This window comes from Melanaphis sacchari, unplaced genomic scaffold (genome assembly GCF_002803265.2).
Source record: "Melanaphis sacchari strain LSU unplaced genomic scaffold, SCAv2.0 Contig0_pilon_pilon, whole genome shotgun sequence".
Classification (NCBI taxonomy): Eukaryota; Metazoa; Arthropoda; class Insecta; order Hemiptera; family Aphididae; genus Melanaphis; species Melanaphis sacchari.
In genome coordinates, this window is record NW_020270366.1 from 21,325,014 (window position 1) to 21,469,192 (window position 144,179).

The window sequence follows — 144,179 nt, forward strand, 5'->3', positions numbered from 1 at the left end:
CTAAGCTAAATTTTTTTTTTTCATATTTAATGATTTGTGAATAATCTTATACTAATTTGTTAAATTTTATCTGTTTTTGAATAAATATAATATGAAAAGAAAATGTATGAATATATTTTACAGTTAATCCTCTAAGTTTAGTATTAAGTTGTTTTAATAATTATTTAAAATGTTACATATATATTTAATCAGTCAGAGATTGATAACACTGTAATCATTATTGCTATATAGTTACCCAACGTATTACCTAAACTATATATCTACAACAATATAACATATTTATACGATTTTTTTTTTTTATTAATCGTTAATTAAAGTACAATTTATTTTAATTATTGATTTGTAAAAAATTAATATTTTAAATGTCTAGCTAATTTATTGTTTAGAGAAGATATGTATTTCATAAAAGAATTTTACTATACTCAACTTTAAAACATAATCGTAATAATAATTTATCATAGTTTTAAGCAAACCATAAATTATTATACCTATATAATAGCACACAAAAAAATTATTGAAACAATTTTCTTTTCAATAAGAATTGTGTTTATTATTGCATGTATGAGTTAATTTACCATTGTTGTCCGAACAAAAATTGAAGTTGGCAACTCATTCCCATCTACTGACTACTATACTATGCTACTTGTGTATAAAAAATGAACAATATCAATATGTATAAAGATAGATACTAATATTTGATTCTCATCGATTACGTTATGAATAAAAAGAATTTAAAACTTTCTACAAATATTATGGGTTATGACTGTTATGAGAATTGGTGTAACCTTAGATATACTCGTAAATGGTGCAAATCACGTTCACGCAATTAATATTATTTTATAATATTATCACGCGTTATAATATGTTATCAGAAAACTATACATTGAAAGAACTTTTAAGAATTTCAGGAGAGGTTATTGCCTATTGGAATTATTATGTAAATTTTTTAAATGATGCAAATGCGGTAATCTAGTTTTTATTATATTGTATGTACATGATTTATTGTCATTAAACAATTTAGGTTTTACTGAAATTTTATTTTAATAAAATTTGTACCTAATATATAAAAATAAATAAATTAGAAGTAAATCATAGATTCAAAGCTATTTCTAACTGATGTTTCTTTATAATAATTCTAAATCATTCTAGAAAGTCACAGAACATTTACAATCATAAGGTTGTTATATTATATTTTATAGCATAATAAATTTATTGTACTTCCTATATAAACACAATATTATATTACATGATATTTTTATAGTACCCAAAATTACTAATAATAGGTACTTGTATTGTTTTTAAATTTGTTTTTGGAAAAAATTTGTATTAACATCTAATTTTTCGAAGTTAATATTTATTATTATGTAATTATATCTACTGATTGGAAAATTTTTTATCTTTTTAGAATTTACAGTGTAGAAATCAATATTTTTTTATGTAAATATTGTGCATAAAGCAATTGTATGAAGTACTTGTATAAATATTAGATACTTTTTAAATTCCATATTTTCCATCGATCCGATACATATAGCTAGTTAGAAAGTATTGACAAACATTTATTTTTGTAAGCTTGTTATTACTGAGAAAGAAAGTAGAGTATAATTAATACAGCAATAATGAATAATTAATTATATAAACAGCTTTTAAATCAACCAATTAAAAATTTTTAATATCTATTGGCTATTACCCACAACACAAATGCTCGTCACCGTTTAATCACTTATCGTATTTTTCAACGTGAAAAATATTTGTAGTGCTTTTACAGATATTTTATTTAACTAGGTGGCTTATTCAAAATAAAAATTTTTTACTGTCATTAAGAATGCGACTGAATGAAATATTTTTTTGATAAGCTTACTAAATGTTATTTAACTATAATCTTAGGTATAATGCTCGTGGACTAGTAACCGTAAATTACGCAATTAAAATCCATCCAAGATCTGATTTTCTAGCATTAATTAGTTGAATAAATAACTCAAACCAGTAATAAATATTTTTTTTTAAATTGCTGAAAAAAAATCATATGTTTTAGAAATATTTTCAAAAAAGAAAAAAAAGTATGCAGCATATATATTATAAGTTGAAATCGAAAATACAAGACTATTAGGTATAACTAATCCCAAGACCAAAATAATTAAACTGCTTATTTAAACATTTTATTTTCCTTATAATGTACCCCACATACAATTATTCACAAAATAAACCCCATTCTTCAATATTCATTATATTTAAATCAGCGGCTTATAAATGGAATATTTATGGCACTCAATAATGAAAACACCAAAACAATCTTTAAATCTATTAGAAACTTAAACTGACAATTATTGCCTTTTTTAAATTATAAATAATTTGTAAATAATTCGCTGTAATTTAGTGTAACTTGTATTAAATTTAAAGTTGGCTTACGCAATTGTTAATATTTAATAATAATTTGTTCTGTATACTGTATTATGTTATACTCGTGGGTATATTATATTGTTCTGTAGTTCTGTTGTCACATTTAAATACTTAATTGTTAGTGTAGGTATTGATTGTGTATCTATTCTAAAAGACAATAGCATGGTATGATATCTGCCGTAGATACGTTATTTCATTCGGGTTAAACGAAAAATATTAAATAATACGATAATATTAAATATATGGGTTTGGGGGAGGGGGGTTGAGCAACCAGTTATACAATTTCACTGATCAATCTTCTGCAGCAGACGACCATTGGAATGACTATGGGCGTTTTGAATAAAAAAAAAATCCAATATATGAATTACGTCATTACAAGACAACGATGCCGTCGTAATTTTTTTAAAGAAAAAAAGTAAGAATATAAAATAACGTTATTTTTTCCTGCCAATCCTCGATGACCCGGAGACTTCCTGTACAGCTAGAAGCGATCATGATTCTCTGGAGCACGTGAGCCGTAAAAACGTAGAAGGATAGAATATATATAACAATATATTATGTACATATTACCCATGTAGAGGCCGCACTGTATGTCATTATACGTATATTAGTTATGTAACCGAAACGTAAAAATAAAATTGCCGCCTCTGTCTGTTATGAAAATATTATATTCGTATATATGTAATTACAAGGGACGTCCAGCCTGTGAATTTGGCAAGTTAGATAACCGCCGTAGATATCGATCAAAACTCTTTGAACTATTATAGAATATACATGGCGTGCACACCTATACTTACCTACTATTTTCACGACGTATATCGCGATAGAGGTTTGGCGATCTTTTCGGACGTAGAACGTGACTGTTCGAACGACCTTGAGGGGGAGCGGAGTTATGTATGTGGAATACTTATAGATATACGCGACACATGCCATAATAATAAACATAATATAGAGTAGGTGTACATCGAATATGAAATGAATGTAGCACGGACTTTATAATAGAAGTTGCGGTGTGGTCGACACGAAGACGATTCATGTCTTATCCCGGGGGAGATCTATTAAAACATTTTAAATCTACTATCTTACACGCACGTTATTATAATAAAACTCTACTGCAACACGAACGCAGAAATTAAAGAGAGGAAAACCATCTCAACTAGGTCGTACACATTAACATAGAGAGTTAAAAAGGCATACTGAATTATATCTGCTGGTAATTAAGCATTATTACTTTATTAGGTTATTTTGCTTATTTATAACTTTACTTGGATGTTTATACATAGTTTAATGTATACAATATATTAGACATACATAATTTGACCATTAAAATATGACATAAGTATCGTGAAAGCATTTATTAACATTTTTATCTTTTAAGTTTATTTATAATATGAACCATGTAATCCCTGACGGTTTAATTACATTATACCTAATAAGAGTATTAATTTATAATATATATTTTAATCATTGTATTAGTGTGTAAATCAAATTAAGATTTCCTAGAAAAATTCAAACATATTTTCAAGAACAAGTCGGTGGTAACCTATTCGATTGCAGAATCAATCAAAACGCTTAAGCTAAAAATTAAGAAAAGTGATAATATTTTTCTTCGAGAAATATTTAATAATGAAAAAAGTCGTATACTATTTGCGTTCCACAAATAGGTATATTATATAGATAGTTAATTCAATCCTCAAGTTGCGTCCGATTTTAGGGACGCGATTCGACTGTTTTTTTCTCTACTTATTATTATAGCCAAGCCCATTTGCTTTCATAGATGTTATAGGGCGGATCAGATGATCCTCGAATTGCCTCCCAATTTTAGAAATATAATTTATTTAAATTACTTCCTATTTTATATTAGACTCTCTTGTATTAGAAATTGGATTCGTCTCCAATAGATATAATTAATTGATTTCTAGTATACATCATAAACATTATTTTTATTTATTTTTTAAACTAAAAACCATAATTATGAATTATGAAATTATGAACAGTCAATCATTTAAGTTACTTGATTAATAATAATTATAAACCGTTTAATAAGATGTAATATCTTAAAGGAATATATTAGTATAAAAAATGATAAAAAATAATTAATAAATAAAAAAATTTAGATAAAATATTTAATGGTATTAAATAATATTTTTTTGTCAACAATTTAAGTTAATGAATAATAATTTTATTCCTTTTAATAAATTATCTTAATGATTTCGAGGTTTAAATTCAATTGCCAATACTTTATAATTTTAAAATTTTGCTTTATTTAATTTGTTTTGCAAACATATTTTTGAACATTACGGAAATATAAATAATAGTTTAGGTATAATAGGTACATACCTTACCTACTATCTAAATATGCTATGAAAGACAATTTGAATAGACCATTTTGGTATACTCGAATTGTCTATGAAAACACTCGGAGGTAATTCGAATGAAAAAAACTACCTATACCTTCATTTATGAGGCAATTTAAAACTTACCAGTTGCCATATTATGTGTTTAAACAATATTAATCATATTGTAAGTTGTAAGTTATTTCTATCATCCAAATATATATATACATTTATAAACGTATTAAAATCATTTTAAATTAATACTCATATTGTTCTAATGAATAGTATAAATACTCCTCTAGAAATTATAAAACAAAAACAAAAAAACACTTATACAAATAAATAAATTTAAAAAATTCAGAGAAATAACAAATTCTGTTTTAATGCGTTTATAAAAGAGTTTCATTCAACATTAATTTAACTAATTAATTTATAATTTTTAACTTTTTTATGCTTGTAAAATATGTTTTTAATTTTAGTATAATAAACCTATCATTTTAATAATTGACGATCAATTAATGATAAAGCTATTGAAGTCACTTATTTTACTAACAGTATGATGGTAAATTAATTAAATTTTTTCCGAAAATATTGTATTTATTATATAATTAGTATTTAATAATTATAATAATAAATATTGATACCATATTATTTCAACTTATATAAAACAAAATTTAATGACATTTTTCTATAAATACCGTAAAATAGTAATAACTAATAGTAGATTTATAGTATAAAAAGATAATATTTAAAATTAAATTAATAACACCATTGCGTATAGTAAAGTTTATAATACTATAATATATACATAAAAGTTTTATTTCCCACGAATAATTTTTTTAAATAATAACAAAGCATTTTTATTTAAAAAATCTATGAAAAATAATTTTCTTTATACATTTTTTAAATTATATGGTTTAAGTTTGGAATATTTCTAATGGATCTTTTACTAAGTTTTTAAGACTTAAATATCAAATGAAAATGTTTAATAAAGTTTAAAAATTTTTAGGTAAATACGTTTGGGAGAATTTATTAAAATACGTTTGGGCTCAATATTGAGTATTGTAACGTGCAAATCGTGTAATTAAAAGTCAAGTATAAAAAGAAACTAAAGAAAACAAAAGTTTGTTAAACGTATGCAATTGAAAAAATAAACTAAATTATATACAAATATTAGAATCATGTTTTGCAGCAAAATATTAACTAATTAATAGAATAATGTACAGTAATATTAATAAATATAAATAAAAATATTAGATTAGGTCATTTAAAAAAAATATCTAAATTTAAATATTTTTGGAAAATAATTGAGTAAACATCCTCGCAATGTCTTTTGGGTAAAGCTAATAGTTTCAGATTTATTATTATATACTAATATATGCAAAAATTATATGTGCCCAAACATGCTATTACGAAGAGAAATATTACACCCAAAGTTGTATGAATTTACTCCCTAAAGTGTTCTGTTTTGGGTAAATGCGCCCAAACGTATTTCCCCCGTCTAAACACATTAAATAATAATATAATAATTTACTTGTCCTTTAAATTGTTTAGGTCTTATCTTTCGACATTAATATTGATATTTTTATCTAACTATGTACATCATATAAAAATGTATAATAAATTAAGTTATGTGTTTATATATAAATTAACTACCAGTTAAAGAATATTTTCTATTTTCGACAAGTCATAATCAGAGCGCGGATTTATATGCAATTGCATATTATTATTTTTTTTACTTTTTTTTGGATATTTATCAGTTATTTTCATGAATCACAATAATTTAAATCTAATGGTGAAATTTTATTTGCATATTTCTGTTACAAAATTCGAAATGTATTGCATATTATAGCGAAAATTGTTTATATATACTTAGTATATTTAAATAATTAATTATTATAAGTTGTTTAATTTGTGAATGTTGTATAAATAAAAATAATTTTCTTGCATATTTGTTGTATGTTTTTTTGATTTTTACTGAATATTATATGGCATATTTCGAGTGCATAAAAATCCGTAAAAATCTCTAGTCATAACATAATATAGGTACGTTTCTTTCCGGTCAAATCGATCTATGGTATCGTAGACAACAATATTCTGTCAAATATTTACAATAGTAACAATTTATAATTATTATTTTTTTACTACTTTTTTTTGACAGCTATGCATTAAATGATTTTTATGTATACAATAAACATACACTATAGACATTAAACACAGCACGGCTTTGGGCTTAAATATTGACAAAGGTGTGTATTATTGTGTCCAACATCTAGTAACTCACCGATTACTATGACGTGATGGGTTTTTGAAACAACTATAAACTCATTTGCTTATGATAAGTTGGGATTCACTTTAATCAGTAATCACCTGTTTTTTTTAAATAACCCTTGATGTGCAGCTACGAATCAAATAATTCTGTAACCATGTCACTGACTGAATTTAGAAAAAACCACGGTTCAAATTTCAAACACGGTCGGAGACAAAATGCATCATATAAAATAATTAAATAAAATTTGTGTTGATTGAGCTGCACGTGATGTCGTCTAGATTTAGTATCATCATTCATAATATAATGGCTGATCTTATGTTTGAAAAAAAAAAAATGCAAATTAATACAGAATAATAAAAATACCTATCTTTTATTTACAGCATTGAACAAATACAAAATTAATATTTATTAAAATATTATATAAATTATTATTCAGTATTATAAGCTATAGTAATAACTTATAACTATTAAATAGTATTAATATTGTGTTTAAAAATACGTTTAATATTATACATTGAATATTATTATATGCATATTAATGGTAATAGAGAAATTAAAGGATATTATAAATTTAAAATCTAATAATTTAATGTGTATTCACACAAAATTATACTTGCATTTAATGTTTATAAAAAATATAATTATATTCTTGAGTTTAATCGTTTAGATAATATTTGATTAAATGTTTATTAGGTATAGGTATGTATTTCCAAAAAAATACATAATATTATTTGTATGACTTCTTGTTTTTTTTTTTTTTTTTTAAGACGTTTTAAACATTATTAACATGGTGTGATATAAGTTAATATATACATAAATAGTATAATATTAGAGTATTTTAATTGCTTGTATACGACAAATAACGAAAGTATACAGCAATCAATATATACAAGTAAATTAGTAGGTAATCTATAATACCTTTATAATAGATGTTTTCTAATAGTGAATACATTTTGACGATGTAGCCTGGGTACATATATATTATATATAACTGAGTATGCAGTATGTACTTTTATGTTATTATAATAGCATGAGAGTGTAACAAATAATAAAGATGATACTACAGGACAGAGCGCAATATACTTTGCTAACAACACGAATAACCACTATTACAATATTATTTTACAATATTAATATTGCATTGGGCCGTAATTCGTATGAACGTACATTATTTAGCAATCAGTTAAGTTGTAAAATTTTTTAATACGCATATCATAATATATTTAATAGGAAGACAATGCCTCATCCTAAATGACTAAATGTGTATAAATTATTTGCAAGAGAGAGAAAATAATAGAAGGCGAATAATATAGGTATAAGGGTTATTAAAATAGATAATACTCGTGTTAGATCGTGAATTATGTACCCATATACTATTATATAATTCAATTAGTGTTTATTGTTTCGTTGACAAAATAATGATTAAACAGTTTTCGATGTGTGTAATATATATATATATATATATTTTTTATTTTTTTTTTGGTATGATGTATAGCATAAATACATACATTATACATAAATATATTTATATATAATATATATTTATGTATAAATTAAACATTCAGACTACTGACGATGAGAAGACAATCTCGGCGCAAAGATTTTATTTCCAAAGAAAGTCGTCAACAACAGCCATAGATAATAACTTTGTAATTGTATCTACGCGTTGTTCTCGTTAAGACGTATCGGTTACATCGAGTATATCAGCGAGTATTGACCGCTGTTGTATGATTTAAACTATAATAATAAAATCATTATGCATGATTTAATAAAATATGTTATGCAAATAAATCATATATATCAGGAATTCAAACGTTTATTTATATGAATACCCTAACCTAACTTATAAGTGTAGCCGTGTAGGTACAGTATTTTAAAACCTGGACTTCGAGTAAACTCATGAAAAATTGAAAAAATTAGAATTTTTATAAATACATAGTAAAAATAGTATTGAATATGCTTAGCGAATTGTAAAAAAATATAGTGTAGAAAAATATTATAATATAATAACATGTTATGTTAACGTTAGCCGTTAGGTATCTGACAGTATTATCAGACGAATACGATTGTATTAATAATGAAAATAATAATTCATCCGCCTGGATACCTTTATACACTATAGTATAGTATGTACAGATCAAATTGTAATTATATATATATTGTATATAGTACATAATATATGTATACTATGTGAAAGTATTATTGGAATGTCCAGCATAATACACACTGCAACTTGATTACGCAATACCACGACTTTAAGAAAGGTCTTTTTTTAAACATAGAATAAAATAAAAATGCGTTCATCGTTTTATTAAACATCAACTACTGTCGTTCACGTACTGTGTTATAGAAGTATGCCGTATGCGTCTCTTAGTATCTAACTACCTTTAACCTACTGCGTATAAAATTACTGTAAATAGCTGTAAATCTACAAGCTGGTGACCGATGGTCATCTTCGCTGCAATCGAAGCCTTCTAGCCATTTAACCGTCACGGCTTACATCACACACGTACACAGCACGTACATAATACATACATACATATATATAATTACATATACCCACATACATTATACTAAGTGTTAGTACTTTCGTACGCACTGTACATATACGTTCAAAAATAGATTCATACACAATATGGTAATTTTACGTACAGCGTCATAGTGGTAACTTACGGTAGCTGAGAAACTTTTGTTCCATAAATCTACATAATATGTTCACGATATAAGGAAATCAGAGTGACACGAGAAATAGGGCGAATTTCGAAAAAATGGTACTCATTTAATTAAAAAAAAAAGTTATTTATTTACATAAGTATAATGAAATGTATGCCATTTAAGTTATATTTTAAAAATAATATCTTTATCGATTCAATCTTCTATTCTGCTTTTAAAGTTCTCTCATACTTCTTTTTAATATTTTTGATCAATTAATTGGATTTCACGACGATCTGTGTCTTTTAATTCTTCCAACGAACAAAGTTTATCCACATAAACGCGAGACTTTAAATAACCCCAAATAAACTGGGATCAGGAGACCAAGACACATTTCCAAATCTAACTTAACCGTTTTTCACAAAACCATCAAATACCCATCATTTCAACGTTCACTGCTCCATTGTGATTGAAATAGTTTATCTTTACAAGTTCAAAGTCATCAATTTGACTAATTACTGTCTAGTACTAGTTCTATCAAAAAAGGCTAAGAAGGATGCACTAAATCGACAACTCATTGGAACAGATTATCAAAGATACTGCTGTATGTATAGACAAGAGATATTATGGTTTATTCATAATTCATTCCTATATTTCAATTATTATGCATATTGAATTTTAAAAAGAGAGTCATAAATTACTACATAAGTGCAATATGTTGATACACTTCTAAAATACATTAGACAAGAAACTCGTGATTTAAAATTAATATTTTTTCACTATTTTCTAAATTTTCTTGGTTGGAAAATTGACATTAAAATATAAATAATATATGTATTTACATTTAGTGCTTAGGTATATGTTACATTGATAGTTTTATATCTATGAACATTTTTTTCTGCCCAATAAAAATGACAGACAGCTTTTAAAATGTGGGTCTACAAGTATTTCAAATTAAATAAATTTAAAATGTTTTTTTCATAAAATACAAGATTTGAAATACAAAATGTTAGTGTTGTTAATCCTATATTTCATATTTTTGATTCCTAAATCAGTAACAAGCAAATATAGTGTACTGTAAATATTAATTTATTAAATGTTTTAATAACTATAGTTATTTTAATTTAGGAAAATATCTACTGTTGTGTTCATCATAAAGTCAAAATTTTTAATAGAAAAATAATAAATTTTAAGTTCAAACAACTCAATATTGCTAAGTAAGATCAATCAATTCTTGTATATAAAGATAAAACCTTGTTTGAAAGTGTCAGTAGCTTAAAATAAATCAAAAGCGAGAATGTTGGTACTCACACCGAGAAAAATGAATAGATAATACCTAATTTTTTATAAAATAACTATTATAATAATAATAATTTTAATAATCGTCAATTATATGTTAAATCTAATCAATTTGAGAAAAACTAGATGATATAGGCATACATTAATGCAGTAAGATCTTCAAAATCAAATGTAATCATAATTGGATCAATCGTTTTATGAATATAAAATAGTTTATTTAATTAGTCTGTTATTAGCTCGTTTTGCCCATAATTGATAGCATAAACAAACAACAATAAAATAAAAATTAAAAATAAATCGTCAAATATTATTTTTTTATATATTCAAAAATTATTTGGTGTGAAATAATAATATCCTTTAAAGCTACTTTAACAACTATATTTTTAATAATGATTGGCAAATAGTAAACGAAGAGAAATGTTGAGTATATTATGATCACATTATGTTGGTAAATAATAAATGTTTGTTGTGTATAAAGTTTATGAATAAATAAAAAAATTTATTATACCTTGTTTATGCGGTGTAATACACATTACCAATTATTTTGTATTGACGTATCGTAAATATATACTTATATAGTTATATCATGAAATATTCTATTTAAATTCTACTGTAGATATCTTATAGCTATAATAATATTACTTATTACCATATATTAGTAATTGATGAGTTAGATCAATGCTAATAACTAAAAAGTCGAGTTGATTAAACGGAATTGAAGATTATAAAAATACCTATAGCATTATACAAAACGGAAATAAAATTGTAGTATATATATATATATATATATATATAATAAGTGTGCAAGAAACATGCCATAACTTGTAAATAAAAAATAAATAACACTTTCACATTAAATTATCTAAAATAATGCAATAGTAAAAATATTTTGTGAAAGCTTTATATGTATATATGATTTACAAGTATATACTAATAATATTATAGAATAAAATCATGCTTAAGTACTAATTAAAAAATGTAAATGTATAATTTACAGTAAAATTCATCCGTCAAGGAAAGGGTATATTTTTATTCATATTACGTCGTTATTTCGTTTTAGATTATCAATACCAATACCTTCGATAGGTATTAATTAATTTATTACGTTTTAAAATCTACCTAAATAAATGTTTAATATTTTTGTGATTAATTAATTTAAGATTTTTAATAGTAGGTATATCTAATTTTTACGCATCTATTACCATTTTTTTTGTTAAATTTATTTCTTTTTTAAGATTTACAATAGTTTTAAATTTTAATACTTCTATTTTTTGATTTATTTAAAACTTAATTTTAAAGTTCATGTCTTCATTTTTATATTTTAATGCCAAATTTTATTCCGGGTAATTCTCCAAGGCGCTTAAAACGCAATTGGTGTAGAGATATGTTAACTTAAAAATAAAAAATAAAAAAATTATATATATGTAAAGATTTATGTATAACCTCTCTTAAAAGTGTCATCACTGGGTGGCTGCTTTTATCAAGATTTTCATGTATTATAATATTTATTTTAGCCAATACTCTTATTGTACCCTTGAGGTACAGATTGTGTAATAACAATAAAGAAAACAAATATTTTAATGCATAAGTTTCATTTTTAGTGTAAATTAGTTTTTATTAGCTGTACAGTTATTGTATGTAGTTATATATGATAATAAATAAATAATGAACATTAAAAATAAAAATAATTTTAAAAAACTCATTCAGTTATTTTCTTTGATGTCAATTTAATTTATTTCAAATAATAATAAAATACTATACAGCAAAATGTATTAACATAATCAGAAATGTTTAAAGTTTCTACATTATTTTCAAATATAGGTTTTGTACATAACATTTTATGTACTCTTTATTTCTTTAAACTATGAATATCGTTTATATTTTAGTACTTCTTACTATTTACTATGCATTATATTACAATATTTCGTAACTGCAAAATAGTTGAGATCGAATGCCCTAGACCTTTTACATATTATAAAGTTACAGTTAAAATATACGTTACTTAAGGTAAAATATATTAATACACATTGGCGTTGGCATCCATATAAATTAGTAAATAGAAAAAATAAAATTATAGTTATAAAATATAATTACCATATAGTAGTATGGTAGTTATATTAAGTATCTAATACATGAATACTTAATAATATTTAATATCTTTTTTTTGATCCTAGATATCTCTAACAATAAATAACCAACAAAATATTTTTTGACATTTTTTTTTCGAATTGTTTGTTTATTCAATTCTACGATATACTAGTAATGGTTTTGTAATGATTACCACTTACCAGATAAAATGACGAATAGTTAGAAATCCTGAAAAATTATTATTGCCATTCGAGTCCGTTGAGTCTTGATATTAACGACAGTCGACAGAACGACAAATTAATTGAAATAACCTTTGGGTATTTGATAATTAAATTTATAGATATACATTTAGAACAAATTATTAACTCCGGAATAAATACCTGGAATTTTCAGAAGTGCCAACTCTAGAATACAAATGTCTATCATAAATGTAAAAATTATACAGTATTTTGTTGTTTTCAATTATTAATTTCGTAACAAAGTATCATATCTTAAATGGCAACGTTGTTTTATTAAATCAGTTAATCACTATATTTATTTAGTGTCGATTGCTTGTGACGACTAACGATGGATATTCTGTTTCATTCTTTCTAGTTTCTTCGCTTAAATTTTACTGATGGTTACTGGAATCAATGAAGGTAAATAAGTCATGTAATATATTTATTTCTACATAGCGATATAATATTTATAATAGATAATAGTATAATATAGTTAGTATATCTGAGTTAATACCATTCCGAGGTACTATAAAATATTTCAATGATAGTCAGGAAAAACTTGTGTCGCAATTTTTCGTCAACATTTTAATTAATAATATCAAAAGTAGCTAACCATTTATAGTGTAATATAGGGTGGGATACTGAAATTGCCGATTTTAAAAATAGATTTTCTCAGTCGTAAATTTTTGTGGGGGTATTTAAAATGTAAACTCTATGTACATTAACTTCGAAATATTGATGAACTAAAAAACAAAGTCAAAGAAGAAATCGCCAGTACGCCTTTGGGGATAATACGCGCTGTGTAGTGAAAAATAAACGCTAGAAGAGTGAGAAGAGATGGCCATCATCTTGAGCACATAATTTTTAAAAATTAAATGGTAAGTTACATATTTCATTTTAATAAATAATAATTAATTTTTATTCAATTTTTTTATTTTATAATTTGTCTTTGAAAATCGGCAGTTTCAATGTCCCACTCTGTATATAATATTGACATGAATCGATGAAAAGTGGAAATCAAAAAATATTCGATCAACTCCATACTTCCCAGTTCTACCATATTTTAATATGTGCGGTGTATATGTGTATATTTATATTTAGAGTGATCAGACGTACCCTTTTACGAGGGTTTGTCCTCTATTAATGTCTTCATTTGTCCGGGATCTTTTAAAACAAAAATCAAAATTACCTTTTTTATACATATTTTATTTTTCTATATTATTATAGAATAGATAGTTGTAAAAAAATTAAAAATTATTGTTTCATTTTTTTTTTTTTTTTTTTTAATAATTTATAGAACACTGGTAATAACGTATAGGGTAGGTAATACAATTCTGATTATAGGTAATAATGCGATATTGTGATAAGATTTATAAGAACTTTGCTTATTATTATTATTATTATTATTATTATTATTATTATTATTATTATTAGAACTATTCAAACAATATTTTATGAACTATGCTAGACTTTTAGATCAACAACTTCAATTTCCTATGATATAATGTAAATGTTTAGAGTACTTTAAAGTGCTTATCACAAAATTAAAGTGAATCGTGATGATCGGAAAAAATTACCAAAACAAGATAATAAATAATGATCTTATGCTTTAAAATTATATATTATTTATTAACCAAGACTTTAAAAAAAAAAGTTTAAATAACTAATACCTAGTGACTAGTCATTATTAATTTTATAAAACTAAAAATAAAATGTATCTTTAATAATTAAAAAAAATGTTTTGTTGATGACTGTGATATTAGCGGCGAATCCAAGTTTACAATCTATGATTATTATGTATTAGACGAGTGACGACTGTCGTCAGTTGCTAGTAAATGTATGTTTTCCTACAGGCTACAATAATTTGTCGTTTCATATACATAATTAAAATTCTTTAACTGCTATTGATCATATTATGCTTGGTATTTTACACTTTTGCTAGGGGCTTAAAACTTAAAACTATGACCAGATTCAAAATTTAAAAAAAACCATTTATAAGCATTCAAGATGATGCACATCTCTTTAAAAAATCTTCAAAGAAGTTTTTTTATTTTTTTTTCTAATCAAAACAACATAATTTTATAAAATTTTGAAAATCGCGCAGTTATTTTTTGTTATTCCAACACATATTCCTAGATATAAAAAGAATATTCTCACTTATAAGTCATAACTATAGTCAATGAACTAAATATAACGTAACCGTTTCTTGTTGGAAAACAGTAAGGATGTTATGATGGTTTAATTAAGTTTTAAACAATTTAGGTGTAGGTACTGATTTTTTTTAAGTATTTTAAAGAAGAAAAAAATAATTATGTTTTAAAAGAAATATTTAGTGTTCTGTTTTAATAAGTATGATTTGAGTTTTGAATAATGCTAAAAAGTTTCCAATGTGGTTTAGTTTTAAAAGATCAAAAATTAAGTTTGTTTATTTGTTTAGTTTCGGTTGGTTTATATATATATATATATATTTTTTGTTGCTTATAACATTGATTAAATATAAAGTATATGCCAATAGATATGTTAAAGTAGTTAGACTTTATATTATGCTGACATTCTACCTGTGTTTTAATCACCAAACTGAATGTAATAACTATTAGGGCAAATGCATAGATGTTTTGTATATAAACAATAATTTTTGTGTACCTCTAAAATAACTTTTAAAAATGTCCTTTTTTTTAAAACACATCTGGTCACCCTAATTATGTAGATGTATATTAAGATTAACTTTAAATATTAAATATTTTTTACCCACGAAGAATATAATTTTTTAAAGATCTGTCTAATTTGTAAAAAAATTACTGTCCTGAAAAATTCAGTTCATAAAAACATTTTATGATTATATTTTATATTACGTAGTTAAATCGTAAATATGTACATATAAAACGTTATATATTTATAACGTAATATACGTATTATAATGTGTAGGTTAGGTTAGGTTAGGTGATTTAACACTAAATAATAAATAAATAAATGTATTAGGTAAATTAGGTTACTCGTATATACTTACTAAATTGTTGCTTATTATTAACACAATTATACTGAACTACGTATAAATCATAATAGCGGGTCTCATATGATCATATGTATACAGGCAGTTATACCACTCATACTTAATAATTGTTTCCTGTTTCGCCCAATCTAAAATCTCAGGATATATATATGTAATATGTATACATAATACAATAGATAGTATAATTGTGTGACTAAGCGCTAGGAAATGGGATTAATGTATATAATATAATAGTATTCTATTAACACGTCTTATGTAATTAAATTTTAGCTTTTATATAGAGTATTATAGATACTATGGCTAATTTTTAAACTGATTTTAGATCTAGATGTATCAACTTCATTGTACTAGTACTATAATATATTTAAATAAGTAGTTAACGTATTAATCATGGGTATATGATTGTTTGTTATTAGGTATATGTATCGTTTGATTTTTTTATTTTTAATAATATTTGACTTAATACAATAAACTAATGTACCTAATGTTATAATGGCTAAATACGTATACACATACAATTGTATACGTATTTAATAACGGTATACGAACAAAAATTTCATCACCAATTTTGAATAGATATAGGTAGGTAACGACATCAATTTTAGAATACCTTATTGATTATTATTTAATTTGGTAGGAGATATAGGATAACATTGAATTAAGTCCCAAATATTGAATTGAGTTTCGCAAATACTTTTGAGTTATCGGAGTTGAGTCCGGACCAATATTCTTAGGTTATCCGAGTTGAGTCCATTTTTTTAAATGTAATAATAAGTATAAAGAGTCAATTAATTAAAAAATATTAAAATAATGATAAATGAAGTAATTTTTTACTAAAAGAATAATTTTTTATCGGCAGTTGAAGAAAAATACTAAAATGATTGAAAATTTGTCATACCTATAAATATTTCAAAAAGAGTTAAAATTTTATTTTAATATAGGTATTGAAAATAATAATTTAGAAATTTCAAGTACATACTTATCTTATTATTTTTGGAAATATAACAAAATATTAAAAATGTTTTGAGGAGAAATAGTTATTTTACGGGTGAATATCTAAACATACACTATATTTTTCACTCGTAATAATTTGAAAATTAAGTAAATATTAATTAATTGTGTATTCACGTAGTGTTTGGCACGACTGGTTGATTTTGAACAAGTATATACCACCGAGCCATTGACGAATATCCTTTATCGTTACGTATTTGATGTAATATGATGTGAAAAGTTCAAAGTCTTCACCAGCTATAGAGGTAGGTATGACATTTTATCTATACGGACTCAATTCAAAGATATTAAGATAATAAGCTAGACTCAATTTAATATCACCGGAGATATGTACCCATAATAGTAAAACATTTTTTACCAATAATTTTTAAATATTATTTTATTATACAGGTACATATACTTGCAATGATATATAATATATATATATTGTTTTAAGACATAATAAAAATTTAAAAAACTGAAATTTAATTAGTATAATTGTGAGCACTTGATTGAACATAATACGAGGAATGGAGAAGCAGACCTTGAATTTAGGTTTGATGTTTACAGTTGTTATAAATAAATCATAGATTTTGTACAACTACTTAATGTTTCATGATAACTTTTTTTTATTTATAATTTATACTTTGAGTACATAGAAAGTTGGAAAAATTAAATACTATTATTATGACTTTAATAAGTTTGTTTGGGTGTATCAGTGGTGATATCCTAGAAAAGGGATGAAAACTATACTGGCTAAACCAATGGAAACTAAATAATGCATATCAATGGTTGAGGGGGGGGATATCCCCAAACATTTTTAGACATATTTTGGAATGTATATTGTGGTTGTCGTTGATCTCTTTTAGTCAAATGTTGGTACTTATATACTGGGGCCCAATAAACCAACCAAACTTGTTTTGAAACAACAACAAAACGTTATGAAAACACATTTATTATTCATCATGTAATCTATTGATTAAATTAGTATATTATTATTATCTATTTACTTTCCTCCCACGAACGGCTGATTTTAAACTAGTGTGATCCATATGATGGTCGCGTTCAAAATGTATGTCGGTGTGTAGTACCCACTCGGGCAAATTCCAAAGAAAGTACATAAGAAACAGCGAGGCCATAGGTGTGAGCGTTATAAATCCTACTATTTTTTGATTCCAATAATCATGTAGTTGAATAATTCATAATTGTTATGAAATCGTTCACAAACCCAAAATATGTTATGACGTTTCGGTTAAATTGTATCAAAACTAAAATTAATTTATAAAATAAGTATAATATGGTGTTCAATATTTGAAATTGTTAAATCATTAATATTTACTTTTATTCCGGATTAATTTTTACGTAGGTACCTAGGAATCTATATCTATTAACGACTGATTGTCGATCATATTTTTGTTTGTTAACGAAAACGAATGTGTTTATTAAAATTAATTAAAGTGAAACTTTCAATTAATATTACATTTGAATTAATACGTAGGTATTATATTAATGTAGAAATAGGTGGCAGCTGTTTAAAAAATTGCCTTTTTAGGATTGTTCAAAATATAATAATCACACCAATTTTCAATTATTATTCAATAACTTTGATAAATATTTTAATATTTTATGCTTGTAGTGATATTATATGAATTATTTCATATTTATGCTATTATGTAGTACAATATATGATTCAATATTGCAATAATAGACAATAATTTATTATTTATTTTTTACGATTCACATTTATATAGAATGGGTTAAACCAAACAATCAAATAAAATACATTTATACAATCTAACTAAGTATAAAATATTTATACTTAAATAAAATATTTTAGATTTCAAACATTTTGTTTTTTATTTAATTAATTAACATTTTATATAAAATAATACGTATATTAGTATTAAGCTGAATATGTATACATTCATAACTGTATATTCAAAATAATTAATACTTATTTGAATTTTTAGAAAGAAATTTAAACCACATATTGTATTACTTTAAATTGAGTAATATACTCGTATTATATTTGTCATCAATAATGACTTATCATCTATTATATATTTGTACACAATAATATAAAACTGTTTTTAACGCCTCAAAATGTTGAGGATCAAAGCGTTTATGTTGCCTATATAAAAACCCGTTTCTAAGTATCATCACTTATTTTAATTATTATACTGAACATGAATAATATAATATGGAATATTTACTCTCTCTCGTATAATCTGATTATTAATTATTTCATGTTGGTAAATATTATTCTGTTCTAATAGGTTTATATTTTATTGATTTTGATGTAATTCAAACTGTTTTATATAATATAACACTATATTAGTGCGACCTCTATTGAATAAAATTGTAATATTATATGATATAATATGTTAGGTATGTGTATTTACTTTGTTTGATGCAACTTACGTGCGTGTAAAATATGTTGCTTGTAACAAGCTTCATGTTACGGCGTTTTTTTTTTATACGAAAAGAACAAATAAATATAAACAATACATGTTGATAACATAACGTTGTTATATATTATTAAATTTAAAAAAAAAAATCAAATAACATATTAAGTAAAAAAATATATAAACTAAAAAGAATTATTTACAATTGGTTGGCGTAAAAATACATTGACTTGAGAGGTATACTAAAGAAAGATTTATGGTGGATATGGTGAATTATAAATCATTTTTTATGGTAACCATAGCTATCACCGCCACCACCATAATTATTATGTTGATCGTCGTATCCACCGCCATATTCGTGTTGATCGTGGTGTTCATGATGGTCATGATGTTCTTCTACCCAAACCTTTTCCCACACAGGCTTGTAGACTTTCTTCCAAGTGGGTACTTGAATCTCTTTCCAAGCTGGAACTTTGTTTTCTTTCCATTCGGTCTTGTACTCAAGTTTTTTCTCAGTTACCCATTCTTCTTTTTTCTCTGTTCTCCAGATTTGTACTTTTTCTTCTTTCCATTCTTGTTTCTTTTCAGTTACCCATTCCTGTTTCTTTTCAGTCCTCCATATTTGTACTTTCTCTTCTTTCCATACTTGTTTTTTCTCTGTTACCCATTCTTGTTTTTTTTCAGTTTTCCATACCTTATTCCAAATTGGTTTCCATATGAGTTTTTTTTTCCACAAATCATGTGCAACATATTCCCATCCATTTTGATCTTTGCCTAATTGTTTAGATCCGGGAACGTATTCCTTAACCCATTCCGGTACATAGGTTTTTTTCCAGTCAGGTACCTGAATTTCTTTCCACACAGGTACTTGTACTTCCTTCCATGCGGGCACTTGGATTATTTTCCAATCAGGTACTTTAATTTCTTTCCACACTGGCACTTTAATTTCTTTCCAAACAGGAGTTTGGATAATTTTCCAATCTGGTACTTTTATTTCTTTCCAGACGGGAACTTTAATCTCTTTCCATATGGGAACTTTAATTTGCTCCCAAGTTTTTTTCCATACTTCTTGTTTGACAGTTTTCCATTCTTGTTTCCATTCCTCTTTCCAAGTTAATTTCTTTTTCCAAGAGCCTTGTGGTTCTTCATGATGATGAGAATCATAACCAACTACATCTGATCCATAACCACCGTCAGCGCTGAAATAGAAATAATTTAAAATGTTTAAAATTTATTTAATTTAAGTATACATTATTTCCTTAGTTTTAAACGAATAATAATTAGGAGATATTTATTTATATACCTAAGAAAAACTACATTAATTTAATTATAGGATTTTTATAAGATGTGAGATATTTATTGATGTAGGTAATTTTCTTTTCATAGTTTTCTTTAAAACATGAGATTTGTAAAATTTTAATAAATATTTAACATAGTCATTAAAATATCACAGCTTTATATAATTTTAAATTTTAACATCGCAAGAGATATTAACAACAATGTAAATATGTATATGTAGTATTGTAATATTATAAAAAAAACATGGCTGTTTATGAGACAATTTTTAATGTTTCAATAGTATTTTTTTTATTTAATATTTACTTACTGCTTCTTTTGGCGCTGAATTGGCTGTAATGACTTTTCTGGTACTGGTGTCGGTAAACCAACTACAAGCGATATTAATGCAATCACCACTATCAGTGATTTCATTAGAAACTGAAAAATGAAATATTTAATAGTTTAAAGGTACATTATTTTATGACGTGTATATTTAATGTAATATTATTATCAATGAATTATAGGCTAGTTTACAGTTTGTATACATCAAAATATATTTTGTAAGGTAATTGCGTTATGTAAGTACATTTATTATTACGTTATAATAAAAAGCACGATAGCAATTTTTAATGTCAGATTTTAATTTTAATATTTTATACTATTATTTATTATTTATATTTCTGTTAGAATCTATTTATTTATTTATTTTAACAATCTTAGACTATTCTATTATACATTTATTAAACTAGATATTTCAACATTGATAAATGTATACAATGCACTTTTTTGGATTACTCAAGTATAACAATAATAAATCTTATTACAATTTAATAAACGTTCGTTTACTTATATAAAATATGTATTTATTCTATACTGTTTAAAATCGATGAAATAATATTAACAATAGATATTTATTGTTTATACAAAGAATACTTAAAATTAAAAAAGAAAAAGAAAAAAGAATATTTAAAATTAAATAATAAATATGTATTCTTAGTTATGCTATGATAGGTTCCTAAGTAATGTATGTAAGGAATTAATGATAACAGTTCTAATGCAATTGGTCCGAACACAATAACAGAATAAATGTTAGGTACTTATGGAGTGTTATTAATTCAAAGTAGACTAACTATTTTTGATAAAATTACTATTGAAATATAAATTTCTTATCTTCTTTCTTTTATATAACAAGATATTCTTAAAGAAATAAATGATATAATACAATTAAAGGCACTATATTTATTTGATATTAAAATTCACTCGGTATAATATCAATAAAAAAAAAAATCAATCTATCAAAATAAAGAGTTTTATAATTTAATATTTATTGATAATGAAGAAAGCAGTATAATTAACCATCTAATCTAGGACTAGGATTTTAAAGCATATGCTTCTATTTTTTTCTATGAGATAGAAAAATAATTTTTATACATAAATTATTCTCATATTATTCTGGTTTTAAATAAATTAATTTTTTTATTATTTTTTTTTTTTTTTTATTGTAAATATTTTTTTTGCAATTATTTTAGTTTTGATAATTTTATTTTATTTATTGGCCTATAATAATAAAAAACTAGGACCACGATGTTATTATTGTTATCGTTTATTAGTAAAACGATTTTCATAGTTAAAAATATATCATAATATATTAGTATACATATGCTTATTATAAATTATCGTTGTTTAACATGTACCTATTTTACCTATATGAAAAAAAAAATGATTTTAAAATGAAATATACGTTTCAACTAAAACCTAACTTAAGTGATTTAATAAAATGATGAATAGACATGATTATTGATTAGTAATTATTATTAAAGTGAGCATTATATAGCTTTGGCCTATAGACTATGGTGGTCAAATTGTAGTTTGTAATTTGTTAAGACCGTATTTTAAATTGTGTATAGTGGGTGTCATTTGTCAAAGACCGTCTTTGAGATATTTATCATTTATTACAAATAGTTTTGAATGTCTTAGAATAATTAAAATCCAGTTTATATAATAAGGAGTTTATTAAAGTATAAACAATTATTATTTGCACAAAATTTCTTTAGTTTTTAAATTAGGTATATTATTTTATAATAATAATATATTATTTTACATTAATTTAATACAAAATTATTATTATGTAATCATTAATTATTTTATATACATTTTAAAAACGTATTATTTGATAATAAAATAATAATAATAATATCAAGTTAGTATGACATAATTTATTTTTTGTATAAGACATATTAATTTCAATAATCTCTAATAACTGAACATTAAAAAAAATCTGTATATTTTTATCATTGGTTTAGTTATATTATTTTCTAAATAGGTTTCATATTTTGATGGAAGGATTAATATACATGTAACCGTTTAGATTATAAATAACACATTCAATAAAATATAAAAAAAAAATTTTGGAAAAAAGTGAGTAGGCCTAGGCCGTTACATAAGCCACTAGTTTTAATAATCTAATTTAATAAACATACAAACACAAAAATTAGAAGTTATAATTTGATACACTAAAAAATAAATATTAAAAAAAAAATTTCATAACAATAAAAATCTCTTGGGAATCGTGTATTCATAATGATATTACATAAATTATAAAATAACAAAACGTTTGTTCTGAATTATGAGTAAGTAAAATATGTTTGTATATGATGTGTATATAATCATGTTGTTATGTCACAAATATAAAGTATTTCTATTTAAAAAAAAATAAATATAAATTTGATTAGATAAATTATACTAAAATAATATTTAATGTGAAGAGTTTGGATATATTTGATATTACTTAAAGATTTACTAGTTTTGATTAACTGCAGGCCGATGAAATAAATTTAATATTAAACAATGTGTATAAATTATTTGATAAAATAGTGCAAATGTATCATTATTTATGTGCAAACCTTAAAAATAGAATATTTAAAACACAAACACCCTGAATATTTTTATTTATTTTTCTGTTCTGACATAAAATGTAATGAAATAACTATATTAATTAATATTAATTATATTATACGTGCATAACTTTTAACTATCAATACCTTATCAATTATTCTAATCGTATTCTTCAATATATACATGTTCAGTCTCATTGATTTTCATTAAAAATAAAAGTGGAGTTTAAATAAATATATTATTATTATAAAAGTAAAACTGACGATATGCAAGTCCATTGGTAGACAACTTTTTTTTTTTCATTATATCGATTCTGGTGATATTGACGTATATACTTATAAATGGCACACTAGTACCCACTTAAATAGATATAATGACTATATAAATGAAAGTTTTTCTTTGTGTATTTCATATAACATATTATTATGCTATAGATACTGTAGTTCTATGTGCATATAGGTAAAAACTAAATGAATACACTATATTGACATACAGCTACAAGATATGCAAATAGTTAAAGTGGTCATATGATATATGGTTAAAATGTTTAGCAATGTGACCAATACGTATACTGAATAGTGAAGTGGCAAACACTTAATATATTGAGTGAGATAAACACGATATAATAGAATGGATAAGAACTAAAATATACTATTAAAAAGCAAAGGTAATTTATAGATAAAAATAAATTGAGAAATTTAAATTTCGTAAGCGTAAAATATGTAGGTATAATATGAAGAAATATTTATAAAAACAATACTAATAATTTATACATGGAGTACGAGGATTCCTATCCTTAAAGTTTATTTATTAAATGAGAGAAATGCATATTTTTATTGTCATGCTTTATAGCAACTATGATGATGTGCGTCAACATTTACATATAAACGAGATACGCTGTTATACAATACTAAAGACGTTTCATTTTTAAACATAAACGTGTGCGCGCACTTATTATAAAATAGGATTTATCGCGGGTGGATTTAATATTTAAATGTGTATATAATAATGTCCATAATATTTTATTCTTATACCTGTTAAATATAAATCATCATGAATGTATCTGTCATTAAATTAGACTTATTTTTATTTTTCCAGGAAGTGCCTAATGACTAGTTTTTATCAGATTATGTTTCCCGGTACACGCACCGTTTGTGTTTTAAAAAGTCAGTGATTTTACTTTCGTTTGGTTGTTTGTGATTATAACCATATACTAGTTGTAACTAAGTTATTATAATAATATTATATGTAGGTACACGACTATAAACGCGTATAGACATCATACACAGACCGTGTCACCTGAAAGACGTTAACGCGGGTACTGCAATGAACCGTGAGGTAAACCAACTATATTGTATTATAATAAATAATAATAATAACATTATATGGTTGTTCGCTATGCAGACTTTCTTTGGTTGTCGTAAGGTTGTAAGACTTGAACAAGAGTGAGAGAAAATAACACTTGACCGTATATCGCGTTTTCGTTGCAGGGTGCACTTCGTTGGTCATCGTATTTTGAAAGACGCACAAAAAGCGAATGCCGAATACCTATAGGTACCATTATGCATATATTTATATCCATACAAATATATTATCATCGAATAATCGTGTGTTTATTTCTGAACACGAAATTTCGTAGATATTATAATTCAAAATATAATTTTCATTTACCATCAAACGCGTTAACCCCTTCAACACTTTCACTACAGTTATATTTGATATAATGACGTATTAATACGGCTGGAAAATGTATTCATCGTTTACGATACTATATAATATAATTATAATATAATTTATATTTATATTTATATAATTTATATATATATATATAATATGTATATATAATATTGCTCATAATTGCGAGTACTTTTGTTACAGGTAGTGTTTTTTAAATTTTATGTTATTCTTATACAAGTAAAAGCTTAATGGTGGAATCACGAGCCATTCATTTGACCGTTCACGTAATGGTTTATCATTTTGTCCGTTATATTATTCCGATCTCATAATACGTGTTAGTATATTAGGTATATACATAATATAAAAGTCGAAATATTCTACCTCCGTATGCGGTTTGGCTTTCTGCATTGTGTTTAATAATAATTTCAATTCAATTGAGAAAATAAGCATAACGAATAGTTTTGACGTAATTAAATTTGCACAAGAAAGTCCATTGATATAGATATAAATATATTATGTAGGTACATAGAATGTTACTAAGATAAAAAAAGTTAACATAATTCATAAATGCGTAACATTAAATGTCTACGTCGTGTAACTTACTTATAATAGCCTTACGTTTATGAAATCTGCTTGTGTTAAATCGTTATTCGCAAACATTGTCAATAATAACAATTGTAATTTAGATACCTGTTCAAACTTCAAATCATTACGAATCGACTTAAAATAATATACCTTACTAGTAATGCGTTAGATCTTAACATAATATTTAAATAAACGTATATTACGTTTTAATTTTATAAACATGTACGGACATCTTATTTTAGAATTGATTACTGTATTATAATAATAATTAATAATTAATCGTGATTAAACAAAATACATGGATTTTTAATTGTGGATTACAGCCAAAGAAATATAAAATGGGTTACTCAGTGAGAAATTAAGTATAAGTAGAACACGTTTTAGTCGCAGCTAAGTTAGAAAAGATGATTGTTACGTAAAAAAAAACGCGATGAATAAGGACATAATAAATAATGAAATACTTTAGTATTACACATTATTATTGTGATGTACTATGTACAAGCATATGAGAGATGACAACATTTTGCTAAACAAAGAATGCGTTTTCCCAAACCATCTCGAATATAATTTCCGTTTTTGGCATGAAAAAACACATTAATTATTCAACAAACTTTAATTTTTTCTTAGACTCAATATAAAAAATACAACACTATAATACATTGAATCTAGCATTATTTTTGGTTTTTTTAATTTTATAAGATAATATAAGTTTTCCCATAGAATTTAAATTTGGTTTTTATACATGTATAATTGGAAATAATTAATTGACAATAAGTAATACTTATCAACATATTTGTGTTCAATTTTTTAAATCATTTCGTTCTATCTTTAATTTTTAAATTTATTAATAAACATAACATTTTATTAGATAGTTGTAATTGTATAGTTTATATAAATAATTTTATCGAGGTTCTAACCAAATATTTGAGCTAATTTTTGATATGTTTTTAATAATTTAAATATTTTTTATATACACATATATCTATTAAGTTAAAATTATAGTAATCTCATATATTTATAAATAGTAACTTATTGTCTTTTTTATGTTTGTTACTTTAAAATAAAACATAAGATCTAATTTATTGTATGGTGAATAATTATAAAACTGAAGTATGTTAGCTTATCCATCGTCCATCAACAGATCTAAGTTGTAAATTAAAAAATTTGACTATTTTACTAATATTTCTTGTGGTCTTTGTTATAATAAATTTAATTCTCTGTTATTATTTTATGGTTTCATATTCTTTGGATCCAATTTTACGCATAATATACCCAACGAATTACAAAGTAACATAATCATTGTTCACATACGAAATTGGGCACGAATTATATTACATGAAATAAACGAAACAATATTTTATTGCCTAATAACGAAAATTTTGTTTATAGATTGTGGTCAGGAAATCTTTAATTTAATTTAAATAATAATTAAACCAATCAATTTTCATGAGTTATCGAATTAATACGATTGCTATTATATCTGCACGACGTGACTTCTTTCACAATAACATAACACATGGTATAACTAGGTAATAACATTTTTATTGTTTGGCAACTGAAATCAATCATACATTATTGAAACCTATTATATAGTAAGAAATAGTAACATATCATTATTAGAATAGCTGATAAAAGAACGAATAAAATAGTATAAATGATATAAACAAATACTAATAATTTTAATTTTAATTAGTTAACATTATTATGTCAGAATAGTCATCTATTGTAGAATTGCAATATTTGCAAAATACATTACCTACAGAGTTTCCTGTCAATTGTATCTATAACAAAAAGATTTATCAACCTATAGTAGTATTGTAGTATAGGAAAGTAAAACAACTATTTAACTTTCATTAAATGTAAGAAATGTTAATCATTTAATCAATTATCTATATTATTTTATAGCTTAAAATAATTTAATTGATGTAAATTACACATAATTTTTTTCTGATAAAATTCAAAGATCAATTTTAAAAATAAACAAATCTTACATAACACTTTCCTATTTCTTATAAATTTATATGGTATCTAAATATCAGGATCCACCAAACTTCCAAATTTACAAAAAATTCAATAGTCGCAATCAACAATATTTTGTTTAATGATTACATGTGTATTCTTCGTCTCTTACTTTACACTCATGTCAGCATGTAAATACAATTTCTTAAAAAGTATTAACTATCTATAAACTTTTTGATTTCACTTAACCAATCAGTCAAACTCCCTGAATAGAATAACTTGATATAAATAATATTTCCGAAAAATCCATTCAACACTTAATTCAGACTGATTGTTGTATTTAACAGTGATGTGTACTGTGTACATCACTCATTATAACATATTTTATTATAAGCGATATACCTACAAACAATATAATATACATAATAACTACAACCATATATAATTTTCCAAAGTTTTAAAAGTTGTTTTTGTAAAAATATGTAATAATTGTATCATAGTTAAAAGTTACTTTTAGAGTGTATTGAAGAAATGTTTAATATTTTTAATTTAACTTCTTTAAAATTAAATAAATGAAAATATAATACTTATAAAATTTGTAATTTTTAAGTTCAACTTTATTGTAAATAGTATTATGAATTTAAAAATTATATAGTTAAAACTGTCAACTAATTCTTCAAATTAAATAACTATTAATAATTTATAAATCAAACATTATGTACAGTTGATTTCAGTAAGGTCAGTACAGTTAGTATAGTCATCACTCGCTACTCATTACTCATTAGTAATACTTATTGTAAATTATACATAGGTGCTAGAGGAAAACTATTATTATTTTTACAACTGAAATAAAATAAAATAATTAAAATAAATTAGTTGAGATTTTACAAAAACAATATTTTTATATAAAAATTAATTTAAGACAAAATTTCAAATTTCAAAATAAATTGATTATATAATACTATAATATTATTAAGTGAGCACAATTTATGAAACAATAACCCTGGACAAATTTAATGTTGAAAATATTATAAAAAATTGTAAGCTTATATATTTAAAATGTACTTACCATCTTGTTTGTTTGTAGCAAAGACGGAAATACTGAAATACTGAATTAAAAAAAAAAAACTGCACCTGCAGATACCGGCCCAGTTATAGTTGTATGATTTGGGCCGACTGTACTGCAGCAAGTCTAAACCTACAAAGAGTACTGTACCGAATTCACCGTAAGTCTTTACTTTTTATATGTTTATAAACAGAATCAGTGGGGACCTATTACATATTATCGTATAGACACTTAGTTCATATATATAGATCTTTCGGGCATCATAGCGAAAGGTCTTCTCCCGGAGTCTGTCATCATCCAATGCCACTGCTACTGCAAAAATCCGAACACGACGACCGCGACCAAGCGATACCATATAGGTATATTCACGCGCTAGTTACAATGGCGAATTATCACTTTCGTTGAACCCTATTACGACCCCAATAATGATATTACTAATAATAAAATTATACAATTACTAAATAGCCACAAGTTATTTTTTTGTGTAATAATTGTGTCTGTCTGAAAAGTTTTTCTGATTTTTCCAATAGGATTTATGGCTATGCAATCACTTTTTTTTTAAGCTTACATACTAATTAGTTATTATCTACACTTTATTACATGATATATATTATAGTTCTAGAAATCTTAACATACACAACTTAGATATTACCTAATAAGTTATAGTATAATAAGTAATTAAAACAAATTTTATTTTTACTTGAAATAATCAATATACTTTAATTTAAGTTATGCAACCAATTGGTTTAATTAAATCAAAATATTTAAAAATAACATTACGTACATTCCATAAGATAGCAACTATAATATTTTTGGAATTCTAGTTTTAAATGAAGGATTATTTGTTGTGATATGAAATCATTTCAATTTAAAAATGAGAAATCAGTCTTAATTTTAGCATCTATACTTAAAATATTTGTTTGATATTTGCTGAAAAATATCTATAATTTATAATTAAAATTTAAAATCCCATTTCGATGAAACCATTATTAGTAATATTTTAGTTAAAAAATACATATCATCTGTAATTGATTTCAAATAATTATAAATGCTTTATTTTAATTTACTCGCTAATTTATAATTCATGTATTGTAATTATAATATAGCATAACACAATAATGATTAGTAATTACAAAAATATTTATTATACGATTCACTTTACATTAAACGAATGATATATGAACTATATAGGTTGCTTGCTAACATGAATATTAAAATAAAGATTGAAATAATTATAACTATATCAGTATATGGCTGTATAATTTTTCGAAAATTTGTTTTTTCTTTGCTTCATACTATTACCTACGCAAATTATTCATTAAAAAGAAAATAATTATTTTTTATATGTGTTATGATAGTCATAGCTCACAAAGTTAAAATTTAATGAAACAATAAAACGATTTTACACAGCTTATTAATAAAACAATATATTAATTATTAGATACATTCGAATAAAAATAAACTGCATATTATACTTGTTAATTATCAGTGTAACTGTGTAAGGAGTAAAGATACCTAGTTAATATTTTATTTATTTTTTTTATACAAATATTTGATTTTACGTTTCGGTGATCTTGCTGTATCTGTAATTTGTAATTCCATACTCAATTACAACTATACTTAAAAAAATAAATTGGTAAAATTACATTTTCCATCTCATTTAATACCACTATGTAATAATGTAATAATATATACTAATAGCATTTTCTATTATCATAATTATACAATATGATGAATCAAAATGTTATGATGCTAAGCAGGAAGTTCAAATAGAAGTAGAACAATGTGTATAATATACAATTATTTAATCGTAATGTTATTATTTCTAAATTGACAATCGTATACGTGAAAATGTATTGACAATACAATAAATTAAACATGCTACTTAAAAAAAAAAAAAAACAATAATACTTTTTAGGAAGTACCTTTTCAATATTAATTATAATATCAAGACACAGCTTTATATCATTAACGGTATAGCCATAAAGTTAAAATCATTTCATTGGTCAGAACAATTCTATATCACGGCACTAATGATACCTTGTAAATATATTATGAATAACGTATTAATGTCGGGAAGTTTGCCGTCCATCATTATTTAATATATTTTATCATTGACTTTCGGAAATCGTATATCTAGGTACTAAATATCAGTAAATTGCACATTGCTCTGTCTGAAAGAAGTTTAAAATGTAAAGGAATAAAATTATATGCGAATTAAAATATTTTATACAAGTTTCTGATTAATATATATATATATAGTCATAATAATAGTTAAGTTGGATTCGATATGACGTATAACATTTATATCTCAGTCTTACGATTTTATTACTGTATCAATTGTAACATATTTTAATCATATTTTTATGGGAGCTATCGTATAATAAAGGATCGTAAATCAGATTGAAAATAGCATTCATGTAACATGATGATGGTGACTGCGTGATCCTTGAATAGGCGTATTATCAATGCGAGTACGAAGGTATATGTATTTATGTACATGTGTGACTCTGCAGGGTGGCATTAAAAGCACATTGCGATTTCGCGCAATGCGTAGGGTTAGATAACAACACGAATAGTTTTTGTTATGGAAACATAATAATTGTAATTATTATATATGGTCTACATATATTTTTCGTAGTGTAATGTAACTATATGCATTGTTGTAATCACTACTGTTCACGAGTAAAAGTAAATCTCTAGACAATTCCATGCCGCAACTAAAGTCTCCGCTCCGGACGATCTACAAAAAATAATAATATATTAATGATGAAGTAAAAAATGGCTAATTGGCCAAAACTCCAGCATACATATGCTTTTTGTTTTAAAAAAATCAATTTTTTTATTATTCAGTTGTGTAACTTATACATATTATACACGTATAGGACAAAACTTTCCAGTCAAGTATAAATTAAAATTATATCAGCAGTTAAAATGCAAATTAGTAAGTATTCATTTAATAGCGTCTGCATATATTAGTAGGTATTTTAGTAGCCAATTTAAACTTAATGATTTTTAGATATCAATATAACAATACAGTTCCATTATAAAACTGTTTAGACAACGGCTTAATCGGTACTTATGGCGTAAAATAAGTTTATTCATCATTCGTAAAAAATCATTATAATATTATCAAAACCTGTTAAAACAACCATACCTATAGGTAGTCATAAAAGTTTATGAAATGAAATGCATTTAAAACGACAATATATTGTAATAAACAACACATACGTTTAATTTTTTCTTCAAACATCTTGCCTTTCCATCAGTGATAGATATGGATCTGAGATATAATACATAATTACAAACATTTATTCGTGTTACCGTAGTGGTAATACGCGCGACGGTGATACACGCAAAACGTTGATGTAGGCACGTAAAACGTTGGGAAATGCACATATTAGTATATTACATTATTATTTATTATATATACAGGATAGTTTACCAAGTGTTCCTATTCTCTGATAATGCGTTTATTTAAATTTTGATTTCGGGAATTTTTAAGTATATTTAAAGATTATATTTCAAATAGTTTAATTTTTTTAGTTAAAGAATTACTTTATGAAGTTATAAAAATATATTATTTTCAAATTAGAACAATTCTATTTAATTTTAAATGAACATAATATTAAGTTCTAAGTACTAAAGTCTAAGAATATAATAATTCTAATAATAATATGTATTGGGTTTGCATAATATTTAAATTATATATCATACTTAATATTTATGCAAGGTTTCATAAACAATCACTTAATAATTTAATATAATGAGCCAATAGGTGTGCTAATGATATTTTAAACATGATTTAATGGTATATTGAATTTTAATTGTTCTAATTTCGATTTAAGATCATCCACGTTTTTAAAAACATGATCAACTTAACAATTTACAGTTCAAAAGGGGAGTTTTCATTTAAAAATAAGTTTGTACTTCTACAGTATACTATTTAATAATTACTGAAATATTTGAAAATAAAGTATTTTAACAGAATTAAAAATCCGAAAATTATAATTATAATAAATGCACGATTTAAGGATAAAAACAGTGAACATGGTTCAATTGGTTCAATGGTTGGTGATTAGTGAATCATCGTGTATATAACGTCTAACGGTAGTAATACCTATTATATAAATGCTAGAATACATAGATGCATCGTGTATGTATATGTATTAGCAATAACATTTTTTTTTATTCAAATCAATGGACTACCGCGAAAGTAATTTCATATTTTTCTAATATCACGCGTTGCTGTCCGATAAAACAACCAACTATGTCGAAATTCAATATTTTCTCATACTTGTATACATTTCGTGATATTAATATTTATATACGTAATATATCAAATATAATACAAATTAACTATGTTTATTTATGTTTATTACATGTATATTGTATACGAAATGAGTAGTTAAAAAAAAATCCAAATGCATATTACCTATAATACGGCGAAGACGATCGCTGATGTGGCCTAAGGTGACGTACAATATGTCGCCTTAATTATATCATGTTTATTTTTCGAGTATGTGTAGATGCGTATTTTCTGCATCGCCGGTGGGTGTACCTACTTATATAGCTGGTTAACCTAGACCCGGTCAACCACGAATACTTACTAAACAGCGATGTAGGTTGGTCACCGCGACCAATCAGCCTAACACAACGCATTCGTAAAATAATATAAAAATTATATTATTCCTGATGTAGCCCACGCCGAGTGTTGTTTGTACTCAATATCGTTCAGACGAAAAGGACGATGAAGGATTTGTTATAATTCGATTTTATTTTATACATTTATTGCAGTATTCAGTTACCAATAATATGGTCCAACGTGTGGGATCTCCAAGGGCACCATAATGTATGCATAGTTTGTAGTTATGTATATTATTATTATCTTTAATACTTATAAGTAGGCCAAAATTCTAATTTAATATGTTTTGCGAAATTTTATCCGTCGTATTTTGCGTAGATTTTGCACAATATACATTGGCATTTAAATATATTATAATGAATATAAACAATTTTTGAAAACAATGTGGCTTAAATATTTGGAGAATAATTAGGTAAATATATCAATATAATTTTCAGTAAACATTATCATTCTTTGAATTGTAAAAAACAATTTTTAAAAATTGATTCAATAATAATTTAATACTTTTACTCAGATGCTTCATAACATTGAAATCACCATTGGTTATAACTTATATCTAATTATGTGATCTTTCAACATTATCAACGTTAATAATAAGAATAAAGACTTAATTAATTTAATAATAATGATAATATCATGATACACGTAATAGATTTGTAAGACAAAATATTATGTAACACACTAATACTTTTTATTTCCTATAATATGACATATTAATAATCAAGCTATAATTTAATTACTCGACCAACTCAAAGCATACATATAGTTAATATATTAACTTTAACAAAAAAGTAATAGGAAATGTATACAAAAATTATAATTAGCAAGTAAAAAAATATGTACGTTAATTAAAACAAACTAAAATTTTCTATCGTTTTTAAAAGATAAATTTAAAATATAAAATCATTATTATATTCTCTTTTGATATCGTTTCTTCTTGTAAACGTGTAGCGTTATTATTAAACATATATAAGTTATTAATATATCTTATCGATTTTACTTGTTTAGGAAATAGTGTGATTCAACATAAATTTTAATGTGTTCAAAAATAAGATTAATTTTAAGTTACTCATATAATTTTGTCTTATTCAAACACTTACCTATATTCAAACCTACGTTAGTATCTAATTATAAGTTAATAGAACTGCAGCTATAATTTTATTTGAAATAATAATATAATAATTATTGTATAATATGAGCGATTTTTTATTTATTTTTTTTTTTCTGGCAAATAATATAAGTCAAGAATTTGTTCAACTATCATATTTTTAATAAAAAAAATAAATTAATGATAGCAATATAAATTTATTACAAAATATTCTTAGAAGTTTATCATGTGATCATAATATGATATTATAGGTATACTATCCCCATTTAGAATCGTTTTTCGTATACAATGATTTATCATTGAATTCAAATTGAATTCATCGATTATATAGTAACTTATTTAATGAAGAGGTATGTATTTAATGCATACTATATAGTAGTGTAACTTTTCCGACTCTTTTACTATCCAATTTAAATTACTGTTATATCACAACTAGGCATTTTAAGTTTTCTTTGAATTATTTTTAAAATTATATCATATTATATAGTATTTATAGCCAAAAGTTATCTATATACCAGATATATATACCTACATAGATTTTTCAACAACGTTTAAAACTTAAAATACAATATGCATCTAAATATTTTATGATAACTAAAAACACAAATAGTTTTATACATATACCATACAATATGTCCGTATATATTTACAATTTTAATAAGTATTCTCTTCCGCTGCACCTTATTTTACAATTTTTTTTTTTAAAGCCTTTTCTCTTTTTATTTCATTACTCTATAAAAGTATAGTAGAGTACAAATAGTATCCTAGTATTTTACTATACCATAGTTATTATAGTTATTATAAACACCTTAATCAATTAAATTTAAGCATGCAAGGTAAATTTTAAAATTTATTAATTTTAACAGATAAATAGTTGCATTTAAAGGCAAATCATTGATTTGGTAAAGAAACCATGATAATAATTTGAACATGTTTCCTTTAACTGTTTAAATGCTAAGACTAAATTTACTGTTAAACTTATACCAATTATCAACAACTCAATGACATTAGACCGAAATCTTGATCATTATTTATCATCCCTGGATTTGAAATTGTTTGTTTAGGTAAGGAATCAATTTAATCCTGATTAAGAAACCACATATCTTTCATTAAATGAGGAAGAAGAACTTGTAGAATTGAAAAACGATCGCACTCATCAAATGAAATTTAATGAGCTCAAGCTAGGCGAATTTCGGATGTACCTATGCAAAAAAAAGAATATCCAAGTTTAACAAAATTTGATCTTTCTGTTTTATTACTATTTTAAACGTCATATTTATACGAAGTAGCTTTTTCTACATTAAATAAAATTGAAAATAAAAAAAGAGAAAAATTAATTAATGTTGAAGAGGAGTTAAGAGTCGCCTTGTCAAAGATTTCACCATGTATTGATACATTATGTAAGAAATATCAGTCACAAATTTCTCATTAAAATATTAAATGCTGTTTTATGTTATATTTTTTCTTTATTATTTTTAAGTTTACATTATCAATTAATCATAAATATTTTATATTACCCATTATCCTTATTTTTTTTTTCTGTGTGTCACAAAGTATAAAATATTTTAATAGTATGTCCCCATTATACAAAGGTTGAGAAACACTGCCATAATATATTTTAATGATCGATATTAATTGTGAAATACATCGTGATTAGAGATAGTGAATAGCAAAAACGTTGTTAGATTAAAGTGTACAACCCTTGTTTTATTACGATCATATATTTTTTTTTTACTTAAGAAGTTATGTCTTACGATTTTTATGTATATTAAGTACATAATAAATAGTTGACATATATATTGTACTAATCATCATTTCGAAATGCAATGAAATTCAAAATACATAAACGTATAGTTATTATTGTACTTATTTTTAACACAACATGTTCGGATTTATCTAATACAATATTTTATTATTTTTAATATACATTATATAATTATGAAAAACGGTACATATGTATGCATGACTAACGTTTGTATCATCTTTATTGATAAACGCAAATTTTAAAATATTTTAAAATATTTCTGTATATAAATGAAACAAATAGTATGAGAAATTTTTAAACGCAATAAAAATAATAAAATAGTATATTAATAGCATAATATAATATAGTATGTAGGTCTCGATAGTGCCGGTAGCCATAATAGATAATCACTGGACTCTCACTGAAATTTTGAAAAAAAAATATATCAAATTTTGGTTATATAATATATTTTAAATATTAGTTATTACATTGTTGTCATTATTTTTGACTGGAAAATTAATAGAAATATTTATTTTTTTATTATTCTGCGCGCCATATATAAACAAGAGTATTTCAAATTTCCAACCACAAAATATGTATTTCAATAGAATTATACTTAAATTATATTGATAAATAAATTTTAAATCCAATATCCAATAATTATCATACGGATATATACTGATTGTTAAATAAAAAATAAAATATAATCTTGAGATATTATAAATTATGCAAACAAAAATATACATTACAATTATTTTTTATTTTTTTCTTGTTTCGTAGATTTAAATGTATATATACATAATGTTATACTTAACAAATAAAAGTGGGTTACATATATATGGTTATAGTTATGATGAAAACTTATTATTTAATTCTTATAGATAAAGAACTAATTTTATAAATTTCTATTAATAAGACATAACACTAACACATGAATAATTAAATATTAATCTATATCGCGTTCAAAATATATTTATAAATCGTCACACTTCACGCAACTACTTAAATAAACTTCAAATTATTGTATTTATTGGCGCATACATCCTCATAATAGAAAATCTGATAATAGTCCAAAAATCTAATATATAATGATAAAAAAATACAACACTTCACTTAATTTATTCTTATGAATACTCCCACTCATTAAGACAAACCATTTAAATTACAATACTGCTCATATTTATTACAAATTATGCCATATTTATATAGCCAACGGCAAAACTCAATTGACCGACACAAATGAGTTATTTACTTCCAAATGTAAATGTCTACTGCTCAATATCTATAATTTCTGATAAATAATATATTATGTAAATATACAAATGGCACAAATACGTATAACAGTTACTTAACAGTTGCTAAGTTCAATAATCATGTATAAGATCGTACCTACTATATCTTCCTTTGAACTCCAAAAAACCATGTCGAATGTAATATATGCCAAATGTGTATGCAACTATTTGACCATCAAAAACTAATTTTTTTTATTTTAAATTTATTTTTTTTACTCATGACCTATATATTACCAATCTTCATATTTTTAATTTATTAATTATTCAATAAATACCCATTTATATAAACCACAATCCATGTTAGTTTTACGATTTCTTGACAAAGTCTAGGCATATTATTATATTACGTAGTATATACGTAGGTATATGTAGTGTTGTGTGAATTATAAATTACTTAACGTTTCTCAATACCACCAAAATAGAATTTTGTGCACATAATAAATAATAATTAAATTGTTTTATTTAAAAAACGTCAGTAAAAAAAAAAATCAGTTATTACAGTTTATTAAATTGAATGAATGTGAATAATTGTGTCTTCTTTACCGATGCATTATAGTTAAATAATCCTAATAAATAAGTAATTACATAAATAATTACCAGTGTTTTTTTGATATTGGCTTTATCTTCTATAGTATAATATCTATTGCTGTAGAGCGTTGCCTATGCCAAATTTAGAATCTATATTCTATACTCTATAGGTTAAAATTTTAACCTATAGATTTTATCATAACATTTGTTAGGCGCAGATTCCTAACATGTTTTTTGATTGTTTTGATTGAATACAGATCTAAAATGATGTCAAATTATAATAACTACTTTATTTTCCACCCTATGCAAATAAAATAATATTATATTTTCGTTTCTTTAAAAGAATTAGAAAGTATGAACAATTTTTAAAATTCTTTCTTATTGCACATTTAGACCATTAGAGGAACCATTGTTCCAAATTTTAAGGTAAAAAGTTGTATCGTTTTTTAGAAGTAGTGTTCAGTAATTTAATATATGAATAAGTTATATTTGGCTTTCAAATATTCGTTTATTAGTATCAATTATTGGTACTGCATATTATGGTATATTCAATATTGTATTGGCCTTCGGTACTTCGTTGTATACACGCATAGTACCAGCGCACACCAAGTTTTAAAACTTTCACAAGCGACAAGCCCAAAATCTGTTAAATTGGGTAACAAAAATTAAGCTTAATACTTTATAATATAATACCAAAATATAGCATAGCTAATCGAATTAAACTTACTGATTCTATCCAGGCCTGATTATTTATAATAATATTATATTTCAACTTTCAAATTGATGCATTGTGAATAATAATTGTAATAATCACTGCATTGTAATATAATTCTATATACTACAGTATACAGTTGACGTTAAAAAAAGTAAAATATGTATTTGTTTTCTGATACGAATTATAAATTTAAATGTTGTTATCATGAAGTCTATTATATTATATTAAAAGGAATTTAAATTTCAGATGCATTTTCCTTCCACGTAGTTATACTGCAATATGACTATGAGTATGTGAGAATAATCTAAGTCATTTGAATATCAACCGTTGCGGGTAGGTTGTAAGTAAATATGTTGTTATACATTGTAAGTAGGTATATACATAAAGATTTTATAGAATGAATATTCTTGTAGTATGTTAAACTTATTATTTATTATTATTTTATGAAAAACAGAATGCGTGCTTCGGATTTAAAAATAAATGAGCGTAAAAATCCGTAACAGGAATAATTAAGTTGAGTAATGATTTTTTTTTTGTTTATACTATGATTTATTATTTTACTATTTTTCTTATAACGTACTAGAATTATATTTTGAAGAATTTCCATAAGTAAGCGCAAACCACTCCTATCAATTTTTCATAATATGATTGCTTGAATCGAATGATTTTCTTATTATTATTCATCGCTTGTAGTATGACATTATTAACATAGTCATTTTGATGATACGATTTAAAACTCAAGTAATATAATTTGTGCTAAATAAATAATATTATGCTAGAAAAAAAACATACTTAATGGTAAGTAAGTAGTGGTACTATATACAATCATTTTATTAACAATCAAGTATCTAATCTGAGTATATACCTATTTATAATTATTACGTTGTCATTTTTTATTTCTGATTAAATACAACGTTAAAATCGAATTTAAAATATTTAATCGTTTTAAAGTTATAAGTATTATTCTAATATATTTGTTCAGCAGCGATCCAACAACAATTTATTTATTTATTTAAATATCTTATTTTGTTATTATAATTTAACAGGCATATAAACTTATATTTTGAATAAATAATATCCTCTATAAGTAAAACAATAAATTAATATGACAACACCAAATGTAAATTAATATTAACTACCTGTTGGTAATAACACTATAAATAATTATAATAAATGTGAACAAAATTATGTCTATACAGGAAGTATAAAAATAATATTTATATGCCGAGTAGTGTTTCAAAAATGTTTGTTATAAATTTTAAGAATTAAATACATAATTTTGCATTCTATAAAAATACTAAATAAATTGTCTGTATATAATACCTATAATGGTCGGTGAAATAACTGTGAGGCAACACGCACATAGCCCATAAGTAGGTACATAATACAAATGAACATATTATTTACCAAGTAGTATGTATAATAATACATATACGTAATCATCGTCTACTGTTGTTTAATAATTAATCACATCCCATAAGTAACTTGATTATAAACGTTAGATAAGAAAATGTTTATTTTAAATATCATGCAGGTTTTGAATTATGATCATCCCACGGACGTTCTTAGACATTGTTCACTATTCTATATCAATTATCTTGATTTTTGAAATCATAAATAATAATTAATATTCTTTTATACTTTTTTTTTTTATCAAAACCAAAAACCCAAAAACATCAATTTGAATATACCACTATCTCCTCCGTTCGAGACCGATTCGCGTTGTAGGTTTGTCACACCATTGTACAATATAGAAATTAATATAAAATAATTTTCAAAAAAACATCACATTTTGTCGGAGTTTAAATGTATTCAGCGTATCAACACGATCATTTATCACGGTAATAAAATCTCGGACAAAGTCGTCGTCCCCTTCCGATACCCATATGTAAATGCGACGGCATATCCACGTGGTGATATATTTTACCGCGGGAAACCGTGGTGTAAACACTTTATAAACACGAAATTCGTCGAGAAACCAAAAAACACGTCGTAACGTGTGCGTGCGTAAAAAAAAATAAAATAAAAGTCAGGTAGGTATTATGGTCCGTCGAAAACCGTGGGACACGACGTCCAGAGTTCATTGGCCACGAGAGCGATACCGATACTACATAATAATATTATATATTAATATATCGTTGTCACCGGCGCGATAACCGTCGCCGCCGCCGCCGTCTTCATACCGCGACCGATGTGTGGCGCGCACATGTGCACAGGTGTTCGTATATTGTCATCGTGTCGTCGAGCGTCATGTTATCTCTGATCAACGGATCAACCGGTGTCGCGTGCGCATTACACAGCACTATTTACATATACGTAGATAAAGGTAATCGCAAACGCGCGACGTTTACGTACCTACGGTAGGTTAGGGGTTTACACGAAGTGCACGACGACCACTGGATTTCATCCGTATCATTCTGTTCAGCGGTAAATACCATTCGTATAAATCGTAAAAAATAAAAAAAAATAAAAATACTGCCAAGTACGTATATAACACCATAATATTATACTCGATTGGCGGGTACCGCTCGCCAATCGCGATATAATATCAATATGATTTACACGTCAGAAAAATCGATTTCGCGCGTAATGCACGGTATGACGTATCTCGTTTCGTTTGTCGTCGTTATCGTCCCATCGTATAATATGATGATGATGATGATGATGATGATGATGACGATGCTGATGGGTGCGCTTCTGCTTCTCGTTTTACAGATGAATTTTTTTTTCCTGTACGCGGAAAACAAGCGTATTTGTCGTCTTTCTGGCGTGTCCGGGCGGCGGAGAACAGATGGCGTCGGTCGGTCGAAGCCACGAAGCGTCTCTCGGTAGCGGCGGGAAAACCGGTTTGCGGGCCGGTCTCGGCCGCTGGTGGCGCGGAAAAGTCGGGCCCGGCCACGGCGCGCCGCTCTCACTATACTACTATAATACTATTACTACTCTACTACTACTACTACTACTATTTACGAAACGCTCACCGGCCGGCGACGTGCTCGTCGCGCGCGATCAGCTGTTTGTCGTCGTCGTCGATGCGCGCGCGCTCTTCAACCGCGAGAGACACGTGAAATTCGCCCGCGACTCCGCGGATCGCAATATAGCATTGCGGATATCGCCATCGCTCGGACAAGGCGTCTCCGACCACGACGGTAGCAACTGTGGCTGCAGCGGTGCTACACACCATACGGCAGGTAAGATCGGCGAGCTTAGTCTCGGAGATTGTAAAATATAATTATTATTCTTATGATATCCGGTCGCGGATCCGAAATTTAGAGATCGGATACGCCACCCCGCGCGCGCCGGACAGCGATGACGTTTCGCGTCACGCACGTCGCGGGCGGTCGGTTTCCGATCAAAATTCTCAATTATCTCGCCGCGAGATCGTTCAGAATAATGTTACGCGGTCATGTCCTGAACTGCAATCGGTCGGGCCCGGCTGTGTGAGATACGACGTTGTATTTAACGCGCCACCGGTCGATTGACCTCGCCGAAAACGGGGGTTAAGTTATCCCGCACCTCCTCGCAACATCATTTTTGTTTCTTTTAATTTATTTTATTTTTTTTTTTTTTTGAGGAGGAGGTAGGAGTTAAAAATTTTAGTATTCATTTTGTAAACACGATTTAGGATTTTATGTTAAGCCTTAAAAATATGATAAAACTACTGAACGAAGGAGAGGAGGCGATCCGAACCCCTCGGCTCCTTATTAAATCCATCACTGGATACGCGTGTACCTATATCTGGCCTATCGCGGGGGTCGTCACACACGACGGCCGTTTTCTACATGGACTCGGAAACGACGACTCTCGTAAACTTTAAAGAATGCGATATTACTTATAAAGTATATTTTTTGAACTTAAAAAACAATCGCCGTTTCTTTCGTACAATGAAAAACGATACCAACTATGATTTAGACACGCGTAGCACAGTAATAATAATATCGTAACGATTGAAGTTTTTAAATGTAATACTTATGTATACATGATATATTTTCATTCTTTCGTACGAATCTATTATTGATTTTAAAAACGGAATATTCTAAAGAGTGTTCAAGTCTTTAAAAATCTGTTCGGTTTTAATATCGTTTAATCGCTCGCTCAAATATTTACAAGAGTGTTAGACTAATAATATGTATCATATAGTTCCATAATAGCCTATGTAAGTGTAGGTACTCATCTGCGCACCCTAAAATGTCATATCGGTTTTTTATGATTTATAACTTACGAGCACACATATTACTACCATAAGATAATACGATTACAAAACTACACGCTTAAATACCTTAATCATAGGCTTGAGCATACTGATAAAATGTGTTCTCCAAAAATATAAATGAATCCAAATGAATGCTCATACTGTTGACGTAAAAATATTTATAGTTACCATTGTTATTTTTGTTTTTGATTCTTATTAGAAAATAATAAATATTAGGTATTACATTTTTTTTTTTATGTTGATTTTTAAGAAAATACGTGTTTATTGAAAAGAATATAATTTTATGATTATTTTTGCGTAATTTAGCTGTAAATATCGAAAGGTTAGAAAATCGAATGACCTACACACTTGTAATTTTTCTTCATTTAAAAAATGTTATTTAGAGCTTTAATCACACGTTATCTAAAAACAGCGTCTGCCCCCAGCCATAATAATATATGTTAAGTATTTATAATTAAAAAAAAATATTTTCGTTCGATTTCATTTTTATTTCACAGTAAATAGTAAATACAATACATAATAATAATATGATGTCGGAAACACTAGACAAAAAATAAAAAATTCGTTTAGACAATGCATTATTGTTTTAATTTTCCAATTAAAAATAAATTATTACAGCTATTTAAAACCAACTTTCTATAAGATACCGTCAGATACATAAATTAACATGAGAAAACGAATGCAAAGACACATTTATTAGGTTAATTTTTTCATTCTAATACTCATACCACTGTATAAATTAACTGTCTCGACGAGAACTGAGTAGTTAGTATAATTATGAACTAGGTATCTATTTTATTCGCTAATTAAAATATGAAGTAATGAATAATAATAAATATTTTGAGACTATTCTCAATTTATTTAGTTCTCAAAACCGTATTTATTTTTATAGATAAAGTCGAAGATTCGTAATTTTTTAGAAATGTATTTACGTCCGTTGGAATCTTTGATCGAAAACAATCCACACGCGTGTTCGGTATACCTAAAAATATATTATTTTTAAATGGTCGTCCGCGGCGGATCAACGCATATCGTATTGATGTAACCCCAGTATTGCGTTGTCCGCCGGACGCACGAGTTGCACGAACGCGAGGGAATCGATGGGAACCATTATAATATTATTATAATACGATGAGGGTCAATAACAGCTGGATTCGGATATCTGATGCTGATAACATTTCGATAATTTGTAGGCGGCTTTTTTCGAACTCTGTGACCGGTGTCATTAATATTATCCCGTCGACAGCGGCCGACCGTCTGCAGGCGGGCGCGTTGCATTCGACAATAAACAAAAAACAAAAACGAAAAAAAAAAAGCTCGCATACCTTCAGGACGTGATGTGGGGGTCGTATTAAATAATAATATAATGTAAATGTTAATAATAATATGTTGTAATAACCGAAGACAGTGCGCAGTTGTGCAGTGCGACGAATCGAAGACGGGGTTTACGTTTGGTTCCGCGCGCTGCATATAAACCGTCGTTTGAAATCGGATCGAGAACTGGTTTATGTCGAAGCGAAAAAAAAATGCACAATAATTTTAAGAGCGTATTTTTTTCCCTCTCGCACGTTAACCCCGCACAGGTCCCACTATTCCTATTCTCGGTGAAGTAAATTTATACATATGTATCATTATACCTATATCCACACACCGCCACCGACCGTCTTGACGTAGCCGTCATTAGGATCTATAACTTACGGTCCCCGAACAATGGATATACGCGCACAGCGGTAGTTGTAATGGTATAGTAGTTGCGGTAGTATTATTATTTATTGGTTTTTTTTTAGACATCGCGCGACGGTCAATATACACAACGAAAACCAAGTAACCGCGTCCTTCGCGATCCATTGTTCTTGTAAATTGGTCGTCCGACATCGGGAGCAACCGCGGTAACCATAAATCTTAACTGCGACATCAGAATTCTCGTCTGTTGTCGCCTCGCAGCCGACACAGTCGTTGCAACCGTTGGAAACGTTCAGAGCGATGGCTATTTTGCGTTCGCCGTCTTTTTATCCAGTCGCAACGCCCATGTTTACCTCATAATATTGGGTACACAGTACACATGATATTATCATATTATTCATACCATGCGATTTTCAGTGTTTTCGTGTAACTCGGTTAATCTTCGCGAACTGTTTCCCCCTACAGAGGGAAAAACGTTTTTTGAAAATGTATGTATTTTTTTTTTTTTTTGTTTTTTTAAACATAATGTTATAGACTTGATCTCGTATGATATCCTGATGGACGACATATTGTTAATACTATTATTATTTATTACTCGCTTTTATAAAATACGAACTGTTGTAGACGCATTCACTTAGGTACTATATATATTTAATGATAACTCAAAGCTTGTTGCCGCTTGATTAATAGATAATATTATAATAATTATACTTACGGAATTACGAACATCGTATATACGTATTAAAATATTGTGTAAATACTGGAAATATTCCGACAAATCGTTTTCTATAATACAGTCCTCAAATAACGTATTTTGATCATAGATATAATATTATGTACTATATACCCTGTATAATGTAGTGTATAAACATTTTTTTTTCTTTTATTTGAAATTAAACAATTTACACATATCCGGTGCAATAAGCTTAATTGATTATAATAAGAAGATTTTTACAGAATACTTAATAGAAGAAGCTGCTTACTGACCACACTCCTGGATTGTGGTTATGGAATTAAGCTAGAGGAGTAGATCGTGACATCATTTTCTTATTAATCTTTTGGGAGGATTACTGGGCATTGGTTTGGTTCGAATTTTTACTAGGATATTTGGATGATCAACGAATGAGTTGTGGTAACGTAATAGGAATTGATAGCAGTTTCACTCACTGTGTTCATTTTTAGGTCTATATTCAGTGTTTGAAGGGAAATTGCGTTATTAATCGAAATATTTTTTTGGTGATTATTTGTATTTTATTTAAATTTGATTTTTTAGCGGATTCTCTTTTTGGATGCCGTAAATACAAAATGTAAATATTGTAATGTATTAAAATTATTATATTTTCTGTCTACAACTTATTTATTTGCACCTAATATCAAAAAAAACATCTTATATAGTTATTATAGTAATTATCGCTTATAGTTATGCATACGTAATGTATGACTTAAAAATTATATTCGTAACAAATAAGCTTCTACAATGGTATTCTGGTATACTTAATTTATTTTTATTTTTTAATTTATATATGTATATACATAAATACCTATTATATATGTATATAATGTATATATTATACGTATAACATATAAAAATATGTATACCTACTTAGTATAAAATAGTCTAGTTTTAGGAATTAGGATAAGGATTTACAATGATCGGTAGCTTGTTATTATTACGAATAATACGATTATTAATAGTTATGTTATTGAAAAAATCTATTATTCCAAGGTTTTCAAACATATATTTCAACGATATAGCCTTAAATAAACAGTATTGAATGCTAATATGTTATACAGTAATATTTAATAAAACAATCTATTGGATAATTAATTTACTATAAATGTATTTAAACTATTATAATATATCTATACAAAAATATACAATTAACTTCACAAAAAAATTAGATTGAAAAATGTATAGCATATGGAAATTATTCGATTACGATGCAGTTGAATGCTATAGCCTATAAAAATTTATTAAACATTTCATAATTTTTTAGTTATACCTAACCTACTCATTAGTTCTACCTACAAATTTCTTAATATGTAAATGATAGTATTATATAGGTAGGTGTATAAAAAACTTACATAGTGTGTATAGTGTAGTACGCCAATTAATATAATATAAATAATCGTTATAAACATAATTTTGATATGTTAAATAAAATTAAGTTGAACTTTATTTTTCTGGTTTTGTGAATAAGTATAAATTAAATACCTATATTTACATTTATAATTGCATAGGTATACATTTTTCATTTATGATATTATAATTAAATGGTGCATTTATATTTTCAGTACGATTTCAAACTCATTTTTAAAATTGAACGTATCACTTATCAATAATCACATATTTTAAATTTTACAACTACTCATTTAATAATAGTCGAAAATAATAATAAAGGGATTAAGTCACTTTAAAATCTGATGATTAAAGCTATAAACTGGTTTTTAGGATACTTTAAAACCTTATTACTTACCTTATTTACGCTACGTATAAATAAATCAATGAATACACCAAGTAAAGATATTTTTATTGAGTATTAATTTTCTTAAATCTTTGATTTTTCTTCTTATGTAAAAATATTAAAACCAATATTTTTTTAACTAATCAATTATTATTTTATTTAATTATTTTTATTAAAAATCAAATAAAAGTTTGTTGTCATTTTAATTTATAGTACAAACGATTTAAATTAGATCATCTCAGCATGTAATCAATTTACGTATGAATAAAGGAAGAAACCATTTAAATATTAAATATTTATACTACGATGAATTGAAAGTTCAAGACTTGATAGATTAACAAACACAGCATTCCTAATGTACTAAAAAATATTTTTTTATAGTATTTTACTATCATACTATATTTATATTATAAGCATATATGTATTTCTTTAATTATGGTCATATAAATCAACAAGAAACATTCTCAATATAATATATTCATACTTTTGTGATAGTATTAAAAATTTTTAATTTTTACAAATATTTCATTGCGGTATATCTATCCACTACATATTCAAATAAAATATTATTTTAATCACAAAAAAACCAGTTATACATTTATACTTATACTCATAAATGGTTTTATTTCAAATCCTAGTGTGCCTACTAAAATTCGATAATAATATTATATTCCCATATCATATTATATTTCTTGAGTTATTGTATAAAGTGAATGTGTATTTAAAATAAACATCATATTATGATAACTTTCCGGTTTTTTATTTATTTTAGTTCTTATCAGCCCATCGCGCATCGTATAAAAAGGATTAATGATATAAATTTAGTAAATTAAATCGTGGATTAGCACCTGGTTTTATAATTACTGTGTTTTAATTCAAATAAATGCATAATTATAAAGTTGACATATTATTGTGTTATACTATTTAAATAAATAAGAACAAATTTTTTCGTACAAATTATATAAAAATATAATATAAAATGCTGTGTTAATCGTTTTTTTCATTATCATATAAAAACAAATGAAATTTCAATACGTATTAATAAATTTCGGTAACTTAAGAGTAAGTTTGCGTAGCTTTGGCACACTAATATAATGGTATGGACGATATGGCTTAAGTTTTATTTGATTATTAATTGGTGTGATATCCAGAAATATACGTTATTCGGACCAAAATTAATTTTATTGGAAGTCAGTGAAATCAGTACCACCATGAAATAAAATTAAAAGTTCGTTTAGTCTTTATTAATTCATTGATATAATTATTGCTAGACAAACACACTTATGAATACGTGTGTATGTTTTGATTAAATTATAAACAATATTGATTCAATAACATTTAATAGGTTATAAATGTTATAAGTTTATAACAATATAGTTTGATATTACGTGTCTTTTCGTCTAAATTACAGTAGGTACCTAACTATTGGAGCACATATTTTCATCTTCCCAAATATTGCCATTTTCGAAAACGTAAACATTAAAAAATATCTCACTTTATTAATTGGAATAATAACTTATGCATATAAGTAATTTATAAGTTCAAAAAACGTTTTCGCAACGGTTTCTGAAATGAGAATTTAGTGAAAACTTTCATCAGACGATAATTTTCTCTCCGTCAATAATGACCGAGAGTGTGTTTATTTGACTCGTCAAACAACTGCACAGAATGCAATATTCTTGTGATTTTTTTAAAAAAAAATGTTCAATTCAACACTAGGATTTTTAATCGGCATATTACTATGAGTTATTACTGCAATTTAAAATTATCTATTAATATACATATACCTATTATTATGTATTTTCTACGCGTTAGTTTAACGATCGTTAAATTACATTATACGATAAAAATAGTTATGAATTATAATTCTTTATTGTACATTTTTGGATATACATTTTTAGGTACTTTTAACATGCATAATTTTATTTATACGCGCATACCTCTGTTTATTGTAACTTTTCTTATCCGTAAACGATTCTTAGATTTCCATTTGCTCGTATAATAATAATAATATATTTTCCATGGCGGTCAAGAGCAGTGAAAACGATAAGAATTCAAAGAAAAAATATTTATTAACGGCTACCTATTTTGTTTAAATAATTGTTATCGATAGTAAGTTATTTGACTTGTCATTTCGTCTATTATTTTTACTATAGGTACCTATACCATCATTATGAAGCGTATGCGTCAATGTGAAGACTAGTAAAACACATAATTGCATATCCGTTTGAATGTAAAAATATGTTCTGTGAGGGTACCGGTTTTTTTCTCCCCCCCCCCCCAGCGAAGTAATCGGATATTATGTTGTATTATAAATTATAATTTAATATGAAAACATTGACATCGTTTAACCTACGATCCCTTTTATGTCCACCATAACAATGATATGACACAGCACTTGTACACGTACAATATAAATTATAATCTTCAATCGGTCCCGAACTTCAAGAATATATTCCTTGTGAATGACCCGTGATTGTATTATATACGACAATTAATTGTTTTACTTACATGTGTACACGTATTGTCCTTGTTGACTAATTCGTACACGAGTATAATAAGCGTCAACAATGCGTTTCGACTGTTGTCGTTAACGCGGGATTTTGTTTATCGACTGTATCGACCGCGGCAAGTTTATCCACGATGTTTCATTAACTGTCCGTTTTAATTAAACATGTTCTCTTCGTGTATTTTTTTTTTATTCAAAATATTAATGTATTTTTTTTATAACGGTAAAAATTTGTGTTTGTGACACTTTCGGAAATCCGTGTGTGCTATGTTATAACGAAATGCGTTTTTTTTTTTTTTATCGCCCGAAGAAAAATCCTAGTAAAAATAATATAAGAACTCTCAGTAATGTTTAAACTAAAATTTAATATTTATAGTTGTAGTCTTTTTCATCATTTAACATACGTTAACAAGTATTTTTAACTTTTAAGGTAAACAATGAACGAGTTGGTGTCATTGTATGTTGAAAATATTATATTTAACGTAGCGTGGGGAGGCGCGCCCACTAGAAATTAATATTATTCTGTTCAACAATAGGTTTTCACACTGAATATCTTATATTATATTTTTAAGAAAATGTAGGTACTCACAAATAAACATAGTTTTAAATCGCTACAGCCTACAGAAAAAAAACGTGTTCTACATTTAACTTACATTTTTCACTACAAAATTTACAATAGTTTTAAAACCATTATAATAATCCCTTTGTGATATTTTTCTCTTGTTATTAAGTCTTTGAGACTTTTAATATCATTATAGCTTGAACGTTGATTTTATGGAGAATAATTGAATCAGTATTTTTTTTGTAAGACAAATGCTGATAATATTTTATAATTTCTGTTAAAAATTGTCTTCTACGACATGGTTTGAAACGAGTAATCTATAGTAATAATTTATTTAGTAGAAAATATTGCCAACTATGAATTTTATTCAAGGTCATTCAATTGTAAGAAAACACAAAACGAAGGGGAAGCGTGATTTTATGAATCATTTATAATAAAAATGATGTTTGTGTGTATACTTATCGCATCAATGTTAAAATCCGATGACTATAACTTACCTTTGGAGGCGTCAAAATGTGTACCTTCGTCGAAAAAATGATTATTAATCGTAACGATGTGTATAGATATATACCGTGAAAATAATCGTCTATAATACGTACTTCAGTGTTGTCCGATGGATCGAAACACCGATTCGGTCAACGGTTGGACGAACCGCGTATTGTGCGGGAGGTGAAATCTCGTGTACCTATTACATATACAATATTATATATGTATAATAATATAGCGTCCGTCGTTCGTGACGGTACCGGTTTTCAGTTTTCCATCGAGATCATAGCCTGTTATTAAAAACGATGTACGCTAAATAACATATTAAAAAAAACTGCGTACGTTTTTGTACGACGATGGGTGTAACCTATTAACCCCTTACCCCGACGTACACGTACACAAGCGCGTGCATATACACATATACACATGGACATACAAACACACACACACACACACACATGCATAAACATACTCATACTGACTCAGTATACCTACAGATTCACGCACGCGCTGAGCATACAGCTTTCGACCACGTAATAATATTACTTATACGATATTATTATTTACCATTCGCCCACTCATTTTAGTCTCGTCTTATCATCGCGACGTTTCACTTTTCATCGTCACTGCTATCGTTGTCGTTATTTTTGTGTTTTGAGACTTCGGCGTCGTTCCGCCCGCCATCAGAACACGATAACATAATAACATTTTAATATCGTAATATTTTAATATTGTAGTGTGTACGATGCGACAAACGTTTTCCAGATGTCCTCGTGCGCCGTCGGATACGAATCCATATTGTTAGCCGACCAGAAGTACGAAGATCGCGGTAGACCTGTACCGTCGCCACCGAATCCGACGCGATCGACACGCAACAGCCGGCTACGACCGCGTCCAGAGGACCGCCAAAAGTTGCGGTCTGACGCAACCATCGCAACCGACGTGTCCGCGTTATGCCGACATTTTTTGGCCGCCTACAACATACGACCGGACTTTTTTTGCAAGTTCCAGGGCAGAACGAATTTTCTGCAATGTCAACAATCAGGTACAAACGTTATTACGTATAAAATATATTTCATTACAGTAGTTTAATAATGATATTTATTATTTACACGCGATTTTCTGACGAAATATTATAACGCGTTTGAGGCGTAGTCTTATTATATTCGTTTCGAGTTTTACAATAATATTATTAAACGGTAATTGTGCCATTTTATGTGCACATATTAGATTGATCCGTGCTTATATTAAACAACAGATATTAATTAATATATTATTCATAAATAACGCACGCTATAAAATATTTTTAAAAAAAAAACTTAATTTTCCAAAAAGGCTCCATAGTGGTTATATCGTTTGTTGAGTATATTTATTGTAAACACACGATTAAAATTATCTAAAAAACTGGTTTTTAGACTTTAAGTATTTAAATATTATGACTCGTATGAATTAGGGACTATCATAGACCATAGTATCATATTATCATATAATAAAATAAAATAACAACGTTTTCATGTAATGTTATTACTTATTATCTATGTAGTCATATCAATTAAAAATATAGGTATAAAATATAAATTAAAATATAAAATTGAATTAAAATTTATTATCAAGTATCTAACTATATTATTTAAATAGGTTTACAAATAAATTGTTTATTGTGAAAAACTATATTATTTCTAAAATTTAATTAGAAACTTATATATAAACTTATATAATAGCTGGACAGCTCAATCAACAAAAATGATCTACCTATCTCATTTTATTGTATTGTATTTGACTGCTTTTTTGTACTGATTGTACATATTTTGTAATATTTAATATATTGTCACGTATTATAGTATTGTCCTTAAATGAAAATATTTAATTACGTTGTTGTTACTTAAATGTGTTGAAGACTAATTAATAATTTTATTATTAACCATTGATAACTGAAATCGTTAAAGATATGTTTAAAATGTTTAAATAGTGAAAATATTGATATAATTTACTTAAATTAGCACTATTTTATTTATATGTTCATATGAACTATATATTTTTTAACCTTACCGAACTTGATAACTAATTAAGTACATTTTACGTTTTTAGTTTTTTTCTGATAATTTTTCAAAAATAGTTAATATGTATAATTTATTTGAGCCCTTATAGTTAGTATATTGTAAACTATTATCATTGGCATATTTATTTCTAAAAATTTGAGGTTGTACAATTGCATCAAAAATACCGAATATCTTTCGAATAAAATAAAATATGGTCAAATTAGATAATTTCTTAGTAACACTACACGTTATTTTATAAATCAAAAGTATAATTCACGGATGTTAAATAATCTTGTTAAATCATGTCATATAATAATGATTGCAACATTTTAGAACAAAATAATATTTATTACGTAAATTAAATTGGTAGTGTTAATATAGGAATAAAGGATGCTAAGCACCTATATCACCTTCTCCATACCAATGAATTATAAATAGTAATTGTATTTTAAATTATATAATATAGTGTTAGGTACTAACGAAACATATAGGTCTACGTACTGCAGTAATATTTACTTCATTAAATAAATAAGCGTTAAAGTTATCATTCTTTTGTTGGTAAACTACATAATGTTCTATGAATACTTATTAATTTAAAATAATGTATATTAATAGACTTTACATTAACTCACTGTTTTAAATCTCCGTGGGAAACCTAACTTGTCAGCTTATTTTTTTTGATTACAAGTTACAATCATACGATTATGAGATATCAATCATTAATCAGTTGTTATATTTTAATCCTATTATTAAATAAATAAATTAATACTTATTAAAACAGATTTTTAAGTATTAAATAATTATTTGCATTATTTTACTCTGTTTTTTGGTAAAAATTTACAACTTTAAAATACAGTATTTGTATGCATATTATTAACTATTAAAATTATTTATTATGTTTAAAATACGTTATCTTATTTAAAATATGTTAACAATTTATTAATCGCATTAATTTATTAATTCTTCAAAAAATAAAATATTAAAAACATCACCCATCTATATATTTAACAGGCTTGTTCAATATTCATTTTAAATTTAATTAAACAATGTTAATTTAAAATTTCAAAATTACTTATATTATTATATTATATATTTACAATTTTTACGATTGAAATAAATTCTACAACTTAACAATAAATTAATAATTATTCATTCAATCTTGACAATAACTTAAAATTATATCTGAACCAATAATAAATTGAATTAGCTTCTATAAAGAAATTTATAATTGAAAAGAAATAATTTAATTGTGCTACTGGATTGAAAATTGAAATGTTTCTATTGATTATTGTTGATTGAATCGTAATATTTATATAATTGTTTAGTACAGGTATATTGTATTATTTGGCGTATAAGTAGATTTACATACAGTTGTAAGGCATATTAAAGCTATTTTATTCAAACATATACCATTATTCTTTATCTACTGTTATTTAATTAATAATATTTCATTTAATATTATAAAAATAAATAGTACCTATATAATTTTAATGAGTTTAAAAATTTTATCATTGAAATCAATTTTATTCATACCTTATTAAAAAAAAAAAAACAAATCATACCTTAAATAAGGCACATAAAGTTAAAAATAATTTATTTTAAATTAAAATGTATTTTATATAAAAATTTATTTTAACTTATAAAAAACTGAAAAAGTAATAATTTATCAGTAATAATGTTATTATTTTTTATCCATCCAATGAAACACTTTGAAACCCTATTATTTTTTTATGTTTATCAAGGTGGAATTTAAAGTTAATTTACTCTATATTAAATTAAAAGAAAAGAAATTTTATAACAACATTAGTTTCATTGATTTTGTAATTTAAAACAAATTAAAGGTTAAACAATATACAAATATAATATAATATATTATAATTTATTATTATATAATATTTTAAAATTTCCTTAAATAAAGTATAAAAACATCAATGATTCATTAATTTCATTTTTAATCCACTGTTGTAAAAATACTAACAAATAGCATTTATTAAATGCTAATCCTATATTTTCCAATCAAACTGTGAAACTATAAGTGTAATAGATGTAACAAGTATGTGTAGTTTTCTGTAAGAGTTAAATATTCTATAGTAAAAGTATAGAAAAATAGTATATTAGATACTAATACATTTTATACATAACAAGTATATTAAAAACAAATTGCATACATATAAGACACATAATATACAATAGTACCTACCTAATACAGATAAATTTACCAATTATCAACCATAAAAAATAGATATGATTTATGAAAATATTATATTTAGTTTTATAATTTTTCGTTTAATTTCCAAAGTCCCCTTCTATGTCACTAACCACAGCTTCTATTCTGAATTTAAAATACTCTTAATAACCAAAACAGCTAAATTTCACTACAACTGTTTTAAAAATCGCCTTGCTCACTATCAAAATCCTTTAATCTCTGAACTTCCTTCTCTCGCTATTCCTGGTAACCATTCTAAAGGATTAAAATGGTGATAATGTCTTGATTTACTTACTTAATTATTATTGTTGTAGTTCCTACAATAGGAAATTTCTACAATCCATAATTGCTGTCGCTTATTCAATTATATCATCTATTGTACTTATTGTTCTTATGCGTAACAGATTTAAAAAAAAAAATTTTAATTAAAAAAATAAGTTTCATAATTTATTTTTAAAAATTATATTACATTAAAGTATATAAAATGTACTAAAATATCTCCATTTTAAATATTTTTTAATAGAATTTTTAACAATATGGTAATCAACCCCTTCTGTGTTTATCAATGTAAGGAAAAGTTCGTTTATATTTTAATATTAATAAATATATTGAACTGGTTATTTATTATTTAATAACCATTTAAAATGTAATACTTATATTATAATTCAGATAATTTTAAATAAATAACCGAAAATATTTTATATTGCATACATTAAGTACGCCGTGAAAATAAAATGAATACAAACTATTTAACTCTGATTAAACTAACTGGTTTGATAGAAATGTTACAGAGAGAGCGCTAGCCATATAAGTTTTAAACTATAACGTTATTTCTATTATTACTATTATTTATTTTAAAAGATATAATTGAATTTTATATATTATTTTTTTTATTTTAAATAAAATAAAATAAAATAATTTAATTAAGTTTTGTTGCCATAATAATTGATCTATACTATTATCAAAATGTCTATTATATTTATGAGTAAATGAGTAGTTTTTTATTCAACTGATTAATCAATTTTGCAATAATTATTAACGTTTTGTGGAAATGTACTCATAATTTTATATTACGATCAGCATCGGTCACCTTCTCACCTATTGACCTTTTTTTAATATCGCACAGTATATTGCATTACATCCGGAGCGAAATGATAAATATATTTATTTTACAATGAGATGAATTTTGTTTTGACAGAAAAAAATTATTTTAAATTGTATCCAGTTGATACTTTAGAAATAAAGAGAAAGAGTCAGAACTAAAAATTAACAAAAATAATTGAAAAAAAAAACAAATTCAATCGCAAAATTAGTTTTTGATTAAATCATTTTTTTTTTTTTTTTTTTTTTTTATTAAAATTATTCAAAAACAATTAATAAGTGTAAAATTCATCTTTTTAAATTAAAATTTTCTATACATTAAATGTTTTAATATATTCCGGTATTTTGTGCTATTTTAAATCATATAGATGTTTCAAGTTTTCATTTACTTATGTATGATAACATTTTTTTCTAAGAAAAATGCTTGAAAATATAATTTAAGATTTATCTTGAGTTTTCATTCCCTAATTTAAAAATATCTTAGAAAAATTGATAGAGACCACCTGCGCTCTGGTTAATTGTTTTTCATTGAATAATTTAACACATACTTTTAGTGAACTACTTAATAGTTTCTACGATTTTTTTTTTTTTAAATGTATTTTTATTGTTTACTTTTCTGTGTGTATTTTGTAATATTAATTGTGAACTAAAGTTTTACTAGTTTTTATGAAATATTTATTTAATATATACAAACTAAATAATTAATTTTTTATTGCATGTTTTTATACATCGTATAAATGTTATATATTATTTTGCATTTTCTTATGTTTTTCCCTCATAATTTAAATACTGAAAAAAAAAATTGTTATTATAAGGTACTTATTCAGTTTTAATTTTATTTTTGTGTAGTTCTATCAATAATTTAACAGAATAAAACTAATTCGAAAGTTCAAAAAAATATAAATAAATCCTTGATAAAATAATTATTAAAAATCAATGGTTTATAATATATTTTATCTATTATTATCACTTTTTAAAATGTTATTTATTACACATCTCGTGCATAATAAACCTGTGTTCCTAACTTCGTATTAATACGTAAAAATATTATATAAATATATAACACAAAGAGCTTTAATTTATGATATTAATACTAGCAGACAGCAGTAATAATAATATATTGATTATTAAAAATTATTCTTTTATCAGAGTTTTCACGTATCTACCTTCATTTTTAATTCGAATTACTTTTTTAAAATAATTTTATCAGTATTAGGTAGTGAACTAAAATCCAATTTAATTTTTTATATTTCTATTTTAATTATGAACCATAAAATATATTTCAATATTACAAATGATTTTAATTTATATTTATCACTTAAAATATTTATACCTAAGTATTTTTAACCAAATTAATAAACATAAAAATAATTAGCTTATAATTTAGCAACTGTATAAAAAATAAAATGTGTAATATCTATTAGTTTAAAATAGCTCAATAATTTATAATAATAATTATATCAAACATTAATCGTGATAAAAAAAAAAAAAACTATATAATTATGTATATATATAATATACGTTTATAGTAACCATTGGAAGATAAAGGTTATTAGTAATTGTGTTTATGATTGACCTCAGATGGCTTTAGTATGATTAACAGTTTTATATGCAATACAATGAACTCAGCTGGAAATTTGTTCATTTCACACTTGTGAGAATAATTTAACAATTCTGAAACACATTATAAATTAGTTAATAACAACTCCAATATCTAACTAAAAAACTTGAAAAATCCTAATCTAATACCTACTAAATTATACCAACACTTAAAAAAATATATTATATAAACTTAATATATTAAATTATATTAAATAAAAATATAAAACATGCAAATTTTATTGATACTTCATAAATATTTGTATTACCATTAAATTAAAAATCGTTGTTGAAACTATTCTTAGTCAGTTGAAAAATTTATTTTTTTGCAAAATTATCATACTTTCATCATAAATGTAATGTTAATTTATTTTTTTTACTTATTAACATTCAATTTATAAAACTATATTATTATATTTTGGTAGAAGTTGAAATTACATCGAGATTTATATTCTGTAGTATCACTGATTTTAAATTTAATACACTCATAATATTTTAATATAAATTTAATTTATTAATATTTATTTAAAATAATTAGTAATTTACATTACTTTTTAAAACTTGTAGAATCCATAAAAGAAATATTGTATACATTTAGCCTACAATAAATAAATCCTATATAAATTGTATGATTATATTATAATTCTGCAGTTATATTTTTAAGTTAATGATTTATATTGCATTTGAATTTAAACTTACAACTATGGTTAAACGTTCTATTAAAACCATAAACCACTTATTTTTAATGTTAATAATTGTATTAATATTAATATTATAAAACAATATTAAGTATTTTTTAGAGTTATACTATAGTTTCACTGTCTATTTATTAGTAATAAAATTATTACGCAGTAATTTAATATTGTATATACTTGGTAAATGAGTTAAATATAAATTACAATTTTACTTTCGATAACTGATAAATATTATTATTGGAAATATTATGAAATATGAAAAATACTGTGTAGTGGATTAAAAAGCTTATCTGTAGCAATAAAAAAAAAAAAAGATTATTTTTCAGAATAATATATTATGCAAGTATATACATTTATTATATTTTACTTAACTAATAAACATGAGTTATAATTTGATTAAAATAAATAAGCTATAACCTAAAACCTAACCTATATGGTAGGTGGGATCTAATACAAATCAATTTACAAAAGTAATATAAATTTAGCAATATTGCTCTAATTTTATTCTTGAAGCTTCCTACAATATTGAGTGCACATAAACGTGTATTATAATATAGCTGTTGGCTAAACTATTCTTGATGGACAGAACTTGCTTGTGTAGAGAATGCTTTATTTGGGAACTGATGACGCGAACGCCTTATTTTAAAAATTTTGCCCGTTCGCTCCTCCTTAATCGGCACTGTTATAGATATTTTTTCCAATCATTGCCAACGGGCAGAATATACATTAACAAATTATACTACACACAGAAGACGAATTTTTGACGAACCGTTTTTTTACCTTGTATGCAGAACATCCGGTTATGCTAAACACAAATATTTATAAAAATCATATAATCGTCACTTAACTACTATTTTAATAATATTATATAGGTATACCTTAAAAAAACAATGTATGGTTAGGCAGTGGGGTCGTTTATCGAAGTAGAAAAATTCGGCTAATTGTTACAAATACCTGATGGTTAAATAATCGCTATTTTTTTTATTTCCAAATAAATACATGATAATAATATAGTATATTATAATATGTTACGGTAAAATTATGAATACCGGTAGAACCTAGAATTCAATATCTGACATCCAGACTTTTTTCTATTGATAGACTTTATATTTCTATGAAATAATTGATGTATAAAATAGTACTGTTAAACTTCGAATGATTCTTGTAGTCTTAACTCTTATAAACGAAAAATGTAGGATTGCAAATCTTAAGAAACTAATGTATTAATGTAAAAGTACAAAATATGTATAAAAAAAAAAAATGAAAGTTGTTCAATTATTTTTTAAATATATAAAATAATATGCAATAAATACATGCCAAAAAATAAAACGTTCAAATCAAATTTAACAAAAATTTTTATTTTAACTATTAATTCAATAGTGTATTATATTTTCCAAAAATTATGTCGTATGAATAATACACGATCTAATATTTTATAAAATCGTTTTATAGTTAATGTTTCAAAACCAATATCATTATAATAACTGTAAAACATGTATATACTAGCTATTTGTAAAATTATTATTTATTATTATATCAATTTTCTAATATAGTAAACCATCAAAACTTGATTCATATCATAATATAATAATACTATTAATAAATATAAATTAAGATTTTAGATCAATTTTTATCTTAATTTATTTAATAAAGAGATCTCCATTAGCTCATCCAATTTTCATAATGTAGTTAAAAGCGTATTTAATATTTTAAAAAATTTAAAGCAGATTACAACATTTTTTAAATTTAATTTTATCATTGTAAAGTATTGTTTGAAATTATGTTCAATTTTTAATATACAATTTAGTAATTTAATTTTTGCTATGTTTGATTTAATCATTTTATTTTTTTACATTTATTTATGAAGTTATATTTTGTGTTTGTACAATCATTTTTTTTTCATATAGATACTCGTATATTTTCATCATATTTAGTTATTGTCTGATATTTATGAATATATTTTGATACAAAAATTAAAAACTAAATAAAACCTATAGTTATGATGAGACTCGTACTTTTACTATGATATTTTATAGGTATGTAATATTTTATTATGCACGCATGTATAATGTATATTTAAGTATATTTCATGCTTTTCCTCATGTCTTTACGAACCCCTAGTACCGTCTTAATGTATGTGCGTACGCTGCATGTACTGGTGTATGTACATATATAATAATAATAATAATAATAGTAATAATGTGTCTCAGCATATGCACACGCACACATTCAGTGCACTACAGTATAGATACTACAACACGACCTCGTGATGCTGCAGCAATGAGTTCAGTGGACAAGTTGGAGTGGTAGAAAAATAAATAAAGAAACCCGACTGCTATGTGCAGTGCGCGCTTCGACAACTGAGAACTTTGTGTGCGCTTTACACACGCGCTGGGTATTTTTCTCTTACAAATATATGTATCTAATATACAGGGTGAACGATGGGTACTATACGACGTGATGGCAGTGGTGGGGACAATCTAATGCTCCGTGAACGCTACCCATAAACATATACCGTTGCAATTTACATAATAAATTAACTGCTGTTTATAATATGTACGTGCAGTACATACCTGTATATTATATACTCGTACACGCGTGCGCACATAATAATATGTATACGATCTTCGTTTGTTGGTATACGTTCAACAAACCCGAAGACTATAATATAGAAGAAACGAACCAGTGGTGACGATATCCTTTGTACACGCACGCACCTTAAATACTATGGACGTTGTGGTTTTAAAATCGGTTAGGTCGGTTTAATTACGTGTTCACGTCGTGTTTTTAACATAGCCCATATACCCACCTAATGTATTTAAAAAGTTATTTATTGGTCGATGTTATTAGATTCCGAATTAGTAGGTGTCTACTGTCTATAAAGTATTGTCTTTCGAACGTGAGTGATCTTAAGGATTTTTATTAGATATTCTCAGCTGCAGTATACGGCCCGAACGTATAGAGTCTGAGATGCAACAAACAAACCATTTGTATACGAAACTATTGTACTAATTGTACGCTGACTATCATTTTGAATTGGTATGTGGATTAAGAGTGAGCAATTAATGAATCAGTCTCGGGTATCCAAAACAAGATAGAATAATATCTATGGATACACACGTAATAATACTTGATGCATACTTATAATGTAATACTGTGTATGGGTTTAATGCAGAAGCTGCTGCAGTACGTTTACGATTAAGCACAAGCGCATTCCAGTGAAGATGTGATTAGTACGAAATAGGTATCATTAGATTCGACAAATATCTGTGTATAAATTTCTCCTCGCCGTAACGGATTTATACCTCATGTGAACTGATGTCAAATTAAAGCACTACCGGCAACGGCAATTTGTATTCTCGATGTATATCGTTTCAGAGTCGTTTTTATTCGTTACCGTCTTAAATACGATTTTGGTAAATACGCGTGTAACATAATACAGCGACATTAATATTATAATATTATGTGTGTTGCAGGTATTGCATTACGTTTTTATACATATATATATATATGTTTGTCTTTTATGCATTGTACCGTGTCAGGCAACCGAAAACAAAACGAAATCGTTTTTAATGAAGTAATATTTACATGATCAGTGAACTCGCATGATATTAGAGGTAGATCTACGTATTGTGTATGTATCGAACAAATTAGAGTTTACGCTATGTACATGCCGTTCCAAACGTATTTCGTACGTTTTAAAAATTTAAAATATTCATTGGTGGGCACATTATATCTAAGCATCCGTATCGGTGAACAGGCTTGAGTAAATATAATATTATGAATAGTTGAAGTGAATAATACAATATCACATTTCTAAATAAAATTATACCGATGCCGTTGGTAAGTATTGATATTTCAATATTTATTTTGATTTTTATTCCTTATTGTACGGGCTTAGTCGACAGTTGAAGTATAATTCAAGGAATATGAATAAATATTTTTACGAAGCCAACAAATAATGCGTGTATATGACATCACTTTATTATAGGTAAATTTGAAATATTTTAATCGAAACCAATATACGTTAATGTAACGGTTATTATAATAAAATTACGTGTAATAGTAATACTATGTGTAAATCATATGGGCTGTTTAAAATAAATCAACGTTATAATTTTAATGCGTCAGTGCGTACATTATAATTGTGAAAATTATTCGATCATAACTTCATATTGTAAAAGTGCTGCTGATTGGACGGTATGAGATGAAAACGTTTAATGTGTGCGATAAATAACTAAAATCTTTGTGGTAAAATCAATAAACCTCAAACAAGAGTAGACAAACTCTACATAGTTTAATTACATATTATATATTTTGGTCGTAATCGTGTATTAAGTTTGCAAATACGTTAAAACGTGCTTGCATGTGCGCATTATGAACAAGTGTATGTGCCCGGTTATAACGACACAAACACACCATTACGTATATTATATTACGTTCGCAGATATGCATCGGATGTAATGAAAATTTAAATATCGAAACACTCGAAACTATAAAACATATACTACATATGTGATATAAAATAATATTATGTATAAGCGAAACTCCGTGTCGTGTTTGCGGCGGTTGACTTGAACCCACATTGTCACAGAACTTTCAAAATCGATTAAAATTCTATAACTTACTCGTAATTTTATAAATGTATAGATTTCACATTCGTGGGCGGAGAGAAAAACACAATATTAACCGTCAAATTAAAATTAGATTTGGGTAAAAAAAATTTTTCGTCTTTATTGACTATGTTATCTGTTATCACTTATCACTTATCAATCTAGGACTGTGAAATTGTAACTAAATACATTTTTTTCGACTATCGTAAAACTATGTAGCTTTAAAAAGATAGTATTAATTATGTAGAATTATTTGAATTTAATGTTTTTTTACTTTTTATTGCATTTTAAACTGAATTTTAAAGATTTAAAATGCATTCTATTCACAATCCTAGTTATTATGCTTAATAATTTTCATCGTCATAAAAACTTACGTTCAGATATTTTTTTCAAAAGATTTTCAGAAAAATAAAAACAGTCTAAATATTTTGAGTAAGTAGTTAGTACTCGTTTTATATAGATACGTGTAACATATAAACATTAAAAATATTAGTTTTAAGTGAGGGGAAATAGAATTTTATTCAATTATCTCTTTTCAATATCAAATTTAAGTTATTTTACAGGTTCAGGGTAACATAGATCAAACACGAAAAAAAAGTATGTAAGACTAGTGGTTAATATATAATACAAGTTTGATGTATTTTTATAAAACTAATACATTTTCAAGATATCAAATAAAATTATACAAGTCCGGATTGAAGATTCATTCAACACCGGAACACCACTTAGTGGGGAATTTTCAACTCTCTAATCTTACCTCATTTAAAAAAAATTTAATGTTTACTAGATTTTTACGGTCGTATATAATTTCTTACAATTTAAAATAGTATTTTCTTGCTTTTTCTCTTACAAATCGTTTTAAAGTTTGATTAAAATAATCAATTGCAATAGCCAATAAATCATTTTCTGATTATTACGTATTATATCATTATAAATGAAGTTACATTTTTTTGTATTTATAGCTTGGTCTATACTTGTATTTTTTATTTTTGCTAACTTAGAAAATATGCAATTAAAATTTTAAAAATACATATATTTCAACTACTTATCGTAAGACCAACGGGAATTATAAAAACATTTTATAGAATGAGATAGATTCCTCAAATCAATGTGTTTTAAGATCGCGCAACTCTGGTCCTCTTCATTTGTAAGACATGAATTATACCTAAATATAATTGTTTTTCTGTAGTTTCTAATTTGATACTAAAATCTAATTAATTTCGTTAGCGAAGGATATTAATATTGATGCATACAGTATAATATTTTGGTAACCCCCAAGAACATCCGCTGCTCGAAGAATACTTCATAGGCCTATGTGATGTGTAGAGTGTAGAGTACGACAGATGCGGTGTCGTATGTAAAATTATATAAACACATAGTGAACGTATATATACATATTATATATGCTATATACCATCGAAGAATGCACGTATTTGTTGTTCATAGAGTTGATGTGTGAATGCCACTCGGCAGTTTTACCTAAGTGTACTTCATTGCTTCTCTTGGTTTTCTCACCGGTTATCATTATAATTTTATTAGATAAAAGTGCAAATTTTCATTATTCTTATTTATATCATAGCCCAAGCGTGGATACATAATTTTGACGGGATCCTGTGATTTTTGAACTCTTCGACCCACTTTGACGTCCAATATTTCCACAGGCATTGAGGGATCGCGAGACATATAATATACTAATATACGTGTTTATTGTGTTACATATATGCGCCCCAGATTAAATAAATTTATTTCTTCCCTGTTATTGTCAGTTGATCCTTTTTCAATAAAATAATATCTTAAATTATCAATTAACATATTACTTCATCTTTAACTGAATCGAAGTGAGTTTCAGCCATTTCAGGTTATCTACTAACGTTCAGTATAAACGCGTTAATAACAATCTCCAATAAGTGGAATTAAAACCTAATATGCGTCTTTTTAATATAGAATTTTTAAGTGTAGGTACTTATTATGACATATACGAGTATATCATAAAATTTTAAGCTTATTTCAATAATAAATACATCACGAGATCGAATCATCAGATCCAAAAGCTCTTGAGTATGACATTTTATTTTTGAGAATTTCAGACGTCGGAATCACTTCCAAAATCTCAAAATTCTCGTGATATATCAAAATAGAAGTTTTGAAAGATTATATAAATCTCATGATGGATTCATTTTTTATTTAAATCTTAAAAGAAAATAAATCATTATTTTTTTTATCTTAAACCAAAAGTTAATACTTTGATAATTATTGTAATGAGTTTATTACCACAATAGGTTTAAAACCGATAGATATATATAGGTAACCAGATACTGTAAATATTATTAAAAATTCTTTATTCGCAAAATAAAAAATAAAAAAGTTTTCATTTTTACTCACTAATATGAGAGAAAATTCTCAATGTTTGTACGGAATAATATTCAAAAAATATTGTAGCATGTATTTATAATATCCCGAAACTCGTAAGCCAACGTTATACAATAATATTATTGTAACTTAAAATTATTTTGCCGGAATATTTACTTTTTTTACTCTCTTTACCCCTGCTCTACATAAATGAGAGGACGGACTTTTTACATGTATATATTATTATATATAGACACATAGTACAATATATTATAATATACACTCCTATATAGTCATTGTACTACGTAGGTATCCTCAGGTGAACAAAATACTATATTATTCACTATGTGTACTTCGCATACTATATATTATTACTTTGCATCTATACATTTCCTACCGGTTTTTATTTTTCCGTTTTAACCCGCGATTTCTCGGACGTATATAACGTACGTGTGTGTAAATGCCTACGTGCAAACACAAAGAGACTGTTAAATATTAATAAGATCGTTCAGTTGTCGTTCGGTTTTTTTTTTCTTAATACCTCCATAAAATACATTACCGCGTGTCCAAGCGCATTCGTGTGAGGACATCTTTAATCGTACTTCTGTTACGCACCATCGACATCGTCGTCGCAGCAGAGCAACAGTTATTGAATTATTTTATTCTAATAGTGTCTGCCAAATTACTTTCCGACAAATAGTAAATAATAATATTAGATACTGCATTCGTTTTTATATTAGACGAAATTGCATTAATCGATGTCCATACAAAGTGTTTGTGATTTTTAACACATGACGAAATAATAAAGTGTAATAATTAATAACATAATATGTATCATATAATATACTTTTATGATGAAATTATAAGCAACGATATAACGGGCAAAACAACACTCAAGTGTCAACAACTTTAGTTGAATATTAATTATAATTTTTAAAACTGTTTAAGCATGATGGCATTAAATCTAAATATATTATTCATATACGACTCGCCTCATAAATTTTAGCTTATGGACATTAACAACGTATTTGGATGTTAATTTATTTAAAAGTGTATTTTCACATTTATTTATTTGGCTCTTTGGATCCGATGAATATTATTATTTTTACGAACTGATGCCGTTAAATATGTCTTATTTATTCTATCAGTATAACAGGTATATCAATCATCTTACACCTGGAAATTGTATCGTTGCATTAAAACGATAAACTAAAATATGATTTAAATTTTCAATATCAAAAATCACACTGACATTAATTTAAATTTACGGGAAACACTGTTCTTACACCTATAGTTCGTAAATTATGTGTTTTATTATATACTTCAGTATTGGCCGTTCCTACTAATGTACAACTTCTTTAGTTTGGCATAAGTCCAAAATTTATATTTTCTTCGTGAACCAAAGTTCACTAGAGAGTTTTAATTAACAATATCTTATCGTGTGGCAAATAAGATTTTCAACTAAGAATTATACTTATAATTTTTTTCTCGCATTTTTTACTAATACTAAAGTTAAAAAAATAATATCCGCTAATTTTAAATCTGTTGAATTGGGCGAAGCAAGACACCATGTCCGTGGATCCTACTCGGCCTTATACGTTGAACTAGATCTCTTTGCTATTTTACGTCTTATGTTGTACGATTTTTAAATTTTAAATTTCGATAAGTATACGAAAATACTTTAGACAAATGTCCACGATACATAAATCTAATTCATTTATGTACGGCACATTTTTAATCACTCATTATTCATGCCATGTATAAGTGTTATGTGTACATTTTACATATACATTAAAGATAAAAATAAAACACAACAATAACCAGTTTCGTGCAGTTGAACGTAAAATCAATCTTTGAAGACGTTCTATCCAAGACAATCATGTTTACAGGAAACCTACCCGTCTAGAGAATGTTTTTTTTAAACCGAAAAGGGTTCGTCGGTTCTCATAATATGACTCACACCCGAAAAAAAAATAATAATAAAAATATCTATAAACAGTCCTATATGTATATTGTATAAGTATACTGTATATGTTATAATATTATCATATGTTATTCTTTTCAGAAAATAATTACCGATTTGATTTTGTTTACGGTTCCTTATATCCTAATCTAGTTTGGTGTTTAAGACACCAACCACCATCCTTCGTACATGGGGTACTACGTTTCCACATAACAAGCGAGAGATAGAAAACAAACACACAAGTGTGTGGTCCTTTTATTTGTCTGGTCTTCTAAACACATCAGCTGTATTATATTATTATGAGTGAATTTATTACTTTATATCGTTCCCACATCGTGTACAATATACATAACATACCAAATATATATTGTATACACTTTAGATAATGTACAACGTTAATTCTAATACTATATGCTTTCGAATAGTAGTTCTTATAGGTATATTTATGCTATGTGATACTTCAACCGTACTTCATCTACCTCTTTTTTTATCTTATAATCATACATTTATTCAATTACTGAAAAACTATATTTTTAAATACTATTAAAATTTTATTAATCATTACAAAATTATCCTGTAGTGGTGAAAACTTATTTTTACTAAATGATAATACTCTTTTCTACAGTAAGTTGTTAAGTAAAGGAGTTTTTTTTAAAATATTGATGCATTTAGATCAAATTTCACATGAAAAACTTATAATTTCTCAACCTTTATATACTAAAAATAATAGTCCAAGTAACAAAAATTAAATTTAAAATATTCATAATATTTAGTCCAGTAATAATTATTATACACAATAATTTTGACAAATTAAATAAATTGTATCATTTATTCTTAATAATGTTAATAATTCATGACCTTCATTATCAAAAAGAAGCAATTGAATGAGCATACTTAATGAATCACTCTATCTTTATCTTCTATATCCATTAACCATTAACACATAAATCAAAAAAACTAATAGAAAAATTAATCAAACCGATGGGAATCTGTCTAAAACGAGTTTCCTAGTGTATATTAAAATTTACTTATACTTAAGTGACCATCCATTATCGTATTTTATAGAAAATTGTACTTGAAATTTGTGTAGTGACTGTATACTACTAGTTAGGGCTTTTAAAGATACGTTTATAGCGGTTAATGTCACAAACAGCTGTCGGTTATCACTTTTCACGAGTGAGCGCGCACAAATAAATATACGTATTTTATAAGTATAATATCGTTGTTAATACTTCAAAGACAATATTCCGCACACATCCGGGTGTGAAGAAGTATATGTGACAAAGTACGGTATACATGATATATTATGTACGGCTATGTACTTATCAATTTTGCATCTATTTTCCGCATTTTTTAACGATGGTGTGGCGGCTGACATGTTTTTATTATTATTAATTTTTCAGACACCTTTTCCGATGAATAAAAACCCCCTTTACGTTTAAGTTATTACGGTACCTGGATAATCGTGTTTTAGGCCCATTTTTCTAATCCGCAAAACTCGTTTTGGAAAATAATAAATAATAAATAATATATAGTAATAGTATACATAACAACACACATGAGTCGTGGAAACCAGTTAGCCGTGGCCGCCGAAGGCTGTTCGCGGACACTGTGTGATATCGCCGCCGCACAGACTTTCTGGAAATGTCAATAACCCACTTACCATACACGTAGCACTGCAGGTATAGGAGTTGGAACCCGTCGTTAAAGTCCTTTGGGTCGACGACAGTGCAACTCGCAACCGACATAATGATGAACGAACGCTTTTCTTTTCTACAAAAAAATTAAAAACCCAATAAATTTGAATACTGCTGTATCGGTTATTGAAATGGAAAAAAAATTAAACACTCGAACGTATTGAATTATTTTTTTGGTACCTAATTTTGGTGACGATGGACTTTATCGTGATAGTTTTTCATTTGACGATTAAACGTCCATATTTTGTTCGATTTTCAATATATTGCTCTCGTTTTATATTTAATACCTGAAATATATTTTAATGATAATTACTTTACAATAATATCGATTTAATATTACGCTGCTTACGTTACATTTTGTATTCTCTGTCAAGTTTATTTTTTTAACGTTGCATTATTATCATGTACGAATTATACCTAAAATTTATATCAGACCTTTCCTGTGTAAACATATTTATAAGGCGTAAAGTACGAAATGAGTACAGATATAATATATATAATATTAAATTGGTCAAGTATAAGTAGCATGTTATTAAATGTTAATCATACGCGTAATAAATAGTTTGTAGCAGTATTTTTACTTATTATTATTATTATTATAGTTTAGCCAGTAGAAAAAGAATTAATGTGCTAGGGTACGTTAGCCTACCTAGTTAATGAACATAACACACATACTTACGGAGGCGTTGAATGTTGATATATCACGGATATACAGTATACACAGGCCTGCTCAAGACAAAAAACTGAAAAGTTTGATAATATAGGTAAAACTTTGATTTATAATATTTTGTCATTTATGCAAAAGATTTTCCATTTACTTAAATCAATTTTTCGGAAAGTAAAAAAACATACCTATTACAAAATTATCAACAGGAAAACAATCTAAATTTGTAAAATTTAGTAACACTCTTGTTTTCAAAAAAATTGTAATAAAAAACTCAATAGCAATCATGGAAATATTTAAATATATTTTTTTTCCTTATTATTATTTCTAATACAGATAAAAAAAGTACAGCATAACTGTATAAGATATTTTAATTTGTTTTATGCATCAAAGGTACCTACCAATAAAATCTTATGCAATTTTCGTTTTTCCGTGTAAAAACAGTACTATTACCGAATACTATTTCGGTTTGTTTTATGATATATTTATACTGCTATTATATAAATTTATGTTACTACTGATAAGTTGAATTAACTTTTGTCGAAAACATTGCATTTCTTATATTAATAATGTTTTTATTTTATATCTTGCACCTATAACGCCTTTTAGTCACGTGGATATGATATAATATGTTGTCATTTAAATTTTGGTCAAAAAATTTACTTCAAATAAAAAAAAATTGTAACAAAATTGTTGTATTACATTAATACCTAACTTAAGATTTGAAATACACCGATAAATTTGTCCTAAAAAAATATAAAACACGTCTCTGCATTTATAATTAATGGAATTAATTATATTATTATGCTATGTATATTTATGGTGTAGATCATTTAGATTATAAAGAATTTATGCTATAGCAAAAGATTATTGATGTTGAAAAAGTACGCTTTACGGTTGGAATTTCATGTTCGATACATCGGCCGGTTTGTTATTCTCTCGAAGATCAACACAAAAATATTTCAATGGAAATTTTTACAATGAGTATGGTGTATATTTTGTATTTTTATTTTATTACGTGTTATATACCTGTCTTTTCACTGTTTGGCGACGTACAGCATTGATAACACGATGACTTTTTTATTTTGACGACGGCTGAGATGGAAGTACTCGCGCGGCCAGAAATAGTAGATAGCGTAGGTACCTACACAGTACACATATTGTACATTCACGTACACAATAATATTATTCATAGTATTAAAATACGTAAACAGCGGGTGGTTTTTTTATTTATCGTTGTCCGTTTTGTAAAACGTGAACCACGCGCAAGCACGACTATAATATTATGTTCTGAAACAATAATATTATACGTATTATCACAGCGGTCGATGATGTCGGAAAAATTAAATTACCACCTATACGCGTCATTATAATATTATGTGACGGTATAATACATAGATGTTATTGCACGGTGTGTGACGAGTTGAGTTATAGAATCCTGAATTTGACCGGTAAAATCATATAATAATTCAGTATCTATGTGTGTATATACATATTTACTATACGTTTACATACTCCCTTTGATCCTTTAATAATACGTATTTATTCAAATTTTGGTTTTTGGAATTGTTAAGTTTCCTTAAAATTATAGTTAATGATTTTGCATAACGTAGATGTAATTTGAAGTCTAGCACTTATATTATACTACAATTTTTTAGAAATTTTATTAAAAAATTCTATTATATTAATATTAATAACTAAAATTTTCAAATCTCTATAAGCCCGCAATATTGTTAAGTCTATATTATTACGGACTTAAATACTTAAAACATAAAATTTAAAAACTCAGAAACTACTCGTTCGAATTTAGTTTTTTATTAACATTTGAAAATTGTAATATTAATTTAAAGACCAAGCATTTATTAATTCGATTAATGCATCAAAATTAAAAAGAATCATCTCCTTAAAATTATATTAATAAAAAAAATGTTATGTTAATTTGAAAAAAAATAATAGAAAGTTTTTACTTTTATAGGATATTTCTTAAGTGCTAAAAAAAATTTAAGTATTTTAAGTTGCACCTATTTTTCAAGTATAGGTACATATACTCAAAAATTACAATAACCAAAATTTAAATAAATATGCATTATTAAAGTAAAAAATGGGGGTAAGCCGGCTAGTGAGTCTCTTTGTATATCTGTGGGTGGTGTTCGGGTGTATGCATGCAGCTATTAATAATATATTATTATGTCATATAATATTTATATTATGTTTCCAAAGTATACTTTATGCCACACGAAGTGATATCACTAACTTACTATACGTTATTAACGAATTTCCATTCATATATATTTGCACCTGCAGTAAATGCTATTTTATTATACATAATACATATTATTATACAGTGGTACATGTAATAATCATTTCACGCAATTATGATTTCGAGGTCCAGGTGCAAATATTTTAGAGACTCTTGCTTAGTATAGGCGTCGTGGGCGTACCTTAAAAATTGGTCCCTCACTCCAAATATTTCGTCTAATCATTAATATTGTTGGTTTTTTTATGGGTAATCGGATTTTTGACAACTAACAGTTTTATTAAATATATCGGAAATTCCGTATCCGATATTTTTAGATCATGGACAATTCAAACCGAACATTTACATTTTCGTGTAATGGTTACGGCTTTTAGTGCGTCATTGCCAATAACCATCAGTAAATTACTGTTAATTTAATAGTTTTGATAATTAAAATTCATAAAATATGAATTTTATTAAAATAATATTAGAAATTAAGCACAGGCATACCAATAAATTATATAATTTAAAAAATCAAGAAAGATTCAAAAATACGCAACAGTGTAACACTACTTTTTGACAGAATCAATTTTCTTTTTACGTTGTAAATATTTATATTCAGATAGAATACCGTATAAAATGACTATAAAATATATGGTATAATTTTCGAAATATTTTATTACTTCATGAAAGTTTTCTCAAAGTTTTAATATACAAATTACAAGGTTTAATCACTGTTAAAGTGTTATTGCAGCAGCTTATAAAAATGTCAAAATTATAATTAAGTTACAATTGTTATCCATCAAGTTGCTAATTAAACGAGTGGTGATTTTACTATAGTAAAACTCGTTTAACACGAAAGGGCACCGCAATTATGCCATCAACTGTCGCTTAATTAGATCAGGCTAAACAATATTTTAAAAATAATAATTAAAGATGAGTTATATAATTGTCTGAAGAAAAAATGGTTTGGAATTATTATCGATACTATGTCTAATATAATATATATTACTCGGACCACATATTGTGGACTGCCATACAAACCAAATTTAATGTGCATTCGCGGACGACATGGACTGGCCGACTGACGACGGAATTATCGTGGTTTATGGTAACCCGCTCGCGAGTTAACTACGTGAACATCGTGGACCGCAATTGAGACGATTGCTGTGCATATCATTTACGGTACATTCGCAAACGAACGATCGAAATGTTTTCTGTTGGTCAGCTGTCGGTTATCGATATGAGGAAAACGAAGTTGTCACCAATCTTTTCCTCCGCGGTTGTTTGATTCTCAGTTACACCGTTTTGAGCACTGTTCGCTAATGCATAAGATGCGATTGTACATCGTTGGGAAACAATCCAAGAATATATTTTGTATACTTGAAAAAACAAGCAAAACACATCGCTGGCGTTTTCTAAGGATTTGAAAATTTGACAAGGATATTTTTTTACGTTCCTTCAAAGTACGTCATCCTTAAATCCATCATATTATTCTCGTAATTATTATTAAGTAATTGATTTTCACGTTATGGATATTAAAAAAGATAAAGAAATACGAAAATAAACGCGTGTTTAAATAATTTAAATAAAATTGTGATGAGAAATGTATGACAAACTTAATAATGTATTAACACTGCAGTGTAAACAATAAGGAAACGATCGATCATATCATTGTGTGATGTTGAATCCGAAAGTATGGAACTTGGTTTTGGATCGATACTATATTTAAAAATTAAAACTACCGCCCTCTCCTCAAATTGGCTATTATGACACTAATATGTATTAATATGCGTTCACGACCAACAACCGTTGGGTTCTGTATTGGTAGATCGTCGAGACTGCTCTTCGCGGCGCGCGTGTCGCACGAGTTGCGTTTTATTTACACTAACATAAGCGAAGACTCTATTCACACATTATATTATTATAATATATACGTACAAGTACACCTGGTATATTAAATATTATGCACATGCGTGTTCGAAATACGCGGATAATGATATTAATTATACATCACGCCAGGCACGTACTTATATATACATATGTTTAATGATAATGATTAATAACACCATATTATAATAACGATAGTAATAAGGACGACGCGAGCCGATACAAAAAAATTATTGTTTTGAATAACCCGACGCGTAACGACTTGCTGCGGTTTTCATATATGAGGGGGTATTAATGCATTATAATAATACTATAATATTAAATTGCGATCGCGTTAACGTGAAATAATTATTCTCGTGAAGGAAAATCATAATGTGTACATTCTGCAGAAACGTAACGAAATTTATTCCGTTTTTAGTTTATTAACCGATGACCGAGACGCGTTCATCAATTTTATTACTATTATTATTATTATGATAGGTGAGTGCGCGCAAAAAAAAAAATGTTATTTATGTGGCAATAAAATGTACCTATACCCGTCTTCGGGAAATCAATTTGTACCCGACTCGTACCTATGTGCTTGCCGCACACATTATTTTATTTACCGTGTGTACCGCACCTACACATATTTTCTACGCCTTTTATTTATCATTAATTTCGTCCGATCGGAAGCCATTTCTCTGTGTACGGAGACTCGAGCGGTACGAGTGTTTCAACAATTTCCTCGACTACGTTCGTAATTGACGAACGCGCGTACAACAATAATATTATGAGTGTATTACAGTCGTTTCATTACTCGAATTCGATTTGCGCTATTGGAACGGTAGTCCGATTTTCGAGATTTGAAGTACGACCGAAATGCGCGCTGAAAATACTCGGATGGAATCGTAAAAATTCGCCTACCCCAGTATACTACATAACTAGTATACTTACTTCTCGGGCAAACGATCGGATTAAGTTTTCCGATTTGGGGGGTAAGGACGAAAAGGCTATGAGTCGTCGTCATAGACGAACCCATCGGGCTGCAGTGCGCGCGAGAGGAATAAAACGCGACGATTGCCTCGAAAGTCGCGGCAGCAAACCGTTAAGTCGTCCCAGTAGGCTGCCGCTCGCGCTTCCATCGTACATTATATATTATTATAGTAGTATATAGTGGCACGTCGATAATTCTCTCGGCGGAGGCTCTCCAGCCTCCAATGCAGTAAAAATAGTCGTATTATATTATTATATTATATACGGCTACTCGTACTATACACACACACACACACACACACACTCACGATTTACCTACCCATACACATAATGTATATCCGATATTCGTGTATGCCTATTATACGAGTATAAACATTCCCCGCATATACTATACGTACATACGCACTCACGCACACACACACACATATATATATATGTTATATATAATAATAATGAAAGGCCGGTGGGGAGGAGATAAGGTGTTTCTCTCCATTCGGTTCTACCGTCACGGAGGCGGCGGCGGCGGCCTGTGGTAGAGGTGAAAGAGAGTTCGAAGAAATACCCAAGGCGCAGGTATTATGTTATGTTCTCTTTCTCATTATTTTTTTTATTCTTATTTTTTTTTTTTTTTATGTTTTATTTCTTGTTTGTTCAAAACCTGTTTTCGTACCCGGCTCTATAGGAGTCTGTGCGCCGCCGCCGTCCGCACCGTCCTCCCTACTGCTGCCCCCTCTGCAACATCACAGGACCGATTCTCACATCCACTCGCCGTATACATACGACTAGGTATATAAACCATCGTGTGTACCAGCTATACCGATGTATACCTATATATATATATATATATATTCGAGTCGGGTGATCTCGTATACGTATGTGTGGCCCTGGACAGGTGTATATAATGGCAGATACGAAAAACATCGATGTCGTCTCTAGTTACTGCCGCTGCCGCCGTCTTGCGGCGCAACATCGATGTTTTCCGTCTGCGCATAGGTATAATATTGTACTATTATTACACCACCGAACGTTCGTTTTCTTTTTTCGTGGTGGGAAGATACTATTGGTTATATATACATATATATATATATTTATTTATTTATATTTATAAATAAATAAACAAGTACAATAAGCCCATTAATGAATTCCGAAAAGGTCGACAAATACGGTCTCTTCCGTAGCAGACTTAGAGGTACTCGCATTGCGGCCATGACGAAAAAAACCAGAGAAAAAATCGAATCAAAGAGCGCCAAGACGGTGGAAAAAAATTGTCTCGGACAATTGAATTGGTTATAAAATTATTGCGCGCCAAATGTTCTCCGCAACTGCAGTGCGTTTAACAATATATTGTATTATATTATACCCGTGACAATTATTATTATTATTTTTACTATGTAGTATAATGTAATAAGTTAGTATGAGTACCGTAAAATGTTATACCTACTGAGTTCTGTAGACTTTATAACTCAATTTTTTTATCGTTCGATCGTGTGTTCGAACAAAATATTATATACCTAATGTTATATAATATAATGGAAATATCCATTCGATAATGTGCATTAGGTATTTCGGGTTTGGTACGGGTTAAAATACTCACTTGGAAGTGGATATTAGGTATCTGATTTTATGATTATAGAAAACATTTAAAATATATATTTCAATTCGTCGAATAACCCACACACTATAAATAGAAGCATACCCCATAAAACAACATATATTTCAATAGCATTGTTTAAATTAACATTTAAATCGTTTTTTTAGTGTCCAAAATCGTTGTCGATTACTTTAATATTTATGCCGTAATGCACCCCGTGTACATACATATATATGGTATATACACTCTCTTTTCATTCATAAACGTAGTTTATTTTATTGTAAGTTTTTTTTTAAATACAATTACTTATTTATCTGTTTTACTTTAATAAATAAACGAAATTTATTTTTCAACATTCATAACATTATAATATTCAATTAGAAAAAATGTAGAAGGTAGAGGTATGTATATCTTATATCACGAAGATTTCAATGCATATACAATATTCATTCAATTGTACTCGTTGTCGACTTATAACGTGCAGAACACATACAATAACATAGTATATAATATAATAATAGCGGACGTAATATTATTCAACACATTTTGTATATATTTATACAATATTATGTATAATAGGTATATATAGTTATAATTTTATTATATTTATGCTACGCTGTCTGCTTCTATCTACCTATTGACGGGGAACGGAAAATAACAGAAAAATTAACAAGAGTCATTATTACATGGATAGATCTGAACAAATGTAATTGAACTTTCGTCATTTATTGCACAGAGGTATCTTATTTAAGTAAGTTCACTGATCATAATATACGTTTGTCGACTTATATTATACGTATGCATTTATAATGTATTATAATGTGATACATATTTACTCTGTTTTTATGTATAATAAATAAACACGCTTTACCGAACAACAGAGTGCGTAATATCGAAATAATACGTTATAACAAAACATATTAAAGATACATATGTAAGTGTATATATATATACATATATATGGCTGTGTGTGTATGCGTGTGCGTGTTCATGGGATTAAAATAATTGGATAAATCTAATTTAAAAACGCGCCCTCGTCAGGATGGGTATATTGTGAAAAAAATTGTTTTTATACTATACGTGTTTATAAACGCTACGATCTACAAGTTTATATATATATATATATATATATATATATATTATGATTTACAAAATATGTATAAGTTATAAAATTGTTATAGCATATGTTTTTAATTGTGATCCATGAATTATCTTGGAAAATAAAATATGTTTTTTTTAAGAACAAATATTGATAATAATAGAAAAGTATAAAATAATAAATATGCTCTAAAGTGTTTAAAAAAAAGTCTTAAATTTTATGCATTTTCTATTTTTCTAAGATACTGTTTGGTCCAACTAAAATTATCATCTTATAGTTACACGCACACACGACACACACACGTATATATAACTATGATTTTATGTAAATTAAAAATTACGTAATATCATCACTAATTTATATGCATTTCATAATCATCTAAGCTTAATATTCAATAGGTACACAATATTTTTTTTTGCTTTTATACCATATTCAATAAATTGGTGTTTGCGAGGTAATTATTATTTATTAGTATAACACCGTGTAACTATGGCGGGCAACCAAACTCCAAACTTGAAAGCCTCAAATTTCCTATAATCTGTTTGTAACCAGCTGTAGGTACTGTCTGTCTGTCTGTCTGTGCATATCTATTATTATTTAGTATATATTTTATATACTTAAGTATATGATAATGTAAATTTTTGATTTGGTTTATTTAAACTAGGAAATTAGATAAACTAAATGAATCACAAGAACTTGTTCATAAATATTAATTATATACAATGAAAGAGTTTTGAATTGCATAAATAATCTTTCAAAGTTCAAATCATAATATTTTAATATTTCACGATTTGATACGAATATTTAAACGCATTTTTACAAATACTACCGATAGTTATAATGTATCGACCGTGTTATACTTTTTATATTGCTCTGCATATAATTTTGATTATTATAAATTAAATACGTTAGTTTTTTTTATTTTTAAAAATCAAAAATATCGTCGTAGTACCAGAAAAAAAATTAAATTCCAATACCCCCATTTCGAAGTAGCATCTACTATACAACCAAGAAATTGGTAACCCTAATTAATTTGGATGGCAAAACACTAACGAAACTTCTCCATAATAATATTAATGTTAAATGCTATTAGAATAAATATAAATTTATATTTAATATTCTGAAATTTTTAAATGTATGCAAAAATTATCTTTGAAATGTAAACGCGTTATAGTGCACATATCTTATTATTCAGTTTCAGATACGAAATAAAAAAAATTAATAATTTAGTTGAAATAGATACTCTTAAAATTGCATAATATACATAATTAAATCAAAAAACCATCGTCTTAGTAAAGAATATATATTACCTATTTATACGAGAATTGATTTTTATTCTCCAATTATACTTATGCATAAAAAAAATATAAATTTAATGTTAAACGTATTCGATGATCCATAAATCCCGTTGTTTCTTTACATTTTTGGTATCATGATATTTTAATACCGAAAATGCATACAATTAAATGTGTACTTGAAATTTGTATTTTTTAGTCTTATGCCTCATTTTATAAATAAATTTTCAGTTGTTATAGTTGAAACTATATAGACAAGTTGGTACAATATTCATGAATTAGTCGAATTTACATTATTAATTTTATTTGTAATTTGATACAGTTTGACATTATTTAATGAACTTTTCTCCGTCTTAAAGTTTCCACACATATAGTACTGGTATATAATTTATATCATACTATTATAACATTAAGTATTGCTTATATACTTATATATCATAAACTCGAGGATTGCATTTAAAAAACATGGAAGTAGGCAAACGGCGTGGTCAAGGAATGTTTTCTCTATTATTATTTTTCACGTTGGTATACTCTTTTATTTTAATAACACCGTTTAAAATAAATTAACATTAAGCAGTAAAAGTAGTTATAAATTCAGTATATTAACACATTCATTTCAACGACAAAACAATTTACGGTTATTATCTTAATTTAATGGAGATGTATGTCATGTATAGGTAACCAATAATCATTGCACACTATACATAAAAAATTACGTTATAATAAATATCGTTGTAATTTAATATGATAACGTTAAACACTATTGTTGTCACATACGATTTTTGCTTCAGTAAAATAAACGTACAACTCTGATAAGTTTTTAAAATTATATAATTATCTTAAAATGTGTGTTTATAGACGTACTGTTGTCGTAAACCGAATCGCGTGAAAGCTGTTATCCAAATGAAAATTTTTTGTTAAAAAAAACGTTCATACAACGAATATTACGTTTTTCATGTTTGTGTTTCGTCTGGGCGCTTGTCACATTATAATACATTCGCGTACCGCCACGGCGACCAACGGTCACATTGATATCCGAAACGGCGGCGGCGGCGTATGATAAGCCCCGTTAAGTGGGTACTTTAAAACTCAAAACTCTGCAGTATATTTGTGCGCACTCGCTATACCTCTAATGCGGTTTCCGGAAAACAGAAATAAATGAAAAGGAACAAACCGAGAAAGTCGGTACTACGAATATGACCTTGATTTTGATTAACCCCCGCGGCCGAGTAGCAGTAAAAATATAGCGAGCAGCGCGGACCTCAGATTTAATAACGAGACGGCTCGGGATGGAAACGCGACGATAGCGGATACCTTATATACCTGCCTACCTATTGCCTCTATAGTTGCACGTCCTGCCGCCTACCTTTTAGACACGCCGTGTATCGATAGTTAGCGCCGCTGCCGGTGCTCGATAGTTGAAGAATCCTCCCGCGGTCGTCGGTCCGCCGCCGCCCCGAGCTCTCTGGCTGCCGCTGCAGTCCGTGTCCGTCCGTCGCGTTGTGCGATCGTGTCCGTCCCGGCGTGCCTGTTCGTAATTTTTTTATTTTTTTTTTTTTGCGTAATCGTTAGTTCAATTGTGTGTCAGTATTGTCGCGATGAAGTCGGCGACTTCTCGTACAGCTGCAAAGCAAACTTAATAACGTGATTCAGACGAGTGACTTGCGGCACGAACCGCGATGACTTGGCGACGAACGAAGACGGCAGTTCCTTAAAGAAGCACTCGCACGACTATACCTGTATATACCACCGTACCGGATTCGGGTGTGATGGCCAGCGTGGGCCATTCTAAGGTGTTCATACTCGACAAATACTTCACCGAGCTACAAAAGTTCTGGGAGACGGAAATCAAGTTGCAAGGTAACGATAATGTCGCGATGCGGTCGCATTGATTGTGATATCATTGTTGTTATTATGATTATTGTTGTGGTTATCGTCGCGAGTCTCCGCGCAATCTGATTTAGTGTATTGTGTCGTTTCGATCATCGATCATATTATATTATAAAATGCTTATGATTCCTCTCGATCGTGTAATGTATCTCAAAAATTGTGACACGTATACTAATACCCATAATTCGTTTCATCCACCCGTTATTGAGGAAAAAATTTAATTAGTGTGTATGTAGTTAGATGATTATTTTTATAAACACATGCTACTTTCAAGAAATTTTAATGAAAATATTAACAAAAAAAAAAAAAAACCGTTATTCTTGAGAAAGAGACAAAATTATTTAACTACAATTACAGTATCATCGTTTTCCCCACGGCGCAACAGGTGCCTTAATTTGTATTTAAAAAATGAAAAGGGCACGTCATTGAAAATTATGTCTTAAATGATATGCGTTTGTCTCAACAATAAAGAATATATAGCGTGGTTTTCTAGCGTGTTTCTAGATAATAAACGTTACGGAACAAAACATCTATCAACAGAAACGATACAAATAAAAAAAAAAAAAGTTAGTTTTCAAACGATCACAAATTTTTAACAAAACATACTTATTATTATTGAACTCAATAATTATAGTGGAAAACGATTTGTTGTAAATTTATTTAAGTACAATATTTTGACAAATTAAGAAACTAAACCAAAATTATATAGACGATACGTAAAAAAACGAGTTCTTAAAATATTAAATATCACTATGTACTTTTATTTTATATTTTATAGTGTAATAATAATATTTACTGCCTACCCATAATAAAAATAATATTGTCCATTTTATAATCGTATTCGGTATTTCGCTAGTTTATGCATAAAATCGTGCGGTATTCACGTTTCGTGCTTTTTTTTTAATAATAATAATAATAATAATATATATACATAATAAATTTAAAAAAAGTACAAAATTTGCTAATTTTTTTTGCATATTGTAGGTACTGAACAATATAAAATTAAGAACTGTTGTCCGTTTGGGTAATGTCTAAAGTCTTACGTCGTAAAGCTATGAGAACGTAGCGATTTTCCTAAACAAAACAAAATATGAATTCTATAGGGGAAAAAAACGATTTTATCAATGACTTATGGTACATATATACATGTTCGTATTTTACAAGTAATATACATATATGTATATCATACTATAATATTGTGTTCTCTGTCGGTCCAGACGGCGGTTTCTTCAAGGACAGGACCTTTACGAAGTCCGGTTTTGAGGGCACACATTATACGGGTCTTCTCCGGTCTATACGATTTGCATCGTTGTCGTCTGCCGGATCTACACGTTCGATATTTTGATTTTTTTTTTTTCAACTCGTTAATACAAACGTTAAATTCGTGCCGATTTACCGAATGTACACATCGGTTTTCGCTAATCATTACAATATTATTACTGTCGAATGGCTTCGAATACTGGTCGTATTTAGGCTACAAGTGCACTATTACAATATTATAATATTTATATACATAATATACTATATATTATATTGAGCAGTACCGCTCGTATAAATCACTCGATAAGGGCCTGAAGTGGCGGGTACACCGGTCGTCCGTCGGCTTCTTTGACTCGCGACGTCCCGTAACGCAGCACGAAACCCGACTTGCATGTGCGTGTGTGTTTGTATGCACGTTGAGTGTGGATCGATTATTAGTTTTTTTGTGTATATGTCCCACAGTTCTCAAGGTCCTTACCCCAAACGATGGCTGACCATATAATATTATTTCGTATTTTTTTCCCTTCTCATCCGTCCTCGTATTTGATGCACGCCTAACAACAATAGAACCCCGAAAATCCGACCGTATTTTTATATACTACGACACCAAAGGTTCTTAAATACTAGTTTTATGACCGAAACTCTGACGTATATTATTACAGTTTCATTTCGTTTGTCAGAACGTCTTAATTCTCTTGTGTGACTGCTAGTGTGTCTACCACACTGAGAGGCGATGTCGTTTCTGTTTTGATACAATAGTATTATTCAGACAATAATAATTATTGTTTTCCGTATAAATGTTTACCACACACGTTTTTCCGTCTTGCTGCAGCAAGTGCAGACAATAAGACATAATATGCACAAGATAAAAAAATTATTTCATTTCTGTTCAAATAAACCCATCATAAGGGTCGATATGAAGTTATACACCGTATATATTATTATTTTTTGTGATGTAAGTAAAAAATGTAGTTTATGCAACTTAGAACCATTTTATTAAATGTTTTTTACTGTATGCTATATGTTTTCACAAACTCTTTTAATTAAAAGCTATAAAATGTGGGAAAAATCTTTGTTCGTTTTTGAAATTAATTTTCACTACAGTTGTAGGGTAAACACTGAAAGTACCTCCAAGTAAAGACTACTTACAATGTTTTGAATAACATAAAAAAATAATTATGCTCAATAATAATATCACACCATCGCATAACCGTCGATTTCTTTGCCACTCGTTCCGCCAGGGTCAAAGATGGGAGGGGGGCAATTTATTTTAATTATTTTAACATTACTATATGATAATAAATCTTAATGTTTCCGATGCGGCATTTTTGGATCTTCCATTAACTATTGCTTTCTACTTCCGACATCTGGAATCCGTAAACACTTGATCCTCGGTCGTAAATTTTAATATAATTTTTCCAATATGTGTATCCAGAATAATCCATAATCTTGACGTCATTTCGATAACGTGCGTTTGAAATGTAGATACAATTGCAAGATTTAGAACACAACATTATGCGACGTCACAGCTGTCAGGGCGAGAATAATATTAATATAACGCGTCGAATACGCATGCAACCTACCTATAAATATTATAGGTAGGTGCCCTCTTTTTTTATACAACTTGTTAACGTTCAGGTAATACTTCCATTAATCTGAAACCCGATAACTTGTTGTTATTTTTAGAATCATTTATGGCGCTTGTATTTTTTCTCATATATACATACAGAGTGATTATTTAAACAAAATCTATAGTAAATACTTAATATCTCAAAAAGTACCCATTATCGTTTTTATAAATATTTTTATTAGATAATTTGAATTATTTACTAATTCATTTAATTTTTGAAATTTATTTTTCATTTTATAAATGATTACGTTTTTGAATAATAATATCCATTTTAAATTTCTTATTCCGAAACAATATTTTTCGGAAGCCTAATTGTTATTCAAGAAAGTAAATAAAAATATTTCCTATAGTTGTCTTAAAATACCATCACTGTTTCGTTTTTATGTGCAAAATATTCAAAAAGATTCACCAAGTTTGTTTTTTTTTTTAATTTTTTCAAATTGTGATTGTGTATAATAATTATGTAAAACGACAATATTTTTAACAACTTAGATTTTTATAAATTTTTCGTTTTCAACTATGAACTGTCATTTTCTAAAATATAAATTATTAAACATATAATTTTTTCAATAAAATGTTATATATTGAGTACAAAAACCATTATAATAAGTTAAGAAGATATATGAGGGCAGAGGGTTATGATGATTTAAAAATTATAGTAATTAATATCTAGATAATATATTGAAATTGTATAATTAGTAAAAGTTGTTTAAATATAAATAATTATTGTTTTAAACTAAATGTAAAATTTATTTTATAATTTATATAAAAACATGTTTAATTTTTAGGTCGACTCTTGGACAAAGTTAAATAACTCTAAAAGTTAAAAATAGGTACTTAAATTCATTTTAATTTAGATCCCTAAATACTTTCAAAAATCATTATTAGAACAATTTACAATAAAAAAGGATCGGTGGTTACCACATAGTAAATATCATGTAGATTAATATATGTTGTAGTTATTGCTGAGCATAGGATACTCTTTAAATAGTTAAAAAATTAAATGTTTGATTGCAACTTATATTTTAAAAATTCCAAAAATAAAAATTTGAATATATTAAGCATTATAAAAGGGGAAAAAGCGTGGTGGCCACACTTGTAAAATCACTCTGTACATAAATAATATAAAAAACAAAAGAAAGACCAACAGACGACACGTGTAGTTGCTGCACTCGTTCTTTTGCATGAGGCGTTATGTTATAAGTGTTATAACAATACTAATTCTGGTATAGGTATAACTATAATAATATTAAACTTACGTGTAATTATCGGAAGAAGTGCGTTTTCAGAAGTGACATGTGTTTTTCGGTAGAGGTCAGCAGCAGCGACGGCAGCAGACGAAATTATACATTATATACACATACTCATATATAAGCGCGGCTTCAGGTTCATGGTTCATCATCACTATTATAATCAGAGGCCATTCTCCTCTCGGCCGCCCCAAGGTTTTTTCAGTTTTATTATTATTACAATATTACTCCTTTTTTTCCCTTCTTTTCCTCACGCTCGTGTTTATGTGTGTGTATATATGACTTGTGTGTATACCGTTCCAAGTTTATACCACAAGTCGAGTGAACACACGTCGCTCATTAGTCATTTTCGGTACGCTCACACAGATACAAACATACACACACGGGTGACCTGGAGACCTGTACAGTAAGTGGTTTTCGATTTCTCGCGGGTCCGACGAAATGGAATTGACATGTTGACCGGAGGGGCTTTCTCTGTCTGCTAGATCGAAATAAAAACATCGCCCCGAAAATTTATATACATAATATAAAGCATATTAAGTACCGATACTTAATCTATGCTGATGTGTGTATATTATCATTTACACGTATACATTAATCTTTGAATGATTATGATATCGGATTTTTAAATAATTTTAATGATTTTCGATTAGTTGTATAATTATTACGATTGGTTTAGTGTTAGGTATATTACACGTACATTGCGCGTTAAATATATTACTTTAGTAACGTATAGCCTGTTGTAGTATGGTCTCCGCAGTATAGAGCGGAAATCGTTTTTATACCGTGGTTCAACGTGGTATTTACCAATTCCTGCAGACAAGACTGTATTATTTGTTGCTGCTAATTATTAAAATCGGTTATTGTCACCGTATCCTAGACAACACATTAACAATGCCTATAATTTGTTCGGCTGATTACGTAATTGACTAGTCATTGACCAATTATATCTATTCTAAACAGGTATAGTTTAAAGTATTTTTTAAAGTTGTACAATTGACCAGACTAAACCTTCTTTAAAATATCGGAAACATATAGATTTTATCAATTTAATACTGATATCCGATGGTCTAGAACCCTAAAAAAGGCACATTATAATATGTTCACACCCCATATACGTATAACTATATACAATAGAGTTCCAATAGAATTAATTTCAAACAATGTGCCTTTACACCACAACAGTCAAGTCAACGATTTTGTGTCTATGATTAAGAAATAAAATCTATATTACTTTTGAGTTAGTGTTAATAATTTTTCGTATCACTATTCTACATAGTTAAAACTAGAAAGATCTCAAACAAATAATTTGTTTATTAATCATTATTTATTAGTAAGTGTTCTATTACTTATGGACTTAAAATATTCTTAAATTCTAACGATAAATTAAAATATGTTATATTCTTTTAACTATATTATTCATATTATATAAGCAATTTTAATCAATTAAATTTGTATAAATATCTATTTTTTAAAATACAAATTTTAACTATTTATAAAATTATATTTCATACCTGTTGGGAACTAATAATAATTGATGATAATTTTAGTGTCGTTATCTTTATAATAATGAATTATACAAGTGTATCAAATTGCAATTAAATATTTTATTCAACAAAATCTTACGAAAAAAAATTAATAAAAAATATATGATGTAGAAATAATTGATTAAAAAGAACGTAATGGGTTTCACCCCAATGAAAATATTTAATAAGGCTACTCTCAAAACTTAAAAAAAATGTCAGAGGAACTCTGTCTTACTGGCTACTGCTAGCTCACCATTAATTCGAGTACGGCTCTAAAATAAAAGCATAATATACCAAAATTCATAACTAACTATTATTTTTACCAGACGTATTTTCAACACTGTACCCGCAACATTAAAAAAAACACATTCTTTTTATTATTATTCTAATTTTGAGTGTTTATGCGTAATATTTTCATTATAATTTACTTCACAAACTGTAATACCAGATATTATTATTTATTAATATTTATGATTTTTCATTTATTACTTTAGTACGAATACCACTTGCATCAGTCTATGATAATTTTTAGAACGCCTAAATCGACCATGCCTATAATATGTTCATATTTTTCATAATGTTACGTATAATAATCGAATACGCAAATGCACATAATATTATTATTCATTATATAGAAGGCTGCAGTTTTTTTCATTACTGATGCAAATGAAGCGACAAAGTATATAATTTTATCCCAGATATTTTTTTATTTTTTTACTTTAGTACTTTATTTTATTGTCCGTGTTGTACATCAAACTAGTAAAGTAATATAACTTGATGCATTTGACAACTCGAGTTCGTCGTTCCATCACGTCATATTGTGTATATATGAAAAAAAATTTAAATCCATTTCAATTTTTGATTGTTATCGACGATGAAAATTATTGCTGCATAGAAATATTTTTAAAAATTAAATTTCATAGTATATATCATAGTGAAATGCAATCTTTTATACAGGATCATCGACAGAACCCACGTAGGAGCGGTGCACAAACAATAGAACACCCGCGTAGCTATTCTCAAAAATCTAAGTAATTATATTATAATGTATAATATATGTATTAAACTTATCCTGTGAATCATAGTCGTAGATTTGTCTGTTCGAAAATCGTTTTAAATTTGAAGCCCGCTAATTTATGTGGTTCTCTTGTAAGATTTTTAGAGATATTTTTTAATTTGTAGCGTACTTGCTTACACAGTTTTATTAAAAAATATTTTCTCGTGTTTCTAGCAGCAGCACTACGCATATACTTAGTTATAATAGAGTGTAAATAAAAACGATGATAAATTCCATTAATCGAAGTATGTGAATAATACGCGTCTAAGAAACTTTAATAGACACTTAAATGAAAAAAATATCCACAAACGAGATCTACACGCCGATTTGAGCATGGGATATCAAACTATACGTGTATTAATGTATATGTATATTGTATATATATATATATAAATGCGTTTACGCCACACAACTTCCTTAACCACTACATTAGGTATACATATTTATAATACGCATATTAACTGAAAACGCGTAGCTGCTAATTTACATTTATTATTGTATACGTATAGTATACATGTATACAGGAACGCAGTAATAAAATCGACAATATTTTTTAACCGTTATACTATATATTATACGAAATGGACATTTTTCGCTAAATACAATAATAATAATATATACTTACTCTTATAAATAAATGATGCGTTTCAAACGGATAATAACGATTGGAGTATTTTTGGGGTATTTTTTGAAGGTATTTTTTATATATATATATATATATTTATATATTCTTCCCGTATGGGTGGCGCGTATTATTGTTGTATCTCCGGTTATTTTGTATTATATGACTATTATACCTAACCTACCTACCTGCCTGTAGCTTTTGAACTGCACACCGTGAAATATAGTGTTGTGTTTTTGGCAAAGAGACGGATTGCGGGCATTGTGTAAAAATGCGAAACACAAAATTCATCAAACCTTTTTCGGCGCTCGTTCTCGCACACACCCACACACGCACGTACGCATGCACAATAGTACATAAGGACGACGTTTTCGTTGTTAATAAACGATGGGTCTCAGTTCATCAAACGATGTATAGTATAGGTGCAGGGCCAGTGCACCAGCGTATTGCCGGTTTGATCCGGGGCACAGTGTTCACTGAAAATGTTCTCCGACAAACCAGTTTGCGTTCAAATAAATCTCGTCTCCATTTTCCCGATTGCCGACGAGACCCGTAGTGAATTAATTACCGAATAAAACATCGTCCTCTCCCTTCGTGGCTATTTCGATATGAAAAAAAACACACCATATCACAACCACCTTTTCTCGGAACAGCCTTTCATCGTTGCGACGATCAATATCGTTTTGGTACAGTTGACTTTCGTGATCTCGAATAATACATAATATAGTAATAGTATATAGGCACGTTTGACGAGTTACACTCGTATTATATTATATAAATCATCGCAATATTAGTACGCCAGACGGGTCACGAATAAACTTAGTAGGTATTGTTATTACGCGCTTGTTGTGTGTACTACGACCTGTACAGTTGTTATTACAAGACGCCAGACGTGATCTTCAAGTGTTGAAGTGGTGTACGTGTATACGCGTCTAATTAGTGCGTTTGTGTTTGCTAAAAATTGATAAAATGGCCAGGGAGTAAATTTTAATTCGACATAAGTATAGAAAAATACGGCTCGTGCGCCGTGTTGCGCAAACTACTATAATACCATTATATATTTTGTTATTTTAGTGTTTACGGTTCCTTAAATGACCCATCGGTATGGTTTCGCTAAACATTTTTTGACGAGTGTACTAAATTTATCAAATTTTTACTTAACCCGAGGCATACGTGTGTGCAGATTAATCTAATTATGTCTGTTTAAATTTGCATATTTTATTTACAAACATATAGGTAGTCGAAGAATAATTTATAGTCTAACATATTTTGACATATCCACAAGTGTTACTAAGGACTATAAATCATTATGTTCACTATAACTGTGCATACTGAAAAACGATATAGGTTAATACAAACCATTCCCCGATACGAAATAATTATAAACACAATCCAATGCGTATAATAATGTAAGACATAACTATATTTACCGGCCTTATGGATGTGTGTATAACTGTTTAAGATGGTATGTATACTTAAGACGTGAAAAATATATTTTCCGAATAATGTATTAGTAGTCCTGCGTGCTACAGGTTCGGTACTCGTTGTTAAAAACCAAAATAATTTATGAAATCATTACTCATAGTCGTCATTACGGATGGTTATAAATCTCTGCCCAGTGTATATTATATAAATATTATTATAGTGACTCAATGCGGCGGCGTCGGCGTCGGTGGCGAATATAACATATGGACTCCTAGCAGCCCGTGTCTGCCGGTAGAGTGTTTAGCGTATGTACATAACAGTCTCCGATATCGTTTTGTAGGCGACGTACGAAAAGATAATTTAGTGCGTTGAAAAGAAACGCGATTAGTGCGGGCACTGCAGCAAGATGAGACCCGTTTCGGGTCCAGACTTGACCTCCGCGCCCCGGTCACGTACCGCACGCGTCTGTAATATTCCCACGTCACTCGTTGCGATAATTTATCATAAAACTTAATGACCGACAAGGGGTTCAATCGTGCAATTGACGAGTTGGATGCAGGAAGGGGAGGTCGACACTTCAAACTCAGCCTTAATCTAAATATGCGGTTGAGTTTAACCCCCACACGACCGTGTGTGGTGAACTAATTCGTCCACTCATTATATCATGTATTATAGTTCCACGAAGAATCATTAAGCGCATATCCCCAGTCCAACCACATCATCTACAATATGAAATATCCAAAAAAAAAAAAAAAATGTCAAATAATGTATGGTAAAATTATTATAAGAATTAAACTTGTAATCGAGCTGAAAAGATCTACTGCTATAACTCAAAAAGATAAAAAGAATACCCTAAAAATGTTTAATAAAACCAGAAATTAAATGTTTTTTTTTCAAGACTGATTATTACTGATATTTAAATAACCCTGAATATGAATTTTTTCAAACCAAAACTAAAAATAAATTTAAAAATACACAATAACATATTGTGTACCTAAATACATATATATCATCATATTATATTGTTATAATTGTATATATTGTTTTGTTTTAAACGTATTTCGCAATCAAAATTTCTTAGGATTCATCGGAACATAATTTAATCTTGTCAAGCTATCGGCTAGTTGAATTCAGTCTCAAAAGTTTGAAGTTATATTTAATACATTTGTAGTTCAAATAGTTCAATGTTATTACAGTATTTTTGAAAATTCAAATTTTTTAATAAAATCTCATGAATTTATAATTTTCGAAAACCGGTATTTATTTTGATAATTTTGTTAACTTCTCGGTGTTTAACGGGTTTAACATATACAATAATAGCGTTCTATCTGGACGAAATATTCTGCACGGCATTATAGTTTAAAATCCAGATCACGCGTTGTATTCCGCGAGATCAATAAAAAAAAAATAGTCGTCGCGATGGCGCGATGCTATATAATCCAAATAAATTAAAAAAATTTCCATCTGATCTGCCATTGCCGAGACCTAAAGCACAGATCTGTATTATATATATAAATTGAGAACTCTCGCGACGTTCTATTATTTATGCGCATACGTTTATTAAAGTATAATAATTATAGATAAGTATTTGTATTTTACGCATAACACATGCTATGATTAATATTTAACATATTATTGTAATGCAGCAGCAGCCGATTTCGTGTAAAGTATTTAAGTAGTATGTGTAAGTGTATAATAATCACATATTATAATCGTTCGCGTTTTATTTTCAGTCCATCGGACCAAAGTTTACCATACCCATTTATATTGATTATCTTTATAATCTTAATTCTCGGCTCGATTTCACGAGACAACGACGGCGTCGTAGTGATTGAGGTCGTATTTAATATTCATTATTATACTACATATTATATAGGTGTTTAAATCTTAAATTTTCACAACTAGTATTTGCTCAAAAATCGAAATAACCGTAAAACGTATGATAATATTATAAATGTGATTTTAGTTTGATAAACCGAAAAATACCAAATATTTTTTAAATTACAATCGTCGTCAGTTGCTTATTGTTTAAAAAAATAGAATTTTCGACAGGCTCGCGCATACCCTGCTTTACCCAGTAACTACTACTGTACTTTTATAAGACCAATCTTACCTAAAGATATGTCCCATATGGCGATAGAATAATTATGAGTCTATATATCCATAATTCGAATGAATAATTAATACAATTACAATCCAAATATCGTCTTTTTTAATCGATTTTATTTTTATAATCGATGAAAACGAGATTTGATAACATTTTCGTATATCTTTTATATTTCAAACAAAATTTTGATGGTTTATGTTTTATTTTTTTTTTTTTTAATTTTACAGACGCATCCTGTTCAAACGAGGCTGTGCATTTACAACAACGGTTGCGAAGTCTAAGCACCGAGTTGGTCACACTCCGGAACAGTTTGAACCAGGGTCAAGGAGCGACGGCGGCGCACGGTGGCCAGGGTTGTCCTCAACCGGCTGCTATCAAACAATCTACCGGATCGAATTTCCCCGGAAACAACAATAACAACAGCAACAGCAACAACAACAACACCATACTGGCCGCCGGTAAGTCCGCATCTAGCAGCCCATCGAAGTCTACGTTACCACCTCCAGTGTTGCCGAGGACTTCGTTGCCCACTTTACCCGTTTCAGGTACTATATTCAACGATAAATTGTGACCGAATTTGTGCCAAACACGTCGTAATAATAACTAAATTTTCATAATATAAATTATAGTGAACCCTTTCGCAAAATAAACTTGTAAAAAGTCTTGTATATCATATTACGAACGGTGATATTCGATATTCTATATGTTATTACTTATTATATATTATACGCATGCCACGCGTCGTATGTATGTGCTTTTACAGTTTTACGACATTCGAGGTTCTTAAAATTCAAATAAATTTAAAGTATATTATATTGTATTGTATACATATTATATTATTGTTATTATTTGTGGCCGTCAAAAAGTGTGTATATTAGGATAATAATACTTAAATATGGCGAATACATGATTTTTTATATAATTTGACACGTGTATTATGTTCCTATGGATTCGAAAAAATATGTTGTAGACATATTACAAAAATTTAAAACCTATTATCGTTTATTAAAAATGTCGTATAAAACACATAGATCGAGGTTTGTGTATAAAATAATATCCATTCTCCCTGTAACATAATCATTACAACATGTTTAAAAAAATAAAAACCCATTTTGAATTATTACTAGACTAAAATTTATACAATTTATTAACCAAAATCGTCGTGTCTATTACGTACTTGTAACGTCTTTTGAACGTTAGCATAAACCACATTATTTTCATCATTATTAAAAATTAAAAGCCAAGAACAGTAAAGTTGTCATCATTGTAGGATTGGCTTTTCATATTTCCATTGCACACAATACTTATGTCTTGTATGACGTATTCGATAGAATATATTATATGAATCGATTATAATAAAATTTTTTCCCGAATCCCTGACCTGTATCCGATACCGTACCGTCGTTCTTAAAATACCTATGATGGCATGATGCGATATAAACACTACGTGTTTAATAGCGATTTGAGTACGTAATAATATCGGTAATCACTCCATCAACCAAAAATCGGACGTAATAATATTATATCCTATTAATGCGAACCATCCATCTCGCGCGTGTATAATAATATATCCATTAAATGTAGGTATATACATAGCAACATGCATTATGTTAAACGTATATAGTCATAATTATACCTTTGGTGAAATTAATTTCCTCGTATTCAACGACAACAACTGCAATAATATAAATTATAATTATAATTATTATTTTATTTATTTTGTAACGTAATGATCATCAGCTGGTGCTTTTATTATTTGGTAATGGTACGTCGTCATATACGATGGGAACAATTTGGTTGTATAGTATAATAACTGTAGAGTTGTGAGCTGCAAAGTAATAATTAAAAGTATAATCGCATCCTGCAGAAGAACACTTAGGTATGGTTTAATGATTGTAGTAGTTCCTACATAGCTACAGTGGTGGCGGTGTATTGTACGAGTATAATAATATTGGATATATTATAAAGTTCGCACGAATACGGTTCGTTAGGTTTTCCTGGTATGTAATCGTATGTTAACGGTGCAATATAGGCATTAGGCGTGTACGTTGTAGTACCTACTATACCTATAACTTATCGGACAACAAGCGACGAATTTAATAATTTAATATTACTCTAGAGGTATCTAGTTGAATAATAGATTTATTATTCAACGAGTTACGACGAAATCATCATTATTCGTGTTGTATTATAATAATATGTAAATTATTAAGTACCTATACATATAGAAAATTATTCGGTTTCCAGAGTGAAAAATGGTAGTACAATTTGTCAAATTTTTATAGTTCAAAAAATAACGAGCACGTCATTAATCATTATTCTTTATTATCATATAATAACTTAACACACGTATTTTCAAAATAAATAAATGTTGACTTTTTGGAGAACCATTTCATGTTTAACAAAAGATCATAATATCGTGATTCCTTTCACGTAAAGCTGTTTATATTGGTGTCTAAACGTGTTTCGACTTTAGGTATCTTGTAGTTTTAATCATATTATAAGACGTATATTAATTATACCTGTTGATTTTATATACTATTAGTTGATTTTAATTTTTTTTTTTTTAATACATATATGAAATATTAAAATCATTTATTTCGTGATTTTTAGTTAAAAATACAAGTTACTTAATGAGAACCAAAGTACACTTCTGTGAATTTTCGGAGATTTGACACAATTTAAAAAATATTTAATCATCATACACAAAAAAGTATATAGCATATAAAATAACACTGATTGCCATTTTCAAATAATAAATTATGAAATGTATACTTAAACTATTATACTTACGATGTGTTTTTTTATTGTGCGCAGATAAACTGTTCAAGGGCAAAGAAGAATCGCAAAACGGCGGTCAAGCTGCCACCGCCGTTGCAAAATGTTTAAATGCTACGCCGTCGCCGACTTCGACGACTGCAGTGGCAACGCAGCAAAAGACTGAATCGAATAACCAGCGGACACACCGCCGGTCGTTCCATGGACCGCCGACGCCCGCCGGAAGCGAACCCGGCAGCAATGGGTCGACCGCGAGCGGAGGCGGTGACCTAATCCATCTTCCTGGGCCGTTGACCGAGGATGCTGTGCTCAAGGCACTGCAAAGTCGGTTCTGCGCCACACAAATGTTTGTGAGTACCTACCTATAAATTATTATCATTATTTTCTAAAAATGTCTCAACGTAAATTTATCATTATTATGTAATTCGACCTTTCGACTTACAATTTATGAATAAACTATAAGTTAAAACGATAGACGTATTACAGTTTACAAGTGTCAACCATATAAAATTTAAACTTTAAAACTTCGTTTGGAGTATGAAATCCTAGTGGATTAAAATGGTTGAATTATAATTACAATATTATTAAAAATTCTTATGCTTGGTTTTTATAAGAACAAGAGTATTTAAGAAAGAGCTAGGGTTGTGTCGAATACTGTCATCCCATAATGAGTACTCGAGTCGTCTCAATTTCTAATTAAAAAATCGTCGCAGGGATTGTACACAGCAGTTTTTATACAATCTGCATGTGCACAGTATTACGCCAAGCAACGTTTCTCTCACATAATATGAATAGTATATTATCATTTAAACCTGATAAAACGCGCGCTCCGTATACATTGCACCGTACATATATTGTGTACCTTGAACCTCAAGACCTCAAATCTCTCGGCCCATGGGAACTGATCTGGCACATATATATACAGGTGCACGCGATACTATTATGTACACCGTGAACCAGGGGAGACGCCTGTAAATCACTGGAATGCATCGTAAGATTTAACTTTAAATCTTTTTAACACTATCGTACACGACACGTCATACATGAAGTATAATATAACACCATACTATACAATTGTAGCTGTTAAATTCCAATAATTCCATATACTTTTTTTTTTTAATAATAATTTCAACTGTTTTTACATACCACTTTTAAATGTAATAAGTAATAACCAACAAAATTCATATTATAAAAACAGGCAAAATATAAAAATTTATGTCCGCTGTCCGGCCTTTGGTTCGCGATAAATATATATCACTCGCTATAATATACATCACTATTGTAATTATTCACTATTCTCATGTGTATGCTTATTGTACAGATGATGTCTTCACGGTTCATATTGTAACATACATACATATTATAATATGCGTATATTACCTGTGAAGAAATTTTTTTTATTAGGTGTTTAGATCCGGTTGATGGGAGGAGATCACGTGATTTATTTTCATATCTTTTATCGACCGACACTGATCTCTTGCGGGTGGAGATTTCGTGATTTTCGTTTACTCACCTTGTTTACCCCCCGCTGCACGATCTCTTCGTTAGTATATTATACATGGACATAAAGTATATACTATATACTATATAGTGTTTGTAAATTTTAGAGCGAATACATTTTCAAACACGTTATACTTACTATTAAACATTCGTATAGTACATTTGTGAATGAGCATATTTTACTGAATCTTATTTTATTATCCGAACTTTATTAATTCCTTAGATTCGGCTTAAAAATACGATTAGCTGAACACCAATATTAATACAGATTATGAATATTACGTATTATATTTTGCTGTTCTCGAAGATAAAAATCTTCGTGTTTCTCCGTCTCTGTGCAGTGTCTTCTCGTACTAACCTCGTCTTAGGACTTAGACTACAACGTGCATAAAATAAATGCAACCAGTTCTATTACACAACCATCAAACTTTTACACAAAATAGATGGATACATTATTATGTCTACATAAATTTATTCCAAGAAATATATTTAATTATTAGATCATTATAAAATTATTTTATATTGTTCACTCGCAGTCATGAGGAAAATATACATAAATAATATCGTATAAGTATAATAAAGCTACTACGTATAATTTCATTGTTGTTATTATATTATTTTTTTGTCTAAAACAATCAAATAATAATAATTAACTAGCGTCGGTCGTTTATTGTGTGAAATCTTCGTACCTCTTACTACCGGCCGTGTGTAATGGAATATGTTTATCGACATTGTCGAATTTCGCAGATGTATTTGCAATTATTATCCTCCTTGCAGTGATGTTTTATGGTGTAAAGGAGACTATTCAAGACACAAACTCCCCTCTTCAAAAAAAAGGTCACTGAAATACAAGAACAGTGATAATGTAAGTAGAACTCCCGTCACGCTATGCAATACAAATATAATTTTGAGCGAGACCGTCTTCGATCAAAAATATACCCTTCTCTTATCGACCAAAACAAAATTTTATGTAATGCATGTAAAAAAATTAAATAATTGATATATCATTTTTTTGTATAATTATATAATTTTGAAAATGATTAAAAATATAAGTTGCATAAAATATTGAAAATAAAATGTGGAAAATTATTTAAAATAAAAGAATATCTTTATATTAACATCATTTTTATGCCAATATGTCACAAACCTACTTATGTGATTTAAATTTTATTTTTGTACATAATATTATACACATTAACATAAAAATAATGTTAATATCTAGATATTCTTATATTTTAAATAATTTTCTATTTTTTATCTTACAACATTTTATGAATTTTATATTTTTAATCATTTTCAAAATTATATAATTATATAATTGCCCTAATTTTACAAAAATTATGTACCAATTATTTTATTTTTTATGTATTATATTATATAAAATTTTGTTTTGGCCGAAAAGAGAAGAGTACGATTTTAGTCGAAAAGGGAATCGACCTATTTTAAATTTTGTCGAAAACGGCCATGTTCATAATTTTTGTATATACATCAAAAAATATGTTTAATAGTTTCATAAATATCTTAAACAAATAATTTTAATATTAATTAAAAAATTAATAAATTAATTTAATACCTGCAGAGAAACGTTGATTTGATAAAGTCTATGTAAAGCGCAATAAAATATTTTTTTCGTATCAGTAAGTTGTATACAAAAACTTATAAGCATTTATTTTAATAAGGGTTTGATGTATCAATAAATGAAAAAATATTGACTGTAGGTACGATCGCAGAAAGAGTGGTAACAAAACGTTTGACGATAATATTAATTATAATAGTTATACCATCTAAACTCTTGAATATGGACGAAGTGTAATTTTTTCGGCGTATTATTTACATAGATCTATATACTTAAGTAGTAAGTACACCTTTGCTTCTACGTTCTGTTTACATACCTAAAGCGTTTTCACCTGCGTACAAAACTACAAAAATAATACAAATGCAGTGTATTGATACGTATATTTGAAATAATGAAAACCATGGCGGCATTATCGTATCGTTTCGACTCGTCGCGTTATTAGTAAAAAAATATGTGTACAAACCTCGTAATGTCATAACATTATTTTATGAGTATAAACATTATGTGTGCACTGTGCGTTTACACAAACACGGTTGTAGGTGGATCTACTATACAATAATATATAGTCATAGAGGTGTTGGTAAATACCGCCTTTAATTATTTTCCAGCGCGCCGCGGTCCATGATCAATAATTTCGTTGTCACACCGAGTGAACTCGTGTATGTTAAATTATTATTATAAGTACATCAAAATCGTACGCGATAACAATAAAATACAGATGTGATGACGATGATGATGATGATGATGATGATGACGAAAACGACGACGATCATGATGGTGGAGGATTTCACTCTATGGTATGGAGTATTCCGTATTTTCGAACGCGTCCGTCGAACCGTCGATATAATAATATAATTATGTGCGCGCCTGGTGCACACGCGATGCTCGCACACGTACCTACACCTTATGCGCGTTAAGTATGTACAGGGTGTGTCAAGGCGTCAACAGATGACGAGGATTCGTCCTTAAAATAACGTGTTTATAGTACTATGTTTCGAGAACCTATAGGTACGCAATCGATAAGCCCACAGTCGATAAAATATATTGGATTGGATTGCATCCGGCAGGCCGTGTCGCCGTCTATCATATGCCTGGGCCTTTCGTCGGCGTAAAAACCACCACTTTCCGAAATTTGATATCTTGAACCACACTGTTTGTCGATACAACTAGGAGGTGATATTTTTCTCGCTTCTTCTATCGCGTAATCGTAAACAGTGTACACGTATCTTATTTGAATCTAATGCAGAATAAAATATTAATTGTTATTCAAAAAAAGTGTCTATAAATGTACCTATGTATAACGGAAATTATCGTTACTCTCAAGAAATCAGCTCAAAGATAAATGATCTTATTTATGGCGTAATAATAATAATAATTCTGAAAAGCGGAAAAAATATACCAATTAAAAATTTGTTTTTTAAAAGCTGTACCTACATATAATACAGCACAGCAATACATAGTTTAGGTGATAAATAGATAACAAAAATATTTTAAATAAAAGAAAGACAAAATATACATGAGTATCTGTATACCTACAAATGAATAAAATTAATTATTTAAAAATATTTATTTTACATTTCTTAATATATGCACTATAAAATCTCTTGATGAATTATTAAATAAAAATCAATTTTTTGTACAATGTTACTAATATATATCTATCTATTCGAGGGAAAATTTAACATGTAATACGTATTAGCATTTTTATATATCCGTAAATTGAGATCAAAATATTTAGATCGTTGAAAACACATGCAGATATCGTACGCATCAATTGATAGAGTAATAATAATTACTTTATTCCATGTTTGATGGTAACAAATTGGAGTTCCGCGTCGATTGATTTAAAAATATTTATTTATTATTTTATGATTATATATAACAAAGTAGTAACATAAGTAAATATTTTGGTAATTTAATAATGTGTTTAAATTCAGATCTCTAGTTACATTAATTGACGGTCATATCCGTAAATAGTCGTAGGTATGCAATGAACTTATTATCTTTAAATGAGTTGTTGGGGGGAGAGGTTAGTACATTCTAATCAGTGGCAACGATATACTTGCGCGTTGTGTATATACCATAATATTTAATGTCTGTATACGTACAAGTACGGCGTATACTTATATAATAATAATGACGATAGTAATAAATAATAATATAACCGTCGCTGATTATTATTATTATTATGTATATATATATATATTATATATTTTTTATATATTTATATCGATTTACCTGTGCACGTCGTATACGCACGCCCGGAGGCGACGTCCGATGGATCTTTTGCGACTCTAGTAGGAGGGAGCGGTGGTGACTATACAGTATACATACATATATATTATAATAAAACGATAATTACAATATACATACAGTAAATATAGGATGTGAAATTAAAAACCTAAATCGGGTATACCTGGGCCCGGTGTACACACGCACACATCACACACACACGGCACGTACGAAAGTATATTATATAAGTATATATAGGATCTTGCCCTCGGGACAAAGCTATTAAGCATCGATGTTCAATAAAAAATATTTATATATACACAGTCGGGCTTCAGGGCGGGCTCCTCGAATTCGACGCCGGCGGATTTGACGAGAAACCCCTAATTTGTTCGCCAAGCTGAAACAAATTATTTTACGTACGCGCACGCGCGTGTGTATGTGATACTTACCAAAAAACGACAAAAATAAGAATAATAATCCATGAGAAATTAATTTTACAAACCGATAATAATTTTTTTTAAATATGTACTCAGTACTGCCGTAGTTATAACGAAAACTTACACATATATGTTTATATGAATACATGTCATGACGTATAATAGTAGTTCGTATAGTTAATAATACTTTTTTATTTTTTCATGTGAGGAACATCGAAAGAGGTTTTGTCCGAAACTTTAAGCGGTATAAACACGTATACTTATTAGTTGTCGTGTTAAATAATAACGAATGTATACGTATATATATATTGCATCTATCACAAAAGCGTAAAATTAATCGTTTTTTAGTGAGTTGATTAAATACTTAAAACTAAAATTATAATTGTAATAAAATTACATTCCGTTTTAAATTAATATAGTTTTCTTGGATTTAAAAAAATCTAATAAAATTTTATATTTTATTCGTTGAATGAAAACACGCGAACAACTGACGTTTTTCCGAAACGATCATCAGCACGCGTCGATTACTCGGTCGGCGGAGGATTTGAAATTAATTTTCGTGATTTATTATTGTTGCAGACCAATGTGGGACCTATTCTGTTGTGCATGAACTCGTATAAAGACATCGGCAACCCGATGACGCTCACCAGTATGAGAGGCGCTACACTAGATTTCAAGCTGCACAAGGTAATTCTGGACGCGGTAAGACAGCAGACCGAATCTGGGTATCCACAGGCGATCATACTTTCTGGTTAGTATATTTCATTGTTGCGAGATATTATTGTAATCGTGATATTATTATCAACACTTCACAACCTGTAACTTCACAAAACTTTTGAATACAATTGAAATATAAATAAATATCACATAATATTATACACAGAAGTATTGTTTTATAACGTTATTGTGACGATGAAACTTTCGTTTAAAGGTGTTAGTGGTTCTGGTAAGACGTATGCTTCGATGTTGCTACTGAGACAGTTATTTGACGTAGCCGGAGGTGGCCCTGAAACGGACGCTTTCAAACATCTAGCCGCCGCGTTTACCGTTCTGAGGTCATTGGGATCCGCCAAAACGTCTTCGAATTCGGAATCTAGTCGAATCGTAAGTTGTGATAATTAATATACCATTGTAATAATAAATAACTTTTAGTATACGTTTACCCATTTTCGCGTTTGAATTTTTCTACGATTTTTGAAATTTTTAAGTATATATTTTAAAATACTTTTTTTTTTAGTAGGTATTTAAAAATTGGCTTGTAGTCTACTATTATTATATATTATAGTGTTTAAGAATTATGTGAGACAAAAAGTTTGTTGAAAAGTCATATAATGTATATTATAATAACGGTTGTTTGTGGCGTATATTTTTCCAGGGTCATTTCATCGAAGTACAGGTAACCGATGGTGCTCTATACAGGACTAAGATACACTGTTATTTCTTGGACCAGACTCGGGTGGTACACCCTCTGCCGAATGAAAAAAACTATCATATATTTTACCAAATGTTGGCCGGTCTATCTCAGGAAGAAAGAGGTGGGTCTTGTTATACGAGAGTCTTAATATATTTTAATACGATATATCATTATTACCTTCATAACCTGTTAAAGAATAATATTCATATTGTATTTCACTTTTAGTGAAATTAAACTTGGAAGGGTATTCGCCTTCCAATCTCCAGTACCTGATGCAAGGCGACACCAGACAGGACGAAGCCGAGGACGCTATTAGATTTCAATCGTGGAAATCGTGCTTAGGTAAATGCCTATAATAACATTAGTAACATTAGTATACAAATTTTAAAAACAATATCCGTGATGTTTATCGCACTCATCGAATATTATAATGCGGTTTCTTTTCCTTTCGCAAAGGTCTCCTCGGAATTCCGTTCATGGACGTGGTGAGGGTTTTGGCCGCGGTACTGCTTTTGGGCAACGTCAATTTCGTGGACAACGGTTCTGGCGAGGTGGTGGCTAAAGGCGAAACCGAATTGGCGTCAGTAGCCCGGTTGCTAGGCATCACGTTCCCGTCGCTCTTCCGTGGTATCACCACCAGAACACATTCCGAAACTACTCGGGGGAACACTCAACTGATAAAAACGACTTGCGACGTAAACACAGTAAGTCAATAAAAATAAGGTATCGAATGGCATATAGTTTTATTTTTCGTAATTGAGTGTACGTTATTATATAACGTGCATGAAACGTTCAGAATACACAGATTTAAGAATTTTCAAAATGTTCAAATTTATACTAATAATCGTGGATTTTGTTTACATTTTTTTTTTCTTTTAATTTTAATGTTTCATCTTGTTTAGCAAGATATAATTTATTATAATTTGTAATAAAAAACTTAGAATAAGCTAACTAATTTAATGATAAAACATCAAATTATTGCACTTGGGTAAGTGCAGCTTTTTAATTTTTACATATATATCTTGCTCGCTCTACAGGCAAATTCGATTAGAGACTCTCTGGCCAAGGCATTGTACTGCAGGACTGTGGCGACCATCGTACGCCGAGCAAACAGTCTAAAACGACTGGGTTCAACATTGGGTACGTTGAGCAGTGACTCCAACGATTCAGTTCACAATCAGGCCGAAGTCGCTAGTCAGCATGCATCTACCATCGGCACGGCCGGTTCCAAGTCGAGTAAGTCAATGGCCGCGCTCAACAACGCCGTCAATATCGCTAGGCATGCCACGGACGGGTCCATCGGGATCTTGGACATGTTCGGATTTGAAGAACCAAAAGTACGTAGTGATACTATATCGATACAGTATGTATATAAATATAAACCCCGAATTTTTCCATTGATGAGCATGTCCACATAATACTTGAGATCTCTATATATTGGTAGCCTCACTAAAATGAACAAGTGTCTATTATTAATTAATTAATGTCGTCTTGGAAAATATTGTGAGATTAGGGTTAGAGATTGGGTAATCATGGAAATAAATAAGTTGGTAGTAAATAATTTTATTTTTAGAACTATTAAAATTGGATTTAATATTTTATGTTTGACTTAATATATTTTAGCTAATATAATAACAACCTTAAATTTAAAAACTAATAATTTATTGAATAAAATGGTGTTCAGCTTTTGTGTGACTTATCATCTGTGACTATGCATTAGGTATTCCTTTTCAAACCATCGCATACTAAGGGAACTTTCTAATTAGACGTACACTTAAAATAATAACCACTCTATCGTCTCTATCAATATTTACAGCCAAGTCAACTCGAACACTTGTGTATCAATCTTTGCGCAGAGACGATGCAGCATTTCTACAATACACACATATTCAAATCTAGCATCGAATCCTGTCGCGACGAGGGGATACACTGCGACGTAGAGGTCGATTACGTCGATAACGTTCCATGCATCGATCTTATATCTTCATTGGTGAGTAAACCAATTTTTTTGTATGATTACATTTCCTTTAGCAAACAACTTATCATATTAAAACTGCCCATGTCAAGGAGTTAACATATTAAATTTAATTGAATAGAATTGCACTAACTGAACTTATTTAATTCCCACGTCGGTATAAAAGTAATACAAATAATTTTTCAATTGCCTTAATTAAGTTGAATTTTAAATTTTCATTTGTCTTTATCAAAAAAATATTTAACTAAATTGTTCTTATACAAGTGTAAAGTTTTAAATAGTACACATAATAACATTCAGCAATATATATTATATTATACATTATATAAGTAATTTTCTACTTATTTTTTTTTTTAAAGACAGAAAAAAACCGTCTATTTAACAAAAATTAATCATTAACTCTTCTCCGTTGATGCATAATTTATTATAATTAATAACTTATAGAATATATTAATACATAATAAATTGTAATACCTGTCCAATTGTACCACGTTAATAACTAATTATTACTGGTGGGTTTTATTTTTTTTTTTACAGAGAACCGGATTGTTAAGTATGTTGGACGTTGAGTGTTCCATCAACGGATCCGTAGAACTGTACTTGAGAAAAGTGAAATCTCAGCACAGAAACAACCCAAGACTTTTTGAACCCAAGTCAGTGGAACAGAGATCATTTGGCATTCAACATTTCGCCGGCAGGGTTGTGTATGATGCTTCGGATTTCCTAGGTATAGATCGAGTGGATACATAACGATAACGTCATAATTTTATTATTGTCATATACATAATACGTAAATAATTAGAAAAAAATAAACCTTATCCTCCCCGATAAAACTATAGACATTTTTCGCCCATATCAAATTATGTTTAATTTAAAATTTAAATTAATGCTTCAGATTCTCCCCAAATCTGTATAAAACTAAATTCAATCGTAAGACTTTAAATATACATAATAGCTGTGAATTATGGTGTGTAATAATGCTATTTAATTCGACTTCGAAACCTTTTAATAGGTAGTTGCTATGCATTATAAGTGTATTTGTGTAAGTACTAAGTAACAACAATTTATGTAAAACCTAAAATTGAAATCAATCTTAGAAATAGTTGAAGGTCCAATTACTAGATCACGTAACGATCTGACGAATTCATGTTTTGTAATTGTGATTTCAGAAACCAACAAAGACGTGGTGCCCGATGATTTAGTGTCCGTTTTTCACAAGCAATCGTGTTCGTTTGGTTTTGCCACGCATCTGTTTGGTAGTGAACTGAAAGCATTGTATAGCATAGAAACAGTACCAAGAGGGATAAAGTTTCGAATATCGCCGACTTCGCATTCCGATCTGTAAGTCAAATATGATATCGCAATTCTACTTCATAAATTAGTGTTTAAATTCAGTAGCTTATATTAAATTATATTTCGGTCAAAATGATAAATTACTTATTGGTTATTACCCACGATATTGATTATACACAAAATACACTACATATTTAACAAAATGTATTGCGCCGACGAACGATATTGCTCGTTTGTCCGACAGATATCACTAGTGAATAAGAAAATGTGATAGTTTCAGATTCAAGAATACCTGTAATTTTTTATATTACACGAATACGGAATACACAAATTAGTTAACTTTTCGTATAGCCACTTGTTTTTTTAGGGAGAAAATAACTTCTTCTCCCCCACCCCTACTACTAAATAATAATAAAAATGTTAAATTATTTTCTTATTGAAATTGTACAATCGAACATAATCATTAATTGTTTCCAGTTTGAACGGCAACGAACCCGTGTCTACGTTAACTCAAGATTTCCACACGCGGCTAGACAACTTGCTGAGATCACTGGTGCACGCTCGACCACATTTCGTGCGTTGCATTAAGGCGAACTCAACCGAAACCCCGGACAGGTTCGACAGGGCAGTAGTTATGCGACAGATACGGTCATTACAAGTTTTGGAAACAGTCAATCTGATGGCAGGAGGTAAGTCGACAATAATACACTATAACAACTACATTGTACCGATTATCGACTTAAATATGTACAATTACAACAATTTTTTTTTTTTATTAGGTTATCCTCATCGAATGCGGTACAAGGCGTTCAACTTGAGGTACAAAATGCTGGCACCATTCAACAAACTCTTGCGATCTGACGATCGGGCGACCGAAGACTGTCATCTGATATTGCAATGCATCGAGGAAAATATTGATACGAAACAGAGCGAAGTGAGCATGAGTTGGGCTTTTGGCAAGAGACATGTCTTCCTGAGGTGAATATTTGCTATATTAATTTTTTACATAGGTACATGCAACCTATGTTACCTTGTAAACGATAGCTTTATTTTTTATGAATTAAATCGTTTATTTCAAATTCCAAAATATAAACATAAATTAAATAAAAATTAAATCTAAAATTAAAAAAAAAAAATGCAATTAATATTACCAAAATTTTAATTAATTATTTAATAAGCAACTGTGCTTGAATCTTTAACATGATTGGTTTTAAATAGATTTTATATTTAGTATGGTTGCACTTAAATCTGCTTCGACATTCAATTTAGACCAATATGTATTTTTTATTATCACTCAAGTTAAAAATGCTGTATAAATAGTTGAAGCAAAATAAAGAAAGAGGAGCTGTACTATCTGTGCCTAATGCCACACACACTAACCACGAAATTTCATTCATTGCTTAAAAAATTGTTTATAAGAAGAAAAATATCATTACCAGCTATACGTTCTTCTAATGCCGACGACACACTTATGTAATTGTTCATGTTTCAGTGAGGGCGTAAGGCAACATTTAGAAAAACTCCGGTGGCAGACTCATCATAATGCAGCCGTACTGATACAGTGCACGTGGAGGAGCTGGAGGACCAGAAGAAAATGGCCGGGTACTAAACGAGTCATGATGCAAATACAACAAGTGTCTAACCCGATTGTACAATGTAAGTGTGTCTATTGAGCCTTGAATATATTTAAGTACCTATAATTTAATAGCATGCCTTTAAGGATATCCTTGTCATCATTTTTTAATATCTATATTAATATTATTTAAGAATCGATACAGCTGTAGCTATATATACGACTCCAGAACTGTAGTTTAACTATAATCATTGGAGACTATACTAATTTTATGTTAAAACAATGTCATTATTTCTGATATATATTATATATAGGGCATAATAGAATACCATAACTTTTAATACACATTGCTTATATCTTTTAGAGTTTGAACTACATACTATTATTATAACCGTATTACGTTTAATATTATTATGATTAGGTGTTCGCATGCACACGATATCTTAATTTTTTATTGTCTCCAGTTAGTTACTCATATAACTTATAAGTTATTAACGTACGCTCATTTTTAAACTTACCTAATGTTATTATTTAATCTATATTATAGGTCTCAACAACAAAATGGGTATGGGTGGAAGGAAAATGACTTCTAGTAGCCAAGTTCCGAACGCCGGAGTTACCAACAGTGGCACAGCAACTTTGACTAGACCCAGGCCACAACCTATAACGGGAACCCCTCCTCCTGACCAGATTGAGAAGTTTGATCAAAAAATAATACAGACTTGTAACCTATTTGGATTGAATCTGGTAAATATTTTTAAAAAATTTTACAAGAATTGTTAAGAATTTTAAATTACGATTATATTTAAGCATTATCATTAATATTTCTCTTTGAAACGAGTATATACTCGTAGCTTTTGAAATGTATTTTATATTGTATTTATACTTTATAGTATTAATTTGTTAATTTTTTTAAATTCACTTTAAACCAATTATAGACTAAATAGGTAAATAAGTAGTTAATAAATTTTACTGACGCATTTTTTCGTTTAAATTTAATAAGTTTTGAATACATTTTAACATCAATTAAAAGTAATAACATACACAGTATACACAATTAATTTTAGATAAATTGCTTTCAAATTATTTACTTTATTCGTCTCTTAAATAGTAACTGTTTTACTTTCATATCATCAAGTTAAAAAAAAATAAACAGAATTAGAGTATATTAATTTTCATCAATCTTCATCTAAAATGACAAAAACTAACCTGAATAGATGGTTAAAAACTGAAATATAATTTCATAACTTTCAAAATCAGTATTTATATGTAATTATAACTAACTATAATAAAACAGACAATTGATAGTTATAATCATATTGTAGATGACATTTTATAACGTAACTATTTTTATTTTCCAGGAAAGACCTCCGCCATTACCTCCTAGTCGATCTTACACGATATCTGGTAACACGAAAATGGGATATCCGCAAAGTCGTATCATGAAAAAATCTTTTCCTGGTATTTATTTTGAATCTTACAATAGTCTGTAATTCGATATCTAATATATTATATTGTAACGTTTCGATTTTCAGAAGAAGGAAATTGTGACGTTGCACTGATGAAAGGTGACTCTGTGATAGTGGTGGGTACATCCAACAGGAGAGGACACCTGCTTGTCGAGCACTGTAATAGAAGCTTGGACGTGCCATTCCAATTTTTAGAACTGAAACCGAGACCCGTTGCCATCTAACATCATTTTTTCCTTTAATCCAGATATTGATGCTCAAACACGAAACTTATGATCAAACGTTAGTTTATAATCACCTCATGTATTATATAAATATTAATTGTTGAACTTCTAGTGTAAAAAATTATATATACGCTGCCGAAAAAAATGCTTATCCTAATAATATAACTGTTAACTAACTGTACTATATATATATATATAAAAAATACATTCTAGTACAAATTGATATTTTTCATACCTGTCATTCGAAATATAATTTTATATCTAAGTAATATATATTTATCATAATCTGTCATTATAAGTATTTTAAGTTTTAATTGTCTTTAAAGTATTTATTTAATAGAAATTAACTATACGATGTAATAAATTATTGTTTTATTGTTTTATATTATTAAATTATCATCATCATACTTCTAATTGTGCCAATATTATATGCTATGAATATATATCAAGATGAAGTTTTAAATTTTTTGTATCAAAATTCTAATTTTAATTCACAGCTTATTTATCGTAATGTGATCTTATTATTTTTTTTTTATATAGAGTGATAATAATAAGAGACCTAAGACGTTACCGTGAAATATATTACCTAATTTCCTCTCAAGCTCGCCAAAACGTCAATACATTACGTTTTCGATGTTTATAAGTAATTGAAATAATACTATTTAGTGTTAATTCAATTATTACAGATTAATAATTAGGAGGTATGTACAAATAAATAACTTTGAATGTTGTTATATTTTTTAAAATGAATTAATTTGCCTATAAGAATATTTTGTGTAATGTGCTTCCGAAAAAAATCTGAATTTTTGGCAGCAACTCTCTTCCCTCACCATAATTCCTCAACCAATTCTATTATATGACAAAATGATAAAGTGAATATTACTCGACAGAATAATGATACGATGCGTTCATATACCTTTTCTTTTTCGTCAATATGTAATGTTTATTTGAATGATGCTTTCCGGTTTCTGGCGTGTAGATAATAATAATATATCTAATCGTCAAACTTACCGCTAGATTGATAAACTGAGTTGATGCGCCAATAGTGTAACATAATGTTCCTACCACTGAAGTCGATGCCCAATAAATGATATAATATAAATAAGTGAATTGGAAAAAAATAAATGAAGACAATTTTAAAATATTTGAATTATATTAAATATGTTTACGTTTTATTACGATTCATAGATCATTTATATGACGTCTAAAACCGCGGCCTAATTATTGAGTACGTATGTAAGTTAGATATTTTTCCTCTGATTGGTGATCTTTCATCACCCCCCCTCATAGAAAGGTTTTTCAAGTTTATTCCACTAGGTGAAAGGTGCGGACTGGGTAATGAGGAGCCAGGAAAGTTAATCAACTAGACCTATTATTATCACTATTCAATTAATAAATATTTTAATTAATAATGCTCAATTCATTTTCATTTATTTTCAGATGAATGGTGTTTTACTATTATATTTTAATATTACATTTTATGCAAATATATATAACATTTTCATTAATATTATGACACGATCGAGGGCCCAAGACTCGGGAGGCGATTGCCCGTTTGCATCCCTGGTCAGTCCACACCTGCTAGATAGTTACAATCAAAATTGGTATATTGTGTATTTAACAATCACTTACGTATGATGTAAATAGGGAATGATAAACTCCTACAAATGTAATGTAATCTCCTGCAAAAACATAGTGTTAACTCCTATAAAAGATGTTAAAAAATTATATCGCTCGTACTTTTGTAAAATAGCACAATTTAATGCAAGAATAGCACTCAACAGGAAGTGGACAGGGTCACCGAGCGAATCCTGTGAATAATAGTGTGAAAAAAATATATTAGGTAATGAATTATATGAACATATAATATTATAGTATATAACATGGATATAACTTAGCTTTCAAGAATACAGCGTATAAACATGCTCTATTCAAGTGTTTATATACTTATTATTTTCAAGTTATGATCATTTTTAACTTTTTGAGCTTTTCAACTCAAAAATCGTGAATTTAAATAATATTACCCTATTTTTTTCAGGTAAAAATGTCCATGTAGGAGATTACAGTATCTTTAATTTACAGGTAACAATGTAAAAAGGTTATTGGTGTAGGAGTTTACATTTAATGATGATTCAGGTAAAAATGTTATCCTTGTAGGAGTTTACATTTGGTCATGTAAACCGCCTCCTCAAACTTCGATTAACGTACAAATATTATTTTGGCGCTGGTATGTCGTTAAAGATGCCTACATCGAACCCCTAAAAAAATTTTTTTCAGTTTAATAATACAAAGAAAAAAATTATTTATTTTTTTTCGTGCTCCTCCGTGAATTGAATAGCTTAACGTTCAATAGACAGACACGCATTTACATAATATTATATATATATGGAACGATCCAATATAATAATTGCGTAGAATTATTTTAGATTCTTAGCGTGGTAATAAATGTATTGATTTTACATTGAAGTGTGTAGGATTTTATGTCTGAGTACACGATAGGTAGTAAATAAAATACATCGATTTTCAATTTGAGACTGGTTTTAGATAACAAGTTAGACCTAGTTTGTACTTTAAAGAAGTCTAAATTAAAAATTCCTAATATTTTTCAAAGTAACCGAGAAAACTAGAAAATTAAGGGAAAATGGAAATGTTTAAGCAAAATTAGTTTTTAACAAAATCGAATTTTCGTTGTAAAAAAAACGAATATTCGTAAATATCTGAAATTTTCATCAAATATTTATATACTTCAATTCTTTTATAACTATTTATAGTCATGAGAAACTACATTTTTTCTGATTTTTTTTTTTAGATTCCGATAAAAAAAATAAGAATGGGTATAAATGTTTGAAAATACAATATAAGGTTAATTCTCCAATTAAAAAATACCAAATATTTGTAATCACAGTATTTATTTATAAGTATTTAAAGTTATAATTTTGACAAAATTCATCAAATACCGTAAATTACAATTTTGTCATTAGAAATTCATAAACATTTTTCTGTTTATACATGATTCTGAAATTTAATTTAAGGTTCTTTATAAATGTATTGCTACTTGTTAGTAAATATTTTTACCGGAAAGTTCAATTAATTTTATGACCATTTGAAATTCAATTTTTTTTTTTTCATTAGATACTCAATTGTATAAATTACTATTTCTCCTAAAATAATTTTTTATTTTTTGGAATTCAAATATTTTGTACTAATATCGTATAAAATCTTCAATTTTCAATTTTTCATCAACTTAACGTAATACTAAAAGTAAAATGAATTACTTAACTAAGTAACAAAAAAAATATATCATAGTTGTATAAACTGATTGATCGTCTCCGCTCAAAATCGTTTTTCATACTTCGAGAGTTAATTACAATCACACCTTATGTATAGTTGAGCGGTACCCACTTCCTTAATTTTTTAGTATTATTCATATACGTATAGTTTTATGGAAATATCGTATTATTTTTGTCCACGTAACGGAGACGTTAACGGTAAATTACCAAAATTATTTTCGGCTATTTATTTGGTAGTGCAAATGCAAATTATAAACCGAACTTTCTTTAAGGTCGGGGCTATACTCTGCGTATTCCGCAGCGGTTTCCGTTGTATTCAAGATTCATTGTATATTATTGAAGTAGCTATACTCGAAAAATGTAATACGCCGCGTTTTCATCAACGGCGGAAAATTCCGGTCGGCTTGCGTTTTGGCGGACGAACGCCGAAATAATAAAAACGCAAAACCCTAATTTTACATTGTTTTAAATTAGGATGGGCTAAATCGGTGACGGAAAACGTCACGCTTATATAATAATTATATTCAATATTTAATTTAACGATATTCAATATTTTATCTCATTACTTTAATTACCTACTCAATAAATAATATAAATAAATAATAAATAGATTTATACTATTCAAATACGGTAGTGCAATATTTATATCATTGATACGATAATAATAATAATAATCATTGGTACAATAATTATGGAGCTTACTATTATTTTAGATATATACGGCGGAATACGATCGACGGATACGCTTTGTATAGCCCCAGCTTAATGGTCCCTAATATAAAATTTTCTAAAGTATTCTTATGTACCCAGCGGTTTTTTATTTATTTATTTATTTTAATAAGCAGCACTTTTGTATGTATTTTTTATACTCGCGTAATAATGATACACAACAAAATATATTACAACTTGTTTTTATAATTTCACTATTTATATTTAAGGTGACTAAAGCAGGTCAAAAAAAAATATTTAAAACAACCAAAAAGTCTGACAATAGTGTGAAGCTTGTGTTTGGTGAATTATAATATATAAAACAGATTTAAATTTACATTCTAGTTTTCTAGGTTTCGATCAAAGGGATTTTTGATATTTGAAAAATAATTTTAAACTCTAGAGACACCTGTTTTTTGAATTAAAAAAAAATAATAACTATTTTAAATTTACAATGAAGTGAATGCATTGATTTTACAATAATTTGTATTAATATTTTTTGGAATACTAAAAATACTTTAATTTTAGATTTCAGTACTTTTCAAAATAATAGGTTTAAAAAAAAAAATAGATAGAAAAAAATAAGAATTTTTACGCTGAATAAGTTTTGATAAAATCATTTTTATTAAATTGATTATAAAATTGAATATATAAATTTTTACTTTGTTTGTATAAAAATTATAAATAGGTACAAAATTTAATTTATACAAATTATTTTTATTTTTTCGAGTAATTAGTAAATTTTGAAATTTTTTTTACATTTTTTTGCATAAATGTCATTAAACAAATTGTGTTTGGTCAAAAAAGCTCAAAACGCTTGAAAATTTCATGCACATTTTTTCATGAATTGCTATAGCCTATAATTAGTAATTAAAAATAAAATATATACATATATTACTGATAAAATAATCTGTTTCAATTTAATAAAATAGGTAAGTCATTTCAATAAAATGTTTTGATTATATAAACTGAAATTATTATTGTTGTATTAAAAAAATAATATGGAAATTGTAAATATATTTAGATTGTATCTGAGTATTGAAGAAATAATTAGTATATTTAATAGATTTTCTTATTTAGTTTATTTAGTATATATTTTCAAATCTTATTAAATATAAATAAATATAAATTAAACTGGTAAAACAATGTAGTTAATTACAACAAAAATATTATACATCATATAATATAAAGGTATAAAAATTAAAATTAAAATACATTTCGACATTATTTTCTAAATCAAAAATTAATTGATCTTAGATTGGATGGGATTTACAAAATTTAATTTAATTCATGATTATTTAAAAACTGAATTGATATTGATTAATTAAAAGCGTTTGGTTTTATTTTTATAAATATATTGAAAAATGTTCACAAGACAAATTTCAATACAGTGCTATAAATATAATAAACATATAAGTACACTAATTAGATTGATCGAATGCGAACGAATGATAAATGGTTCGTTAGCATAATAACCTTCAAAGCTTAGGTCGTTGCTGATATTTATATCAAAACACGAAAATAAGTTTAGATCTTTAAATGTCTTAAAGCACTATCATAATATATCAATAAATGTTGCTAAATCTGTAATTACAGCAATTATTGCGTGAACTACTATTTAATGCGATTCGTAATATTATGTTTCACAAAGTAATATTTTTTATTATAATTGAATTTACATCACATACCTTAAAATGTATAATTTAACATTTAAATTCTTATAACTTAAATAAATAGTATGGCTTGAATTGGACAGTTTGTTCAATCGGCCAAGCAAACAAAACAAAAATTGCAGATTAAAAAAAAAAAAAAAATATTGATTGATCAAACATAATAAATATTTCTTACAGTAATTTGCATTTCATTATCGACTTTTTTCTAGAAAGTATAATTTTATACGTTTTAATAGAATTTGTTTTATAAATAAAATTTTTTAAGGAATGTAAAACTGTACCTATATATTTTTGTACAGGATGATTCACATAGCAAACTTACACCCATTTTTCCATTTAATAATTTATTTATTCAAATTTTGATTTTTAGAATTTTTAAATATACTTTAAGACTATAAAAGTACATTCAAATTCTTTGTACTACTTAAGGAATATCACGTGGTTATACAAACTTCAATTTTATCAAATGATAAACCTCTCTTGTTTACTTTACATTATTTATTAAATAGTTTTTTTTTTTTTTTTTTTATCTATATTACAATTCAAAATTTAAAAGAATTGTTTATCAGTTATTAAAAGGTTTATACTAATGAATAATGATAAAATAGGCTTTGGAAATAGTTTTACATAAATATAAATTAGATGTAATATTGAATCTAATGTTTATTATACTTGAACTGTTTAAAAAAATTAAATAATAGATTATTAATTTATTAATATTAATTACTAAAACTTATTTTCTCTTCATCATACCCTTCATATCTTCTTCTAATAAACCTATCATATGAGATTATATAATAAAAATTATTCGCTATAAAATTTATTGTTAAAAGAGGGGGTTCTCATTCATAAAATAAAAGTGTACTAATTGTATCTCATTAGAACACTTATCCATAAATAGAACAATAAAAAATATTAAAAATTTGAAGGCATGATCTAAAAAAAAGATTTTGAATAACTACATTTTCGAAGAAAAAAAAAGGAATGTGCATGATAAATACAATATCTAGATTATTATATAACAACGTGACGTTGTTAACTTATGAAAATTATATAATTCGCATACCTATTCATGCAGATGATGATTTTTTATGTGAACAAACACTAATTTTATCGAAAACTTTTAATGTTTATTAATAAATGTTCAGATTTTTTAAATATAGTTGAAAATTATAATAAATCAACATTTTTTAAAAAACTTCTATTTTAAATTCCTAGCAAAAAATGTATAATTTTACAATGATTTGTATTTTTTATTTAATTTTGTGTCATGAGTTTTTTTTTTCACTGACCATTAATATTGAAATAGGTTTCTGACAGCAAATTAGATCCAGATGATACTCTAAAAGTTATCAATATTTTTTTTTTGAATTATTGGGAATAATGAAAAAAAACTAACTTTTGCTAAAATTGTATTGCTATTATTAAAATCATTATATTATTGTACCTTTAGTCACCAAAAAAAAATAGACTTAGTTTAAAATTATTGTTTTTCGTCGTTTACAAATATTTATCACTAACATCAGATTTTTCACTAGCATTTACTGCTTTATATAATATACATTTGTGGTTGTTTTATTATTAAATTTTATTTTTGTGTCGCCGAAGTATACGTCATAGAGTAATGTATACTATTTTTAGTAGAAATTTCTGTGATTGGACATTGCTGTAGGTAAACTTTTTTTAGTTAATTCAAATGTGTTCGGTATGTACGAACGCCGTATTAAAATGCCACAAATATAATTAATTATTATACTATAATTTTCAAATGCGTATTTATTTTGTAAAAAAATTACATTAATTAGCAACATTTGAGCATTTCATAATATAAATCTGAATCTCATTATAATATAACACGTGATATGACGTATTTGTTATATCTTCTACGTATTACTATTTGATCGGGTCCGACGAAATGTTGAAAAGTATAATAAAAAAAAATTAAGTAATAAATATTATTTTGTACTAATAGTTTTGAAGGTCAAACGTGTTAGTGGGTTTTTAATAAAAACAAAATTACATCTGAAAATCTGGTTTTGACGATTATGCGTCTAAATACATTATATAATAATTTATTATACTGAACACGTGTAATAGATTTTGTGTTGTTTATACAAATATGCAATGATCGAATGCAATATGCATTGTGTATTTTTTAATTAAAATGTTGTATCCACCGTGTAGGTTTTGCTATTATCTCTACTTGCTTCACCAGCACCGTATACTTAAGTATACCATAATAAATATTATAATTTTCACTAAGCCCCAATATCATTGTAAAATAAGAAAATATTTCAACGTTATACTTTCTATTCTAAAAAAATTGAACATTTTTCTATTATTACTATTATTTTTAATAATTTTAACTGTCTTAGTCCTAATTCCATTGTGATATGTTCATAAGCATAATTCATAAGTAGTACATAAGTCATATTATGCCATTATGGACAAACTGCTATAATAAACATAGTATAAATTAACAATTTAATAATTTATAATTATATTGTCATCAAACAAATATGCAATTTAGTAATTAAAATTATTATTTGATAAAATGTATAAATACAGAGTTGTTTAATATAAAGATATGATGAAATTTTAGTTTATTTTGATAAAACAAGCAACATGTGATGCAGAGCGTTATGCCGTTATTGTGTTAATATTTACGTCAATGAAGAATTCCAATGTCAAGAACCGTTTTGCAACGTTTTAAATATATAATACTAAATGTCCATTTGTCTTATTTGTCTTATTGAATTATGACAATAACGTTATAATTTTTTGTAATTATCACTATATAATATAGATTTGTAAGATCTATTTCCAATTCAAGTACTTATCTGTTACATATACAATAATTTATTATTATTATTATTTATTTAACATATGATCATTTACAATTTGTACAATTTAAACAATGAGTACAATAAGTAACTTTGATAGTGAAGTAAATAGAAGGAAATGAAACGTCACTAGTTGCAGCACCTCGTTATGTACAATATTTATTTTTTTTATTGGCTAAATACAGGTTAACATAAGCTCCTCACCGCATCACTACTTTTTCACACCGTTCTCTGTCTTTTGCTATCTCTTCTGGATTCTCTACGCCCATCAAACTCAGGTTCTGAATTTCTGATACACGCGATCACGCCACCGTCATCTCAAGGGTTTCTTCTTATTCGGTACCCATAAAGTTGTTTTATTCAACTATTTTTCTTCTGCGTGTTATACATGCCCTACTAATCCGATATTTTTGCTTTTCATTACTGCTACTATGTTTTGTTTATTGTAAAATTCATTAAAACCATCATTAGTTCTGCGCTCGCATATTAGTTATTACTTATTACAGTAACTTAAATAATATACATCGAAAAACGCGTGTATAATACATTGATACGGCTCGTACCAGTCGTACCATACGCGTGGCTGACAGCTGTAAAACGGGTTTTATTTTAGATTTAAAGTGAACTCTCAACGGATTATTCTGTCATTAACAATGAACTTGAAAGTTAACCAATAACTAGACGAAGGTTATTTTCATCATTGTAACATATTATTAAAATAAATGCATGAGTATTTTAATTCAGTATTCCTTTGATACATATACAATTTAATTATTATTTTAATATTATATTTATTTTATGAACCAGACACCTGTAGCGTGTTTATATTGATGACAATAAACAGAATAAACCAATAGGTATTAATAATAATATACTAATACAAGTCAAACTGAAAATTATTTATAACCGCGAGACCGAAACTCGTTTCTTTTAACATCGACGGATCGCATTATTTACCGATGAATTAATTTTAAATATTGAACGTCCGTCACACAATTATGATTTTTTCGTAAACGCATTTTAGACATTAGAAAACATCGGAACATAGATTAAATTTTGCATTTTCGACATTTTTTAGGAGATAAAATACACTTGTTATACATTTTTAAACGCGTTTTTTGTTTAATTTTAATTGAATTCAAATCTCTATCAGTATCCTCTAATAGATTTGTGAATTGTGAATGTTTAAAGTTTGTTACAATTTACGAGATTGAGATGATTCAGTTCTATAATCATTAGTCTGTTCATCGAAAGACCAGGACCACTTCGCGTATACAGATGACTGGAATACGAACGCTTCGTCAAACATTTCTCACAGCCTAAACTATTTGATACACATACAGAGTATTGTAATCGAATCTAACATATTATGGATTGCAATAAGTAATAACAACAATAAGATAATATGATACTATATAACTTTCCAAATCTGAAATAACAAGTGATAAGTAGATGGACTGTAGTAGTTATAGGTGTTGTAATGTTGTTAAGAACGACTAATTTTTATACACCGACCAGTCTTGATCATCCGAAAATAATAATGTTGGACTATATTGTCAAAATTCAAGTGAGATAATTTTTTAATTAAGAATAGGTACTTAATATATATGAATTATAATAGACCGTAGATATATAATTATTAATTATGTTTTCATTAGGACTGAAAATAAAATAATCATAATACTTTAAAAAATGCATTTAAAATTTTTAAATATTTTGAACTAAATGCACTTAACAGGGAAGAAAACGGGTAACCAGAATAGAATAACATCCCAAAAAATCGAACGAAAAATATACTTTACTACAAATGCATAGATCAAGTAATCATATGAGTTATCATACAATTAATTTCGTACAGCATATCTATAAAGCATTAAGTAGTATAACAATAGGCTTTGATGTACTCGTATTATGGAGAAATTTATACGGATTACGGTTTAATTATAAAATGTTTAGGTCAATTAAGTTTCAACAATACGAAATTTACAAATACTATAAACATAAAGCAGCGTTAAATATCAAACTCATTTAATAATAGATATATATATATATGAGACAGACACAATAGTTTCTCAATGTCAATGAGGTCAGGTCGAATTACATATGTATTTATGTGTTAAGTAAAACAATTTTTGTTTTTAATACTTATAACTGCAGTATCTATTATTTCTTAAAGTATAAGCTGCTCAATTAGTGGGGTGTTTACAGCTATTTAATGTTAGCTAGGAAATTGTAAATTAATAATTAGTATTTATACAATTTACTGTTAATTATGTTATAATTTAATACTAAATGTATATAAGAAGAAAAAAGTTTGAAAAAAACTGTTGAATTCATTATTTTAGTTATAATAAAAAATATTATGAATTTTAATTTTGACCTCTTCAAAGTATAAATTGCCATCCAAACCACCCTCAAAGTTGCATTTTTTTCTCTGCTAATTGTATATTTATACACACAAAAAACTCATCATTATTAAATCAATATAACGTCACGCTTAAAATTATCTAATTTAAAGCATACTATTAATTTATAAAATAATTGTTTAATAATTAAATTATTAACGAGATATTTTACATTTCACTATAAAAACAAGGAATAGTACTTTCATTTTATTTTAATTTAAAATTTTGCACTTTCATTTTAATGATAGATGAGTATACAAAATAATATTATACTTTAATATAGCCATATGTGAATTATTCATTATTAATATAATAATTATTATCATACATTTATTTTTGTAAATATTATCGTATACCTACCTATCATGCCTTACACTGCCACTGTAATCTGTCGGATAGTGTTTGTATCTATTGTACGGTTTTATTAAAATTAAACTTATATTTACATGAAACGTTTAATGTTATTTAATTTATCCATTTTGTAGAGATAAGTAATACATTAATAATTAATATGTAAATTATGTATGTTTTACCTAGTATAAACATTGTTAAAAAAGTTATTAAAGGTATAGTTGTGTATAAATAAGTCATTATCAAAAAAATATTTATCAATAAGCAATGTTATCACTAAAATAATAATCATGCACATTGGATCCCGTGATCATGTTATATTATTATTAACTAAAGGAATAAATAAATAAATTATTAATTAACCTTTGACTATAATTTCAGTGGATATTATTAAGTGTTAAAAGCTTTTATTAACTATGACATTTAAATCACCTTAAACCATTTCATATCTAAACTATTTATACGTTTTTTGCTCTCACAGGTTAAAATAATATTAGATGTTAACACAATGACTTTGAAATATTATCAAACTTCAACGATTAACAGTACCTATGTCCTATTATGATTACAGTAAAATGTTATTGGTGTTTATTAATAATTAAAAATATAAGTAGGTATACAAGTAATTAGCAATGGACAATAATTATCATTTTGCTATTATTTTCAAGAAATATATGTGTTTTTGATGAATAATTAAATTATTCAAACCAATTTATCTAATTATTTAACCTGAATACTGATTAGTAATAATTAATAACTATTTATTAACACTAAAATGTATTTCATAAATATTGTATCACTCGTATTTACATTATTTTGGACATGTTACAGTTTCATCTCATTAAATAGTTTTTTTTTTCTTGATTTATTTTAGATATATTGGTAATTAAAGCCAATAAGTATATAATATATAAAATTATTTATAAATATTACATTAAATTTATATTAAATTATATAATTCTTATTTTTATATATTCTAAAAATAATTTAACAATCTATAACAAATTTTTATAGTATAAAGTTAGAATAAAAAAAATGACATATGTAACTGCTCTGTTAAATTGTAGATACGAATAGATTTCGTCACTGAATAAGCCACTGTAATGTATGCAAAACTGAAAATTAACGTACTTACTAACTAATAACTTATTTTACTAATTTGAAGTTTCAATGAATTAAACTTTAGATTGACTCATTTGCTTTTACGTTAACTTACTTATGCATACAATTCATAATTTTTCTCATTTAGGTTACCCAGTTTTAAATGTTCACATTTACTACAAAAATGAGATTACTACTGTTTATGTATTTAGTAGGTTCATTAAGGGTAAAAAATATTATTAGACAAAAAAATAAATAATTATAAATAATTTAGTACTTATATTTATACATTTATTGATAAAAACTAATTTATTATATTAATTAATAATTACTAATAAAATAGAATAAATACTTTAGTCACCCACATAAAACAATACGTAGTATTCATGAGATGACGATGTCGATATGATTATACCCATACCAAGAACTCATTAGCTATTAATACGATTATCACGAATTGTAGTTGATACATTTATTTTTATTTACACAATATTATTAAAATAATAGTGTTCAAGATACTTTTTTGGTATAATATATTACATTTATACAGTTTTTTTTATTCCCTGCTCATTACACTACTTCTGATCTGAAGTATTATTTAGTATTTATTTCTACTCGATCTTAAGTCCTAGCTTTCCTAAGTACCTACTCACTATTTTTGTTATCTTTTTTTTTTTAATCAACTTTACTTATTAATTAATGTTTAGTTAAATTAATAGTATTTGTTAACTTATTTTATATGTTCATTCATTTAGTTTTTAACTTTATTGAAACAATAATAATTAACTGATCAGAGTTAATCAATTGTATGAACTTTCACAGCCTCAATCAAAAGTGTTTTATTTGAATTCAATGATTAATTATTGGCCATTGCATACGAAAAACGATTGAGCGAAAACGGTTCTATCAGTTATTTAAATTACCAAGTAACCAACATATTATTACGGTATATTTTTATTGTTATTAAAGTAATTTAATTTACTATTAGTTTTAGCATTTTACGGTATAAGGTTGAATTCAATTTTGTCAAAACAACATTAATTCTATTATTAATATTTAATTATTATATTAGCATATATTATATTTTATATAACCTATGTATTATTAATTATTATTACTAACCTTTAAGTCAATAATGATTTACAGTAGAATGATGAGAGTAGGTTTTTGGTATAAACAAGCATGACTGCAAGAATATGATATCAATCTAAAAGTACTTATTGAAAAAGTCACTATGAATAATATTTTATTTAATAATAATAATAAACATAATGCATATAAAAGTTTCAAATTCTTTCAAATAATGTTTTTTTATCACAATAAAATAACAATGATAATATCGATATTCTTCGCTTAAATATCTAATTTTGATCTGATTTGAACTTTAAATCACTATAAAAAAAAGGTCTATTACATATGTCTTGAATCTATATTACATTAATAAGCAGGTCATTTTTTTGACGTACCAATAACTTTACTAATATACATAATTACAGAGAAAGGGGAAAAATAGTTTCATTATTAAAAAGATATCGATAGAATAAACTTACAAAAAAAAAAAAAAAAATACACATATTTGCTATTATGAAAGTGTTAAGGTAATTAAAATGCGAAATAAAAGTACAGTAGTTTAGCCATCCGTCTAGTAAAATAGAATTCAAAATAATTTCTTACCATGCCAAGTCGGGTAATACAAAATATATATAAAAAGCGTATTACTGGTTGCCTAATATGTAATCTTCATAGCTTTATAGATAAAAGCATATTCTGATTAAAATTAAATTTATTGTAATTTTTAGGTACATACGATACTGTATTTTTATAACTTTTTAAAATTTTATTTTAAGACTTTTGTAATATTTAGATTTGTAATTAAGAATAGGTGATTAAAAAAGTATTATACATTAATAATTGTTATATGCACTAAACCGTAAATATTTTACGCGTATTATATATTATCCCTAGTTTTTCCATTGAAAAATATCCCCTTATTGGAGTCAGCCATTTTGATACCATTAGCTATATTTTCATGGGAATTATAGTATATAAAAATAAAATTCTCAGTAATAATGAATCTTATGTACTATTTTTAACAATGAAGAACAATGAAAACGAAATCAATATGGCGTTGTCCGATACTGGGATAAGTTTATCAGTCCTTAGCAAGTTCATTATCTACAGTCCAGTAGTTATAACATGTCATTATAATCGTAACAATGAGGCCACTATATATCTATATTACATACAAACTAAACTAAAGGTACGAACTGCAGTTGAGTAATTATATAAGGTTGAATTATAGTAATACAATACCTACATAGCTACATCGAGGGTGGAAAAAAGGACACGTTCGTTTGGTTAAACTAGTTTCTATATGTTGTAAGGTAGGCCATAAAATATATTACTGATCTTTATATCCTGATTTTGGGGATTATTCATTTACATCAATATGTAATTATAAGTAATGATTTATGATGGGAAAAGTATGAAATATAATTTTGTGTTTTGTAAATGTTCATCACGGAAATGTTCGAATGTATATTTGGGAACATGTCACTCCGAAAATTTTCACTTCATGAAATAATACGTAGTTTGACTAGTTTGAAAAACTATTGTCGCTACGTTCCAAAAAAAACGTTGCATTTTTTTCGTTACACGACTTTTTTTTTTATGTCTAGACATATTAATGTCAGAACTATAATCAAGGCAGATGATAATTATCTTTGCAGTAGAAGGTCGTTTATATTTGACGATTTTACGTCTGTTTTTATTCTTAATTCACTGATTACTGCAAAGTGCAAAGTATAACTATTATATTAAATAATAATGCTTTCGTTTCATAAAACATCATGTTATTATCTGTGAAATCCGAAAACAATATTGTGGAATGTCAAATGAGATGCAACGACTGTATGACATAGCGCCAATCTAATATTGTATACCTATTACAATTGAGTATATATAGTATACTATATATACTCAATGCTATTACATACCTATTATATCCAACGTATAACATAAGCACCAAAGGTATCGTTTGATGTTTGAATCTCTTAAAAAATTGTAAATAATAAACATATAAATAAATATAGTTTTAATTAATTGGTTGATTTTTTTAATCTAACTATTTTCACATATTCCATACGATTTATACCATCCTAGTATTTATTCTATTGTACAATTATTTCTTCGTGGGATTTCTTCCTTAAGTTGTTATCCCTTAATTTTAATTTAAGCTTAGGTACCTATTTTGTGTAATAAATTGTTTATTATCAAGTGATAGGTAATAAATAAAGAAATATAATACAATAAAATAATATTTACTATTAATAATACAGTATATATAATACTAGGTAAAGCGCTTCATTAAACATACTCACTGTGATGTTACATTTTTTTCGTTGAATAATTAATTTTTCAAGTTCTAACTTTTGGACCTTTTAAATAATTCCTACTTTGGGGCCATATTTTTTCAAATACTTTAATTTTTTAAATTAGGAGTATTCTGTGGCAATACATATCTACTTCTATTTTTAAATAAAAAACTTCCCTGTTTTCTTATAAATAGTTTATTAAATGGTTTTTTGAAAATTTTAACGTATCTGAATCGAAATGCAAACGAATAATTTTTAAGTTATTTAATTTTGTATTCTAAACATTAAATGAAGAACATTGAAGTACCAATATTTGCGAGAACTGGAATAATAGATTCAAATATGTGGTGGAGCATCTAAAAGTAAATAAAAGGTTTTGGAAAGTCGTCTTAGAAAATTATGTCTAAGATTTGTAGTTAACGAACAAATCGATCTGATTTTACAATATATATCACATTGTATAACGGAAAAGAAGTAGAGAGTAATTGTTATGATTATGGTAAATTACATGTAATATTTAACTTATATTATAGCCTAGTTATAACTACAATGATGAATAATAAAATATTTTTTGGTTAATTTTATACGAACTCATTTTAATATAATAATTTAATATAGGTACGAGTAATTTTGTAATAAAGATATATATATATATTATTTAAATAATTTTTTCTCGGACTTTTTTTCCTGGACTTTTAAATTTTTAAATTGTTTGCCGGAGATATTAAGGTCCTGAAACACACTCTTTGCACACTCAGTTTTAAAGATATTATAAATATAATAGATAGTAGTATAAAATCTTGCAGAATTGGAGTTTACAATATCTAGTATCGAACTGTATAAACCTATTGTGTAGCTCAACCAACTTAAATATTTCCTCATTAAATTCAGCCGTTTAAGTAGGTATTGTTAATAATTTAGAAGGTACCTACTGTTTTTTTTTTTTTTTTTGTTAGTCAATAAATAATTAATAATGATTTAAAACAATAGCGTCTATTGCGGTGTGTAAGAGTAGTTTAATAAAGCGAGCATCGAACGTGCCTGCGTATAAAATATTACTCATAGAATAACAATGTATAAATAATTATATTATTTTTCTATCAGTTTCGCGCGCCCCAATGCCGACACTTTCCCTGTCGACGGGTAGCGGTCTCGACATCCGATCGGTGGTGATTGACAAAAACTTGGGAGAAGCGAAAAACAGTAGCACGGCGCGGGTGAGAGTGGCAAAACGGAGCCCCGTCCAAAATCATCGCAACATTATCGCGCACAACGTTCGCAGTGTTCGCGCGATAGATAACCAACAACGATGATAACAGTATCATCATCACGCGCAGTATAAATGATAATGATGATGATATTGATAATAGTAATAATATCGCATTATCGTGCCGACGACCGCAATCACTTTCTGCAGTTGCAGCCGCGGTTGTCGAATAACTATTCGGAAACGGAGCAATATAAAAAGAAGAAGAGAAAAAAAACACTGATTATTAAATACTTATCATCATCGTCGTCGTCGTTATTATTTTGTAACGCTCAATCCGCCGCCGCTCACAGGACGTCCACCGCGCTATATTTTAACAATAGCGTGCGCCGAATAATTGTTCAGTTTCATACATCGCACGTCGGCACACGGACGTTTCGTACCACACGGCGTTGGCGACGACAATTTTTGACGCGTTCGTCTCCGAAACCCATTTACGAAACGAGGAAGAGGAAATACATCGCCGGACGTTCTTTTTTTGTGTATGTGTCGTTGAACAATCGTCGATCGCCGCTGCTTCGATATCATCGCCCGCCTGTCGCGCTGTCTAAAAATCTCAGCTACGAATCGCACGCGTCCTGGGTGACGCAGAAAAATACGATCACGCAGACGCCGTACAAGTGAGTTTATAGTCGATCGAATGATAATGTTATCACTATTTTTTGTCAAAAAAAAAAAAGATTACCCAAATTAGGCGCAATAATTGAGTTTTTACCGCCTCACATGATCATCTTGTGTTATGCGTACGACCCATGCACGACCCGTAGCCACGTGTTTTGCCGGTAGCGGTGTATGATAAATTATTATAGTATCTTGCACCACGTCGTCGTCTGAAACTTGGAAGCTCCGAAAAAATACGGTTTTTAAAAATAATTTATTTCTTAATTTATTAATAATTTATTTCTTCAACCGCCGTCGCCACGTCGCGTCGTGCCGGTATTTCGATGTTTAGCGGTGGTGGTGGCGGTGGGTCACACGTGAGTGGTGCGCGCGCGTATCGTGTCGTCGACGCATTATTGCGATATTTCATTATTATTATTTTGACTGACGTATTAGATATGTTGTGATTTACTGATATATTATTATAATAGCATACAGTGTGTTCATGATGTTTTGTTCTGTGTCTGCTACGCAAAAAAACGGGAAAACGAGTCGGTCCACTGTATAATATAAAATACCTTGATATTACATGACAGTTATTGTGTAGTCAATAAACGTTTGATTATATTATTTTGTTATATACTTATAGATATACATTTCTGAACATTTTCATTATCTTGTTATGCTATTGCTTGTTCGTTTGCCTTAAACACGACGAAGACTTGTGAGTTGAGACCACAGCAATAATAAATATTAATAAAATATTAACGTAAAACTATGACGAGAATTGTTAGATAAAAAAACGACTCATCATCACCATCGATGAAATTATAATATCTACGACGAAGTTTGTTTCTTATCTGTCTTTCGTGTTATGATTTTACTGTAACCTCTGTTTCTGTTTAATAAGCACAGTGGGTAGTTCTTATTATTTCGATAGACAAACAACTTTGGGATATTATATTTTATTTTTAAATCGTTTTCTACAGACGCTTTAGGTTTACAACATAGTATATGTAATTAGGTAGTATTTGCATGTTCATACACTAAATAATTTTTAAAAAATTACAGAAAGAGATAAGTATAATTAGAATAAATATGAATTATTAGTTATTTAACCTGGGGCTAAGTTTTTACGATAAAGCATAATTTTTCTTTATTTGATTTTGATCGAGGTTTTAGCGTTAGTTTCTTTTTCTTTTGACGTGACAGCTGCAACTGCCGTAATTGATTGGCAATTTTTAATGGAGATTCATTGTGAAAAGCCATTACTTTAGGTACATTAATTTATTCAACGTAATGCTGGCGAATTATTATTTATTTATTTCCTACTCCAATGATAATCATTTAATTTTTTATAGTTCGCAAGCCTAAAATATATACAATGCCAATTAAGTATGATTTTAACATCTTCATTTAACTACCTACATACAAATATTTCTTGTTGGAAATGTATAAAATATTATAGCACACGAGTTCGTATAATTATAAGGTAAATATGTGTTTTTGATTAGGTTTATAGTATTGAGCAATTTTTTTGGCGTATTCATGAATTTTATTATTATAAATAAAATTCATCAAGGAAGTTGAAAATTAATTAAATCACTCACCTCAAATCCCTACGGAATTGCTTGACCCTATTTTCCGAATCTTATCAAGTTCTGATTATTTTTTGTATTGAAATTTAGTGTTAATATTTATGTAAAATTAATTATTGGTTTAGCTTATCATTTTTTACCACCGGATACCTAATTAATTTGATATATAATTGATATAAGCTATAGTCACTCGTATGTCAATTTATTCATGGGTATATTACTGCGTATTTAAATTTTTGGTCATGTATACAGTTTTTTTTTGCCGGAATTAATTAGTTTTTTATGGTTAAATTGTGTTATTAATGTTTATTAAACAAATTATTGATAAAAATTGAATTCTTCTTAAATGTTTATATTTTAATTGTATATCACTTATTGAGTAATTAGCTTTCCTTTAGTGAACTCTATCAAAAATTATAATAGTTGTTTCTTTCGTTGCTGTATTCACGTTAAACACAGCGTTATTCTAGCTTAGCGGCGTCTGTTGTCAGCTGTCTATAAATGATTGCTATGCTTTCCTTGCGAAAGGTATTGGTAATCCCGGACAGTGCTTTGATTTGGCTTATACATGAATACACTTTATACTTGCACTGAAATGGTTTAATTTAAATATCTTAGGCCAGGTTTTCTCTTGAACTATTATATGTAGTTAAAACACGTCTAGTATGAGTATATTTAAATTATTTAAGGGACCTTGTGGAAAATAATCTAGATGAAACTGAAGAACGAAAAGAAAAAAACTGGTTCGCCGCGTATATTTACATTTAACATCAATCTTCAAGATCTCTATTTATATAATTTATTAAGTTCCTTATTATTAGATTTGCGAATTTAATGTTTCTATTTTTCTTCGTTTCCTTACATATACTGCAAAATGTAATTATGAAAATTATTTAGTTTTGTTGACTATTTAATAAAAATAAAAAAAAATGTTATGAGGTCAACTAGTATATCATATTATGTATATGCATTTTTCCTTCACTCGTACAATAAGTAATGTGTACATTTTAAAATTGCGTGACCGTTTTGTTTCCTGTTAAATCAGGAATTGAAATTATCATCTACTCATTACTCATAATTCTTAAACTTTTATTTTCATAATATTCTTCAATTATTAAATCAAGTATAGGTATTATTTAATGTGCAAAATGTAAAGTAAATTTGAAAATTTATAAATTAAATTAAGTTGTTAAAATTGTTTAAGTAAACATCAAATGCATGATTATTAAGTAGGTAGGTACCTATAATATGTGTATTACTTACCGAGTATACCTATAGATTATTATTTACAACTCCCCTATAACCATACAATGTTGGTATGTTCTTAAATATCCATCTATGTACTGATACTTTATCTAACATAATATTATTTTATTTGGAGTTTTTATTAGTATCCATATTCTTTTAAAAAAAAAAGTTTAAAAGTGTATAACTGCAGTCTAATCTAGTGTTATTTACTCCAGAAATAGTTAAATCTGTTGATAAAAAAGGGTTAAGTGATAGCATAATAAAAATTATTTTCTTCCTATATTTTATAATATTATATATTAACATAAAGCTGGACTAATGAATTATCATTTATCAAACTTATTTAGATATTAAAATCACTTAGGACTACAAATGGAAAACGTTAAAATAGGCCAATATTTTACAATTTACATTTTTTTAATTCTATTATCATTTATCTTTATCAGGCACTATTGCTTTATAGTTAATTTTAATATATATTTGTATGCAAACATGAAATACTAAATAGGTATAAACTTTTTATGCATGTTATCCCCTTGTAGGTACAATTATTCATTAAAGAACATTTTTTAAAGTATTATTTAAATATATGTATCTTAGTTAATTATTTATTTATAGAATTTATATAACATTTTATAGATCAGTTTGGTATGAAATTATACATAACGCTTCATAAATAGGTTAATAACTCAATAAAATTAATTTTAATGATGTTTTAAAATCGTATTAGTCTATGATAGGTACGCACTTAAATGTAGTAATAAGTTGTATATAAAATATAAATTGGTCATTAAAATTTGTCGCTTAGATGTAAGATATCAAAAATCAAAATACAGACTATAAATTTTCAATTTTTAGACTGTTGCAGGTTGCCCGTCGTACGGGTCCTTGTAGATGACGTAGTAATAACTAATAAGATAATGGCGATAATAAATAATTATCAATAAATATTTAGGTATTTAGGTTTATTTTATACTACAGACTTAATGTCTTTTTACATTTATATTCTATATATTCAGAGACATCGTTAATTAACTTAGTACTTATAGATAATATTCTCAAATAATATTAATTGTATAAATACATTTTTAATAAACTTGATACTTATTCAATCTTATAAATATAATTTATATAAAAAAAAAAAAAAAATTGTTTACCATACGACGAAGCTTTTAAAATCTCATGCATTATTAATTTATTTATTTCACAATGTAATTCTTTCTACTAAAATATTAACGTGTAGATTTTGGTTGTTAAAGAATGAGTTTAAATTCAAAATTAAACACTTTTTTTGATAATAATTTGAAGTCCGTGGTTTTATTTCTAAGAGTGCCCGGTTTAGGGAGAATATTATATACACTTCTTGATGTATAAATAAATAGTGTATACTGTGTACATAATATTTATAGTAATAATTAATAACAATAATAATAATAAACTATGTATAATTAATGATTTTTGAGCCAGGATCAAAAATGAAATTTACCTATAATTTACTTTTATTAGGGTAAAAGTTATTTGACTCACATAAATAATTCTAATTTTAGTCTGTGGAAAAAAGTAGAAAATTTATAACTTGCTGCAGAAACATATTTTAGATTACTATAATATATTGTTTCGATTGGATTTCGTGTCGATACATGCAAGGTCGTTTAACTGCCGGTGGCATTAATGTCGTTAATGTGGTAAATACAGAGCAAATCATTTCGCTGTTATGTTTGTCTATTTTTTTATGTTTTGGATTTTTCGATCGAATATTATTAATTTATCATATTATAAAGTGATACCTATATTTACCATTTACGTAGATTGTAGGTGTAGTATAAGGATATTACCAGTAGGAGAAATACGTTTTTAGCTACACGGAGATCGGTAGTGGTAGTCGTACGACTGCATTGGACACGCATTAATAATGTCATTGACTCTTTAAAAAAAAAAAAAACAGATCCTAGGCTATGTGCGTAATACATATAGGTACAAATAAATGTTTAATCTTGTGTGGGTTTATGTTATAAAATATATATAGCGCATAAATGAAGAATTAATGATCTGCAAGGGTACGATTTATAAATATTATTAGGATAAATATTTTTGTACAACGTGCGCTTTAATATTTAGCCGCGGTGTATTATATTAGTAAATTACCTATGTATTTATATAGTGCGGGTATATAATAATGTATTAATATTTGGACAAACTGCTCCTCTTTGTACCGTGATTATCGTGTGTAATCTTTTAACATTGATTTGCCCTTGGTGCATTAAAATGGTATTAAAACTGTATTTTTTCGCCGTAATATTAATAATAATAATAGTAAATAATACATGTACATTATTATAATATTATATTTTTACTCTGCTCTTCTTTATCTCGTTGACCCGACCATTATTGCCTCCGCTGATTCTTAAAAAACAAATTATGGCCTACGTAGGTAGATAGAGGTCCGTCTACACGCACGTATACGCGCATATATATATATATCATATTTACGGATTTTCTCAACGGTCTTCTCTTGATTGTACGCGGCTATTAATTGGCTTTTTCTCCCTTTGCCAGCCAATGATTACAACTATACATATCGATCATTATTGTGATATTGAAATCGAAAACACGCACTAACGCCGTTTGTTCACGCACACCAGTCAGCGCTAACACAGGTAGTGTCATTCAATCATATTTTGGAGCAACAACTGAATATTATAATTACTATACTCATGCACACAAACGCATAGTTGTATTTTATATATTGTACATAAATACCTCTATACAACATAACTTGTTGTCATTTGTTCATCTCGGCTGACATTCGTGTAAAAGTAAGTACCTAACTTACCTACTCTAACACACGGTTATTATTAATTTTTTTTATTCTCGACGACATAATTAAATTGGACGTTTATATTCGAATATTATACTCGCATTTTTAAATTAAATTTTACACGGTGATACGAAATTTGTTTGATCTATGAATTCATTTATTTTTAATAAGTTATAATTATTACATTTAAAAATATAAGTTACAATTACAATTTCATAGAAATAATAATTCAATATATATAATACCTAGTATACATGCAAATACTATAGTCTATAAGTATACTTAAAAATGAATAGACTATCTAGTATATAATACCAATAGTGGATTAATTAATTTTAAAGGATGGATCCTCGATGGAAATCCTTATCTTCCTAATAAAAATTCATAGCATAATTAGTAGTATATAAATAAGGATAAGAAAATGAGAAATAAGTCCAGAATAAAAAGAAGAGATTTTGAAATTGAGATGGTTATTTAAGAGGTACGAGTTACCTCTTAGATTGTATAAAGGAATCCTTTATTATTAAACAAATTTTACTCTAAATAATCTTTTATAGATAGGAAATTCTAACAAATTTTTCTCGTCAAACATTTTGCAAAACAGCATATTTTTCTATCAAAAGACTACATTATAAATAAATAATAATTTATGCTTCAGTTGATCTCGACCGTGTTTTAATCACCACATGAGAGTACAATTTTTCCACATTACATATTATATCCTGAATATTTATTTATTTGTTAACTTTTTTGTACCTCGTTATTATTTTTGATAAAATTAATGATAATACGTTTAATTATAAAATAATATGTATAAATGCAGAGTTGAATACAAAATCTACAATCAGGATTTTACTAGTAACAAGAACACATTTCGCCAATTAGGATTTCTATAAAAATAATCGTAAAACAAATAATTATAATATGATAAATATGACATATTATTAAATTGACATTTTTCTGAATACGTGACGCGTTAAAATATAATACTATCTAAATACGAAATAATAGTCAATATATTCCTTATTGTCAATAATTTTAGCATCTCAATATGCGTTCTTTCTGTAAATATAATTAAACACTAATTTTATTAAGTTATTTATCATGAACGCGTTTGAACTACAGTTCGAACCTAAATAATGTATATTAATTATCATATAATTTTAATATTTCATATTAAAGATTTTTAATTTTTAATTTATCTAATTTCTTTTCTAAATGTTTCTATTTATTTGTAGTTTTTAGTTTTGTACTTAATTTGTATTCTATGTGCTTGCGTTTGACTTGATGAAGTTAATTTGCATGTCAATTTAATATATTTTTCGATTTCTGTACCTAGAATTATTTAACCTTATTTGCTGATATGAATAAAAAAATTAATTGTACGTACTATTTATAATGTAATATTGTACCGAATTAATAATTATTGATATAAAAAGTTATCAGACAAACTGCAATGGTCTAATACTTTAATAGATACTCTAATAATCAAAAACGATATAAATGTAATAATATATTATCGAATGCTGATTAAGAATTATAACATTTTCGTTTTATCATCCCGACGCCCTTGTTTAATTAATACGGACAGACCGTAAATGAAAACTTATCTAATATTCAATATCGTGCTTTAAAATACGTGCATAGGTAAATGTCGGGAATCGATATATTATAAAGATAATTACTGATCTTTGATCACAAACAGAAAGTAATATTTTTTTTCTTTCTATCACTTGAAAATAGCTAATCCAAACTACCTATCTATAGAACCATGGTTCTCAACCGGTGTGTCGCCGAGTAAGTCCAAATGTGTAGCGTGAAGTACTAATATTAAAGTACACACCATTTTTTAAACAATTGATAAGCAAAAATAAAAAAAAGGTCTTTGTTTATATTGTATCCATGAGCTGGTATTCTCCCAGTCTAGGCCCGAGTGTATTGCTATTTTTATGGATCTAAATTAGGGTGTCGTCATACAAAAACGGTTGAGAACCACTGCCATAGAAAGTGCATTGAATTTATTTTACTTATCCTAAACGCCATGTATTTAATGTTTGCGTGTACAAATTCAATATTATATTATTCATCCGTGATTATTACTCACTCCTTTATTGGCTATATTTTACCGTTCGCGGTTCGTCAGATTATTATCCATAAGATCGTAAAACTATATAAACATCACATAGGTACCTACTATATAGTATACTACTTATTTACATAATTTTTTTAAATATTAATTTATTTAAGATAATGTCTCGTATATACTTGATTCTCCTTTTCTATACAATATATTGTTGATAAATTGTACGGCGTAGCTATTCTGTTAACGTGTTGTCTGTTAAAAATTCCCTCCAGTTACTTAGCGTCAATTAGTTCTTTATATAAGCAACAATGTTCAATAATCATTTATAAATTATCTTTAACTCATCAACTATAATATACTTTCTCCCTGATTTTTTTTTTATCCTTTTTGTCCGTCATTATGTTTGTTAATTCGTTATCATTTTTTTTTTTTAATTCGTAGATTTTAGTTACTTTATAATAAATTAAATATTAAGGAATTAGCATAAATTGTTGAAAAATAATGTAACTCATTCAAAATTGTTTTATAATAAAAGTAAATTTATTGTTAATAAAATAAAATCATAAAATATACAATTCAATCAATTTGACGAATTAAATATTACGTATTTTAGTTTATATCTATTAAAAAAAAAATAAACGCCGATTATTACATAATATGTATAATCTATGTTTTATAACTAAGATTTATTGTTAATATTTTAAATAATAGTACCTAATTGCTGTAACGCTATATAAAATAAATGAACTATTTTAAATTTTAATATTTGTTAGATATCTTGTCATGATTTATAATTTTTATATATAATTGATAAAAACATGTAAAACAATTTAGTAGACAACTAAAATAAAAGTATTTATCTATTTCATCTTATTATATCTTCGCATCTAGTTTTTCACTAAAAATATATAACGCACATAAGGCTTAGTTGCATTTTTCAAATTTATAATTTTATAAAATGCTAGGTACTCATGTACCTAATTAAAGTATGTAATTTAATAAATTCAGAATATTTGTTTCATAAGGTATAAAATCATAAACTTTTCATTTTTTTTTTAATAAAAAAAAGTTAAGCTCAAGCACTGATCATAACAATTATTTATGCTTTTAAATTTATATTAACAGAGACATAATTACCTGCGGGAAATATGTAAATTAAAATATTAAGTAGAACAAAATAATTGCGTTAACTTGAAATTTCTATGATTTGATTATTAATATCAGTTTTTGTAACTATCTAAATACTAGTTAGTATACATGTATACATGTATATAATCTTATAAAATAGTTAAATTATGTAGAACACGAATAAATTTATAAATGTAATATTTGATCTATTAAATCCATTGTTCAAAATATTATAAATATGTCAAATTGAGCAACGGATGACTCAACTTAATTTTATAGAATTATTTGTATACTTAATTGTATTATATGTTTATTTTATTACGATGTTAACATATTATAGCCAAGATTTCAATAATTATGTATGAATTATTTGCAGTGATATTATTTTATTTTTGTATACTCGTGGATTTAAATATCGTGATCAATGAATGCTTACATAACATCATGTTAAATTCTTTATCTGTGAACTATTATAAGTAGACACGCGGAAACTTATCGCCGAATATAAGGACAAATTATATGTCTATGTCTAATTAATTTTATAATGATTTAGTGAATTATTAGGTTCATAAATAAAAATTAGGTATTCATATGATTAACATACTGCCTACTAAATTATTTGTGACATAATTTTTTTTTTGTATACACTATATATACATACCTGGACGTTTAGACTATGGGCCTATGTCATACAGAGTTCGCAAAACTAGTTTTAAATTTCCGTCGGAATGTAAACACGTTTTGAATAAATCATATATTTACTATAATATTTCGCATTGTTTATGCTATTTTTTTTTGTGATATTACGCAATGTAAAATGCGTTAATTCAAATAAAATTGACTTTTGGTTAATAAAATCTGTTTAAAATTAGCCATATATTAGCTAATATTCATTTAACATATAGATTTTATAATATCATTTAAAAATAATGATTTACTCATAATTTTATAATAGAATATTGATATAATAGCATCTTGGTATGAATAACAAGTAGTTTAAATAATTCATTGCAGACAGTAATTTATTTATTCTTGATTGAAATAATATTATTTTGATACTATTAGATATAAATTATAAAATCTTAAATTATTGTAAAAAATTAAACGAATAAGAATATTTTTAAGATAATTTTATGGAGTTGTCTATCGTAAAGCATTTTTATAGTGCAATATACAAATAAAATTAGGTGTAAGTAATTAAAAATATTTTTCCGTCGTTTCATTTAATCGACATTGTTGTTGATGATATATGAAGCCTCAATGGCATCAGTATTTTTGTTGATAATTTTGCAAGTATCGAACTCATTGACATTTTATTGATACATTGGAGATGTACTATGTATAAAAACTAGAGTGGAGAGGGGAACCTAATATTGTATTTCTAACAAAGTAATTATTTTAATTTAATCTTATCCATGTTCAAAAATGTATTCTAGTCATCTCAACATTAATTATTTTATGTCAAACAAATTGATTATCTTCATTTCTAATTGACTATTTTTTCTATAATTTATTACTTAGAAAAAAATACTTCGAATATTCCTTGGATTATATTCATAGACCACTGTATTAATTGTATAATTATGTTATTTGTTTTGACCAAAAAATATTTCATTACATAGGATTATAAATTTTTATAAATTTTAATACTATTGACATAATTTGTTTTCAATTTTTAGTTGATATAACCTAGGTAGTCAGACAGGTGTATTTTTATGTTGAAAGATGTTTATGTGAAATATGAGTTTAAGTTGAATCCGTGAATATTAGTAGGTAAATAATAATAATACATAAGTTTCCAGTGTAATGAACTAATGTAATAAAAATAAATGCCACTCAGCAGTTTCCAAAAGCCGAGTTCCTTATTGGGAAATTAAATATACTAATTATGATAATATATGTATTCTTATTGATAATAACGATCGTTAAACTGTCTTTTTATCTCTCTTTTTTTTTTAAATGGGATAATAAATTATTAGTTTTTAATACGTAATTGTGCGTAATCTTATATGATAAATGTATTTTTATATTTAAACCGTAATTAAGATTTCTACAATTATAATGATCCCTAAAGAATCTCACAGAATAAATATTGCAGGGTTTAAATATATCAATTGTCGAATTGATTCCTATAGTTAGTACACAAAAATGAGAAGTTAAAGGAATTTTAAAATAAGGGAAATCTACAATCAGGTGGCTTTAGGATATTATACTGCGTATTATGGGACGATCTTGTAAAATTCCATTAGGTAGGGTAGTAGTCGGATCTCGTAAAATTCCAATATGTAGTGTGTAGGTGGGATCTTGTTAGGGGGTTGGTGGTAGGGCAGTGGTCGATATTCTCAATTTGGGTTATTGACTGTCACAAATCGTCAATGTTTCGGGCGATGACTAATGCAGTAACATTTGTCTCGTGTCGATTGGCAGGAAAAGAAAAACAAAATGCGATAACAAAAACACAAAAATCTGACCCACTGCTGCGTCGCATTAAATGATTGTTGCGCTCGACGCCGCCGCCGCCGCCGCCGGCAGATATCGCCGTGTACCCATGTCGCTATATTAACCTTGTGGCTTTGACTACGATCCGTTGTCGGCGGCAGCGCTAATCGCGGCGGCCGAGGATACCAAAGACCCGATGACGCACCGCGTGCGTGTGAATACGATCCGATCGTGCGCGTGCGCGCAAACAATCCCTCATCCAATCGGAACGTCCGTTCTAGTATCACGCCACCGACTATCCTCGGGTCACGCCACTTCCACATTTCCACAGTACCACCTCCCCGCCGACGCAACGATACACGTAGAAACCGTTTTTTTCTTCGTTTTTTTTCTACCCATTTTGTTTTTCATCTCCTCTTTCCATTTCACGATCTCGTTAGTGTACGTCGTAGTAAATACTGTCTAAAGCGCCTGTATTGCCGAAGTCTGTTTCACTCTCGTGTCTGGTGTCCGTCCGAATAATATCGCCAAACAATATTTTGAAGAGAAATAAACACGACATTAGCGTTAATCTTCATAAGTACGTACTTCAATCATTCGCGCGTTCGAATTCAAAGTTGTCAAACGGTTTTCGGCGTGTTATAATTATTGTAGTGTAAAATATTAGTCGCGTTACCTACGTCAATAGAACGACGGTAACGATACGATTAACAATTGCACGTATTTGTTAACGTATGATATATACATCCGGCGAATCGAATACATTGTGAATTTGTGAACGTCAAACCTTTTTCGATAGAGTAGTAGTTTGAAATTTATACGTTGTTGCTGTGTCGAGTTACCACACTACTCGACTCGCCGATCAACAATAATCATATTCATTACATAGTACAATCGAAATGGGTAAGAACTAAGAAGTAACTAATCACTATGTATAGATAATAATAATCATAATTCATATTTCATAATTTATAATAACACATATGATAATATTACATTGTAGATTACATGCCGCCGCCTAGTCGTTATCTTTTCGGCAGAGCATTCGTGTGCGATAACAGTTGTGGTAATCCGGCCGTCGGGTTGCCTAGACAAATATGCTTAGGACCGGTACACTCAAATACACAATACACAGTTGATGATATTATATTTCTTTTCTTTTCGGTTTTCTTAAATTTAATTATTTTATTTTTTTATCGAACTTTAGAATATTGTGTACTAGTGTAACTATGATATAATTGGTCGATTCACGATTGTTTTATAGATTTATTACATTTAAATTTTTTAAACTATTTTTTTTCGTTAAAATATATTTACAATCTGTTTTTTAAAACATTTCAACTGATGTAAAATAAATCATATTAATTTTTGTGGTTATGGTTTGATTTACTATTAGTGTAGTTTTCATGTAGTCATTACACCACTATTGAATATTATTATGTGGTATTGTGGTAGTAATTATGTTCATTGATCATTGCTCTCGTATACTATAGGCTCGCCACCGTTGGTGCGCCACTAACAAGTTATTAATAATTATCTTTTATTTTTTTTATTACCTCTGTCGTAATTAATTGACTAAATCGTTTTGATCTAACCGATTTCGGTTATCACGCGCTTCGAAGATCATCTTTCAGTTTAGTCAATCATTATTATCATGGAATTTTCTTTAATTTCACAAAATGCGACCATGTATCTGTCGATTAATACTTATTTATCCCAGACGAGATTTAGATTTATTTTATTACAGATCCAATCGAATGGGCTAATACTCAAGTTTTTTTTGAAAGGGTTTTACGCATTTTTGACTGCACTTATTATTCTTAAATCATTTTAATGAAAAATAAATATTTTTTTGCATTTACTCGTAGGTTCTTGTTAGTTTTTATTATATATTATTAATCGGTTGTAAGGGAATTCGTACTTATTATTAATTAAAAAAAAATATTGAAAGCATGACATTTTATGTTAACAATGAATTATGAGAAATCAATCGACAAAAAAAGGTAGAAGTGAATATTCTTTATGATATTCTCATCTCTCGTGAGCATGCTCCTGAACTGATGTGTAATAGTGTGATCAAACCGTCACTGTAGATATAAACGAACACACTATAACATTCAACACGTGACACTGTAATTATGTTAAACTGATCCGATCGAATATGTATTTATTTTTATAAATTAATTATAAAATCTATTAGTTTCTATCATATTTTAGCGATTATTATTTAACAATGTATCACAATCATTCGCTAAATAATACTTATATGTTTTATATAGAGCGAATAATGCAAAATATACATTACCGATTCTATATTTCAACATAATAATAATTATATTGAAAAATGGGATTGTAATTTATAGCAAATAATTATAATATCCAAACCAAACGTAGGTTTACTATATTATTATAGTATCTAATATATCTATTATATTTCTTATGGTTTAAAAAAAAAATTATTTCCGTAGGTACTTAATTAAAATTACATTTTTATTAATAATTATTTTTATTCATATTTAACGACATCGTTAAAATCTAAATTTCGCATGACCGTTTATAACTAATTTGTAACACCTCTTTTGATTTTTTTAGTAATAATAATTCGTATACCTCGTACTCTAAAATTTGTCGAATAATAAAATTTTGTTGTCACATTTCAAAATGTTTATTCTTTTTAAATCATACGTATACCAGATGTTTGTAAAATTTAACAATGCAGTTCCTACTTACTCGCAAAACTTTTGTTTATTGAAGTTTATGTACGTAAATTATTAAATTTTCAAAACCTCTGACGTGGTGATTGTGTAATTATTACGAGTATGTAGGCAATATTATCTTGTTATTTGTTGACTGATATGTGTAATCTTAGCTTATGAAAATATCAAAAACTAGTTTTATTTATTAATTTGGAAAACGTTGCGTTCACGGCCTATGTTAAATGTCTAGTGTGATTTTATTACGACCTTTTTCAAGGCCATGGATATTTTAAACATAACAAATAAGTATATTATGATATCGAAAAATCTATGTTTATAACACTAGTGCTTTTAGGAAATTTTAATAAACTATAATTGTCGAATAATAACCTGATCTAGGCATCTAGTTTGACCTTATATTAGCTATTATAAAAAAAAACAGTAGTTTTCATTTATTCAAACAATTAATATTTTTTACTGAAATATTATATAATGTTTCTTATAGCTTTATTTTTGTTGTATATTGCATATTGTGTTATAAACTTGAAGTATGAATAATTAATATGCTTAATATGTATAATAAATTTCATACCTATTCTTTTGAAATATAATTTAATACATTCTTAGTAGTAATTGCGTTTTTAAATATTTAGTATAATTCATTTTCAGTAATTATATAAATATTGTACTCCCATAGCAGATTTGATACATACTATTTTATATTTTTATTATATTTGTATGTAATGACAAACTTATAGATTTTATGTTTTTTATTATTGTTTGCATAAAAGTATAAAACACAAAAATTAATGATATTAGGTATGATAAAACAATTTTTTAGTAGTGTAGTGTTTTAAGTTAAGTTTAATTTAAACTTGTTAATACAGTAATATTAGTATCTATGAATATACTCAAAGTTAAATTGTTTATTGCAAAAATAATGCATCGGAAGTTTGCAGAACTTTTTTTGTTTAAGATTATTTCTTGATTAATGAAGTTAGCTTACTCAAATGTATAAAAATTTCATTTGTTATAACTAGGGTATAATTTAAGTTAAATACATTTTTTATAAAAATAACAAATTATAATTAGATACTTACCACCTATATTCTATTAACTATTTATTATATTACTCTGTAAAGTGTCTATAAAATATCAATTAGTCCCATTTATATTTTTTTTTGTTAACAATAATAAATTGAACATGATATTTACTAATTCATGATTATAAGTATGAGCCAAATCAAATAATTGCTATGTATATAGATTTATAATTAACATTAATAATTGTTTCATTATTTAGTACATTATTTAATTTGAAAGAAAATATTTTGTTATTACATTATTTAATATAAATATGTTAAAATGAGCATAATCAAATTTTGATAGATACCTATTTTAAAAATTGGCAATTTAAAAATTAAAATTATGTTTTGATTTTTATTAAAAACTATTTACCATTTTATTTTATTCATTACAAATAATATTGTTTAAAAAATATTTCAGTAGCTGAAGGCACAATGCCAGCAAGATTTCCACAGGCTAATCAACAAACCAGCAATGGGGCTATAAATGGTACCTCTCCATACTCAGGAAATGATGAAATAGTCATCAGTGGTATTTCCGGACGTCTTCCAGAATCAAATTCAATCGCAGAGTTCAGGGAGAATCTGTTTGCTGGTGTTGATTTAGTTACAGATGATGATCGTCGTTGGCCAGCTGGTAAGTAAAATAGTACATATTGTGTTGTATATCAATACAACTTTTTTCAAAAAACATATTTATACATATTTATATTTTTAAAATAATTTACTCCAGGTCTACATGGCCTCCCAACAAGAACTGGTAAACTCAAAGGATTGGAATATTTTGATGCCAATTTCTTTGGAGTGCATGCTAAACAGGCTGAAGTAATGGACCCACAACTGAGATTACTTTTAGAATCTACATATGAATGTATTGTGGATGCCGGTAAGAAATTTTTTCTCATATTTAATATGTACATGTCTTATAAAATAAAAATTATAAGTTTTTAAATTTAATATTGATATGTTGAAATAGGTGTGAACCCAGAAGATATACGTGGATCTAAAATTGGAGTTTACATTGGTGCATCCAACAGTGAGACTGACGATTATTTGAGTAGATCGCCAGAACGTGTCAATGGATATGGCTTGACCGGATGTTGCCGGGCTATGTTTGCCAACAGAATATCATACACATTTGATTTTAATGGTCCCAGTTTTGCTATAGACACAGCTTGTTCTAGCAGTTTAGTTGCTATGTCTCAAGCTGTGCAAGCTATTGAAAATGGGCAGTGTGATGCAGCTATTGTTGGAGGTGCTAACCTGTTGCTGAAACCTACAAATTCATTGCAGTTTCATAGATTGAGCATGTTATCTCCACAAGGAATGTGCAAAGCATTTGATGTTACAGGTAAATCAATTTATATTTATGATGAAAAGAAATTTTTTTGTGATCACAAATTTAATTTTTATTTTAGGAAATGGATACGTGAGGAGTGAAGCTGTTGTAACAATATTTTTGCAAAAGGCTAGTGTTGCAAAACGTAATTACGCCACAGTTATGGGAGCACTTATTAACACTGATGGATTTAAAGACCAAGGAATTACATTCCCAAGTGGTGCTATGCAAAACAAACTTATCCAAGAAGTATATGCTAAATGTGGTGTTAATCCAGCTGAGGTATCATATGTGGAAGCTCACGGAACAGGAACTAAAGTACAGAAATTTAATTTTTAAAATATTAAGATTAGACATTTTATTACTAATAATGTATTCATTTAGGTTGGTGATCCACAAGAAGTTAATTCTATTGCTGAATTTTTCACTAAAGATCGTACCACACCTCTGTTAATTGGTTCTGTTAAATCAAACATGGGACACTCTGAACCCGCTTCTGGTCTTTGTTCTTTAGCTAAAATAGTAATTTCCTTAGAATCTGGAAAGATTCCTGGAAATCTTCATTTTGCTAACCCAAATCCTGATATTCCAGCTTTATTAGATGGAAGATTACAAGTAATTTTATAATAAATAAAATAATAAAACTAATTTATTATAAAAAAAAACACTTCTTATAAAATTTACATTTATAGGTAGTAAACAAAAACTGGGACTACAGCGGTGGCTATGTAGCACTTAACTCTTTTGGTTTTGGTGGTGCTAATGCTCATGTCTTATTAAAGTCTAATCCTAAACCAAAGACTGCTCCAATTCTAAATAATGTTCCACGTTTGGTTGCTGTATCTGGAAGAACAAATGATGCAGTTAACAATATGTTAAAAAATGTAAATTTCTTTATAGATTTCAATTTATTATTTTAATTATTAATTGATTGTAATTTTGTTAGATTGCTGATTCACCATTAGATGATGATTTTGTTGCTTTATTACATGATATTCATGCTAATAATATTACTGGACATGGTTACAGAGGATACACTGTCCTTGGAAAATCAATCTCTGAAGTAACTGTAAGTTATTTTTGTTTTCAATGTTGGATTATTCATAATATTGAAATTCTATCATTTGGTTAATGTATTTTTAGGAAGTCAAGCCTACTAAAAGACCAGTTTGGTTTGTTTTCTCTGGAATGGGAAGTCAATGGGCTGGTATGGTTGAAGGACTCCTTCAATTAGAACCATTTGCCAGGGCAATTAACAGAGCTGCATCTGTACTTCAAGTTGAAGGGTTAGATTTGCTAAGCATTCTTAACTCTAAAGACGAAACAACATTTGACAATGTCCTCAATTCATTTGTATCTATAACATCCATGCAGGTTAGTATAAGAATTAAAAATAAATGTAATGATAAATTAAATTTATTGTATGCTAAAGGTTGCATTAGTCGATCTGTTGAAATCAATTGGAATTGAACCAGATGGTGTTGTTGGACACTCAGTTGGTGAACTTGGTTGTGCATATGCTGATGGTACATTTAATGCTGATCAAGCAATTTTGGCTGCATTCTGGAGAGGTCGTAGCATTTTAGAATCTAAATTGCCTCAAGGATCTATGGCTGCTGTCGGTGAGTTAAATTTAGTTAAAAATTATGGTTTATATTTGATATTAATTATTTTACATAATATGTCAATACTAATAAGGCTTTTTATTTTAAGGGTTATCATGGGAAGATACTAAAAAAAGATTGCCTGCTGACTTGGTTGCTGCTTGTCATAATAGTGAAGATAGTGTAACAATATCTGGTCCACCATCAA

The 144,179-nt window shown here is 27.4% G+C and overlaps 3 protein-coding genes across 7 annotated transcripts in view; 2 read left to right on the top strand and 1 right to left on the bottom strand.

Annotated features, from left to right (window-relative positions):
* Nucleotides 1-19,845: 19,845 nt before the first annotated feature.
* On the bottom strand, nucleotides 19,846-29,279 carry LOC112600766. Its single transcript, XM_025348073.1, has 3 exons — nucleotides 29,131-29,279; nucleotides 21,274-21,383; nucleotides 19,846-20,866 (listed from the first exon to the last, which is right to left on the bottom strand). Exons 1-3 carry the CDS (start codon nucleotides 29,131-29,133, stop codon nucleotides 19,948-19,950), a joined length of 1,032 nt encoding a protein of 343 aa, XP_025203858.1. The 5' UTR covers nucleotides 29,134-29,279; the 3' UTR covers nucleotides 19,846-19,947.
* A 12,908-nt stretch (nucleotides 29,280-42,187) lies between these two features.
* LOC112600726 (unconventional myosin-Va) lies at nucleotides 42,188-108,473 on the top strand. Of its 5 annotated transcripts, none has more exons than XM_025348033.1 (19): nucleotides 42,188-42,347; nucleotides 51,812-52,119; nucleotides 92,078-92,395; nucleotides 94,668-94,978; nucleotides 100,953-101,124; nucleotides 101,305-101,477; nucleotides 101,749-101,908; nucleotides 102,013-102,129; nucleotides 102,244-102,491; nucleotides 102,825-103,124; nucleotides 103,604-103,777; nucleotides 104,300-104,489; nucleotides 104,932-105,103; nucleotides 105,533-105,744; nucleotides 105,835-106,033; nucleotides 106,548-106,711; nucleotides 107,176-107,375; nucleotides 107,990-108,089; nucleotides 108,164-108,321. In XM_025348033.1, the coding sequence occupies exons 2-19, from the start codon at nucleotides 51,840-51,842 to the stop codon at nucleotides 108,319-108,321; spliced, it is 3,648 nt and encodes a 1,215-aa protein (XP_025203818.1). In that variant the 5' UTR covers nucleotides 42,188-42,347; nucleotides 51,812-51,839. The 5 variants fall into 5 exon arrangements, with proteins under 5 accessions (XP_025203818.1, XP_025203825.1, XP_025203837.1 ...); XM_025348040.1 differs by having other exon boundaries at nucleotides 51,840-52,119; XM_025348052.1 differs by having other exon boundaries at nucleotides 42,189-42,347; nucleotides 92,078-92,308; nucleotides 108,164-108,473.
* A 29,399-nt stretch (nucleotides 108,474-137,872) lies between these two features.
* The window catches only part of LOC112603826 (fatty acid synthase-like), a 14,116-nt gene continuing 7,809 nt past the window's right edge, over nucleotides 137,873-144,179 (top strand). The window contains exons 1-11 of the mRNA XM_025352601.1: nucleotides 137,873-138,150; nucleotides 141,450-141,665; nucleotides 141,762-141,914; nucleotides 142,005-142,379; nucleotides 142,447-142,685; nucleotides 142,752-142,982; nucleotides 143,060-143,251; nucleotides 143,314-143,436; nucleotides 143,511-143,741; nucleotides 143,800-143,989; nucleotides 144,081-144,179. The exon at nucleotides 144,081-144,179 is cut by the window's right edge and continues 131 nt beyond it. Coding sequence (XP_025208386.1) covers nucleotides 138,147-138,150; nucleotides 141,450-141,665; nucleotides 141,762-141,914; nucleotides 142,005-142,379; nucleotides 142,447-142,685; nucleotides 142,752-142,982; nucleotides 143,060-143,251; nucleotides 143,314-143,436; nucleotides 143,511-143,741; nucleotides 143,800-143,989; nucleotides 144,081-144,179 — 2,053 coding nt within the window. The 5' untranslated portion in view covers nucleotides 137,873-138,146. The remainder of the gene's footprint in view (nucleotides 138,151-141,449; nucleotides 141,666-141,761; nucleotides 141,915-142,004; nucleotides 142,380-142,446; nucleotides 142,686-142,751; nucleotides 142,983-143,059; nucleotides 143,252-143,313; nucleotides 143,437-143,510; nucleotides 143,742-143,799; nucleotides 143,990-144,080) is intronic.

Bases quoted from the DNA above. Each gene is read 5' to 3' on its own strand.
- LOC112600766 (XM_025348073.1), bottom strand. The intron at 20,867-21,273 runs GTAAGTAAATAT...TTTCTATTTCAG, and splicing joins ATTCAGCGCCAAAAGAAGCA to CGCTGACGGTGGTTATGGAT.
- LOC112600726 (XM_025348033.1), top strand. From the start codon at position 51,840: ATGTCCTCGTGCGCCGTCGGATACGAATCCATATTGTTAGCCGACCAG. The intron at 101,125-101,304 runs GTTAGTATATTT...TTTCGTTTAAAG, and splicing joins ACAGGCGATCATACTTTCTG to GTGTTAGTGGTTCTGGTAAG. The intron at 105,745-105,834 runs GTAAGTCGACAA...TTTTTTTATTAG, and splicing joins AGTCAATCTGATGGCAGGAG to GTTATCCTCATCGAATGCGG.